The sequence below is a fragment of the Hyaena hyaena genome, unplaced genomic scaffold (assembly GCF_003009895.1).
Source record: "Hyaena hyaena isolate Hyena2069 unplaced genomic scaffold, ASM300989v1 scaffold_732, whole genome shotgun sequence".
NCBI lineage: Eukaryota > Metazoa > Chordata > Mammalia > Carnivora > Hyaenidae > Hyaena > Hyaena hyaena.
In genome coordinates this window covers 819,671-963,849 of record NW_024081364.1, presented here as the reverse complement: position 1 = coordinate 963,849, position 144,179 = coordinate 819,671, and the positions used below count along the sequence as shown (strand labels likewise).

The window sequence follows — 144,179 nt, the reverse complement described above, 5'->3', positions numbered from 1 at the left end:
GACCTTAGTAATGCAACTAATTTGTCCTTGTGGAAGCACAGAGACATCTCCTGACTGAGTCCAAAAAACCTCACGAAAATCTAGGATGTAACACTAGCCACTCCTATTAAGTGGTAGATAAGTCACAAAGGTTACATTTTAACTAAAAACCTGATAGTGTCCTGCTCTAAGAGTTCCCCAACTAAGCAGTGATCCAGGTGTTTTATAAAGAAGGGTATATAGATGATGAAATGCACAAGGACACTGTCCCACATATGGAATTTTGATGCCCACTGAAATAATCCCAGAGATTAACTACTGGACTGATTCACCCAGCCACCCTGTCCTTATTTTCTTATTTTATTCTAATTTTAACTGTTTATTTGAGAGAGAGAGAGAGAGAGAGAGAAGAGAGTTCAAGCATGCGAGTGAGGGAAGGGCAGAGAGAGAGGGAGACAGAGGATCCAAAGTGGGCTCTGTGCTGACAACAGAGAACCTAAGGTGGGGCTTGAACCCACAAAGCATGAAATCACGGCCTGAGTTGAAGTCGGATGCTTAACCGACTGAGCCACCCAGGCTCCTCTTATTTTCTTATTTCAAAGGCAGAGGCATTTCACAGGAGAAAAATATACAAAAGACACCATCCAAAACGCAGCAGCACAAATCATTCATGATCTTACCTCCTTGAGACAACTACCGTTATGTCATTGTGTATAACTTTAAGATCCTTTACACACGTGTATCTACATTACTAGCCTTGCAAATGTAAGGACATCATTGTTGTTTGGTATTTTACTTTTGTCACTTATGGACACTTTCTCATTTACTATCATATTTAAGACTGAAGTTTTTCATTGTACAGTTTCAATCAAACCCCTAATAATGGACACTTTGTTTCTACTTTTAAAAATTACAAACTATGTTGCAAGAAAAAACGCCCTTTGAGAGCTTCTCCCAATTTTTCTTACTGATAATTAGAATAACCAGGTCAAAGTGTAGCCCATTTTAAAGTCCATGGATGTTGCCAAAGTGCTTTGGGGGAGATGGCAACAATTAACGTTCACAGTTAATTAAATTAGTGTAATTTTATATTAATAGGTTGAAAACACATTTTTTAATTGGCTATTTCTATGTCTTTTTGGTAAATTATCCAAGCATGGTTTTTGCCTTCTCATCCCCTGGAGTGTTGGTCTTTGGTAAAACTGGTATAAACCAGGGCCCCTGGGTGGCTTAGTCAGTTAAGCGTCCGACTTTCGTTTAAGTCATGATCTCGCGGTTCGTGGGTTCGAGCCCCGCGTCGGGCTCTGTGCTGACTACCAGCTCAGAGCCTGGAGCCTGTTTCAGTCTGTGACTCCCTCTCTCTCTGACCCTCCCCTGCTCACGCTGTCTCTCTCTCTCTCTCTCTCCTAGAAATAAATAAAACATTAAAAAAAAACTGGTGTAAACTATTTATGGTTTGAGATCGGCTGATATATAACTTTGCTGTAGAATTTCTAAACATTACCTCCAGATTCTTCTGAACTATATTCTGTCCTTCAACTGCATTCCATCTTCTGGTAGTCTTCTCTCTCTGCTCCTTCTAACCTCCTTTCTCCTTTTCCATATTATTTAGTGCGGCCACAAAAACAACTCATTTATGTGAATCTGATGAGAACCTTCATGTATCCCCTAACTTTGAGCTAGAAAGGTAAATGGGTAAAGGTTTCATTGTTGTTCCTGTTGTTTTGAGTCTCTGCACATGTAAACCTGCTCTAATCACACACACACACACACACACACACCCCGCCCCCCGTATCTGACTGATAGCATGGCTGTCAGAATATCACCTGGCATTCCTTTCTCAGAGAATTTTGAAGGTATTGCTCTTTTACATTCTAGCATACAAGGTTGCTTTTTTCTTTTTAATTGAAGTATAGTTGACATACAGTGTTATATTAGTTTCAAGTGTACAATACAGTGATTTGACAATTCTATACATTACTCAGTGCTCACCACTGCAAGTGTAATCACCATCTGTCACCACACAATATTATTACAACATTACTGACTCCATTCCCTCTGCTGTACTTTTCATCTCCATGACATTTAGTTTATAACTGGAAGTTTGTAGGTGAAGGGGATTAAGAGGTATAGTGTTGCTTTTAAAACAGTGATGCCATAATGATTCTTACCCATCAAGGTGGCTGTAAGGTTCCTCTCAACTTGATTAAACATTCGAGAGGCTTCCTCCTGACTCCTGGCCCCTGATCTCCCTTTTCTTAGAACATTTTACTTTAGAAAACCTGTCATCGTAAATTCTTTCTCTCCCCCTTAGAGATGAAGTCTTTTTAAAACGCCTTTGTCATTTATACAACCCAGAAATGTCTTTCTCAAGGACCTGGAAGGCCTTTGAGAAGTAAACATCAAGGACCTCTCTCCCAGTCTGTGTGCGAGGGAAGAAGCTTACCTTTGATGGGACCCTTGCTCCAAGTTGTAACTACCTTCTGTGATGAAGCAGGGGAAGTTTACTTGTCCTTTGGAGGAAGCTAATTAGCACACACAGGTGGCCTTCATCTCCCTGTGTGAGTTCTTAGAAACCCTGCAGGGCTTTGCTGGGGGCAGGGAGATAATTAAGACTGGCTTCTGTCCTGCCTCCTCTATGACAACAGTTCTAGATAATGTCTTCCTTGCCTCTTTAACTTTGTCCAGTGCAATTTTTCTTTTGAAACTACATTACTCTTTTTTTTTTTAAATACCTGAGATCCTGAAAATTCAAAATAATATTCCTTGCTATGTGTCATGACACACATATGAGACACAGATATTCATGTTCCATAACAAGACTTTCAGTCAATACTCCATCACTCAGCCTCTTCCTTACTTCTCTCTTTTGTTACACCTGTCTTTACAATCCTAAATTTCTGAGGTGGGGCTGGGGGGAAAGATTAAGGATGTCTATCAGTGTTTTCCCTACAGCTTTTGTGACTGAACTTTCTCTGCTCAGTTAAGTCAGTTATAAATACAAATACACAGGGCGACTGAGTGGCTCAGTTAAGCGGCCGACTTCGCCTCAGGTCATGATCTGGCAGTTCCCGAGTTTGAGCCCTGGGTGGGGCTCTGTGGTGACAGCTCAGAGCCAAAGTCGGCTTCAGATTCTGTGTCTCCCTCTCTCTCTGCCCCTCCCCTGCTCATGCTCTGTCTTTCAAAATAAATAAAAATGCTAAAAAATACAAATACAATGAAAATAAAATGCAAATGCAATACAAACAAATGCAAATACTTCTATCAACACTTTGTAACACTCCCCTGATTGCTAATATTCCATTGGCTATTCTCTTTGTTCTTGTGGACTAATAGTTTTTAATATTTTTCTCCTTTACTCACATGTGGGGGAAACTGCCAACAGACAGAATTAAAAATACGGGAAGGGATTAGATCATGTAGAAACTTTACGGGTCAGTGTAAGATTTATGGATTTCCTTCTAAGTGAAATGGGAAGTCAGAGATCTGAAGTGAGAGATCGGACACAGTATGATTCATGCTTTCAGAAGTTAGTATAGCTATTGTAAAGATAATGTATTATGAGTGTTCAAAACTGGATGCAAGAAAGACAGACCGGCCTGGAAGAACTACGGAAGTCCAGATGAAAGATGGTGTTGGCTTGAACTAAATCATCAGTGGTACAGACAGAGTCAAGCGGAAGCATTTAAGATTCCATTTAATGGTTGAATCAACTAGTCTCAATGATGAGGTGGAAAAGGAAAGAGTGATAGTGACTCCTAGATTTCTCGTTGAGCAGCGGCTGGATTTTACTGGGACGGTTAAAAAAAGGGGGGGGGCGGCACATACTAAGAGATGGTTTTTGAACTTTCTACATCCTCTTTGTATGTCAAACAACTTTTTTGGCATCTCCATGTGAACAGCAGCGCAGTTTTATTGTACAGCTCATACTGTCTTCAAATCCTAGTATCTATTGATCCTTAACAAGGCTTTAAAACTTAAACCGGAATTTTGTCTGAACTCTGCTTTATTTTTATTTTCAATTCTTTTGGTATGCCTTCATTTGTGCATTTTTTAAAATTTTATTTTAGTATTTATTTATTGCTGAGAGACGGAGAGACAAAGACAGAGCACGAGCAGGGAAAGGGCAGAGAGAGAGAGGGAGACACAGAATCCGAAGCAGGCTTCAGGCTTCGAGCTGTCAGCACAGAGCCTGACGTGGCGCTCGAACCCACGAACCGCGAGATCATCACCTGAGCCAAAGTTAGACGCTTAACCGACTTAGCCACCCAGGTGCCCCTCATTCACTCATTTTTAGCTGTTCTGATTCACCTTCATGTAGAAAAGCTATAGTTTTTAAAATTAAATTTATTTGTAAAATTCAGCACTTTTGTTTATCCCATGTGCCCTTACTGTGGCATCAGAAAATGACTACTTTGTACCACTGCGCTGCCCTCACCTTAGTGCAAAACCCATCACCCTCCCTGACTATGAAAACCTCTCTGCACCACCATCCTTGCTATCTTACACTGCACTTTCACGTGAGCCCCCAACTACACTTTCCAGTGACAAGTCAGACCGCGTCTCCTCTCATCTGTAAGTAAGTACACAGAATAAATCTCCAGTGACGCTTCCTCATGCACAGACTGAAATACAAAATCCTCCCATGGTCACAAAGCCCTATGTGCTCTCCAATCCTGCCCCAACTCCTTAACGCCATCTTCTAAAAGTCTGATTTAGATACGCTGCTGTTCCCAGCCCTATGGACCTCTTGAGCATCACCCGTGTGCACTCCCATTCTATAAACTTCTGCCTCAAGGTACCATCATGCCGTTCATGGACATGATGAAGGTCACTTTTGAAGGAGCACTTCCTTGATAGATCAGTTACTTAGGACAAGGACACTAGAACAACTTGATCTGTTGTCCTGAATATGTTGCTCCAAGTCCGCTTCTCGAGAATGTGGCTAAGGAGATTTGTAAGTGAAGCTTAAAAACACTGATTGTTAACAATGCTAGGTTACCTAGTTTTGTGCCACAAACAACTATTGGGGTTTTGTTAGTCAATCTGCTTTTTTTTTTTTTTTTGGTCAATTTGCTTTTAATCAAATCCTTGAGAAGTTATGAATGATGAGTATCAAAATCAAAGTGATAAAAAATAAGGAGAAACCAATACCTTAATCATTTCTATTAAATATGTAGGTAATATTTAATATTTTCTTTTGTAGAAATAGTAAAAATAAAAAGTTTAGATTTCAAAACTCTCAAATTAATAGCCACTTTCAAATCTCACCAATTGTATATAGAATATCATCTAATGGAAGAGACCTAAATTCTTGACTAATCTTGAAAACATAATCACTGAAAGTGAGCTAATTAGGGGGAAAGAATCACAAATATATATTTTTTCTCTCTAATTTTCTTTTTGTCAACTGCTGTTCACAGTTAAAAATAATTTGAGATATTATTTGAGGACTTTAAACAGAAGACAAAATTAAACATTTTACATGGAAGAGAAATATTCATTTACAAATTATTCTACCTAATTTCAGATGAGACCAATGAATAACACCACAGCTGTCAAAGCTATCAGCATATCACTAACTTACGACAAAAATGCATGTTTCTGTTTTCTAATTTTTTTTAACATTGTACTTATTTTTGAGAGACAGAGTGTGAGCAGAGGAGGGGCAGAGAGACACACACAGAATCCAAAGCAGGCTCCAGGCTCTGAGCTGTCAGCACAGTGTCTCATGTGGGGCTCAAACCCATGAACCGTGAGATCATGGCTTGAGCCAAAGTCGGACACTTAACCGACTGAGCCACCCAGGCAACCCTGATATGCATATTTCTAAGTACAACTTTTAGCTGTAGCCAAGGAAAAAGTGATTAACTATCATTCCAAAATTAAGAGAAAAACACCAACCCCAGATAAGTCCTTTTATCTGGTATGAACATTTTAAGTGTGCAGAGTTTGGCGGAGAAGTAAATTACAGAGGAATCACAAGCTTAGACCTTTGTTCTCCCCCCTTAAGGACATAAGAATGCCATTACTAGGTCAACTAGCCTCAGAACAAAACAACCAACAAATATGATATCCACTACCAACTGTCTAGGCTGCAAGGAAATGGAATGTGAAAAATTCAAAAGAAAAGAAACTTTTACAATCTTTGTGGAGCTTAAACTCAATTTCAACCCACAGTTTGAGCAAGAAAGTCATATGAGAATGACCTCCTGTCATTGTATTTATAACAGCATAGCGCATGCACGCGCGCACACACACACACACACAATTAAGATCCCTCAGTTCTATTTTTCTTAAAAAAAGGAGGATCTGGCACCTGGAGGCTCAGTCAGATGGATGGGGGTCTGACTTCGGTTCAGGTCATGAGCCTGAGCCCCACACGGTGCTGCTGTTTAACACTGCCTGCCTCTGATCCTCTGTCCTCACCACCACCACCACCACCACCCGCCCCCAACTGCCCCTTCCTGACTCATGCGCTCTCTCTCAAAAATAAACAAACATTAAAAGAAATTTTCTAATAAAAATTTTTAAAAGGAGGATGTAGTGCAAAATATGATGCATGGTACTTTTTTAAATACCATTAGTAGAGGATCAGATTGTTTAAAAACAAAGTGTAGGGAGAAACTTCTACTGAATGACAACGGGGAGCTAAGTTCCTCTTTTCTGAGTTTACAAATTGGTAATTACGCCGAAACACTATCATTCCTAGAAGACAACAAGATCTTAAAGTTAGTTTGGTAACATTTCAAAGTCTGACGCAAGCAACAATCGTGTGAGATTCTGACAAGGCACTATCCACACGAACTCAATAGAGTTGAAGACAAAATTTCTAAGACAGAAAAAAGAAATCCCATTTATGATCAGTTAAGGAAAAAGTTCTAGGTATTGAAAAATATAATCTTCAATGCAATTTGGTTTCCCTTGGGCTTCCAATTTTCTTGAGTTGACTTAGTTTTCCTTTAGGTACTAAAATCACCAAGTCCTTGCTTTAAAGAAGTGCTTTTTTTTTACTCACTCTGGTTTCCATACCCATAAAATCAAGATATATCTGAAGTGCTCAGTTCCTTTTATTTCAAGCACATTAAAAAAAAAAAAAAAAACAACTGACGGGCTAAGAATTGAGTATCACGAAGAAAAAGAGTACCAAGAAACCCAAAAAGATTCTCTTTCTCATGGGGACACTGAACTTCTGGGACATAAATGATAATCACATTCCCAGAGCCATTACAGCGGTGAATAGACCATCACTTCAAACTCTTCCTTTCACTGGAAGAGATATTTCAAAGAAGAGGGGGAAAAAAGCAAATTTTTTCACATCTTCTTTGTTATTTATGTGTTGCTCACAAACGGATGAGCGGCATATTTGATTTGCTATAGACACATTTGCTATATTGAATTCTTTATCTGCTACTTACAGTTGTGAACAAATGGATGAGGAATGGATTCCCCAAGTGGAACGTGAGCCACACAGAAGAATTCAAAACGAACTCCTAGTGTGAATTTCTGAGCTATCCTGTAAAGGACTAAAATTGTTGAGTAATCCTTGCTTAGGCCTACTAACGCTGTTCTATATGAAAAAAAAAATTAAAATTAAAAACTAAAAACTAAAAAAAAACAAAAAACAAAAAAAACTCATTTGGGGGTGGGTTTGGGGTGGATGATGTGTTTCTTCTTTGGTCAATATCAGCATGTGTTAAGTCTTCCACTGCTTTCTGTGTTGTTAATGCTGGATACATTTCAAGATTACATTTTTTTGTAAACCGCCTTAGCTTCCCTTTGTCCTACAAACACTGATGCGCTCTCTCCACCCAACCTCAGGGAGGAGAATGATGAATTCATAAATTCAGCTCCAATAAGTGTCAGAATCGTCACACCTGTGAGACCACCGATGTCTAACAGGCAGGAATAGAGTAAGCCCAATAAATACGTGCTGAATGAGTGAATGAGCCACTGCATTGGACACAGAGGGAAATAATAATCGCAAGGAGGGATGCAGTAAAATTTCGGAAATACGGAGTCCAGCACCGGCTCAGAAAATTCCACCGAAGCGAAAACTCGGGAAAACGGCAAAGTGAAATCCAGGCAGGCCCGGCCTAGGCGTGAACAGGGCAGGCGGGTGCAGGAGGACGAGGAAAAATTTCATGTATAAAATCATACATGCGTATATCAAATACCGGCTGGGGCTCTGGGCGAGATGCCCTCGCCCTGTCACTCGGTGCTGCGGGCGAGGCGACCAGGACGCTTGCGACTTCCTTCACGGCGTCACAAGTCGGACTCCTGGCAGAAGACTCTCGAACGAGAGCCCAGGGCACCCAGAGCACCCAGGGGTTTCCTCCGCAGGACTTTGCTGCGGTTCTTGTTCCCGCCGCTCCCTGAGATCTCGCGAGATCAGGTTTCCCCGGAAGCACGGTCATAGCGCCTGTGCCTGGAGCCTAACTGAAGTGCAGTGTCTCCCAGCTGCCCTCTCCCTGGCCTCCACGAGGACCTGAGCTTACTCCCCCCCGCACACCCTGCAGGATCCAGAGGCGCCCTTTGCCCTCTGGGAAACCCCACCCTCCACCTGGACCAGCCTCCCACCTGCAGGTGCGGGAGAGCATTTTCTGGTGGAAGAGGCTTCGGTAAAGAGACCTGCTCTCCCATCGCAGGCAGGTGCAGTAAGGCTGGGTGAGAAGGAGAAGGCAATGACCTCAGGTTGTTCTTCGAGGAAAAGGCATGATGGAAGATAGAAAAAAAAATTACATATACTAAAAGATATACTAGAAAAAAATACTATATACTGTATAGTGTATATATATACACTATATACATGCATATGCATAGTATATATGTATGTATATGCATATATACTATGTATATATGTATATATGTATATGCATATATATACTATGTATATATGTATATATGTATATGCATATATATACTATGTATACATATATATGTATAGGATATATGTATATGCATATATATACATAATATATATACCATAATATACATATATATGCATTCTCACTAATGACTCACTTTATAAGGTTGCTTTTACTGAAAGAACACCTAAAACTTTGGTGGAAAGTTTAGGAATAAATGAGAAATGAGAAATAGGAATTAACAGAAAACTAGCAAGTAAAAACATGAGATAAATATCAATTCCAAGAAAAACAAGAGAGCTTTCATAAAAGTATGATCCTACTCTATGGGGTTCAGAACAGTGTCAAATTTATGTCATAAAAGTTTGGTATAATTATACTCAAAAGTTTTGCAGAGAAATGGTATAAATAAAAGCCAGTACAAAATATTTTACCCTAAAAAATCAAGAAAATGAAAATAGTGTGTTGTTTATAAATATGGAGGCGTTCATTATAAAAATAGCAGAATTGCAAAAGACTGCCCTTAGAGGGTGGGGATCACGGGCAGGAATGAATGGGGCAGTGGTGTGTTTAGTTGTAAATCTTTTAAAAACAGTTTGCTTTTGGGGTTCCTGGGTGGCTCAGTCAGTTAAGGGTCCGACTTCAGCTCAGGCCATGATCTCACAGTTCATGGGTTTGAGCCCCGCATCGGGCTCTGTGCTGACAGCTAGCTCAGAGCCTGGAGCCTGTTTCAGATTCTGTGTCTCCCTCTCTCTCTGACCCTCCCCTGCTCATGCTGTCTCTATTTCTCTCTCAGAAATAAATAAAACATTAAAAAGAATGAAACAGTTTGCTTTTTAAAATGATATATATGTATTATTTTGGTGAAAGAAAAGACACTGTATGCATGCTCTTTTATAATACAGAGCATAATTTATCTTTATATAAATAAGATTTTATACTATGTTTGAAAGTTAATCTGTTAAGATATTTATAAATTTTACTTGAAACCTAAGTTTTACAAGAGAATATCATTATACATGTTCTTAATTCTGTAGAAGCCACAGAATCATCTCATCAGATTTAGTTAATCATAGCTGGAGCACCAGGGTCATGGTCAAGGATTAATTGTCACAAGATGTTAATCCTCTGAAAATTTAATTTTCAACATTAAGTGAATAACAGTGGTTTTCTACAATACATTTTAACAAATATAAGCCCTTGCCTGGTCTCAAGGTTACAAGCCATCAGTCCTTAGAATTATTAAAACATATGTCCAAGTCTTGCACAAAAGCTCTTTGCCCTTCCTAGGAAACAGATTTAGAAAATTAAGTTTCGAGGGCATAAAAAGAAGAGAGTCTATTGAAATCTTATAGTAAGTGGTCTGCCAAGATTGCTTCTTTATCTAAATAAACAAAGACTAAGGACGAACCCAAAGCTCTTATGTCAACAGTTTCTTTACTAGAAGTTTCTCTCAAGGATTTCTCTTTTAGTAGTAGTGGAAACAGGTGGCTTCTGGGTTCATGAATAATTTTCAAGGCTGAATCAAATTTATTTCTTATTTTTATTTCTATATGTATTAAGATATAGATTCTCAGAAATGTTACATTTTTTATAATATACTTATATCCTGACAATACTTGTATTTTTTTTGTGATTTTATACATAGACTGCTTTTTAAAAATTTTGTTTTAGAAAGATTTCTTTACAACTCTACAATATTTATATTAACTTCATAGCTATTATATCATTCCTACCATAACCAAAGCAATTTAAAACAAATTTTTAACATTTACTTTTGAGAGACAGATCAAAACAGAGCACGAGCAAGGGAGAGGCAGAGAAAGAGGGGACAGAGAATCCGAAGCAGCTCCAGGCTCTGAACTGTCAGCACAGAGCCCAACACAGGGCTCAAACTCACAGACAGCGAGATCATGACCTGAGCCGAAGTCGGATGCTTAACTGACTGAACCACCCGGGCACCCTCAAAGCAATTTAAATAATATTATTGTTTTAACAATTATCTGGGTTAGATAAAATTTGAAGCTGCAAAAATATGAATACAAACCTGACTATAGATTGAGCATGGAAATGGTACAAAGACCTTTGAATAACTCATTCATTCATTCACCAATATTAGTTGCGGATCTTTAAGGTGTCAGGCCTGGTGCTAAGGGCACATTAGTTGCCTGTCTATAAAATTCATGGTCTGGATGAGGAAGATGCACCGAAGTTCAGTATCAGAGATGAAACTCAATTGGAATTATAACTTAATTGCAGAGAGGAAATTTTTCTACACAAGGCAAATGGGTGTAATTTTGTGGTTACATATACTTTGCATATCTGTGGCTAAGAATATATGAGGGAAGAATATTATTAGGGGGGAACAGAATAAGTTTAAAAAGAGTTAAAGTTCTTGTTATATTATCTGTAAACATACAGATGCACATGCACACACGTGTGTATCACTCAGATTAGTTTTAATGTGCAATTTGAAATGGTCTAATCAGAAGTATAAGAATCCAGGGGTGTCTAGGTGGCTCAGTTGGTTAAATGTCTGACTTCAGCTCAGGTCATGATCTTGTGGTTCATGAGTTCAAGCCCTGTGTCGGGCTCTGTGCTCAGAGCCTGGAGCCTGCTTCAGATTGTGTGTCTCCCTCTCTCTCTCTACCTCTCCTCCACTCACACTCTGTCTTACTCTTTCTCAAAAATAAATAAACATTAAAAAATGAAACACAAGGATCCATGGTTAGCTATTTAGTAATTAAATATTCTAAAAGACTGATGAGTTAGCAGCTAAAGAATTGTAATTCAAAGGCCAAACCTCAGAGCCAGCTAGTGTTAGCACTGTATTATTATCTTTAGTCAGAGTCACAGGCTTAGTAAATAAACAAACACAAGATTGTTTTCAAATAAAATGGTGAAATGGCTGATCTTTCTGGTTTGGACCAGACAGAAGTGTCATACAAGCATTCCTATCCCCACAAAAACAGGGTGAAGGAGCCCAATGAAAATGACCTATAATACATAAGAAAATGACCTTTGGACTATTACCTGAGCTTTCAGATTTTAATTAGTCCTGTGTTCAGAAGCTTATTGGGGGATTTCATAGCCTGAGTCTGACTCAAATGTTAGCTAAATATTGCTGCTAGAATATTCTGGCTTATCTGGAGTACATATTTAAGGTGCTGTCAAAGGCATCAAAGGATAGAGCCCTAGGATTTAATGGAGCTTAGAGAGTTGTCTGACGCTCATGATGCCACTTTTATTGTTATTTGTTCTGATACTACTTCTTTTGTGGCATGTCGGGTATGGAGGGGAGCTTGAGCCTACCCTTTCTTTAACTATCAGCTCTCACTGTTAATCTACTCTTTATAAACTGTTTTGCATTATAAATGAGCAAAGTCACTTAGGTAAATTCATATCACATCATTTTACTTTTTGGATGTTTTCTGAGAGATTTGTCACTTTGCTTTGCTTAATGATCCTCAACACTGATTTTTAATGAAAGTAAATGAGTTCTTATATTTAAGTTTGACAACATACACTTGACCCTTGTACAACATGGGCTTGAACTACGCAGATTCCCTTATACACAGATTTTTTTTAATTCATGTATTTTTCTTCCTTATGATTTTCTTCCTAGAATTTTATTTTCTCTACATTTATTATAAAAATACAGTATATAATACATATAAAAACATGTGTTAATCAACTGCTTATGTTACTGTAAGGCTTTTCATCAATAGTAGGGTTAGGTTAGGTTTTGAGGGAGTCAAAAGTTATGTATGGATTTTCAACTATGCAGGAGGTCAGTACTCCTCACCCCTGCATTTATCAAGGGTCAACTATATTTTTTCTTTAAAAAAAAAATTAAGGTTTATTTACTTTTAAGGAGGGGGGGGAGAGTAGGGGAGGGGCAGAGAGAAGGAGACATGGAATCCGAAGCAGGCTCTAGGCTCTGAGCTGTTAGCATAGAGCCTGATGTGGGGCTTAAACTCACGGACTGTAAGATCATGACCTGAGCCGAAGTCAGATACTTAACCGACTGAGCTACCCTGGTGCCCCAGGTCAGCTATATATTTAAATATAACTGGCTTGAAAGTCCTTACTGCCTGACTACTTCTGTGAAGGTCACGAAATTTGTGATCACTTCTCCAACCTCTAATACTGACAAGAAGTAATAAAACTTTCCAGGTGAGGAAAGAATGACTTTCTAGAAAATATCTTAAAGGTGGTTTCAGTCTTGCTCTGAAACTCTGCAATAGTGACTTCTGTTTATCATAGCCACTAATGTTGTCTTAGAAGATATAATATATTCTCAGGTTGTCATACAGTAATGAACTTATGAAAAATATGTAATGCCTAAGAATACTATTAACTGTAAGGGCATATGTCATAAATGATGGATACTTTATAAGCTTCTATGATAATTCACATACATGTTTTTATAAGCTTACATTTATGCTTATTTTGTGCCATTAAAGAGAGAATGAGGAATTGAAATTCAAATTTCACTTTTTCTTCCACATGCTATGCAAAAATTTGGTTGAAATACAACAAAAGAGTCAATCAAGCAATTCTTTTTAACATCAATGTCTTTACAATTGGTTTGAGAAGTATTTTTTTCCTTCATCAAGAAAAGAGTAGACTGGTTGAATTAACTATTAAAATTTGACTCCTTCATTTATTAATTTGTTAAATATATTCTGTATCTCCTAGAAACACAGACTGGATTTACTTTTCATTTCATTGCAGGATATAATTTTTAGAAATAATAAAAGTTTTATAATACATTTTACAAGTTTTTAAATAAAATATAAATGTGTCTTTAAATTATAAAGAAGATAAGTAAAGGAAACATTTTGGATTCATAAATTTTCTACTTTTCTAATACAACTGATTGCACAATTTTGATGATTTCTAAGTGGATATTACTTTAGGTCCAAGCATTGGAATTATTATTTCTTTAGATAATCTATATGTACCACCAAAGCCATATTTGCACCGTCTTCCATCTGGAGGCTTACAGTTTAATTAGACAGCTTCCTCAGTTAAATAGTTAATATTATTAATATGCCTTAACCAAGGAGATTGACTGTTTTGTTATTGTTGTTATTATCTTACTGTGACTCTAGAATCTGCTAGGAAATAGCACGCTGGATTGAAACTAATTGAGAAGCACTTAAGAAGGGGACTATTTATAAAGGTATGGGCAGGGTATAAAGAGACCATGTGATGAAATGCATACTCCAGAGATTCTTACATTGCCATCCTTGAGCCTATCAGAACCTGGAGAGAAAAGGCTGTGTGGACCAGGCCACCTGAGGGAAGTGATCAAAAGTTACCTTTAATCAAGAGACTCAACCATCATGTAGCATCCTGGCAGGGAGGGGACAAGGGAAAAAATACCCCCAAATAGCTTGCTCCCTCCTCCAGTTTCCTGCTGGTGTTTCTATGGCAGAAACTAACTGAAAGTCAGAGAGCAAAGGAACCTGTCAATGTCGAGTAGAAAAGGGTAGAAATGAACGAGGAGACGAAAATGAAAAATATTGTCAGAAAAGTAAACACCAACCTTCTTCGGACTGACGAGTGGAAAATTTTCTGGTTCTTTAGAGAACACACCTATGGCGGATATATGCACGGTCTCCCTCAACAGTCAGCTCAAATGCGTCTCTGTGTCTTCCTGACACTACAATGTTGGAAACATAAAGCTACATTTTCCACAAGTCTTCACACAGGTGGTTTACAATATGCCAACCAGATGCATATGCCCAACTCCTGGACTGAAGGTCAAAGTGCATGATGGGAGTAGACAGTGACATCCATGAGCCTGGATGCAGCAACAGCTGACAGACCAGTGAAGAAGTGGCAGGTCTCTTCATGATCCAGGTCTCCCATGGGGTTTGGGGAGATTATTGGTGAAGGCCAGTTTGAAGCCTATTTCTGAAGTACTGTCAGTTTGCTAGGAATATACCTCAATGAAGCACTCGCCCCCTACAGTACCTAAACTTGTTTCTGTTGCCTGCAATCGAGAATCTCCCACAACATGGCTCTCTTGCACACAGCGGTAAAAGGTGCGTCATTCTGTCAGGCCGTCTGACAGAAAATTCTCATTACTCTCAACCTTCCATACAGAGCTCACCTTGGTTCTTGCCTTCCCCGTAATCCAGAAATAAAGGTTGCATTCCACACACGAAGGGAAAACAGCGAGTGAGGAATCGTTCTGTTCATTTCAACATCAGATATGTTCATTTTCAAAAAAAGAAAAGGATAATAGGTGTTCCTATTATTACATTCTCTGTATAAAGCACACACATTTAAACTAGGTAAACACTATCTTCCTATACAAGAACTTGCAGCTTTCCACAAATTGGTGTGTAAGACTGATCCTCAGCAATTCCTACGATGATCTGAAGATCTAGGGAATAAGTAGAATGTGGCACATGAACCAGACAACACACATTGGTTTTTACAGCTATTCTTTTTGAACTATATTCTACTCCTGCCTGCAATCAAAATTATTGACATGCTGAGATTTTCCTTCAGCGTTCTGAGTTGAAACACTTACATATCAAAAGATATATAAAATAATTCACAGTGATGAGCTTTAAAACAGCTTAAGCACAGACACACGGAAAAAAAAAAAAAGCCTCTTCAGATCTTTAAGTGAAAACTGTATACAACTGGTAAAATTTGTTTTTAAGTAACTTATAGGTCAAAGATTTAGAGAAGAAAAACTGACTTTCTACACTCTTGAATAAAGAGTGACATATTTACTTTGCCATTTCTCTGTCACCTCACAGTTTCATCATCAATAATAGCTCCTGGCTCTCAAAGTTCTTAAAGAAAAATGTGAATGACATCTTCTCCTTCTTTGACCACCCTCAAATGCAAGTAAACTTTGACCTTTGAATGTCTCATGTTGATTGTTATAAGCATTATAAATTGACCACATATTATTATATGATCTGTGATTTGTGATCACAGAGAGGGAGGCTGTGGATAAGGAGATGAGAGCATCTGAATATGGAGACAAGAACAGAGCCCAACTGCATCAGAACTTTCTAAACTTCCAGGCAGAAGTGAGAATGCTATTTTGTGGTACAGAATTGTACCTTTAAACACCAGGGCTAACTCTCTTAAGGAATTTAAAGCATTTAAGTTTTGAAGATGATGGCTTGGAAAGGTCAAGAAAGGATCTAGAGATGAGAGAGCTGATAAGCCTTGCGCTTAATTTAGACTTAAGCCATTTGCTTAATTCAGAAACCCACCATGGAGGCAGCACATTGTGGGGATATCATTGTCAGTTACAAGAATTCATTCAGCTCATGGCGAGGATGTGGAGAAACGGGCACCCTCCTACACTGTTGGTGGGAATGTAAACTGGTGCAGCCCCTCTGGAAAAGTGTGAGGGTTCCTCAAAAAATTAACAATAGAACTCCCCTATGACCCAGCAATAGCACTGCTAGGAATTTACCCAAGGGATACAGGAGTGCTGATGCCTAGGGGCTAATGGACCTCAATGTTCATAGCAGCACTCTCAGCAATAGCCAGAACATGGAAAGAGCCTAAGTGTCCATCAGCTGACGAATGGATCAAGAAGATGTGGTTTATCTGTACAATGGACTACTACATGGCAATGAGAAAGAACGAAATCTGGCCATATGTAGCAATGTGGATGGAACTTGAGGGTGTTATGCTAAGCGAAATAAGTCAGGCAGAGAAGGACAGTTACCATATGTTTGCACGTATAGGAGAATTAGGAGGAACTTAATGTAGGACCATGGGGGAGAAGAAGGAGGGAAATAGGGAGGGAAAGGGAGGGAGGCAAACCATGAGAGACTCTTGAATGCTGAGAACAAACTGAGGACTGATGGGGGTGGAGGGGAGGGGAAGGGGGGGATGGGCATGGAGGGGGACACTTGTGGGGATGAGCACTGGGTGTTACATGGAAACCAACTTGATAATAAACTATTAAAAAAAAGAATTCATTCAGCTCAGTTTCTCTAATTTGTTCTAAGAATTTCAGCAGAAGGAAACATAAAATTTAAGAGAGAGTGTGGGAAAGCTACTAAAGCAGAAGTTTTCAAATGTTTGTGCACATCAGAATCACCTGGAGGTCTCATTAAAACACAGATTCTGGGCTGTGACTCCAGTTTCTGATTCAGTAGGCCTGGGATGGGGCCCAAGAATGTGAGTTTCTAACAAGTTTCAGGTGATGGAGGCTGTTGGGCCAGCCATTATGCTTTGAAAACTGACATACTAAGTAATTAGTATTACTTAGTCTTAAAGACGGAGAGAGGTCCTCATCAAATGAGAGGGAAAGATTCAATGGTGGAGTGGGAAGTAGTTACAATGACCAGTGCAAAACTAATGCAAGCAAAGTCACCAACACAGTGGAAAATGAACATAAAAGCAGTCGAAACAGTAATCTGTAGAACAGGAAAAACAGCCGCCCAAGAGTGAGATTTCTCTCTTCCTCAGAGTGACCACCATTACATTTTGTTTCCTCCAATTCTGTTTCCTCTAGAAAGGAGATATGTGTACTTATCATCAAGGCTGCTTATTTTATAATTTTTTAATGTTTTATTTATTTTTGAGAGAGAGAGAGAGAGAGACAGAGTGCAGTCACTCTGAGCTGTCAGCACAGATCCCGATGCAGGGCTTGAACCCAGGAACTGTGAGGTCATAACCTGAGCTGAAGTCAGAGGCTTAACCCACTGAGCCACCCAGGTGCCCCAAGGTTACTTATTTTAAAAATGTTTTCAAGCACATACCATATTCCAAGGACTGTGGCAGGCAAGAATAGAAAGGAAGGGGACTCATGTCTTCCCCTGTGGAAGTCAGTCCCTTACTCACATAGTCATTTCTATAAAGCAGAGACAATGTCTTGCACTCCTTAGTATCTAATATAAACTTGATCACAGTTCCTGTTCATAAAAGAACACTCATTAAACATGCTGAGTAGATGATATAGTCTCTGGAATGAAAGTATCAGCAACACGTTCTGCTGGTCCCTGATGAGGAACCAGATACTCTAAGCATCCTTTCTTTTAATTCTTGCACCACCCTCTTTGGGAAGTCATTTTATTATTCCCATTACACAGAGAGGAAACTAAGCTTTTGGAGATTAAGCAACTTGCCCCAGATCACACAACTAAAAGTGGCAACGCTGGAATTAGAGCCCTGATCTGTATGACTTCAAAGTCCCTTTTACGTCCGTTAGGCTGTCTCAAAAAGTGATTGAAAACACTTTTTTCTTATGTTATCAAACATACATTCCTATGATCTTTAGTAATAGAAGAAATAAATATTTTTCCATGGCTCATTCATGTTTTCCCACTCATTTGCCAGAGTGCAAAATGTCAGATATAGCTTAATGAGTTAACCCCTGTGCTGTCTGTAGGAAATAAAAAGACCTAACATGCAGTATAATGCAGGCCATGTGTATGATTTCACTTTCAAAAGGAAACTGTGTAAGTATTACTGTCATTCCCACTTTACAAATGAAGAATTAGAATCAGGAAAATTAGATAACATTTTCTTCGTCATAGAGCTAATACATGGCAGGTCTGAAATGTAAGCCCCATTTTCACTAATTTTAAAACTCTGACTAAACACCACTATTCCTGAGTGCCTGCCTCCAGTTTTCACCTACATCTTGATAGTCTGCTGTCTAGAATATTCATCACTATGTTCTCCCCTTCACCTTTCTGTAAAGCAACTTGGCCAATTAGCCTCCAAAGCCAATCATGTACAGTGATCAAAAAGTACATTTGGTAACTCAAATGGCATAATGGTAGTAGATGTACTAACTATTCAAGACATGGGGGGGGCTTCTGTTCCATTTTATACATGGTATATGGCTATAGTTCGTATGCAATTGTGACATTTATGCAACACCAGTGCAAACAAAATCAATGTGGTTCCAAAAGGAAACTTGAAAAGGCTAAAAATGGTAACCATTTATTTTTTCCCTTTGAATATAGCATATAACATGTGAAGGAATTATGGAGAAAACATGCAATGTGTATACAAATTTTTGTATAAATTGTATACATATTTCAGTGATGGACAGGGAAACACTAAAGGAGGGTTTATATTCAACTAATGGTTTTCTCCACTTTATTTATTATTATTAAGTTTATTAATTTTTTTGAGAGAGGAAGAAAGAAAGCATTAGCAGGGGAGGGGCAGAGAGGGAGAGAGAAAATCCCAAGCAGGCTCCACACTGTCAGCACAGAGCCCGATGCAGGGTTCAAACTCATGAACCATGTGATCATGACCTGACCTGAAACCAAGAGTCTGATGCTTAAGCAACTGAGCCACCCAGGCGCCTCTCCACTCTATTGATTTAGCTTCTGCCATGTGTTTCCTCTTTGAGATTCAGGGAAGTCTCTCACCTAGAATGACCTACTACATTAACACAGATTACACACCTCCACCAGAGTGAGAGCCATGCCTTAACCTCAAGTTCCTGGTGGTACCTGATCCCACTACTTCCCACTCTTGTCCTCTTTAGAAGACTCAAACCAACCTTGCCTTCTGGTTCTTCAAATAAGCCAAGTGTAACAATACTTCACTCCTGCCTAGGATTCATCATTCAGATCCCACCTCTTTTGTCATATTCCCAGATAGTCCTTTTTTTTCCCTTTTTATTATTATTATTTTTAATCTAGCCATAGTTTATTTAGGGTAAAATTACTCCTTTTTAGTGTATTATTCTGTGAGTTTAGATGAATGCACAAAGCTATGTACCCATCAATACAGTCAAGACAGAGAACAGTTCCTTCAACCACAATATGCTGTAGTGAAATTTACGGTGGCCCTTTGTAGTACACCACTGTTCCCACCTCACACCCCAAGAAACCAATGATCTGTTTTCTGTCCCTATACTTTGTCCTTTTCTGGAGCCTCATATGTGTGGACTAACACAATATGTACTCTTCTGAGTTTGAGATAACTGTCCATTCTTAACTTATATAATGTTGCCCTATAATTACCCCCACCATTGTATTATATAACATTATTTTCTTTATAACACTCATTATCCCTTAAAACATCATTTTATTGGCTTATGTGATTATTATCTACTTTCTTTCTCTGAGAGGCAGCATCTACATATATTATACTTATGCACAAATCAGAAAAAATTTTTTTTTAGGTTTACCCTCAGTTTACATACTTAAAACAAAATTTAGTCTTCAAAAGCGTTTCCAAGGTGAAAGATTAGTCCTCAACCCTCAGGGTGGGCAGTTTAATATTTAAGGAGACAATTTAAGTACAGAGATGATACGTTTTAAATACAAAATCAAGGGGATAAAGAATGCAGGGACAAGGTGTACACTATGTGCAAACTGACTTCATGAGGACTTCGTTGTCTACAATATACAGTTCCAACAGAAACATGAAGAGAAAACTAAACTTATCTATGTCTCCTTCTCAGTACTTCCTGAAAACCAGATCCCTATATATGATGAGATCAGAGAGAAGTATTTATACAGATCAATGAGATATAATCGATTCTTATAAATTATACACTGAAGCACACCACTGGTGAATTATTTACTTATGTGTGGTAAATAAAGAGATTATAAAGTAAATAGAAAAAATAAAACATCAATAATAAATGCTGCCTTAAAGTAAAACTAAGTATATTTAATTTTAAATCAGACAAGCAAAAGATAAAATAACTAATAATAATGCCTTTCATCTCTAGTATTTTGTTAGTTAAATAGTAGTCAAGGAAATAAATATTCTAGATCTAATTACTGTCCTAAGTCAATGCACAATTAATGAAAATAATTATTTAAGAACTTCAGAGAGATTAAAAAGAAAATTTCTGGGACCATTGGACAAATGTGTGTCATGATATATAGTGTTACATATAGCCACTGAGAGAAAAATCTGATAGTTGATGTTTATGATTTATTTGCAAAGAAGAGTTTTTACGTACAGTCCTAGGTACTCTTTACCTATTAATATATCATGTTTAAAAGGTAAAACACATGTTTAAAAGGGATGTTTTCTGTCTCAGTTTCATCTAAGGTGCCAAAAGTAAACAATAAGACACGAAGTGTCCATAACCCCAAAATTCAAAAGTATAGTGTTCTAGAATATTTACGTGGGAGTAGTAAAGGGTGTGTTCAAAATCTCTCCCATCCATAGCAACATATTTGAAAAAAATGTACAGGAAATGAGAAAAAAATCACCAAAACTGATTTATTCCCTCATTCTATTTGTTTTCCCTAACTTATTGTTATGCAGTTCCATAATTCTTACCTACTAAACCCATACCTTATGGTTCCTGCTTATTTTTTTTTTTTTTACAAATAGTTTATTGTCAAATTGGTTTCCATATAACACCCAGTGCTCATCCTCACAAGTGCCCTCCTCCATGCCCATCCCCCCCCCCCCCCCCAATCCATCAGTCTTCAGTCTTTGTCAGCATTCAAGAGTCTCTCATGGTTTGCCTCTCTCCCTTTCCCCCACCATTTCCCCCTTTCTTCTCCCCCATGGTCCTCAGTTAAGTTCCTCCTAATCCTCCTATACGTGCAAACATAGGATATTTGTCCTTTTCTGCCTGACTTATTTCGCTCAGCATAACACCCTCAAGGTCCATCCATGTTGCTACAATGGCCAGATTTCATTGTTTCTCATTGCCATGTAATATTCCATGGTATAGATAAACCACATCTTCTTGATCCATTCATCCGTTGATGGACACTTAGGCTCTTTCCATGTTTTAGCTATTGTTGAGAGTGCTGCTATGAAGATGGTTCCTGCTTATTATGCTGTCCTCATTTCTCTATTAATTTTCTGAAATTTCCTGCATGTGTGTGTGTGTCTGCATTTTGATTTATTTATCCTTCCTTCTTTCTTTCAGTCTTTAAATAGGGAGAAACCAAGGTCAACACTCAGCCTCTTTTTTCTCTTTCTTCTTCCTGCTTGGCAAGTTGATGCATCTCTGTCTGTCTGTCTATCTATCTATCTATCCACCTGTCCGTCCATCCATCTATCTATGCTCCAAAGACTCATGTAAATAATACATAAAATACTCCATGTAAAACATACCCTTGATTGCATACTTCTGTTAATTTCGTCCAGGCTCAGAACCGCACTGTAATCTATACCTAATTGTTTTCCTTATAATCTCAACCTCATACACTGTGATTCATTAGAATATTAGCATATAATGATTTTCATATATGTTCTTATAAGTTACTTTCTTTTCTATATGTTACTTCCTCTGCATTTCCATTCCAGTTGACATACATTTTTGTTTTATACTTTAACCTCTCAGATATCATTTTTAAAACAACTAAACCCATTTCTTATTGTCTGGCTTTCCTATCCACTTGGGAAACCATGATTTTATTTTTGTTCTTCTCTGTTTAATATCTTCATCTAACTTCTAACATCTATAAGGAAAAGGCTCACTCCACTGATCCTCTGAGCCTGGAATTCACATGCCGCTTCTGTGTGGAGGAGGCACCAATCTTATGGCCCCTTCCTACAGTAGCCACACCCTTAAAGACACCGTACATTCCAGTGAGTTCTTGAGGAACCCTGCATTTTCCACATACACTTCTGAAAAGTGCTCCTTCTCACCTGCCTATTCAAAGCTAACTTTCAAGGTTCAGGCATTCTTTCTCCATGAAATTCTGCTGATTTACCCAAACCAATGTTTTCTATAGACCCATTTGCCACTTACACTTCTGTTACAAGAGGTTACAAATGTCATTAGGACCAATAGCAAAGGAGCCGATAATTTTCCTGAAGATACCTATTAAATATAACTTCAAAATCTAAAACCAACAAATGAAGGAATCAAACAAGGTGCAACCAATGAGTATATCAATTGCTATGCAATGCAATAATAATAAAAGGGCAGTAATATTCTATATGGAGAGTCTCTTGCATAGTGACTCGTTTGGTGTAGGCACTCAACAGTGTTGTTTTCAATCCTCTTCTCAAGTGAATCACATCAAAATATTTATTTTTTTCCTGTCTAGAAAAATAATGTTCTAAGTCTAAGAAAATTATGCCATAAACAGGAAAAAATAAATGTTAATTTCATCGTCATCAACTTTATCATCATAGAATTTAGGCTTAGGCCTGTTACTTAAAATTTGAGGGGGATGTTAAAAATAAGATAAAACCTGATTTTAGCACTAAAGCTATTTCATTATAGTTTGATGTCAGCTTTAGGATATTCCCCAAACATAACTTTAAAGCAAAGTTTCATACTGAGGCTCCAGCAAAGTTACGACTCAATAGGCAATGTAGCATTTTCCATAAAAATATTAATTAATTTCTATTTCCCTTATTCTGGCTAGTGACATGTACTTTTCCAATTTGTAGACATTAGTGATACACACTGATTATAGGATTGTAGGACTTCATCAGTCTACATGTTTGAGAAAAGGAACCTTGCTTAATCTAATAGAAGTAGAGGCAAGAGAATTACATTTTTGAGAAGTATTGTAGTTACATCTATTTTTAATGCTTTGGAAGCACCTGTCAGCAAGAACATCTGCATCCTAATAGTCTATTTTAAGGAAATTTAAATCATCCTTATGCTGACAAATTCAGCCATATTCCAAATATGTGCATCTCATGAAAGCAAATACATATTCAATTTCTCATTAAAATCAAACATTTTGAAAACAACTTGACTAAGGACCCAACGCATATTTTAAAAATAACTATTTCTTAATGAAAGGATTGTACACTGTATCATATGCAAATATTTATCTCATTTAATAATGATGATCACTATAAAAATGCCTCTTAATCAAAGGAAAGAAATCATTAAACCACATGTCTCACCATAATTATTTATTCCTCTCTATAAAATACAATGTGTGTTTGAGATACTTGAAAACCATTGTCTATTATATGCATAATAGTTATAATGTTCTTGAAGATCATAAACCAAATTTTATTGTTTTTAGTAAATTTTAACAATTGTTGTAGTTTTATTTCTATATAATAATGCCCATTGGTTTGTCATCCAATGCCCACTGGGTTCCCATGCTTCGGAAGGAGGGTAAATGACAGCTATAAAAGAATGTTGTTTGTCATATTAGATTTCTTTGAGACTCTGCATGAAAAGGTCTTGAAAGCTAGTCTTTGTGAATGATAAAAGTAGTTTCTAAATTCCATAAGCTCCCTTTAAAAATCAAGAGCTAGACTTGGCCAACTCTGATCAAAGAATATTACTCCAATCTTTGCTAGAACGAACTCGGGAGAGATAAAAGGGAAGGTCTTTTCAAATAGGAAGAGAAAGTGGAAAGAATTCTTTATCAGGAGAAATTGAAGGTGAGGAAATGAGAATATGGACGAAATCTGAGTCTCTAAGAAGAAAGATTACCAAGTTTTCTGGGTTTTGGGCAGAAAGGTTTTGTGGGTAAAGGCAAAATTATAAAACGCTTAAAAAAACCTTCATAGCCCTTAAAGGTTGTGGAAAAATCCGACATTCTTCTGGTCAGGGGCAATACTCTCCCTCCCCCTTCCAGAGAACTTTGGCAGTGACAAGAAACTTTTGTGACCAACAAAATGGGGAATGGGTGTTGCTACTGAGTATTGGCATCTAGTATACAGAAGCCAGAGATGCTAATAAAAAATCCCCTGGGCAGAAGGCAATCCCCCACTACAAAGAATTATCTGGCTCAAATTGGCAATAGTGCTGAGGTTTACAAACACCACTCCAGTCTGGTGTTCTGCTTAACTGCCACATCCAATAGGGCACCATAGTGTATAAGGACTCAGGAAGTTTTCAAAATAGATTAGCCTGAAATGTAAACTGCCTGCACAATAAATACTCGGTATTGTGTTTCCTACTAAGGGCATGGCATTGTAAAAACCTGACACACTTGGTGGAGAAACCAGAGAAACAGATCAGAGGGATGAGGAGACTATTCCACAGAGGGTCTTTGGGGATATTCTCTCTGAAAAGTTGACACGTGCAGAGGTCCAAGGAGAAGACACAGCGAGTATAAATTTCTTGAGCAGGAATGTGTGTGGTATGTTTGAGGAACAGCAAGGAGGACAGTGTAAATGGAGCAGAATAAATGAGAGGAAGGGTGGTGAACATGTTGCTTACGGGTGAGATCCCTAGGGAACTACTGGCTTCTATAACGACTGTGGATATGCTAATGAACATGGAGCAATGACAGTTCTGAACACTGGAGAGACGTGATCTAGTATACATGTTTGAAAGATCACTTTGCCTACTGTTCAAGAAGAGAATAGGAGACAGAGATGGTGGAGAGTTTGGAACTGGACCCAGAGGGTAGCAGAAGATGTGGTGAAAACACTCATATTCAGGATATATGTTGATGATGGGGCTACATTTGTTGACAACTCGGACAAATCCAATCAATTTACTAGGTATGCTATGGATCAAAGTATTATCTCCCCCTCCAACTCCTCTTTTGAAATCTTGACACCCAATGTGATAACATTAAAGAAGTGGGATTTGGAGGAGGTGATTAGGTCATGAGGGTAGAGCCCTCATCAATGGGACTGGTGCCCTTATAGGAAGAGATAGGAGATAGCTTGCTTCCTCTCTGACCTGTCAGGATACACTGAGAAGACAGCTCTTACTAGGAACCAAATCATTCAGCATCTTGATCTTGAACTCCCTAGCCTTCATAACTTTGAGAAATAAAAATGTGTGTTGTCTAAGCTACCCCCCCCGCCCCGCCCCGGGGCTGCAGTCATTTGTTTTAGCAGCCTCAGCTAACTTGAGAAGAGACTGGAAAGGAGCCCATTTGTTTCATTTTGTTTAGTTTTACTGGGGAGGGACAAAATACATATACCTAACACACTAAATTTCAGAAGCTTATTGGATCCAAGTGAATTGGTTCAGTACGTTGTTGTCTAGGTTTGGCCTTCAGGAGAGATATTTGGTCTGCTTATAGATGTGATGGTTGGTAGAAAAGTGACGGCATTTATATCTATGAAACAGGGTGCAATCATCTAGGGCATTGATTCTTGATCTACCTGTGCTGAAAAAATAGGATTTTATTCAATTCCTCAAGGACTGATATTGGGTCATACTGTGTGTGTCCCATAAGCAACTGGCACCAGGAAGTTTGGCTTCATCTGAACTGGACCATTACCTGTTCAATGACACAAGGCCACTGAAGATAGGGAAAGTCAGTCGTGGTCCAGAATCTGTCTACATTTCCTATTTAATTATTTGCTTTTTAATATGTGATTGGATTAATATGATTTTTAATATCCTATTTACCATGAAAGTAGACCTACTCTGAGCACTTAAAAATATTCAAATACACATTCAAAAGTTACATACATATATAGATGTATTTACTTTAGCAAGTGTTAGCACACATGGTACACACCTTAATATAAATATTAAAGAAAGGGAAATGTTCAGGAAATAGTGGACTAGGAAATCCTAATTTATGGGAGAAAATGACTTGAGGTTATTAATTCAGCTAAATGATAAAGTGTTCGATAATGCAAAAGGATTGTAGAGAAAGAAAAAAAGAAATAAAGAATAGAACTTATATAGTACACCTGGGTGGCTCAGTCAGTTAAGCATCCAACTCTTGATCTCAGCTCAGGTCATGATCTCATAGTTTGTAAGTTCAAGCTCCACATCAGGTTCCACATTGTCAATGTTTGGGATTCTCTCTCTATCTCTCTGCCCCACCCCTGCTTGTGCACTCTCTATTTCTCTCCCTTTACCCCCCCTTCTTCTCTCTCTCTCTCTCTCTCTCAAAGAAGTAAACTTTTAAAAAGTAGAACTTAAATGCAGGGAACAACTGAAAGGGCTCAAAGAACAACAAAAATATTTCCTTGAAGTTCATGTTGCAAAAAGCAGGAGAATAAATTATATAATTTTTTTCAAATGATTGATTTTAGAACTTTGATATGTTGTCAAACATCTAATACAACTGACTCTACCTGCCTTTTAGTTTTGAATATCCAATCCAAGTTTCCACATTTCACTACTGATTCAGTATACTTACTGAATAGTTAGGGTTTTCCTATTGAAAGTTTCATAAAGGGTTTAAAGCAGAGACAATTTTAGAAAGTGATTTTATTTATTTCATCTCGCTGGGCTTTTATTTTTTTCAGTTTTAAGTCAGATTTCATTTTCTAGAACATACAATGCATGTTTAATTATTTACAATATTGATGAACTATAATGGTATTCAATTCTCTCCCTATGTACTCATGTATTCAGGATATATGAGAAATTATATAGAAAGCTATTTTAGTTGCTTTTCCTTTTTTTCTGACACCAGATTATAAGAGGTCATATAGATGAGATACTTTATTCTTAGTAAACAGCTGGAAATAATTTTTATTTATTTCATTTTCTATGGAAATACAACACTTAATTGCATATATGGCTTTTACAGAGCAGTAATTGCTAAGGCTTGGTTGAATTAAGCACAATAGAGAATTATTTTCTCTGTATCATTGATCTATTTATATTTTGGTAAGTAGCTGCTATTTGCACTAAAAGGATTTTCCTGTCTTTTAGCCTCAGTATAATATCTTCCAAAATAGTATTTTTCTTCTATCAGACACTGACAGGATAGGCCCAGAAATAAAGCAATTTTTTACTGTTATTATTATTAGTATTTTAATCAGAATAGCAGGGTTCCTAGGTTCTATGTTTTCTGAAAGACTGGGTTAGAATACAAAATAAAACGTTTTATTCGGAGGATAGGGGATTCATTTGTTCACTGAATAATAAACTAATATTTATTATGTTTCTATTGTTGACAGAAACTGGGTTAAGCACTGGATGGATAAGAGAGTCTAGGTTCCCAAGACCGTCAGTGCAAGTAGAAATGAGAGTCAAGTAAGCATATGAGTATTCTGAAATACAATAAATACCATATGCATGGAGAGCAATATGAATCAAGCATTCTGTGGGTTCCAAACAAAGTTCATAGAAAACTAATAGAGGACTTCCTCAGTGCAGTCTGGAGGGAAACACAGAAGTTGACCAGATCATCAGATGGAGACAGGTGTGTGTAGGGGAAGAAGGTAACCAGCATAGGTGGTGGGGCCAGGTGGGGGGAGTGTGTGTGCACGGTAGCAGTGAAGTGGGGCTGGAGATGCTGGCAGTTGCTGACATTCATCTTACTAGGCTAGGGCCTCATCAGATAAGTTCTTATCTGCCATTTAAAGAAATTTGGATTTTATTTCACAGAGAATTGAAGGGCCTAGAATTTCTGGGGTGGGTTGGGGTGGGGAGAGTAAAGGGTGGGTTACGTGAATAAAGTCCCCTTTTGGAAAAAAAAAAAATCTCTAATGTTAGGTTGCCTTGCAGATGGTCAGGACTAGAAGCAGAAAAAACTATTTAGGAAATTCCTCAATTCATTTGAGTTGGACCTACCAGAACTTGAATTCAAACAGAATGATAAAGAATATTAGATCTATGCTAGCGGTATTATTATGATAGAATTGACAGGTCGTGGTGATTGATTACATTATGGGGCAGTATTTGAAGATACCATGCCAACCAGTGAACTACTGACAGGATACCTAATAAACCTCCTATCTTTTATTTTTATTTTATTTTATTTTTTTAGTTTTGAGTAGCTATTTGAGAGATGCTGAAATTACAGGTTGAATTATTTATTTGTGAAATAGAATTGAGTACTAAATAAAAAATATAATTAATTTATAATTGGTTATTTAAGAGTAAATTTGAAATAGATTACAACCATTGTTTCCCTCTAACCTTTCTCCCAGTCATAACCATAGGCATCTCTATCTTTAGGGGACTAGGTGCTGGTTAATATCTAAAAGCTCCCATAATGGTACCACTTTGCTCTTACCGTAATGCACAGTCAGATAGAGCAGGTTGCTAAAAACTTGTTGTTGGTTCTAGATGCTGGTAAATTCCCACTGCTGTTTCCTGCATCTGACTCACTCTGGATCCTCTAGATATGGGTGATGGAGTATGACTGATACACAGAAAACCTCCAACAGAGGACCTGCCCGATGCCTTGGCTTTTCTGGTCACTCTTCCCTTAGCCGGTCTATCTGGAGCTGTTTGGAGACTCCACACAGTTACGTGTAGAAAGCATAACTCAACTCTTGACTATTGTGCATTCTTCGTCATAACCCACCCTACTTTACTGGGAGTTATTAGGTTAGAAATAAACCAATTGCTAAGAGTCACAGAATATGCATTCAATGTGAGGACATTGTTTTCAGGACCCTGAGTGAAATCCAATAAGCTTGTGTCGTAGGCAAATGGGTATGTGGTTCTGGAGCAGAGCAGAAGGAATCGTAATGGAGGTAGGACTTGGGAAGTAAGCAGCACGTGGTGACGCCATGGGCCCAAAATATTATTTGAGAACAATGTGTGGAATGAGAAGCAAAAGCAGAGAACAGAACTTTGGGAAATAGCAACATTCTCGAGAAAAGACAGACCACAAACACAGCTGAGGAAAACTGAACAAAGACAGAGGTTGGAAGAAATTAGGGGAAAAGATATTTTAAGAATCTGGGAATGAAGAAATGGGCCTTGTATCACATAAAAATATAATAAACAACTCACTCCAATGTGCTCACTGGTTTCCAAGGAAGTGATGACAGATAATTTGACAAAGTAGTGTCAGTGGAATGTTCAAGTTGAGAGCAAGAAGGGAGAAACAGCCCAAATGAAAAATAACTGGCCAATCAAACACTACCGTGAAACAAGGAGAGCATTTTCTAATTTAGCTGCTGTACAATGCTTTTCTAGACAATTCTCAAAACAGCTTTGCAATGCTGATAAAATTGATCTTTAATGGGGTGTCAGTAAATCTGGAACTATTAGTTTTGAGGAAAATAGATTGTTTTGGTTATTGCTGCAGAAGAAAATATCTAAAATTTAGATGCTTCAAGTTACAACCATTTTATTACTTCTCATGATTCTGTGACTCAGGGATTTGCGCAGGACTGAGAAGAGGTAGGACATCCTCAATCCTATCTCCGTACATTTAGTGCCATGACAGGTGTACCTCCCTTTGCAATCCCTCCTTCTACATGTGGTCACTCCAGCAGAGTAATCAGATTTTTCATAAAGGCTGTAGGAGCCACCAAAACATAAAAGTCAAAGAGGTCAAGCCTTTTTAAGGCTTAAGCTTGGGAAGAGCAGAGTGCCATTTATGGCCTTGCCTTCTATTAGCTAAACAAAATCACAGATGGAGTACAGGAGGGGATGTCATGTGGTCATGAAAAACGGGAGGTGTAGATTAATGGGGGAGGCTTCTTTGAGACTAGCTACCACAAAGATGAAGATACATGTATTTTAATACCTGATATCATATATATATGCAACAAGGGCAGTTTATACAATCAACCATATCATTTAAAAATACACACACATATACATACACACTCACAAGTTTCATTTCCTTAAGCAGTAAGAAGAGTTTCTTGTTAAAATACCAGCAGTACAACTGATTTAAAAGTCAGTGCTTGAAATTCTCAGTAAACCAGGAAAATCAAATAAACATTCTCTATCTAGAGAATTCTGATTCATACATATATGCCTTAGATCCTATTCCTGAGTGGCTTCTTTGCTCTGTATTTTTATATTTACTATGAAACAAATGGAAAATAATAAAAATATTTTTTTTTTTTTACAGTGATACTTTTCTGGTTAATTATGGTCACAGTGGATAGCCCCTTTCTTGCATCTCATAAATCCCTAAATCTTCAGAAAACATATATTTGTACTAAAATATAGAATGAGAACACTTCTGAATCATCAATAAGTTATGGACAGCTTGTAGTTAATTTTTCATCTCAATTTTTTACTGATCTTTCCAAAAGAGTACTAGAGCCTTCATGTATATGATTATATGACTAATTTTAAGAACGATTACTTAAGAAACTCTTAACTCATTTTAGAATGCTAATGAAATGTATATAACCCAAACCATTTGTAACTGACATTCACTAATATTAGGATTGATATATAGGAACAAAACTGCATATGTATATGTATATACGCATGTGTTGTGTTTATATAGGTAAATAAAATTATGGGAGAAAATTGAGGCATGCTCTAAAACTTTTTCTTCCCTAATCTCTTGGGAAATACAAAGTTCTTATAAATATACTGAATGTACACAACTCTATCTCTTATGGACTTGAAATAATGAGCCTGACTTGAAGATTTCACTATGGTCAATTGATTCTGAGGACTGGGTGGGTGGGGCTATTGACTTTTTGAGATACTGCTCTAGTAGAAAATGTCATCGCTGATACGTACCAGGAAAAAGCAGAGACAAATGTGTAAGGGGAGATTTTGGCTCTCAAAGGTTTCCAGAGAAGAGGTGTTTCCTAAAGGCCAAGAACAAAAATCTGTTGTGTGTACCAAGCAAAGAAATCAATGTGTGAAATCCAGTTTATGCAGGAAAGCTTTATTATTATTGAATTCTCCTACAGAGAACTCAGGCGGCTGGTTCTGTCTTCACAAACCACAAACAGGTTGTTTGACCCAATGTTTTAAACTATTCTTAATATACTGCAGACATTATACAATTGTGACTGTTCCACTACTGATTATTTACCCAGAGGGAAAAAATTGTGAGTGTTTACACTAAAATTCTGATATCAGGAATTTCTTAAAACACTGGCATATTTGGCAAGGCTGGGCTCCAAATTCACAAATGGCCCACCTCATTCTGGGACTTCAACTGCCTTCTGATGTGTGTTGGCATTTGGTTTCGAGACCCTCAACTTATAACAATAAGAAGTACCATACAAATGAGCTGAAAGTTAAAAATTGGTAAAATGGGTCACTGGGTATAATCGCCGGACACATTGTGTGATTCCTCTTCACAAGGCTATTCCACACTTGTGACAGGGTTGAGAATAAGAGAATGCTTGGTAGAGTTCTGTCTAGCGGAGACGCTCTTGTAAGTTGAGTGAATTACTTACGATGAATATGAAACTAATTTCTGTCCACTGGAACAGACAGCCTGAAAGTCTCTGGTTTATTTCTCTGCTAGACACTGCCCAGTTTTATTTATTTTCTTTATTTATATTTAAAACTATTTTTTTAATTCTTAAAGTTTATTTATTTATTTTGAGAGAGAGAGAGAGAGAGAGAGAGAGAGCACGAGCGCCCGAGCGAGCATGTGGGAGCGCATTCGAACAGGGAAGGGGCTGAGAAGTAGTGAGAGACAGAATCCCAAGCAGGCTCCACACTGTCGGCACAGAGCCCCATGTGGGGCTTTAAATCAGGAACCCAGAGATTATGGCCTGTGCCAAAATTAAGAGTGGATGCTTAATTGACTGATCCATTCAGGGACTCCTAAAGATTTTACTTTTAAGTAATCCCTACACCTAACATAGGGTTAGAACTCACAACCCGAGATCAAGAGTTGCACACTCCACTGACTGAGCCAGCCAGGCATCCCAATTCTGCCCCATTTTATATCTCATCCCAAAACACTATCTTAGTATATATACATTTATTAATACTGTCTATATACCTAACTCGTTAAATGAACTCCTGCCGAGTTATAATATCTTGAAAGTCCCTTCATTAATTAACAAGTTAAATAAAATCTTTGATTAGTATTTATTTTGTCTAGATTTATAATTTTACCTTATTAAAATTATACCTTAGTGGAAAATATTAAACCAATTAACTCCATTATCAGAGTTGCTAAGCAAATTATTATATGTTCCTGGGGCATCTAACTGGTCCATTCTGTCAGTTGCCTTTTAGTTTTGCTGATTGTTTCCTTTGCTGAGCAGAAGCGTTTTATTTTGATGAGGTCCCAATAGTTCATTTTGCTTTTGTTTCCTTTGTCTCTGGAGACATGTTGAGTAAGAAGTTGCTGTGGCCAAGGTCAAAGAGGATTTTGCCTGCTTTCTCCTCAAGGATTTTGACAGCTTCCTGTCTTACATTTAAGTCTTGCATCCATTTTGAGTTTATTTTTGGGTATGGTGTAAGAAAGTGGTCCAGGTTCATTTTTCTGAATGTCACTGGTTCCCAGCACCATTTTCTGAAGAAACTGTCTTTATTCCATTGGATATTCTTTCTTGTTTTGTCAAAGATCAGTTGGCCATATGTTTGTGGGTCCATTTCTGGGTTCTCTATTCTGTTTCATTGATCTGAGTGTCTGCTTTTGTCCCAACTATTTTTAATTTTTTGAGGAAGCTCCACACTGTTTTCCTGAATGGCTGCACTAGTTTGCATTCCCACCAACAGTGCAAGATGGTTCCTGTTTCTCCACATCCTCACCAGCATCTGTGGTTTCCTGAGTTGTTAATTTTAGCCACTCTGACCAGTGTGAGGTGGTATCTCAATGTGGTTTTGATTTGTATTTCCCTGATGATGAGTAATGTTGAGCATCTTTTCATTTGTCTGTTGGCCATCTGGATGTCTTCTTTGGAAAAGTGTCTATTCATCTCTTTTGCCCATTTCTTCACTGGGTTGTTTTTCAGGTATTGAGTTTGGTAAATTCTTTATAGATTTTGGATACTAACCCTTTACCTGATATGTCATTTGCAAATATCTTCTCCCATTCTGCTGGTTGCCTTTTAGTTTTGTTGATTATTTCCTTTGCAGTTCAGAAGCTTTTTTATCTTGATGAGGTCTCAATAGTTCATTTCTGCTTTTATTTCCCTTGCCTTCAGAGACATGTCTAGTAAGAAGTTGTTGACGCCTAGGTCAAAAAGGTACTTGCTTGTGTTCTTCTCTAGGGTTCTGATGGGTTCCTGTCTTACAGTTAGGTCTTTCATCCACTTTGAGTTTATTTTTGTGTATGGTGTAAGAAAGTGGTCCAAGTTTATTTTTCTGCATGTTGCTGTCTACTTCTCCCAGCACCATTTGCTGAAGAGACTGTCTTTTTCCATTGGATATTCTTTCCTGCTTTGTCAAATATTAGTTGGCCATACATTTGTGGGTCCATTTCTGGGTTCTCTATTCTATCCCATTGGTCTATGCATCTGTGTTTGTGCCAACACCATACTGTCTTGATGATTACAGCTTTGCAGTAGAGGCTAAAGTCTGGGATTGTGATGCTTCCCATTTTGGCTTTCTTTTTCAACACTGCTTTGATTATTTGGGGTCTTTTGTGGTTCCATATGACCGTTAGGATTGTTTTTTCTTTAACTACAATTTTAGATTTAGAGTCATTTATTCTTTCATTATAGTATAAAATGTACTGCAGTATAAGAAGGAAAAGCTGTTTCCTATACATAGGACTCCATGTACAATATAAACACCAAAGACTTATGTTATAACAGTTTCAACCTAAGAGCTTATGGTTACCTAGGCAAGGAGAAATTCCTCACAAGACTGGCAGTGAGACTGAAAATTTCTATGGTGTTTTCAAGGATTTCTTTGGAATCCTCAGCCACTCAATTGTTAAATATTCTTAAATAAAGGTCAGCCATCAGCAAGCCCAATTCATTCATCTTTATTGGGCACCAATCATATGGTGGCTTATGGGAATATAAAGATAACCTACGAAAAATAACAGTCTTCTTTAAAGACACAAGGAAATTAAGTATCAAAAACATTTTACTATCTGTTCTTATAAAGATACATACAGGGTAATAAAATAGCAGAGTAAAAGGCAAAGCTAACTGCAAAGGGGATATACAGTTGAAGAAAATTATTCAGCATTGTCACCTCAAATTGAATTATTTTTCATGGTGAACTATACGGTAGTGGCAACCCAAGCTCAAAACTTGTATGTGCGAGAGATTGAGACATGAAAAAGCACAACCAGCTGAAAGTACAACAGAAAACAAACCAACCATGAGTTAAAAATTGCTAAAACAGAGAGTGCAAGATGGATTAGGAACAGAAGATTAATTTGGAAATATAAACGGAGACAGATTTTGAAGGGTATTGATTCCTATATAAAGCAACTTGGCCCTTATTTTTGTAGACTGACCTGGATTAAAAAACAGATGCCTAGAGCAGTAAAATATCCCAAAGGCATTAATATGTCACTGGAATCTTAGAAGATAGAGAAAATACTGTTTATTCTGCCCTTTTCTGGGAAAGTGGTACAAGGTTTGGAAGAAATGGCTCGGGAAGTCCCTTAGTGTGGGGTGTGAGGTCAGAAATGGGTTACAACTCAATGACAACATCTGGGTTAAACGCCTTTGGGGATGGGATATAGTGGTCCTTTCAAACAATTTCTGTATGTAGTATCTTCTCTAAATAATCAACACCACTTCTCTTAATAACGTCTATCTTCTTGAAATAATAAAAATTTCAAGATCACAGTTTTAAAGGATAGCCAAAATATTAAATTCTCCTAAGTGTTCATATAGCTCATTACTACCTGTCTTCCACAAAGGGAAAGAAGTCACCCTTGACATCATTCTACATCTTGCTTTAGGGCTTCTTCTTCTCATGTCAACTATTTGTTAGATGATGGTAATTTAGTGTCTTAATCTTCAACTCACAGACACACAAATAATCCCTGAAGGTAGAAATGTAAGATGGTAAGTATGATATTTGGATTCCCTGATGACTATCCTAAAGAGACAGGAAGTATAATTGGTCATGGTGGCTTCTCATCCAGTTTCAAACATTTGGCCATCGTTCACCAAACTCATTGCCAGACAAGAAGCTAGGCATATAGCCAGTCATCTACTCTGACCGCCCAGAAAGGTCCTTTGCTTAACCTGTACATGATTTTGCTTCAGGAGAGAGAAAATGGTTTCCTTCCTGGGAAAAAAGTGTGTGTGTGTGTGTGTGTGTGTGTGTGTGTGTATTTATATATATATTCAGACACACAGGACATCACTGCATTTTATATTCTATTTCTTCAGCATTACAAATACTCTCTGGAAGAGAGCTGCCAGTCAAATCTATAAAATCTGAAGCTCAAAATTAAATATGCTGAAAGGATGTATTAGGATGTCTTGATCATTATTATAAAACAGCATATGAAATAGCTTATTATGTATCTGTCTTAGGTAGAAAGAAGAAAGGGAGAAAAATATCACCTCTCTCCCTCAGCACAGGAATAGATAATATAATGTAAAAGGTATAAAACAAATGCATTTATGTTAACTATATACTTATCACACCACAAAATATTTTTTCTATGTGTAAAACATTCTTATGGGTAATATATGTATTTTTCTCTACCAATATCTGTCACTATGATCTATCATAACTTCTCTAATGAATGCATATATAGATGTATACAAAACCCTGGGTTTTTTTCCCTGCATATATAGTTTCAAGTTTCAAAATCAGAGTCTCCAAGAAACTTTCATTCAGAAGTGCACGCTTGGAATATTTTTGTAAAGAGTCATTTTATTCACTAAAGTTGTGTAATTTACATACAAGTAATTAAATCACTATGAGAATTAAGTAGTTCCTAGTTTCCTGTCTGGCAAGAAATTTGGTGAGTAATGGCTAAATATTTAAAGACTAGATAGATAGGCACCATAATCAATTATACTTCCTCATCTCTCACCTTTTTAAAAAAATTTTTAAATGTTTATTTTATTTTTGAGAGAGATAGCATGAGCAGGAGGAGGAGCAGAGAGAGAAGAAGACACAGAATCGGAAGCAGGCTCCAGGCTCTGAGCTGTCAGCACAGAGCCTGATACGGGGCTCAAACCCACAAACCATAACATCATGACCTGAGCCAAAGTCGAATGCTTAACTGACTGAGCCACCCAGGCACCTCTCATCTCTTAACCCAAGAGAAGAATACCATGGTGGATTAGTGATAACCACAAATTCTTTGCCACTCTACCCACTGTGAGTTGAAGTCTATGTCTCTGCTCTCTGAATCTGGTCAGACTCTGGGGCTGCCTCAACCAACAGAATCACAGAGAAGCACCCAGGACAGACTATCCAAGACCTATAGGACCCGTGAAGAGGTCCCATAGAGAGATCCTATAAAGAGGCCCTTTCGAGGGATCCATAGGAAGAGGAACCAAGGCGAGGGAAGCTTTAAGCTGATAGCAGCAACAACTTGCCAGCCATGGAAGAGGAAACATTATTCAACAGGCACCTTCATCCAAGTTTCAGGTGTTCCACCTGACGCCACTTGAAACAAAAATGGGTCACTGCCACCATTCCTGCCCAAACTGCAAATTCATGAGCCAATGGATGTTGTTTGAAGCTACTAAGTTTTTGCTAAAAATATCGAGAAATGGGTGGAAGCAGTAATGAGGATTAGGATGGGTCTGAAGTTTATGTAAAAGTGTATCCCAAAATTGTCAGCAATACAAAAGTAGTAATAATTACAACGGGGATAAAAAATAAAGATGAGCTCTTGTACCAGCTTCATGGATAAGTTGTGGTTTTCTAGAGCGCTATGTTGACAAGGATCGTTAGGACAGCTGGCTTCAGTGGGAAACCTGATTGTGATTGATTAGCGCTATGTATTTGCCATTAAAAATCTTTAGTGATGTGCCCACATAGGATATAGTACAAGTTAGGAGATATTCCACAATGTCATGTTGCTATAAAAAAATTTCACTAGAAAAATAAGATCAGAAACTACAAAAATTCATTCAGACATTTGGATTTGCCAAAGTAATATACACAGTTGATAGTCCAGCTATGTTAAGGATTTTTGTGAAATCTAATTTCTGAGTAATTTCTTACCTTTTCTTACCTAAGGTATTCAGATGTTCAGCTTATATAACTGAGTAATACGTTATACGAATCCATCATTTAATTCCAGGACTAATATCAGTTGATGACGTCTGATCATAATGAACACACTGTCATCAGGATCAGTGGCATGTGAGTGAGGTCCCCCAGATCAGAAACAAAGTCACTGACGTTTTAAAAACATTGAAAAAGCTTCAGAGAATGTTATGATTCCTTATACAAAGACTAAGGTAAATATCAAGGGTCATGTATCTTGACTTTTAACTTTTGTTAGCTCACATTCATCAGGAATTCTGATTGGAAGTTATACACATGTGATGAGCAAAAGTAGGAAATTAATTCTAACTGAATAAGTGAGGTTTGATAGGAAAATGTTTCAAAACATGGCATCGGTAGGTGAAAGAGACAACATAAATGTCAACTGACAGGAAAAAATCGGAAGCCATTTCTGCGTTGAAAAGACAGTGCCTGGGAATGAAGGTAAGCATCTGACCTGGATTCTGTATCTTTCCTGCCTTTAACTGTCTACCTTTAACTGGGCTTTGGGCAAATTACTTCACTACTTTACCTATCTTGTCATTTGATAAGCTAGGATAACGAATGCAGACTTAACTCACCATTTTTAAGGGGCTGCAATAATGTGCATAATAAAATACTTTAGAGATCTGAAGATATCCTAAAAGTGTGCCCTGGTAGAAGACAAAATTGGGACCCCATCTCGACTACATCCTTTTTTGGACATGAAGAACCTTCGGATGCAGGTGACATTTTCATCTTTGCTTCCAATGAAAGTTGGAACTTTGAAAGATAAAGGATGCTGTGGGGTGTGACTATCTGGCTAAATTGCTGGCTGGCAGCACTTAATGTGATTTGGCTTTTTATTCCATGAATAAACCCAGAGTGATAGGCGTTTGGCTGGGGCACCTGAGAACTTCTAATGAGGAGCAGAAAGGAAATGTCTGCCTGGAGACTTGCCAATTCCATCAATAAGACTCAGATCTAAATTAGAATCAGAAAGAGGGAAAAAGTCCCAGATAAAATTATACCACCAGATATCAAGAAAGATATGGGGAATGATGAAGAAAGTATAATCAAGACAGACATGCCTCATAATTTATATGATAAAATAACAGTGAAGGACTTCAGGGAAACTTTTTGTGGTCTCTATCATCCCTATACTAAGAATATGTGATAAAGAACAAAGTATTCTGATTGTAACAAAGGAAGGTAAACATAAAACTATAGATATAATCCAGACTCAATGGTTAGGATTCAACTAGAAATTGATCATGGATATGCACACTTTATTTTCATGTGGGAAGGCCATTCAGAATGAAATTGTTGGTTACAAGTTCTTTTTTGTGCATATGAAAAAAAAATTAAAGCACCAATTCATGTTTATGGGGAGGAATTAGAAACTTCTAGAATATCAGATTAAAAACTAGAAAACATTTATGGACCAGGCACTCCCCATATTTTTCCATATCATCCTTGCCATATATCTTTTAGGCAAGGATTCACAGTGTTAAGGTACATAGGTGCCACACATGTGAATCACTGTAGATACCTACCAAAAATAATTATGGTACTGCAAGTACTGTGTCTGTTTGTCTGTTTTAGAATGAAACATGGAAAGTGATAGAAAAGGTAGGGAAGAAGATCTGGTAGCTTTGAATGTGAGGTTGAATAATATCTTATGTCTGAATAATATCAGCTATAAGAAATACCTTTTTTTCTGTCTTTCTTCTTTTTTTTACTTTTCTGAAAAGTAGAAAAAAAGTGGGCAGTGGAGTCCTAGAGTCAGAGGAATGGTGGGAAGTCAGGAAAGTAATACCAAAAAACTGTGAGACAAACCAACAAACCCTTCTTTGGCATCTGTCTTTAAATTCTTTCTTGTTTTTTTTATTATTAAAAATTTTTAACATTTACTCAGTTTTTGAGAGAGCATGAGCAGGAGAGGGACAGAGAGAGAGGGACACACAGAATCCAAAGCAGGTGCCAGGCTCTGAGCTGTCAGCACAGATCAGGACGCAGGGCTTAAACCCACAAATTGTGAGATTGCGACCTGACCCAAAGGTGAACAGTTAACTGACTGAGCCACCCAGGCACCCCTAAATTCTTCCTTTTAAAATCAGTTTAGGCTTTAGGGTTGAGGAGTACATTAAAATATAATCCATCAAATTTCTATAAAGGCAGCCAGAGGGAAATTGGGGCAAGTTTTGCAAAAACTTATCTTAGTGTAATTCATATTTGAATGCATCTAATCTTAAAATCTAGGAAACACAAAGGGAAAGTACACACACACACACACACACACACACGAGCTAAAAATGCATAATGAAATATGACAAGTTCTATCCTATGCAAAGTAAGTACAAGTATTACCAAAATGCTTGGTTTACAATTAATGTTGAAAAAAATCATTTCATTTACAATTAATGTTGAAAAAAATCATTTCACTAATACCATCTGTCACGACACTAATAAAGCATAGTCTTACAGGTAATGGCAATTAAAGAAAGACAAATATAAACTTGTCTTCTCTTTGGCTCTTCTCTGTCCCTGTTCAATGATATTTCTTTTCTTGCACAAGTCAGTTCTGAAGGCAATAAAAAAAATGCTCCAACTTTCATGTAAGACTAAAACCCTAAATAAAATTATCCACTTATATTATCCACACCTATCATTTACTGCTTCTGTCTTGTTAAGGGGAGACTGAAAGGAAGCAGCTGGATTTAAACAAAGGCAACACATGTACATTATTACATCAGGTAAATAAGGGCTTGTTTCGACAAGTCCTTAACACTTTTGAACTCCAAGAAAGGCCACACGATTAATTGACGTAAATGTGACTTTCCCCATATAATTATTTATGCTGGACTACTGCCTCCTTGTTCTTGCATCTTGCCATTAACTTGGGAATTTTTTAAAATATTTTTCTTGAGGCACCTGGATGGCTCAGTCAGTTAAGCATCCGGCACTTGATTTCAGCTCAGGTCATGATCTCCTGATTCCTGAGATGGAGCCCAGCATCAGTCTCTGTACTGACAGCATGGAGATTGCTTGGGATTTTCTCTCTCCCTCTCTATCCCTCCCACTCTCTCTCTTTCTCTCTCTCCCAAATAAATAAATAAATAAATAAATAAATAAACAAACATTAAAAATATTCTTTCGTATGCAAAAGAAAAAAATAAAGCCTGTATTTGATAGAAGCTGAAGGTGTTTTTGGAAAGGTTAACGATAAAAACATGCAAAGATATTAAGAGTAAAATTGGCATTTAGGATTGAAAATATAATTCCATTTTATTTACATTATTTCCCCTTCCCCTGAAAATATTATTTCATCTAATAACCACAAAACTGATCAGCACAAAACTATAATATAGTATAGTTAACATAACTAATTTAACAATTTTAGAGGCGCCTGGGTGGCTCAGTTGGTTAAGCGTCCAACTTCGGCTCAGGTCATGATTCTGTGTCTCTCTGCCCCCAACCCCTACTTGCACACACTCTCTCTCTCCCCTCCCCTCTCTGAAATATTAATAAACATTAAAAAAGTTTTGCACAATTTCCCACATAAAACATCACTCTGGGGATGATGATAAATACACACATAAAAAACCTCACTAGATGACCATTGATCATAAATGCCCTTCTGAGTTTATTAAGTTCAGTGATTAAACTTGTAGAGGCTTATCAATGTCCTAGAAGATATGGCACTTTGATAGCATCATACAGCCAATGCCTAACATTTTTTTTCCCACTCTTCCATTTCTCCTTGTCAGTTTCCCTGTATTTCAATTTAGCTAAAACAGAACTGCAAATAAATACGAAGCACGAAAGGGAGCACTCTTTTTTCTCTGGTCCAATGATACACATATCACATGACAAGGACAAAATGAATGGTCTCTGAAACATTTTCCAATGCCATTGTTCTGACTGACCTTTATAAACCTATTGCAGACATTATGATGGAATCCAAAATTTAAATATTCTCAAGCACATCGTAGGTGCTCGATAAATATCCACTGCCTTAGTTTGTAGTGGGTTTCTCTGCTCCTATTCTTGCCTCTTTCTGACTTAGTATCTACATAAAAGCCAGAGTGCTCTTTTAGAGATATAAATCAGATGTCACCTTCCATTTACAATTCTCCAGTAAATTTTCTGATAATCTTTGAATCCATCCAAACTTGTGCTTAATAAATTATCTCATTCACTCCCAACACTCATCTTTTCTTAGCCTGACTCCCCGAAGCTTTCCTCACCTCTAGAAATTTACTCTTTCTCCCTCTGCCTGAAATTTGCTTCCTTCAGCTCTTGGCAAGGGTGGCTTTCTTCCACCTTGGGAATACAAATGAAATTTCATCTTCTCAAGGAACACTTCCTTGACCCTCCCATCCAACCAGGTCCTACTGCTCCCATTTATATCACTCTGTTATTTTCTCCCCCATATAATAATCTGTATGTATGTGTAGGCATGTCTATATATACATGTATTTATCATTACTGTTCATATTACCCACATAACCATAAGTCCCAAGGGAAAATCTCTGACTATCTCTGCCTTGCTCCATGCCCCCTGACCACTGCTCTATGCCCTAATGTCAATCTCTCACATAATAGGTAATCAAAAAATAGCTGAATGAGTAAATACAAATACATATTTATATGTGTGATGCTAGTAATTATTTTATATGCCTTCAAGTCTTGCTATCAATTCATTTCTGCTAATTTAGTTTACCCTGAAATAATCTAGTAATCTTTCCTATTCACACACAGTCATCATCAGCGCTGTCTACATGTAATTTGCAAATCTGCTATTTGGAAAAGTTGAACTCAGGTCAACTGTTTCTCTAACAAGCGTATCTCTAGTACCTTTGACAAGTTTCTGGAATGAAGTAAAACTTAAATAGTTACTAACAAACAAATGAATTTGCTATACATTATAAGATAAAAATTTTTATAGCTGGATCGATGTAAGGATTAAATAATAGCATTCAGGGCGTGCCTGTGTGACTCAGTTGGTTAAGCGTCTGACTCTTGGTTTCAGCTCAGGTCATGATCTCAGGTTTCTTGAGTTCGAGCCCTGCATCAGGCTCCACGCTGACAGTATGGAGTCTGTTTGGGATTCTCCCCCCCCCCGCCCCTCCCTCACTTACTCTCTCTGTCTCTTTCAAAATGAATAAACATAATTTTTTTAATAAAAAAATATTAAAAATAGCATTCAGTAGATCTATTATTTGATTTCTTGACTAACTCTTGCCCACATCTATTAAATTTGTTTTACAATCTGGTCTTATTTCTTCTGACAGAATATGGGATCCTTCTTCATAAATTTAATCAGTTAAGACTCCCTGACTCTCATTATAGTACCTATTGTTATGCTTAAAAAGCGGAATTTTAAAACCACTTAAAGGCAGATTTATCATTAAAAATTAGCAATGTCACCTTTAAATTCAAATACTCAGAGTAAATAAACTGATTTCTTAAGATATACTTTCTTACATTTTTAACATTTTATCTGTGGATCCATGGTGGTAACTTTTCATCAAATGACTTCTCTTTGGGCCCATAATCCCATTTCCTATGCTGTCATATTAAGCCTAGGGGTCCCAAAGGCAGTAGTGATACCTAAAATATTGCATATCTATTTCTGAAAACTGATCTAAGGGGGGGAAACCTATAATATAAAGGAAGCAGTAATATGTTTGCATACATATTTTACTGTAGATTCCTCTTTATCCATGGACTGCCATGAATTGACTGCGTCTCCTCAAAATTCATACACTAAAGTGTTTGGAACTGAGGTCTTTGGGAGATAATCGGGTCATGAGAATGAAGCTACCATAATGGGATTAGTGTCCTTAGAAGAAGAGGAAGAGAACTAGTCCTTTCTCTCTGCAGTGTGAGGATAGCTACATGGAAAAGTCAGCTACTCATAAACCAGGAAGGGGGCTTTCACCAAAAATCCAAGCATGCTAGTACCCTAATCTCAGGGTTTTGGCCTCCGGAATTGTGAGAAATAAGAGGGAGAAGTTTCAATAGTAGCCCAAACTAAGAGCTAAGACATACATATAATTGAATTCTTTCCATGAAATCAGTAATTCACAGTATTCAATAAATGAACCAGTTCAGAAACTATAAACTCAACTCTCTTTTTTTTCTAATTATGTGGTTAATTTTTTTTATAACCACAAACAGAATTGTAGGCCACTACAAGATGCTGTTTCTGGATTTTATAAATGAAAATAGACATATCCTACCAGAAGACAGCCCAAAATTAAGACAGTGATGGAGGTAAAGAACTATTCATTTCTAAAGAATTTCCATGGGTTCTATTTTTAGGTTCCAAGAAGGAAGTTAATAGACATCTGTCTGGAGACCTTCCTCTCCCCTCCTTTTGAAACTCTAATATAATTTTAATTTCCATAAATCACTGATTGCCTAATTTTATCTAAAATATTATAGAACATAATAGTGACTGGGTCACTAACATAAAAACTACAACAAATCTGTTGCTGGTATTATAATTATGAATCAGATGAATGTTTCAATGGAAAATGTCCTATTTACATGATTAAAGTTCATTGAATATCAGTATTAATCAAGATAGGTCATGACCTATGGCTTCCTACTTAAAAAAATATTTAAAATAATAAATGATGTTTTAAATGTACAAGAATTACTTTACTTATTAGTCGAAAGCAGAACTATTTAAATAGGTTAACATATTCTCCTTAATTAATGTTAAAAATAGATTAAAATATTCTCAATGGTTTATAACATGACATTAAAGAATTGAGGAAACTATTTTTTAACACTAAAATGTGTTTTGATCATCTGCCTACAGCTGTTATTTATTTTAACTGCTCTGTTTGATTTTTAAAAATCTTTTTCAGGGAAATTACGAGCGTCTGGGTGGCTCTGTCAGTTGAGTGTCAGACTTTGGTTCAGGTCATGTTTTCTTGGTTTGTGGGTTCAAGCCCCGTGTCGGGCTCTGTGCAGACAGCTCAGAGCCTGGAGCCTGTTTTGGATTCTGTGTGTGTCTCTCTCTCTCTGCCTCATGTTCTGTCTCTCTTTCAAAACAATAAACATTGAAAAAAAGTTAAATTCTTTTAGGGAAGTTATTACAATGTTATAGGGGTTTCATAATTAAAAATGTGTGTGTTGGCAGCATGTATTTATGGACTTGAAAGGAGAGAAGCAGAGAGGAAGGGACACATGCATTTGCTGAATTCTTACCAATATCTGTCTCCATCACTATGAATCTCTAAATTAAAATAAATTTAGTTGCCCTTAGGATTAATATTCCAGTGAAAACAGGAACTATCTCGGGACACTTTCCCTTGAAAACTACCACTTTAATATACAGAAAAACATTTTATTTCCTGAGAATGACTACAAACAGCTAAAGGAAAAAGAATGTTAACATATCTAATTATAAAAAATGTTACAGCTTAAATGTAATTTTAATAATTATCTATAAAATATGTAAAATACCTATATAGGGAATGCTTTACAATTACATTGAAAAGAATATGTTATATCCCAACTTTAAAATAAATAAACGTTTTGAAAATGAGAATGTACAAATACATCATGGGTGACATCAAGTTCGCTAGTTTTTTACATGTTTATATAAAACAACTTGGCAGTTATAGATGTTAAACAACACACTTAAATGATTAAAAATTACAGAAATCACCTCCCTATGTGCAAATGACAGGTCATGGAACTTTTTGGAAAGGAAACTTCCTAATATGTTTATTATTGTTTTGGGGCATTCATATTTTCTATATATTGTGCCAAAATGTATTAATTTATGTTTTTCAGAAAACCATCTCAATTAAAATAATCAAATATCACTATGTTGTAACTTTATCAGTGCTTTCAGTTTTTATCAGCAAAAATTGTGAGAAAACTAGTTTCTAAAGCATTGTTTATTTTTATTATATTTTAAATGTTTACTTATTTTTGAGAGAGAAACAGAGTCCAAGCAGAGGAGGGGCAGAGAGAGAGGGAGGCACAGAATCTGAAGTAGGCTCCAGGCTCTGAGCTGTCAGCACAGACCCAGAAGTGGGGCTCAAACCCACAAACCGCAAGATCATGACCTGAGCTGAAGTCAGACACTTAAGTGACTGAGACATTCAGGCGCCCCTATTTTTAAAAAAAAATTTAATTAAAAAATGTTTGTTTATTTTGATTGAGACAGAGAGAGAGAGCCCACGCACAAGTTGGGTAGGGGCGGAGGGAGAGGGAGGGAGGGAGGTAGGGAGTGAGAGAGAGAGAGAGAGAGAGAGAGAGAGAGAGGGAATCCCAAGCAGGCTCAGAATACTCAATTCTACTGCTTTTGAGAATATACATACACCCATGTATTTCTGGATATTATGAACAATAAAACTCTCCCCTGAGCCCTTACCCTCAGCACTGTGATTAAGTCTTAGATAAGGTGATCCAGAATTTCAAAGTTTCATTTCTATAGTATTATCTCTTCAATTTGAAACTATCTATTCCAGAAAGTCTTCATTTTGTATTTAACTACACACAACTTGCAAAGTTTGCAAAAATCATCTAGATTTAACCTACATCTAAATTCAATGTTCAGTTCAAGTTGTTTTAGGAAGGATTGGCTCATTTGCATTTGTTAATTTTTAGGCATCTTCCTGTCAGCTTGAGTTTTTTAGGACATTTGGGCTTTTTCTTGATTTTGAAAATTATGGATTATCTCTCTTTTGTTTTCACTGTTGGAACTGGATATCTCTGGAATTACAGAATAGTAGATGCTTCTTCTCCACATTCCATAGATCTTTCTTCATTTTAAATTGTCATTTAGCAGTGTGCATAAGCTTTTTTATAATATCTTTGAAAAAAATTTTTATAAAGTTTTGAGAATTTGTAATATACCTTTCATTCATCTTGGACACTTTTATGTAACTTTTTTTTCCATAATTCACAAGGATGGGACAAGGTTATCATGATTTATTTTCTTGAAATACATAAAGTTTTCAATAAGAACACTATACAGTCTGTTTTATCCCCCAGGAAAGTTTTTCTAGATTGTAAACATTTCAAAAGAAGACACATATTCACTTTGTGTCTTCATAGTCCAACATGGTAACAGACATATTAGCAGACCCAAATATATTACTGACTACTCTTGCTGCTTTATTTTTTTTTATTTTGATGTATTTGGATAGCCATTGTTGTCCTTTGTATTAATTTATTTATTATAATTTTAGATCTCTTTCATTACCTTTCATGCATTGTTGACATAACAAAATAGAACCTCATATCATTCACTTAATTTCTATAGTATTTCTCTCTGACATGAATTTACTCTCCCCACTGTGGATTTTAGATCTACTTAGCAGTTTTAGTTTATTCATTTATTTTTCTTTATTTTAATCTCATCAGGATTAATCTTTTTTTAGATTAATTTCTTTCTCTATTTTTGAGAGAGAATATGTGAGCAGGGGAGAAACAGAGGGGAGAGGGCAGAGGATCTGAAACAGGCTCTGTGCTGACAACAGAGTCTGATGTGGAACTTGAACTCATGAACCGTGAGATCAGAACCTGAGCCAGTCAGACACTTAACCAACTAAGTCACCCAGGAGCCCTTCATCAAGATTAATCTTTATCTATGAACTTCTTTAACAAAAGCACAGATTGCTGTTCCTTAATTCCCATTGTTGTAACACCTTTCTTTACAGAAGTGTAAGTAATGAAAAATTTGATGAGCAGAAATGTCCCTGAGATCATGATCCTACTGTTCTCGTATTGGGGAAATCAATGTTTGTGACTCAAGAATATTCACTGGCAGACTAAACATAATCAATGGTGGCTTCTGATATTTCATACCAGTCCAGAGTACTGATTCCCATCTCACCCCCGCCCCCTGTCCCCCGCCAAATAGAAGATGCCTGAATAATTAAAGACCTTGATGAAAATCCGGCAAGAACTTAAGCCAATTTTATAAATAAAGCTCCTTTATTTTATGGTGTCTGAATACAATAAAACATTGTATTTGAGGAAAACATTGCTATGTTTAAATGAATTTTAAAATTTTGAATCTCTAAGAAAAAAAAAAAACAGACATCACGTGATTCCACAACCTGCTTTTATAAATAAGGCATGGGACCCATGTGCATGGAATATTCTTCCATTTCTTTGTGTCTTCTTCAATTTCCTTCGTAAGTTTTCTATAGTTTTCATCATACAGATCATCGTACAGATAGGTTCATTTGTAGGTATTTTATGGGTTTTTTTGTGCAATTGTGAATCGGATCAGTTTCTTGATTTCTCTTTCTGTTACTTCATTATTGGTGTATAAAAATGTAACTGATTTTTGTATGTTGATTTTGTACCCTACAACTTTGCTGAATTCATGGATCAGTTCTAACAGGCTTCTGGTGGAGTCTGTTGGGTTTTCTATGTAGAGTATCCTGTCGTCTATGAAAAGTCAATGTTCGACTTCTTTACCAATTCTGATGCCTTTTATTTTCTTTTTGTTGTCTGATTGCTGATGCTAGGACTTCCAGCACTGTGTTAAACAACAGTGGTGAGAGTGGACATCCCTGTCGTTTTCCTGATCTCAGGGGGAAAGCTCTCAGTTTTTCCCCGTTGAGGATGATGTAAGCTGAGGTCTTCTCATATATGGCTTTTATGATGTTTAAGTAGCTTCCTTCTATCCCGACTTTCTCGAGGGTCTTTATTAAGAAGGGTGTTGTATCTTGTCAAATGCTTTTTCTGCATCTATCGACAGGATCATATGATTTTTACCTTTTGTTAATGTGATGTATCATATTGATTGATTTGTGAATATGGAACCAGCCCTGTAACCGAGGAATGAATCCCACTTGATCATGGTGGATAATTCTTTTTATGTGCTGTTGGATTTGATTTGCAAGTACCTTGCTGAGGATTTTTGCATCCATATTCATCAAGGATATTGGCCTGTAGTTCTATTTTTTTGCTGGGTCTCTGTCTGGCTTGGGAATCAGAGTAAAATGTCATTACTACCCAAAGCAATCTACACATTCAATGCAATCCCAATCAAAATTGCACCAGCATTCTTCTCAAAACTAGAACAAACTATCCTAAAATTTGTATGGAACCACAAAAGACCCCAAATAGCCAAAGTAATATTGAGGAAGAAAACCAAAACGGGAGGCATCACCATCCCAGACTTTAGCCTCTACTACAAAGCTGTAATCATCAAAACAGTATGGTATTGGCACAAAAACAGACACACAGACAAATGGAATAGAATAGAGAACTCAGAATTGGACCCACAAATGTATGGCCAACTAATCTTTGACAAAGGGGAAAGAGTTTCCGAGGGAGAAAAGACAGTCTCTTTAACAGATGGTGCTGGGAGAACTGGATAGCAACATGCAGAACAATGAAACTAGATCATTTCCTCACACCATACACAAAATAAACTCAAAATGGATAAAGGACCTGAATGTGAGAAAGGAAACCATCAAAACCCTAGAGGAGAAAGCAGGAAACAACCTCCTTGTCCTCCACCGCAGCAATTTCTTACGTGACACATCCCCAAAAGCAAAAGAATCAAGAGCAAAAAGAACTCTTGGGAACTCATCAAGATAAAAAGCTTCTGCATGGCAAAGGAAACAATCCATAAAACTTTAATAGGCAACTGATGGAATGGGAAAAGATAGTTGCAAATGACATATCAGATAAAGGGCTAGTATCCAAAATCTATACGGAACTCACCAAAGTCCACACCCGAAAAATAAACAATCCAGTGAAAAAATGGGCAGAAGACATGAACAGACGCTTCTCCGAAAAGGACATCCAGATGGCCAACAGACACATGAAACGATGCTCAGCGTCCCTCATCATCAGGGAAATACAGATCAAAACCACACTGAGATACCACTTCACGCCGGTCAGAGTGGTGAAAATGAACAAATCAGGAGACTCTAGATGCTGGCGAGGATGTGGAGAAACGGGCACCCTCCTACACTGTTGGTGGGAATGTAAACTGGTACAATCCCTCTCGAAAACGGTGTGGAGGTTCCTCAAAAAATTAACAATAGAACTCCCCTATGACCCAGCAATAGCACTGCTAGGAATTTACCCAAGGGATACAGGAGTGCTGATGCATAGGAGCACATGTACCCCAATGTTCATAGCAGCACTCTCCACAATAGCCAAAACATGGAAAGAGCCTAAGTGTCCATCAACTGACGAATGGATCAAAAAGATGTGGTTCATCTTTACAATGAAATACTACATGGCAATGAGAAAGAATGAAATCTGGCCCTTTGTAGCAACATGGATGGAACTTGAGGGTGTTATGCTGAGCGAAATAAGTAAGGCAGAGAAGGACAGATACCATATGTTTGCACATATAGGTGGATAGGAGGAAGCTAACAGAGGACCATGAGGGAGAAGAAGGGGAAAAATAGTTGGGGAGAGGGAGGGAGGCAAACCGCTTGAATGCTGAGAACAAACTGAGGGCTGATGAGTGTGGGGGAGAGGGGAAGGGAGGTGTTGCGCTTGGGGGAGGGCACTTGTGGGGATGAGCACTGGCCGTTACATGGAAACCAACTTCACCATAAACTATTTAAGAAAAAAAAAATAAGGCATGGGAAAGTAAATTTATACATATTGTTTTTGACAAAATCAGTGCTGTTTTATTGGCTTTCCCTATAGCAAGTACATATTCTATTGGTTCAGAAACTTAGGATCTAGTGTCATGTAAGCAGAATTTGAATTATTTCATATGATGTTCACTGGATGGCAGTTCAAAGAGAACATATTTGCCCCAGAATTCTGGAAGGATTTTTTTCAAAGAGTTCCCTGGAATCTAGCCATTCCTAATAATTAGTTGGCTAGTAATAAAAATAATTTCTTATAAACATCTCTCAAAAATTAATTGTGCTCACTTCATAGCTTCAACAGGTTTAGAAATATGATTTAAAAGCTGTTGGTTTATTATGCAAATACAAAGCCAGAATTTTGCAAACATTGTTCCCTAACACATTTTTGAAGGTGTTAAAGCCTTGTGAATCTGAGGATTACATTTCATCCCCTGAATCCTTTCAGGCACCAGATTAAAGTACAATAAATCAAATCGTAAGTCCTCTGTGGGTATTGAGGTTTCAAAAACTGACAAAAAATTATTTATCCTTCTACTAATCTATAAATAAGAATAAGAAAACCAAAGATGGCATTTTCTTTTTTACCTATAGACCTAATATTCAAGAAGATATTAGAAAATAGGTTCCTCCAGCCTCCTGGTCAGGATAATGAGGGAAAGCATAATGAAGTGACAGAGCAGTATGGCGGCCTCTGTGTTCAAACTCCTACTCCATGGTTGAGTAAGAAATTTCAGCTTAGGTAAGTTATTTAAATTAACTGTGCCTCAGTTCTCATATTTGGGAAATGAGAGTTCTGACTTCACAGAGTATTTGTCAAAGTTAAATCAGCCAGTTCCTGTAAAACACTAACAAAAATGCATATAACATATTTAATCTCAATAAATATTACATATTTTGTAATTACTATTACAATCTTAGCATACAATACAAAAGGATTCATTAAAAAAACAAGAAAAATGAAGAACTGATTCATTTTCTCTTTATGGATATTAAAAATAATTTGAAAATGTTCATTAACATGATACATCAGAGTTGTCAAAATTTAACATAAACTGATGCACTTAATTTTAATTTTTAAAAGTCAAGAATAGTTTTAAATGTTCTAGGAAAGGACAGAAGCAGAGCTCATTTTCTGTGCCAACACCTATCTGCTGGTAGTAGTCACTAGAATTTGTGAGAAGAGTTTCCTTTATTAGATTGACTCAAGTGTGCAGTGATTGACAAGTATCATGTCACAGGATAATGGAATGGCGGCACAGACACTGGTTCATCAAAGCTATTAATGCATTTGCTAGCTATTGTATTTCTTACAACAATCTGTCTATCTATCTATCTACTTTCTTACATTTTAATTCCAATGTAGTTAACATACAATGTCATATTAGTTTCAGTTGTATAATATAGTGATTCAACAATTCTATACATTACTCAGTGTGCATCAAGATATTCCCCTTCACCTATTTCCTCCCCACACCCCCCATCTCTCCTCTAGTAACCATCTGTACTCAATAGTTAAGAGTCTGTGTTTTGGTTTCTTTTTCCTTTGTTCATTTGTTTTGTTTCTTAAATTCCACATATGAGTGAATTCATATGGTATTTGTTTTTCTCTGGCTGATTGCAATTAGGATTATACTCTCTCACTCTATCCATGTTGTTGCAAGTGGCAAGATTTCATTCTTTTTTTTATGGCTGAATAATGTTCACATCTTCTGTATCTATTCTATCTATGAACACTTAGGCTTCTTCCATAGTTTGACTATTGCAAATAATGTTGCAATAAGCATAAGAACGCATCTATCCCTTCAAATTAATGTTTTCATAATCTTTGGGTAAATATCCAGTAATGCAATTACTGGCTCTTGGGTAGTTCTATTTTTAGTTTTTTTGAGAAACCTACATACTATCTTTCACAGTGGCTGCACCTGTCTGCATTCCTACCCACAGTGGATAAGGATTCCTTTTTCTTCGCATCGTTGCCAACACTCATAGCTTTTTTTTTTTTTTTTAATGTTTTATTTACTTTTGAGAGAGAGAGAGAGAGTGAGTGAGCGAGCAGGGGAGTGTCAGAGAGACGGGGAGACACAGAATCTGAAGCAGGCTCCAGGCTCTGAGCTAGCGGTCAGCACAGAGCCCAACACGGGGCTCGAACCCAGCAACCGCGAGATCATGACCTGATCCGAAGTCTGACGTTTAACTGACTGAGCCACCCTGGCGCACCCAACACTCGTTGCTTCTTGAGTTTTTGATTTGCATTTCCCTCAAGATGAGTGATGTAGAGAATCTTCTTATGTGTCTATTGGTTATCTGTATGTTTTCTTTGGAGAAATGTCTGCTCATATCTTCTGCTTATTTTTAATTGGACTGTTTTTTGGGGGTTTGAGTTATATCAGTGCTTTATATATTTTTGATATTAACCCTTTGTTGGATATGCCATCTGCAAATATCTTCTCCCATTCAGATTTTCTTTTAGTTTTCTTGGTTGTTCCCTTTGCTGTGCAGAAGTTGTTTGTGTGTGTGTGTGTGTGTGTGTGTGTGTGTGTGTGTGTGTGTGTGTGTTTGTTTTTTTGTTTTTTGTTTTGTTTTGTTTTTAATCCAGTCCCAATAATTTATTTTTGGTTTTGATTTCCTTGATTCAGAAGACATATCTAGAAAGATATTGCAAGGGTCAATGTCAGAGAAATGACTGCCTGTGTTGTCTTCTAAACTTGTTATGGCCTCAGGTCTCACACTGAGGTCTTTAATCCATTTTGAGTTTATTTTTGTGTATCGTGGAAGAAAGTGGTCCAGCTTTATCTTTTGCATGTAACTTTCCAGTTTTCCCAGCATGATTTGCTGTACAGACTTTTTTCCCATTGGATATTTGTGCCTCCTTGGTTGAAGATTAATTGACCATATAATCATAAGTTTATTCCCAGGCTTTATATTCTGTTCCATTGATCCATGTGCCTATTTTTATGTCAGTACCATTTATTGTGATCACTACAACTCTATAATATAATTTGAACTCTGGAACAGTGATGCCTCTAGTTTTATTTTTCTTTTTCAAGACTGCTTTGGCTATTCAGTCTTTTGAGGTTCCATACAAATTTTAGGATTGTTTGTTCTAGTTCTTCAAAAAGTGCTATTGGTATTTTGATAGAGATTGCACTAAATCTGTAGATTGCATTGAACAGTATAGAAATTTTAATAATATTTGTTCTTCCTATCCATGAGCATGGAATGTCTTTCCATTTTGTTGTGTCTTCAATTTTTTTCATCAATGTTTTATAATTTTCAGAGTACAGGTCTTTCACCTCCTTGATTAAGTTTATTCCTAGGTATTTAATTATTTTTGTGCAATTGTAAATGGGGTTGTTTTCTTAATTTCTCTTTCTGCTGCCTCAGTATCCCAACAAATATTCATTAAGCAGTTATAACAAGTCTACCATAGTTCTAGGTTTGAAAAGGAGATTGTAAGAACCCAAAGCCCTTTCCTTTATGAAGCTATTATTATATTGGAGAAGACAGGTATTAAACAAATGGACAAAAAAAAGTTCACACAAGATAAATGTCATAAAACAAAATATATCTAAGTGAGGTGTTAGATTAGGGATACTTTTTTTAAAATATTGATTAATTTTGAGAGAGCAAGAGAGCACATTCATACAGGAGGCACAGAGAGAGAGAGAATCCCAAGCATGGGAACTTCCCCGCTCTTAGCACAGAGCCAAATGTGGGGCTTGATCTCACAAACTGCAAGATCTTGACCTGACCTGAAATGAAGAGTTGGACACTTAACCAAGTGAGCCACCCAGGTGCCCTCAGACTAGTGATACTTTGAAGTGACAGCCAAAGCTTCTTTGAAGAGTGGGGTTCAACTGAGAGTGGAGGGAGGCTAATGAACGTTAGCAAAGAAAGCTATCTAGAGCAAAGGTCATAAGGCAGAAAAAAAAACCCTCTTCTTTTCAGGAGATGAGCATCAGGAGCCTTACTTAGAGTCAAGTGAGAAGTGAGGAGAGAAGAAATTATGTCAGGGGAGTGGATACCAGCCAACTTGTGAAGGACCTATGATGGTGAAGAACTTGGAATTTATGCAGAGGGTCAAGTTACACTGTTAAAAGAGTTTTTCAAAGAGAAATGCAAGAGCCATATGTATGCCTTTGAAAAGATCACTGCCTCTTAATTCCTGCCTAGATCATCTATTCCTAACATATTGCCAGGGCTAGCATAATCTTATTAATGAAACCAGCAATAGTACTCAGAGAGGGTGAGGGGACACAGGAGTGGAATTGTGGAAAAGAGATAATATGTCATCACTTTATACCGTACTCCAGTCTTTTCCTGGGGCTCTCTGTTGGCCAAATTCAAGGAGACACCTGAGGACTAAGTAAATCAATTAATGAACTCATGGAAGCCAACTCTTGACTAGATATGTGGGTGAAATGATAAATTGCAGTTCTGGATTACTAAATGGAAGACGTCTACAACTCAGAAAGAGGTGGCAGACTTTGCATTAGCAGCCATAATCATTAAAGGCTGTGAACAAATACCACAGACACACTTCAAAATTAAAAAAAAAAGGGAAAGTGTGTCTGCAGGAGCCATTTTAACATGCAAGAGTGAAGTTGTATTTGATTAAACATTTTATTATGCATTACTTCAAGTGTACAAATAATAACTCAAAATGATACATGCACACCTTAAAACAATATGCTGAAGAAGAGTAATTAATGAAATGTAAACTGTGAAGAGGGATAGCTTGGTTTAATAAAAACAGTTCCTAGAATTTTCAGTTCTCATTCTGTCTAGGCAATAAACTGAGAATTCCCCTGAATAGAATAACTATGGTGGAAGGTGACATCATAAAAGGCAAGTAGTTTTCAAATATTCTTGCTCTATGCAAAGCAAGTAATCCAAAAGGCACTGAAAGCTATACAATTTTAAATTTCATCCCTATCTTTGTAACAGCTGAAAAAAATTAGTCTATACATTCTCTTTATCAACTTTCATGTTGCTTTTTTAGAATGCAGTGTTTTTATCATCCCTCACTTGGTATATCCAAGTCCTTCCTTACACCAAACACACAATAAGATTCTTACACCTTTAGTCAGATTGAACATATGTTTATTTCACCTCTTAGATTTTTTTAAGTTTATTTATTTTCTTGGTAATCTCTACACCCAACATGGGACTCGAACTCATGACCCTGAGATCAAGAGTCACATGCTCCTCTGACTGAGCCAGTCAGGCACCTTGACAATTCTTAGATTTTGCTGTCATCAAAGAAAGCCAATGAAACTAGTTAAAAAATGAAAAGGTACCAACATACCAACAAATGGAATGGTGAAATATGAGAATAAAAAAAATTACTTTTTGTACTAAGTTTACTTAATGTTCTATTTAAGCCAGAACAACAACAATAAAATTCATGGATACACTAGACAAAAAATGTTCTATTTCTCTCACATACTTTCTGAATCTTTCACATTCTTAGGGTCAGCAACGCATAATGTATATTGGGTTAACATTACAATTGGGTCAACATAAAAATGATGTAGAGGGTGATCCTGCAATCTGAGAATCCATGTTTTAAATTCCATAGTCCTAGAATGGTTCCTGGCACAAATTTAAAGGTTCAGTAAAAGGTTGTTTGAAGGCATGAATAATATCAAAGTATCAGAACAGCTTTTTGAGGAAAAATGAAGTTACAATTTTTCTAAATATCTACTGAAGTTTTAACCCAGCCAAATATTCCCATAAGGTAAAGAAAGTCATTTTACTATACAGTTTTAGTTGTTTTCTATAATCTCAATTGCATACTTTTTGAATGTGGAATTTTAATCACAATGTGAAAAATAGGCTTTCATCAATAGGAAGTTGTTTTTAAAGGAAAAGACAGGAACAGAGTAACACAAAATTTCTTATGAAATCCAACAATGTATACAAGAAGGGCACAGAGTGTGTCCCGTGGGGGTTATCAGCAATATATAAACCAGCAGTAAGAACATAACCCCTAAGGTCTGTGGTGCTCTCCAGCTTGGGCAGATTCACGTGTGCTGGGATGGAGAGGGCTAACATATTACAATTTCTCTTCATGTCAAACAGATCTAAGTTGTCAGAGTCCCAGGTCATCTAATTAGTTTCCTATAAATTTTGTCGGGGCATAATTTTCACTGGAGAAAGGGAAACAGGCCAAGAATCTATTGCAATCATGAAAAGAGGCCAAAACTCAATTTGAGCTCTATCCCTCAAAAAGTTTGGAATATTTTTATTTATTTTATTTTTTTTAATATTTTTATTTATTTCTAGGAGAGAGAGAGAGAGAGACAGCATGAGCAGGGGAGGGCCAGAGAGAGAGGGAGTGACAGACTCTGAAACAGGCTCCAGGCTCTGAGCTGGCAGTCAGCACAGAGCCCGATGCGGGGCTCGAACCCACGAACCGCGAGATCATGACCTTAGCGAAAGTCGGACGCTTAACCGACTAAGCCACCCAGGCGCCCCTGGAATATTTTTAAAAACCAGGGTGATGGACATAGATCTTAGGCCAGTGTTCACTAACTGACTTTATACCCCCCCAAAAAAGGTAAATATTTTCCTCTCCTTATCATTGGAGGTAGTTTTACATCTGAACTAAGGGTCTGGTCACAGTTAGACTCCTAGTCGAAACCTGGGAGACAGGGGTTCTATCCCCTAAGAGATGATAGCCTTAGGTTGCAAAACAGGTCTTTTGCCAGTTTTACAAGATTTACAACTCAAAGGTGCACGAAAAAAAAAAAAGTACAATTACAAGTTTTCTTTTTTTGTTTATAAATTGAATGTATTTATGTGAAATAAAGCACTTTCAGGGGAGAGGCAAAGGAAGAGGGAGAGAGAGGATCCCAAGCAAGCCCTATGCTACGTGCGGAGCCCAAATTGGGGCTCCAACTCAGGAACTGTAAGATCATGATTGAGCCAAAATCAAGAGTCAGATGCTTAACCGACTGAGCCACCCAGGCACTTCACAAGTTTTCTAAAGCAGAGGCTCTAAGAAAAAGGAGCCGGGGACTAGAGTCAGGAAGAAGGCTGTATGAAGGTTAGTCAGGCTGAGGGGAAGCTTTGGGTTTTCTTGGTCAATCAGTAAGATAGATCCTGGTTAATGACTATGTCCCCTTAAGAGAAGAATTACTCATCTGAATCCCCTCAGGTCTGAGTTTGGGTAGAGAATCAAAATTCAACTACGCATGATTATTATGTACACAATAAATCACCATTTAAAAACTCAGTCTCCATTCTTTCCTGCTTTTCACACTAGAGTCTACCTCTGCTTTTCACATCACTATTGTATTAGTCAGTTATTCACTGATTATAATGCAAATAACATGTAAATTGACTACAGAATAAAATTGCAAAGTTTTCCGTGTAGATGGTGCCCTTCTACATTGATGACAGACATAAAACAGTTTAAATCACTCACACACATACACTGGTTAGGTCAATTCTAATGAGGAAAAATCGACAAGAATGATAACATAATAGGCACTTCAAAATTAAATCCTCTGAATATCAAATAATCAAAAGAGTTGATTGGAACAATGGATAGAGCTCTTCGTTTTGTTTTTTTTGTTTTTGTTTTGTTTTTTGTAAAAATGTTTTTCATTGTGCAATGCTGTAAAAGCAGAATGAGACATTATATTATCAAACAATTTTATTTTACGAATCATTTCAAAATTTGGAAGATAACTTAATTTGAAAAATTAGTGTATAGCTGAGATTGCAAACAAAATTCTGTTATAAATTGCTTGCTTTGTTCTTTCTAGACAAAGTCTTAACAGACCCTCTCTTTCATTTAATTATATTACATTGTTTTCTACAACATGTGAATTCACTTTAATAGACTTTCCCCAGATGTTACCTTCAGTATCTTATACACACAATTCTACTTCCTGGCCTCAGCTTTCAACTTCAAACTTGGTATCTCCATCTCCCACTGTCGTTTCTCCTCCAAACTAAAAAGTACTTCTCATTTTGGTGCACTGAATTGATGCTTTACCAAAAAATCTACTGTACTTTCTGGCTTCGTTCTCCTGAAGTGTGTGTAGTTCTTTAAAAAAAGAGAAATTCCCAACTTCCGTTGGTGCTCCCGCCAAATCCTGACCTATTAAACCTATAGCAAAATTCAGGTCCTAGAAAAAAAGTAATATATTTGTAACTAATATTTTTAAATTGATGACAGAAGAAAAGATTCTGCTTGTGTGCTTGTGTGACCTTTTAGAAACAGGAAGTTGGAGAGAAGTCACTAGTATCTCAACATTGGAAGAAAACCATGTGTGAACAGGGCATTATTTCTCAGAGATAATCATCACTGCCCCCTCCAATTATAATCAAGTTAACCTTGGGTCTCTGCTCTCCCCTCACATATGCTGCCATCCAGAAATTAGGAAACACTTGATAGTTGCCCACACAAACTGTATGTGCTTTTCCCTGAGCTTATAATTCTTCACACACACCCCACTGCCCATCCGCTTGATCATAATTCAGATCCTCTGGGATCCCATATCCAACCCGAAGAGAGTCATTGTGCAGCCTCTGAACTATATATACTTTATAGACCTCACAATTAACCTCTAATCCTCACAAAGTACCTGACACACAGAGAGTAACTCATTAATATATTTGTTCAACAAATATCTATCAGGGTAAGACAGAAACACAGTATATACTTTGCAATAACAAAAATAAGAGCCAGATCAGGTTGGTGAAAAGAGAGGATTTCAGAAGAAATGAATATAACAGAACAATGACACAGATACCCTATGTCCAGTAGCAATGCATTTTAGTTCCTTCTTTCTCTGTGATAAAATCTGTCCCCTGTTTAAAATTCTTACTGTGTGTGTGTAGGGAGGAGTGGGTAGGAGTGGGAAGGGTTATTTCTGGTAATATTAATTTAACCCACATCATCCACAGCATGAATTGACAGTCACATAAGAAAGTCATGGTCATGTGTTGAAAAAAACATCAAGAATTCTCCACTGGTGGGAGTTGAAATCAACAATTACTTAAATGTTTTGCCTAAGGATTAGGAATGAGGGGTCTGCACAATTTCTCATGGGTCAGAATATTGGGAAAAAGCAATTTGTATTTATAAGTAAAATATAAATGTTATATTGAAATAGCTGTGAATAAAGATTGTTCCCATTTGAAATAAAGATAACTCAAACTTTGGTTGAAATGGGTTTTTCCTCTGACAATACTCCTGACACAAATAGAGACACTGAATCATGTGCTGATCTATCATACTTGCTAAAATAATAAAAATATTATTCTTAAGACCATAATTTAAGTATATAAAAGAACTTCCTCAACCTTTTATACCTAGAGTTCTTCTAAGAATAGATGTTAAGCCTTCTAGCTATTATCTTCTAATGTGCATACAATGTATTTGACAGTTATTTTGATATGTTTGGGATGCATTCATGCTTCCCAGCTAAGCATGCACTATTCAATTTGGAGGCCTTAAATAAGCTCTCAGTATGTTTGAGACCTAATTAAAACTTCATTACTAGTACAACAGCCATATAACATTACTGGCTTGATAAGAAACCCAATAACTGACAATGTCTGTGTAGGTCTTTCAACTGACACTTATAATTAAGTTGCATAGAGCCCATTGCCCTCTAGAAAGAATCTTCTTTTTGAACAAGAACACAAAATGGTAAGCATGAAAGCAGGGCTGATTTATGTTTCACAGGCAGAAACTGGATTCTGTCACATATTTTCAGCACTTTAAACTTTGCTTTACAGCAAGAAAAATAATTATATCTGAAACACATATTTTCCAAAATTTACCTTTTGGGGAGAGTTTATATGTAATTCCCCTTTTTTTTTCCCCTGTGATAACTGTTTTCATACAGATGGATGACATACGTTCCAATGAAGAATTCAATTTATAAAAAATGAATCCAATAATTTAACCTGTCCAAAAGGGGAGACAGATAAGCACTAATATAATTAACTCTCTTTTTTCTATTGATAAATTCTTAAAGTTACTTTTTAATATAAGCTACCATCCTCCCATCAGCCAACATTGCTTCTAGGCAATTTTCACGCAGACATCCTGTAGTGTATTATGGGAATGTCAATGAGCTTTAATATTATCTAGAACAAAACATAATTAGGAAGGAAGTTCTTTGGGGAACAGCATATGTGATATATCAAGTTGAAAAGCAAAAGACTTACAGTTCCGTGTTACTTGTTTAAACTTATTTATGCTGATAAAACATATTGGAAGCAAAATATCCTACATTTTTTTCCAGTTTCTCTGTGTAAACAGATTACTGTCAATGACTTCAGATAATATTTAATTAAATATAAAATATATTAATTATAACAAAAGAATAATGTTGCTATCTTATTGAAAAGATACATCCTTTCAAATGGAATAAGAAGAATATTGAAGGTTAAAGTAATTGTCATGGAAACAGATAATATATAAAAAGGAAAGCAATTAACAAAATACCTCTTAGACAGTGTTCCTCAATTCTCCTCTCAAAATACAGCAATTTATTTGATTGTGACCAACATACAGTAAGTTTTCTTATCTGTAACTATTCATATTAGCCCATTTTTGATGACTGAGCTAATGAAGCTACTTATGAAGTGGTATGAATAAGCAAAATTAATAAGTAACAATTAAATGCCCCTTGGAATCCTTATTAAATATTTCTAATACCGTCAGTAAAAAGGTACTTAACCCATTACATAATACATAAAATTACTCCTGAAATGTCTTGCTGATAGATGTGCCCTCTTGGGAACTTTTATAATCCACTTCAAGTCATTTCATATTCATGTCTTTAAAATTAGAGTCCACCTACTCATATATATTTACCAAGATATGTATAACCTGATAATCTGTGAAAATTACACTTTTCTTAATCTTTTCCCCAACTTCCTCTATTGAATACATAATACAGTTGCGTTTGGCATTATTTTTATCCCAAATACCCAAGTACCTATTGTCAACCTAGAAAGCTCATATTTTAATGAAGTATTTAAGAAAGGTTATAATTCTTGAGAACATTAGAATAGTAAAAAATATTAATATGCTTGTTTTTAATTAAAAATTACTGTAGCTGTTATTAAGCAGGATTTCTTTAATTGACACAATGTCAGAAGCACTCATTCTTTTTCGTATTCTCAGCAAAAAATACATAGAAATTTAAAATTATGATTTATTGCAAAACATTTAGTGTATGTGCCTTTAAGTTTGTTTGAGTGAGGAATGAACAGCCTTTGTTTTCCAAATGGGGATTAAAAAGGATTATAAAATAAGCTTGTTTTAAAAATTTGAAAATATAAATGTATTAATATTAAGGTAAAGTCCTGCCTAAAACCATTTCCTTGATGCTTAAGAGCTTTCCATATATCTTTCTAGATTTTTATACTCATCTAGAGATAAAATAATTTGTTTAAATAATCATATATAATGCATAGGATACTGCAATTGTCTTTTTCCCCATTTTATTTTATTTTTTTTAAATTTTGTTACTGTTTATTCATTTTTGAAAGAGAGAGATGGGCGTGAGCAGAGGAGGGACAGAGAGAAAGGGAGACACAGAATCCAGAGCAGGCTACAGGCTCTGAAGCTGTCAGCACAGAGCCTGATGCAGGGCTAAATTCATGAACCATAAAATAATGACATGAGCTGATGTCAGAGGCTTAACCATCTAAGCAACCTGGGAACCCCTCCCATTTTGTTTATTTATTTTTCATTTATTTTATCGTTAAAATACAGTGTTGTATTAGGAAATTTTCTTTTTCTACCTAAGGCTATATCAAGGTCATGTTTCTATTGCAGTACATACACATCTCTCCTGTATTTTTATCAGCTATGTTATTTTCCACCATAGGAGTATGCTGTCGCTTACTTCACAAACTTTTACTGATGGACAATAGTTTCTAACTCTGCTCTATTATAAATAATGTTTCATGAACATTTGTTAAGACATCTTTAAGTCAGCACATTGATTTCTATAAATTATATTTCCCAAAGTTATATAGTTATATAATACATTAGTATATATAGTTATATAGTATGTGTATATGTGTGTGTATGTATATAATATGTATATAGTATATACAGTTATATAGTATAAAGGGCATAAATGAACTATTTCATAGTTACATAGTGAAGCATACTCAAGATTTCAACTTTTGCTTCTTCTTTAGCCAAATGCTGTAGGCAGGCCCAATGATACGTAGTCATGGAACTGAAGGTCGATCACAAACAAATGATACAGCATTACATTTTATTTTCTTTCTATTCTTTCTTTTACGTTTTGTGTTTTAACTTTGAGAAATATGTGGCAATGTTAATACTATTGCTAATTGTTTTTTTTTTTAATGTGGCACTACACAATTAGTGGCAATCAATAATAAATTAATATTTGCTTTTTTGTGGGCAGGAATTAAAACTACGAATATTTTCCTTTATAATCTCCCCAATATTATGCACTATCATGCACTGAAACATGCAAAAAAATTAAAAGGAAAATTATTTTGGAAAACAATGGAAAATATTATTTAATTACAATGGCACATATAGAACTAGCTAACATTTAAGATTTGGAATCATCATTTCCAATGGAAAATTTTACTTTCATCTCAGACTTTCCTCGAATCTGCACAGGACTTTAGATACATTAGCCTGAAGCCACACCAATTTTTTATTATTAAGAAGGTAAAACAGGTACATGGAAAACCATCAGGGGAAAACACAATTCTATGGAAAGGAGCCCTAAAGTCAGTAGGTAAAAAGATTTTGTTACTATGTTAGGACAGGACCTCAGAATGACAATAGAAATTGGTGAATTTTCTCAGGATAATTAATATATAGGACAAGAAATACAAGGACAATAATGTGTATTTTAAGCCCTCTGAGAAGCCAACACTGAGGCAGTATTAATTATGCAAGGATTGTTTTTATTTATTTTTTTAATGTTTATTTTTTTAGAGAAAGGCAGAGCATGAGTGGAGGAGGAGCAGAGACAGAGGGAGACACAGAATCCAAAGCAGGCTCCAGGCTCTGAGCTGTCAACACAGAGCCTGACATGGGGCTTGTACTCATGGACCATGAGATTATGACCTGAGCTAAAGTCGTTCCCTCAACTGACTGAGAAATCCAGGTGCCCAAGTAAGGGTTGTTTTTAGGGGAAAGGGGGCATTGTTCCTCTGCAACGCTTTTGCTAGAATTATACATTGTGAATGCAGTTTCTTGGTCCGGGGTTTGTTCTTTCATTTTGTTAGTGATGGCATGGGAAGAACAGATAATTCAATTTTCATGTATTATCAATTTTTCTTTTATTGCTACTTCTTTTTGTGCCCTAATACATTATTGACTATTCCAAGGTTGTGAATATTTTCTATGTATTCTTGTACAAGTTGAAAAACAGTAGCTCCTATGTTTAGGTGCAAGATCCATTTTTAATTCATTTTGTATATAATGTGAAGGGTCAGTGTGCATTTCCTCCATATGGATATTATCATTCCAACACTATTTGTTGAAAAGACTGTTCTCCTCCGCTTTGAATCATGTGAGTAGCTTTGTTAAAACTCAATTCTTCATATAAGTGTGGTCTATTTATAGTTTTGCACTCTCCACATACATACAAACATAAATGCACACTAAATGGGTAAACATATCATGTTCACTGATTGAAGGTCGCACTATTAATTCGTCCATTCTCTGTAAATTGATCTACAGATACATGGTATTTTCTATCATATTTCTAGCTGGACTTTTTGGAGGTTTTTTAGATAAATTTACAAGATGATTTTTAAAAGTTTTTTCACAACAGTTCTGTATATAATAGGCTTTTGGCAGTCACAAGTACATTTTAAATCATCTTGTAAGTTGTAAAAGCCCTGCTATAAATATGATAGAGAATATATTGTATCTATAGATCAATTTGCAGAAAATGGACAAATTAACCATAGTGTGTCCTTCAATGAACATGATATATTCCCCCAGTTAGACATCTGTTGATTTCATACAGAAATATTTTGCAACTTTATATGTTTAAAGTGAGCATGGTTTTTATTATATTTGACTGTTAGTATTTTAAGTCAGATGATATTTTTAATAGTGTTACTTTTATAATTACATTTGCCAAATGTTTGATGCCAGCAGGTGAAATTGAATGTTTTTATTAATCTTGCTCTCATCCCATTACCTTGCTAAACTCACTCATTACCTAGACTAATGTTTCTTAAAGATTGATTAGAAACTTCCAAATGAATAATCCTATCATTTATAAATACAGACAAATCCAACCCTTCTTTCCCAATCTTTTTGCTTCTTTGTATTCTTATTTGTTGGCTAGGATCTTCAGCACAACAGTGAATAAAAGTATGACAACATATCCTTTCCTCGTTTGCAAATCAAAGGGAAAACATTGTCCTTTATTATTAAGTCCTGCATTACCCATAAGTTTTCATGGATGCCCATTATCATTTTGAGATCATTTTCTTCCCTTTTTTAAATATTTTGTTTTGGTTTGTTTTGTTTTGATTGTCAAATGATTCTACATTGAAATAAGTTCCTTCATAGTTCTTTTTAAAAGAGATTTAAAAAAAATAATTTATTTACTTTGAGAAAGAGAAAGAGAGAGCATGAACAGGAGAGGGGCAGAAAGAGAATCCCAAAGAGGCTCTGTACTATCTGTGTAGAACCCAGTGTGGGACTTGATCTAAGAAACTGAAAGAGATCATGACTGAGATCAAGAGTCTTAACTGAGCCACCCAGGAGCCACTCGTTTGTAGTTCTTAACTGACTGGGCATTCCATTGCACCATTATTGATGTCATCTAAGATGTCATGAGGGTGGTGGCCATCCACACAGATTGGACAGTCCCCAGGATCTCTTTAATGGTTCCAGAGAGTTCTCTAGCTAAAGATCTGTGCCATATCTGCCAGACAATGTTGACAATCTCATCACTTTTATTTCCAATGTGCTTAAAGTATTTCTGCTTCTTTCTGTCTCTTGGTGGTTCCTTGATGGCTTTGATAACCAGGGCAGAGGCAGAAAGAACGACTTCAATCTGTGCCTGTCTGTTCTGAATAGTCAGTTTCAGTGTAATTCTCAGACCCTTCCAAGCACCAGTTGCCTTAGAGATGTCATCAACAAACTTTTTTGGAGACAAACGCAGGGTGCTGACCTCTGGGGCCAGGAAAGATGTGGCACTGACTTCCCCACCTGTGCACCTCAGGTATATGACTTTGATCTTGTATGGTCAAACTTAGGCGGCATGGTGGAAGCAGCTGCTGTCGATGAACCTGGAATCAGGATGACCAAAGACAGGTGTATGCTCACTTCCTGTGACCCAAAGGCCAAAACTCAAAAGCCATTTTTTGTTGAGAGCTGTTTTATCACTAGTGGATGTTGTATTTAGTCAAATGTTGTTGCTTTTGTTTTGTATCTGTTGAGATAATCACATGGGGTGATCTGCATTGGTTGATTTTTTTTTTTTAATACTGAACGAATCACACTTTCCTTAGATGAATCTCACTTAGTCATAATGTATTATCTCTATATAAGTATTGTTGAATTAATTTTCTAATTAATTTTTGTGTCTGTATTCATTATAAATACTGATATGTATGGTTCTTGTAATTTTTATCTTTAATAAGTATTCTAAGGCTCTATACTGTTAATGAAGAGTGTAGGGCATTGAATGACATTATATATTAAGAAAGGTACACATTTGAACATGTGTAATATTAACTACCGAAAATGTTATCTACATTCAAGAACAAAAAACGTAATAAGAAAACACTATGACTTCAATGACAGCCTCAAATCAAAAATAAAGAGGGCAGAAAAAAAAGGAAGAAAAAAACATTGAAAAGATTTTGATAAACATAAGTTTTAGGACATTTTGTTTAAGGCGGGCCTTGTTTCTTGAATTAGTGTTCCCATTCTTCAATAGTAACTAATTCCTTTTTCCTTAATTAGTCTTTAAGGAAATGCTAGGAAGCATTTGTCTTCAAACTGTCTTTAGAAATCCTAAATTGCCTAGCTCAGTATTTGGGAAATGGTATGTACTCAGGAAAGCTTCTTTGTTTCTTCTCAAGGTTAAATACTTGGTTGGTGAATTTCTTGTAATAAGGGAAGAAAGCAAACAGCATATTCTCTCATTAGGATTATATGTATTATATATTTTCATTCAAGTCTGGTAATTCTTCCCTTAATTAGCCATCAGTGACTTTTATTGAATCACATTCTGTATTTAATTAGTATTTTTGAATTGAAGCTATGCTCATTTTACAAGTTAACTATAGAAATACCTTGTGGACATTTGACTAATATTTTAATTAAGGCATAGAGTCATATGAAAGACATACTTTCTATCTTGGATAATTGTCACCTATGATAAATAGTAAATAAAGTTTCTAATAACATGATTATGTACTGATAAATAAAGATTGTAAGCAAGTAATTATCTAATACTTTAATGAAACTCCTCCTTTTACTTTGTTTTCTTGTGTTATTTATACCTCTGTGTGAGCAAAACAAATCACCATTCAGCACAGGCATAAATCCTTTCTATTAAAAGATATGTTTAAAGGTTTGAATACATGGATTTTTTGGTCATTGCTTTTCTTTGAAATCTAGGTGCACTGTTGACTTTATACTTTCACAAAACTACTGATCTAAAGAAGGATTTTTCAAGTTATCAAATAATTATTTTTTCAAAAGATGCTTTAACCAGGACTCCTTAGTGGATTAATACATTCACTAATTATTTCCACACTTAAGGCCACTGTATGAAACCATATATATTCAAAACAATAGTAAATAAGTGATAATCTGCATGCATTAAAGCTTACACAAGCACACGAGTGGCTATAACAATGGCTTATTTCTGAGTCTGTTTTAGACAGTGTAATAACTGGAGGCACCAAAATGACCACATTATTCCCCAGAGTCTCCATTACAACACTGTACCATGGAGAGCCATGTGGATAGGGCTGTATACATGGCTGTACCCAAGTGTCAGCATGTGAATGCATATGTATGTTTCATAGAGTTTTTAATTCTTAGTCAAGTTAACAAAATCTTCAGATAAAAAATGAAAATAGCATCTGATTAATAGCATCTGCTTTAGTCTTTGAGGGCTCTCTTTAAAGTCTTTGATAGACTGCCAACCAACATCATGCCTTTCCCCCAGGGTACAAATACAAGTATTATGAATAAATATTGCTCTCATTCATAAGGAATCTGAATGTGTTGTATTGAGTGTTACTAGTTTTGGAAAAGATTCCCAGATGTCATGGGGCATTTGAGGGCTCTCAATAAACTAAGAAGTTGTTTGTTACTGTTTCTTCAAGGGATTACACATGATGATGCAAAAGATGTCAAAATACACAATCTTTTCATTTTTGTTTTCATTAGGAAAGATCCAAATACCATAGCTTCCTTAATGTTACAAAATCTGAACATGATATTTGAAATTTAGCATTAGATTTAATAAAATGATTCATTCAAAATATCAAATGCATAATTCTTTAATTCTCAAATACAAAGTTAATTAAAATAGACAAAAATGGCTTTAGTATGAATGAATAATGTAAAGAATTGGCAGAGGGGAAAGTCTGGCTTCTAAAATCTTATCACTAACCATGGATCTTGCACCAGATTGATTATTTTGCCATTATTTTCCCCAATATACAAATGTATAAAATGGGCATGATAGCCTCTATCCACAAAAGGATGCTTTAATGGATGAATAATTAAAAGAGTTTGCAAGTTCCTTTTAATTAGAATGGTTACACAACTGCCAACAAATAACCCCTTTATTCAAAATGGAATGTCCAGAGGTTAATTGATTTGCCAAGGTCTAGAACATTATCTGCATTCATCTATATTCAGATTGCTTAATACATTTCTCTTTTAAATATTCATGAGGCACCAAATTTCCAAAATCCAGTAAATTATGTAAAAGTATTTATTCTTTGTTTGGTCAGATATAATTTCATTCTTTAGCCCTCTCGTGTAAGTAAGTGAAGTAATGAATGTAACGCGTCCCTGATTACCTTGATAAAGAAGAAATACGAGGGCCACGGAATATTTGAGTTGGAGTGCGTATTTTAAAACAGTCTCACTGAATGTTGATATTCTTCTGATTATAGTTTTTAAACTATGAGAGGATTTTCATTTAATTACCTAATGCTTAGAGATAGGCTGACAATCTCCAGGTGTTAGGAATTTAGGTTTAATTAGAAGAAAACTAATAACAGTGATTTTAATACATTAGTATAATACTTTATTCTTTACTAAAGACTTCCTGTTGATTTTATCAAATAAGGTAAATTCATAAAATTGTGCACTTAAGAAAGCATCTCATTGTAAGATGATTATATTTTTCAGTTTTAATATGCATTTAAGAAAATGAGAGATCTAGGAAAATGTGAAAATAAAGTGGCTATTCATATAATGCAAGAGAAAGCAAGTAAAGAAGCAAGTTCAGTCCACTATTTTCCCACTTATGAGTGCTGTATTAATGGTAAGTGTGAGAGCTGCTGGTCAATAAAAAGAGGTACAAAAAAGCAAGCCAATATGCATCACAGTTATTTATCCTTGTCATTCAGAGTTTTTATTATTCTGTGGCTAATACTATTCTTGAAACTCTGGTATATATATTTTAGTAGATGTGACTGACAACACCACAATAATAATAACAAATTATTTTTCTTGTTTCAAGAGATATTTTTGTGTTTTTTTTTTTCTTTTTTTAAAGACATTGTTTTAAATTTATCTCTACATGCAGCATGGGGCTCGAACCTGAAACTGCGAGATCAAGAGTCACATGTTCCACTGACTGAGCCAGCCAGGCATCCTCAAGAGATTATTTTTCATTTGTTTAAACGAATACTCTGAATGAACTTAGGTGTTTGAGTTATAAAATTTATTTAAAACTAATATAACTGATTAATAGATGTTTATACATTTAATATATATATTGTCTCTTCAATCTTCATAGGAATGACTAGAAGACAAACCAAAAAGAGAGAAGACAAATAGCTTCAGATAAATATGCTCATATGTAGTTTATGTACTTATTGGACTGTAGAGGTTGTTCTAGAACTTTCTTAAGACCAAATAGTATGTGTACAGTGCTTGACAAATGGGAGGATCTCTATAAAATGGAAATAGCCTTGTTTCCAGTCCATGAACTCTATTATCCTTAGATTCTTTCCACTGGCTTCTCCTCTGAGTCTAACAAACATGTTCAACTTTTTTTCCTATTTATTACAAAGAAAGAAAGAAGTAAACCAGCCTCCCTAGCCTCCCCTGGACTACCTCTGTCTTCTCCCCAACTCCTCTGACTCCAAGGGACTTCTCTGGCTCTCCCCACCCCTCTGTCACACTAGCCCCAACCATTGTTTAAAGTAATGTATATAATCACATCTTTATTCTAATTAGCTGTAATCTTCATGAAGGTAGAGAAGATATCTCTTTTATTGGCCATTGTTCACAATATTTCTGTATGGTAAGAGTGATTTTGGTAAATATTTGCTGAATAAATGAGCTCTCACCATGTACTTGTGTTTATGTGACTTTCTCAAGCATTGCTCTACTTAAAATTCTATTTTAAATTTCGGGAGATGCACATCTCTAAAGGTAATATCAAGTATCAGGTTATTACAGTAGTTGAAATTCCTCCTCTGTTGTATGCAGGTTTTCCTAGTACTTCTGACTGCATTTTTAAATATTTTATTTGTCTTTTGCATGTTTTTCTAGCCTGTCAACTGAATTTAGATGTTTTCCCTTTAATTTCTCATTGGCTCCTTCTTCTCTAGTTATTCAGTGAGTGACCACATGCAATTTTTTCCTCTTGATTGATCATTCATGGTTTATGGCTTCCATATCTCTACTTTCAGCCCTGATCTTTTCCCAGAGCTTTAGAATCCAATTTCTACCTGCCTGTTATCCACTTCACCTAGATTATCTACTTCCAGTTCAGACCTATGGACTCACATCTTTTCGTTCGTGTCCTCTCTACATGAGAAGTTGCACATTTTGGCTGGTTTCCATCCAGCTCTCTCCACTGTTTTCCTTGCTACCTTCTGTTTCAGGCTCTTAGTATTAACCCACAAGTTACTTCTTCATTCATTGTGATTCTGACTAGTAATCGCTTCTATGTCTTTCATATTTCAAAGCTATAAGAGAGAGAAAAAAGCCTCTCTTCTAAGAATATACCTAGAACTTAGCTTAGAGAATCTTTTTGGAAGAAACAGTGAAAGAAATCATGGATTTCAAATACAAATAATGATTTATATTCCATAAACTATTTCCATACATTTATTATTTATATTTATTCCTGCAAATACTCCGTCTATGCATATGTACGTAGTTCAATTAAAAATGTATTGGGTGAAGGGCATCTGGGTGGCTCAGTCAGTTAAGCTTCTGACTTCAGCTCAGATCATGATCTCACAGTCTGTAGGTTCAAGCCCCATGTAGTGCTCTGTGCTGACAGCTCCGAGTCTGGAGCCTCTTTCAGATTCTGTCTCTCTGTCTCTCTGTCTGCCTGTCTCTCTCTCTCTGTTCCTCTCCTGTGTTCTCTCTCTCTCAAAAATTAATAAACATTAATTTTTTTTAAAAAATTTATTTGTGGGGGTTATCTTGGTGGTTCAGTTGATTAAGCATCTGACTCTTGATTTTGGCTCAGGTCATGATCTCACAGTAGGGGTCTGTGCTGATAGCACAGAGTCTGCTTAGGATTCTCTCCCTCCCTCTCTGTCTCTCCTCTGCTCTTGCTCACATGCTCTCTCTCTCAAAATAAATAAATAAAATCATTAAAAAATGCATTTTGTTTAAAAATAGTAAAAGTGATTGAAGAAGACAGGCCTTAATGACTTAGCAGCCATGCCTTGTAGAGGTGAGACCTGAAGACAACAATGCTTACAATTTCATTGGTAATAATTGCTTCAAATTGTAGATAAAAGATACTCATGTCTTAGAAGATCTTTGAGGAATTGCTGGAAGGGGAAAAATACTTTTCTCAATTTCCCATTCTGTGTGATAGGTAGTGGCTGGTAGTTGTTGCTTGGAGATATATGCTGAAATAGCTTTTGAGGTTTTACCTCCAGGCTCAGGGGGAAACAGTGTGGTACTCAAACAGTAATATCTATATGGGCACCGGGGCTGTGAAGAAAGGTTCAGTGTGGTAGCACTTTATTTGGTCAAACTAAGCTTTTTCAGGTTACCATGTGCTACCTTATCTTGACATTTGGTAAATATTCACTGTAATAATACCACTTATAATTTTACAGCTCTGGATTTGTTTCCATTTGTCCTTAACTGTCAATTTTCTTGAGTTTTACTTGTCCTCTAAAATTTTTCTCTTATGTTACATATTTTTGCAGAAGGAGCATATACCAAATATTGTCATTATTTCATAATTCCATCTAGTTAATCTAAGGTTAATTCAATTATGATCCAATTATAGAATCATATTCATTCATTCTCATTCTCCCTCTCCCTCCACCAATGGTATTATTATTTCTGATATTCCAAACTCCTTTGCTGTCTTTCTTTTTAATGCTACAGTTTTCCAATATTCTCTGAGATAGGAGAATTACTTCTGAGTTCATCAACTAAAACCTAAAGCTCAGCAACATGAAAGTGTTTGGATTACATTTATATAAGTTTAATTACTTTTACCTCTTATTTACAAGTTTACTTGCACCTTCATAGAGCTAAAGAAAATTTCTAAAAACATTTTTTTCTAAAAATATTCTTGTTTTTTTTTTCAAAGTTTAAGACTAAATTTTCAGTAAGTTCAAGAAGAGGCAAATTTATTTGTAAACTATAGTAAATAAATTATATAGGGATACATACTGGTGTGATAGAAATATGCAGTTGAATCCTTTGACTAGGTCAGTGTGTAGAGAAAACTTGATCAAAAACAGGCAATTTCATAGAATACAACCTAGTAAAACATTAAAAGAATGGTATATGTAGAACTCAGGATAGTGCTTACCAAGGATGGGAAAGGAGATATTATGTGGAAACTCATCAAGTATATTCTATGCTTATTCTTAACCTGGTAATAGGTATGCATGTTTTACTATTTAAGAACTATACATGCATTTTATGTGCCACTTCACCTACAATGTCTTAACAAGTAAAATTGATGTAAGGCCTTTAATATTCCAAAATATAAATATATTCTTCTATGTTCTTTTAGTATTTACGTCATATTTCTCAGACTTTGGATTGTATCAGAAACTTACCAAGTACTTATTTATTATCCTTTGCATGCCTCCCCAGTGATTGATTCAAAGTCAGCGGATGAGTGGATAAAGGAGATGTGAGATTATATATAATGGAATATTACTCAGCCATCAAAAATGAAATCTTGCCATTGGCCGTGACATGGATGGTGCTAGAGAGCATTATGCTAAGTGAAATAAGTCTGTCAAAGACAAATGACATATGATTTCACTCACATGTGGAATTTAAAAAACAAAACAAATGAACATGGGGATAAAAAGAGAGGCAAACCCAGACGCAGACTCTGAACTGTAGAGAACAAATTGATGGTTACAGGAGGGGAGGTTGGGGGATAGGTTAACTAGGTGATGGGTAATAAGGAGGGCACTTGTGGTGAGCACTAGGTGTTGTGTGTAAGTGATGAATCAGTAAATTCAATACCTGAAACTAACATCTCACTGTATGCTAGCTAACTGGAACTTAAATAAAATTTTGGAGCAAAAAAGAAAAAAATGAAGAAAAAGAAAACTTGTCTCTAATATTCTCCAGCAATAAAGGAATATATATTTCATTGCAGGCACTTCAGAGATAGGAATGTACAAAGATGAGCGAGTAGGGATTCATTCAGTTCATGAAGTGGCATCATTCTAGGACTGGTAGTGGCAGCAGATGCTGGCGTCATACTCAGTCATGATGCCCAAGGATAGAAAACTGTCTTTTTTCCTGGGCCATTTGATAATTGATCTTTCCATGACCTCATCCAGAAGATATTCACTTAAGTCTCATCACTGAGAAGAGGATCATATGCTCCTTATTAATCTAATTACTGATGTGGGGGAAATGATTAATATGAAAGACTTAGACTGACCATCTAGAATTAAGTCTTGTTGGGTAGTCAACTGTCATAACCATTATAAGCACTTACTATGATGTCTGACATATTGTGAGACTAAACAACATTAACTGGTATTATAGTTTCTCATATATTGCCTATATTCATAGTTTTTTTAATCCTTTTGAACTTACATATTTTTGCCACCTGCTGCAACGTTTGTATTTATCTTCATTTTTTCTGGTTTGGGAAATATAATCAAATCACTAATTATTGAATAGGAAGGTTAATGGATGTTCATCTTTTTTCTGACACCATATTTGCTTTGATTCCTTCTCACTGATTTATTGTTAAGAATGTCTCTGAGTCTTTACTTATCTCTTTAATTACCTCTTCTTGCAGTATTTCTCACTCATCTCAGGTGGGATCCATAGGGAGAAACACAGTTGAGTAAAACTGATGGAATGACTCAAGTCTTAACCTGCTGGTTGCATAACTAGAGCTCTTATGCAAAACTTTATAAAGTGTTCTCATGTAGAAAACAGTGTTTCTGTGGAGGAGCTTTGAGTGTGAAATAAGACCGGAGAAAAGAGAAGTTGGTAGCACTAGGGCCCATCACTTTTTCTACAAGTACAAAAATGTGGGGCCATCAGAAAGAAGTATCTTTCTGGATGTGTGTATTGGGGGAGAATAACAGCTCTTCAAGGATAACCAAGGCAATGCCATTCATTGTGAGGAGAGGAGGTATTTTGTCAGCACCACGACTGGAGGACAGCTCCCTGGCAGCTGCCCTGGTGTCCTCCAGTGCAGAACTGCCTCCACTGACATCCACATAAAACCCACACAGATGGATAGCCATCTTTTAAAATTACCTTCCCTGAAGAACCAGAAGTTCCTCAGTTCAAGAAATATATGAGTTTCTCAAGGCTTAGTACTAGACACTTCTCATCTCTATCCCCTTTCACTGGTTCCCAGATTTTAAATACCATCTACAGGTTCATGACTCTCAAATTTATATATCTAGTCCAGACTACACGTAGCTGTAAACTCTTTCACCTGGACACTTCTTAGGCAGACACAACCATCCACCAAAATTCACTTTCTCCTTTCCATTGTATAAGGTTATAGCTGGGAAGTGGCTGACTAACCAGACTTACATTTCCAAGCACACCCCTTTATCTGGATGCAGCCCTATGATTAATTCTCACAGTGGAATATTAGAGTGAGTGATGTTATTACTTCCTGACCAATGCCTTTAAGAAATAGGCTTGTTTTTCTTTCTACTTTCTATCTTCTTCTAAGCAACTAAGATGAAACCCAAGATAAACCTTGGATGTCACATCTTGATAATAATAATATCCAAGGTATGACAGAACTGACATAAGTCTCTGAATGACTGGATGGAATAGACCTACCCAACTTGCCAGGAAGGACTTATAAGTATCTCAAACTGAAAAATCCCCATGCTCGAATACTCCCTAGTCCTCTTCCACTCTTTCCCATTGGAGAAAATAATAAATATCATGGTCACTTATTACATACTGACTACAATTCTGGAAATATTCTAGGTGCATTAAATATATTTATTCATTTGTCCTTACAATAACTATATGAGAATATTGCTTTTAATCCAAAAAGACATCAATCACTATACCAAAGGTGAAACTGAAAGTAAGTATAAAAATACATATAGTGTTTAGTTACACAACTGGTCCCTAAAGTACCTAGTAGATAAAGAAAGAAAATGAATTCACAGTATTAATACACTTGCCTAAATGAGTAAATGAAAACTACCCTTTCAAGTGTTTAGAGTACTAATAACATAGATAATATTATTTATTAATTTTATAAAATTATAAATTATAAGATATATATATTTTATATAAATAAATAAAAATATAAATAAATATATATAATATATAAAATATAAAATATAAAATTAATTTTATAAAATTATAAAAATAAAATATCATTTATTATATTTTGAACTATGTTTTTTACCAGATTCCATAAATAAAGTATTTCACAAAATTCAAAACATGCAAACTATGCAAATTCATATGCATACATTTAGGAGGAAGCCAAAATGATACTGGTAAGCAAATTAATCTCTTATTTTCTGGAGTGAACCAGAGGTGAAGTTAGAATATAATATGGCATGAACATATGCCACATTTTCCCTTAAATCACTCACAAAGATATTTCTGACACTTAAGGTTTGAAAATGATTTGGAAAGAGATACTTTGAGATCGATTTCTCTGACTAAACTCTGGATTGTAAACATTGTATTTTTGTATTTTGCCATTTACATGTGTATATACATATATATGTATATATATGTGTGTGTGTATACATATACATACATATATATGGGTGGGTGGATGGATGGATGATGGATAGATAGATAGATAATAGATAGATAGTGAGATAGATGACGGAGGGACGTATTTCCATATAAAGTCATTCCAGAAGATAAAGTTGAAGCCCTCTAAATAAAATCAATGTGCTAACCCAAATATCAGTCTTAAGAGAATAACAGTACCTCAACATAACAATGACTGAATAAAATGGCAATACTGGGCTGAAATTATCTTCTGTAAATGGTCTTGTTTCTATTCCAATAATCATTTAAGAAATATTTAGCTTCTGCTACAAAACAGGAACTGTTACAGACACCTAGCATGTACTAGTTTTAAAAGGTTCTCATTTATGCAGATTTAAAATTCTAGACAGACAAAACAAATAAAAGCAAAAGTAAATTATATGCTACAATAAAAATCCATAATTGCCATATTTTTTTTTCAAAGAGCAGAGTAAGAAAGGGTGACCATGAAGACTTTGAGTGTAGGGATGTATATACTACTGTATTAAAATAGAGTGGATAGGATAGGCTTTATTGAGATGGTAACACTTCTTCAAATATATGAACAGAGGTGAGAGTTAGTCAAGGGGATATCTGAAGAAAGAATACTCTAGCTAGAGAAATGTCCAAGGTAAAAACCCTAACATTCCAGGCTCAGTGTGTTGTAGCTGAATAAATAATAGTGACGGTAGTAAAGATAAGAGAAGTAACAAAGAACAGGAGCTATAGGTCCTTTGAGGCAGCCATACAGATATTGGCTTTTACTCTGCATAATATCATAAACACTTACAGGGTTCTGAGCTGTAGTTACATGATCTGATTTCTGTTTTAAAAGGAGAATCATGGCTGATCTGTTGCCACTGGTGTATGTGGGTGCAGGGATATAAATAGATCTAAGTTCTTATAATCACTCAAGAAAGAGCTGGCGTTTCAAACCAGAGATGTAATAAGTAGTTTTATTTTGAATGTATTTTCAAAGTTGAGAACAGGGTGTTCTAATGGATATGAGAATGTGAAATAAAGTAGCATCAATGATAATTCACACCAATCACTCAAAACAGTGGAGTTGAAAGTAACTGACATAGAGAAAAGAAATACCTGAAAAAGACTGACTGGGATCTCCAAGGAAGTGAGTGCTTGTAGGTGGAAAGAAAGGAGGACTAAAGACTGAATCTTGGAGCATTCCAATAGTGAAGAAAAAAAAGTCCTTGTTTTAAAGGAAAGTCCACATGGAAGACTAAGAAAGAACGAGAAATTAAGTAGGAGGAAACCCAAAAGAATGTGGTGCCCAAAATCAAAGTAAAAAAGTATATTATTAAGGAGAATATGCTGTATTCTGTTAAATTGTGAATTTAAGTTGGTCAAGTCCAATGATGATGGAAGAGTAACCACTGACAGGACATGGGGGTTGAAGCCAGATTGGAGTGTGCAGGGGAAGGAATCTATGAGTTGGAGTGCTCTGAGAGAGGATAGACAGGAGAAGAGAATGAAACAGAGCAAATCTAAACATCTCTTGAGGAATTTTGCCACAAAAGAGTAGAGCAGTCACTAGTGGAAATCAAAAATGCTTTGTTTTGTTTTATTTTTAAGTCTGAAGAAATAATATATGTGTATGTTGAAAAGAAGGTCTAAAGGAGAATGTAACGAAATAAAAGACAGGGAGAGTTTTTAGAGTTAATTCTCAGAACAGCTAACATGGAATGGGTTTCAATGCATAAATGGTGGGAATGGCCACAGACAGAGGTGTGACTGTTGCGTGGCTCTTTCCTTTGTGTCTCTACCAGCCTTGGCTGGCAGAGGAACAGAGAGTGCAGGGCTCCATGGGAACCAAGCTGTGGGCCAGTCTGAAAGTGTTAGAATTCCACTGGCTGCAAGGAGTCCTCACCGGTGATGCCTAACTTTAAGGGAGTCCAGAAGTCAGGCTGTGTGACAAGGAAGAAAGAGACATGGGTTTGGTGAACAACTAATCATCCTCTCCCACATCTTTAGTTTCCTGCTACTTAAAAACAAACAAACAAACAAATGAACAAATAAATAGTGGGTTTTTTAACTGATTAACAGAATATAATGAATAAAAGAGAAAAAAAAACTTTTTAAATCCAAATTTAATAAAGTTAATGTGTGGAAAAATCTGCTTGATAGTTGCTTATTCTGAAATAATATATTCTACAATTCCATTTGTTTTTACTTAGGATAAAGAACGATTTTATCAATAATATGATTTGGGGAAAGATTTTGGCTCTTGTGTCAAACTTGTTAAGTTGGTTATTCTTTAAAATCTTTTTTAATGTTTATTCATATTTGACAGAGAGAGAGACAGTGCCCATGCAAGGGGTGGGGGCAGAGAAAGACAGACAGGGACAGAATCTGAAGCAGGCTGTCAGCACAAAGCCCAACACGGGGCTTGAACTCATGATCTGTAAGATCAAGACCTGAGCAGAAGTCAGACTTTCAACCAACTGAGCCATCCCGGTGCCCCTAACTTGGTTATTCTTTAAACAGTTTTAAATTATAGGGGTGACTGGGTGGCTCAGTCAGTTGACTTTGACTCTTCATTTCACTTCTGTTCAGGTCATGATCTTGCCAGTTTGTGAGTTCAAGCTCTGCGCTGACAGTGTAGAGCCTGCCTGGGATATTCTCATTCTCTCTCTCTCTCTCTCTCTCTCTCTCTCTCTCTCTCCCCTCCCTTGCTCTCTCTCTCAAAAATAAATACATATTTTTTAAAAATTTAGAAACTATAGCTAAGGTCAATAAGAAATGAGTGCCTTAATATTTATGTGATCATAAGAATATTAAATGGATCTTATGGGGCTTGGGGGTTGTTTGATTTTTGTTTTTTTCTTGTTAAAAGACTTTTTTATTACAGAATTCAAGTTTAAGTATGCCTTTAGTAGGATGAGGGTTCTCCAACCAACTATGGGTTAGGGTTAGGATTGGAATTGAAATGGAGTTCAGAACCAGGATAGATGTCAAGGTCAGAGGTTAGGGTTAGGTGTTAGTTTTAACAACTTTTATAAAATTTAATTGATTTCTTTCAGTACCTATACATGTTAATGTATAATGCTGCATTGGTCTAATTCTGTCAGCAAATTTGTTCAAGTTCCATTGATCAGGGGTACAGATCTTCTTGGTGCCAATATCCCATTTTAGAGATGCCCTTTTAAACAAACTTTGACTCTGACTTGGTCTTCTATGAGATTTGCCTCATTCTTTGTTGAGGAAGTTGAAATACACTTTCTAATCTCTGCTGAAGTAAACCTGAAAATCTAATGTAATTTTCTTTGAATCACCTCAAACTTTTACCATTATGCTCAATCTCAATTGCTTTTAATACCATCCCATTCATAAGATCTGAATCCACATACTGTGCCAGCACTTTGGATTCTCTTCTGAAGGTTTGGGAATTGTCTGATATGTAAATGGAAAACCTATGAAGCTTTAAAGAGTCCGTCCCCAGAGCAGTGTATTCACATTATCACATTATCTTTTTTTTTTTTCTGTTTTGGATCTTCCCTGGTATTCTAAATGTATTGAGGCTGGAAAAAAAGGCATTTATGCTGACATGCACAACGTTACATGAAATAAATAATGTACAACAAATTCTATCTAAAGGAGAGGAATATTAGATAATAAGTTTAAATTATCATAATAGAAATGTCAAAAGCTGAAATTATGTTATTAATAAATATGACTACCTTTCGGCAGATGTTATCATTAAACAGGAGGTAGTTTACCATTCTAAAAAACAGTTCACCTTAGAGGGAATGAAAGAATCTCAGAGTTGGTAGGGAAACTAGAAAATATTTGGTGCAAGCTTCTGCAACTAGTATAAATCTTTCTCACCGAGGCACGTTCTTTCCGGTATCTGAACAGAACAAATGAATGCAGAGATTTGTAAATTATATTTGGCTGAAAACCCTTTCCAAGAAAACACTAAGTACTCCTCTGTCAAGAGAAACCCTTCAATTCCTCCTTAGACTTGATTTGCTAATGTAGACTTTGGTGATTTTTCCAGAACCAGATCTAATTGTGATTTATTTTCTTCAGTCCTGGCCCTTAGTGCCTCTTCTTACAGATGTTTTCGAATATTGAATTGTTCGGAGCTAATTTCATATCTGTCTTATTTCTCTCCACTTTCAAATTTACTCTGACAAGCGTGACTTGTTGGTATCTTTGAGTTCCTTATGCCTTCGGGCATATTCATAGTCCATGACTTTCAGGAAACTGCTATCACCCCCTTCCACTCCACAAATCCAGTTGAACAAATATGCTTCTATAGTGTAAATGTTCCAAATAAATACGCTGTTGTTTTTTTGTAGTATCTTTGAGCATAAGATATAGAAGTATGCAGAAGGGGAGCAGCAAGTTGCCTACTGTCACCATTTAATCAGGACCAATCCTGAGTAACGCCATATGTTGACATTGTGTGTGTGTGTGTGTGTGTGTGTGTGTGTGTGTGTGTGTTTCTTGTACCCCACTTCCTCTTGTCAATGTAGGCCCCTACCCTAATTGACTGCTCACACGGCACCACAGTTACTGCTCCTAAAGTCATTTCTTTTTGCCTTATTTTATCACATCAAATCTCTAACTTCCTTAATCCATCAGCTATCAGTCAGTTAATGGGAAAGAGCCGATTAAACATGCTGGTATAGATTTCAGTGACTGCTTTCAGAGTAATATGTTTATGTGCTTTCATGAGGCATCTGGTTTTAAAAGAAAACCCTGTGAAAATGACAATATAATTAATGTGTTTCCAATATTGGATTTTCCAAAAAATTAAAAAAAAAATGAACTCTTCTTTTGAAACAATTTCAAGCTTACGGAGGAGTGGCACGAATAGAGTTGGGAACACTGTACAGCTCTTATTCTTTATTCAGATTCTTAATTTTGCTCTGTGCTATGCACTTTGTCTTTCTCCCTCTCCCTGTGTGCGCACGCACACACACACAAACACACACACACACACATTTTTCCTGAACCACATGAGAATAAGTTATATATCATGTCATATATACATATATATATATTTTTTTTTTTCAAGAAATTCAACATTGACACATCTAATCAACCTTCTATCTCCCACTTCTGTCCACTGACCCAATAGTATTTTTATAGCATTTTTTTCCTACCCAGAATAGGATCTAGGTTAGGATCACATATTTCATGTTGATGTGATTTTTAAATATCTCCTTTAACCTAGAATCATCCCTTAACATTTTGTTATCTTTTATCACATTGACATTTTTGAAATTGATCTTACCCTCTCACCCTCATAGAATGCTTCTCATTTTGAATTTGATTTATGTTTCCTATGATAGGCTCAATACATTTACATATGTTTAGTGGGATACCACCTGAACTACGTTGAATCTTCAGCCCATCACATCTAGAGGGACACAGGGTCTACCTGGTTCTCATTGATCATCTTCCTTTTGATCATCCAGTCAAGATACTATCTAATTTCTCTTGAATAATCAGTTTTTTTCCTCATCGAACTGATAAGTAATTCTTGGGAGACATTCTACATCCATACAAATATGGTCGCCTTCCTAAAAACATTTCCTATGCCCTAGGACAACAGTACGGGACAGGAAATATTTGAATGACCATTGCAGCCAGATGCCAGAACTAATACTATCTAAGTTGCAAAGTGATGGCTGTCTGCCTCTAGCAAAACGTCCACAGTTACTACTCAGAAGTTGTCTTCCTCATGTAAGCAAATGCCTTTTCTCTTATTAGTTACCTGTCTATCTGTCTAGTACCTATCTCTTGATCCGTTATCTATAATCTCTATGACTTTCAGGATACATATTTTCCTAACAGTTTTCAATTCATACTGTCCTTGATTACGTTTATGCTCAAATTGTCTAGACTTGGCCAATATATGTTTTGTTTTCAATCTGGCTCTTGTGTGCTTTGTCATTAACCATCCATTTTTTCCCTTTAATTTTGACATAAAAAGATGTTTTAAGACTCAAGTCGAATCTTACTTGACCAACACCAGATATAATTTCTCCAATCAGATCTGATTCCTTTTGGAGGGTAATGGCATTAGTAGTAACTAAGGTCTGTACTAGGTATGTTTGTTGCTACTGGAATGTCTTTTCCAGACTCATTGAACAGTCTGAACTGGGAAATATATGGATATGCACATATGTGTATATATATATATGTATATATGTGTATATTTATATACATAAATAATGCATATATATGTACATATGTGTGTATATTTATATACATAAATAATGCATATATATGTACATATGTGTGTATATTTATATACATAAATAATGCATATATATACACACATATATACACAAGTATGTATATACACATATCCACACATATTTTTAAAGGGCTTCCTTCTTGTTTCCCTCTATTCCTCATTTATTTATTCCTTTCTTCACAGTGAGAAGCATGACTCCCAACATCATCACTGTATTTACTCATTTTAAAATCTGGAATATATTTAAATATTTCCAGAATTCCTTCAACCATATACACGTTTTCTCATTTCTTACTGCTTGCACACAAGTCAGCACATAGTAGGTGACCTTTGCATTCTTTCTTTTCCCTTAACAATATTCCCAGGAAACCCACCTCATAGCAACTCCTAGATATATTTCTGTTTTCTTTATAGCTTTAATGTATCCATTTTCCTATGTAGCCTAGTTCGTCCAACCAATCTCCTGTCTTTGGACATACAGGTAGTTTCCAACATTCTGTTGTTAGAAATAATGCTTCAGTGTATAACTGTGTATATGTGGTTTCATGTTATTGGGAACTAGAAGTATCTAGAAGTGAGATGGTGGTGTTGAAGCATCAATGCATTTGTAGCTATTTTGTTACCTCTCTGGTAATACTGTTTGTCCATTTCTGGCTTTCAATTTTAATTGGGGAGACATTTGCTACATGGAAATTTTCTTGGTGACCATTAATATGTGCCATACATCGATGGCTATGGCAAGTACAATAGTGAACTAAATTTAGTAATGTAGACATTCATCTTGCAAGTGGAACAGACAAAAACAAACTAAAAGTAGCTACAGATTGGCTTAACTGTGGTCCCTAATGAACACTAGCTGTACATAGTGATGTCTGTTTTATACATGCTCATCTCTGTGCAAGCCAGGAGCCAGACATGATGTTTCTTTGGAAAGATTCTTTAGAACAACTCTCTTCATTAGCAAGTAATAGATTGAACTATATCAGTTATCCATGTGTTAAGTGTGAGTGTGAATAGAGCCCCAGGTATTCACATAAGGTCAAATAATCCTTTCACATGTTGCAAGTAGGCTTTTAGGGTCCTTTGCCAACTCCCCTGGTTATTTATTCGCTTTTGTCTGGCCCACTGGTTTTTCCCTGGAATTATTTTTGGTACTAGAGAGCAATTCGGATAATAGTTCCTAGTTTCCTTCAGTTCCTATTCCCTCCAAGCTAGACCTTGATTTCAAAACTGATCATATTGTCTTCTAAAACTTACTACTGAATTTTCATGTGCATAGAGAAAAGTGCACATAGATACTCAGCTTGATGAATTTCCATTAGGGTAACAAGCACTGAGTCAAGAAACAATTACCAGCACCCCCAAAGCCTTCCTTTGAAGAGAACTTGCAGCCACTGCCCACATACACAGGAAACCACCACCCAGATTTCTTACAGCACAGGTTTCCCTGTTTTTGCCTTTTACACAAATGGAAACAAAGAATATAGAATGTTATTCTTATGTGTTATTTCTTTTGCACAGACTTCACCAATTATACTGCTATCCCAACACTCAGCCTTTATGAGATCACAGACCTGTCTATACTGATGACAGATTGTCTGCACTGACCCAGGGCCCAGCTCACATTCACGTTTGCAACAGATACATGCATTTGGCCTTAGCCCCTTAACATTTCACTCCATATCCCCAGGCTGCCCCAGGTCTGAAAGGAGAATAAGCTTTGTTGCTGTACTTAGTATCCCCAGCCTCCCTGGTACGTCCTTGCTATTATAGCCTCTGCTATATTTTCTTTCCTCTGGAAAACTTGAGGGTCCCCACAAATACCATTTTTGACCCTTGAACTTCTCCTTTCAGCAGATGTATGTATGTGCAACATTGGTCAGTTTCCATTAGATACATATAAACTAAATACAAATAAATATTTTAATGAAATGCGTACCTAATTATATATCATTATTCAAATGTCCACTAATTATCCTAACTTCAGCCAGTCTGTTAACAAATATTTACTAAGTGCATCCAAGGTGCAAAGTAAGGTCCTAGATGGTGAGACCCAACATTTAACAAGATAAAGAAACCTCTCAGAGAATGTACATACAACCACCCACTCTTCTATCTTCTCAAATATGGTATAATGGTGAGAGTAAACACTATGGGGACACAGGAATCATGGACCAAACTTGGCCCCTCACCTTTGAGGATCTTGTCAGAGTATTTGACCCCCAAAGCATTCATCAGGTAAGTACTCAGTAAGTAGTATTAGCAATGGTGTTTGATCTTAGTCCAAATGTTTAACATGTCTATATTTCAACTGAATATAGTGAAAGATTTGATTGTATTAATTATCCATAGACTTTATTTAATTTAGGGGAAGAGTTGTATTAATTATCCATAGACTTTATTTAATTTAGGGGAAGAGTAAGAGTTATTCTGAAGCAAGGGTTGAAGATGGGGGTGTGTGGTATGTGTGCATGTGAGTATTTTATTTCATTCATTATCAGTTACCTTGATTCCAACATACAATTATCTGAACAATAATTTCTTTGGTCTTTGACTTTAAACTTAAAAATGGACAATACTGGGATTACTGCTTATTTTAAGTAAAGTTAAAATGGGATACTCATATGTATTACTATTCTAGGAACAAAACTGTCAAAATGTATATATTTAACCATATACCAACCTCACTATCTAGTAAGTCATGTGACAAATCTGGTATAAGTATCTTCTGGTATCACAATCACAAAATCCTTTCATAGGAACGGGAAACTTCTATATATTTTCAGTTGTTATTAAATACTTGTTGTTTCAGGCTGGATGTAAATAGCCTGAATGAATTTATGATAAATTCAGTCTTTTTCTATTGCTCTAGGCCACTCCACACAGCTCTATTTTCTGCTTTGCATACTGCAACAAAACTAAGAAACACACAAACAGGACAGTCACATTGCAAACAGAATGAACTACTGCAATTGATAAGTGCATAAGATGAACATTCCCTTTGCCCTGGGCAACTCAGCTTTCATATCTGAGATCATGGGAATGTGTTTCTCAATCTTCTCTGAAGAATGCTGTGAAAGTAACTAATAAAACCTGCTGTTTTTAAATAGATACTATTATAATCCAAAAGAAATTAGCAATTAAATCTCAAGATTCGATTGGAGGTTGCTGTTTTATCTTTGGGAGAGCTCAATGTCAATAATTGCTTAGAATGCATGTTTTCTAGAATCCAGTTTTTAAATAATATATCCCAAGGACTCAGATGATGGCTATAATGTCAAATAGTGTTTAGTTCAAAATAAAGCGCTACATGAGGTTGGAAACTTGATACTGTTAAAACACAGGCACTTTTCATGGGCTAGGGTGAGGGAGTTGGTTCATTCTATTTGCATGGTTTGAAAAATCATCTTTGGCTCATTTGCTACCCAAGAGAGAAGAATTCTGAAAATCTTTCTTTCAAGTTTTGCTTGTAAACAAATGAATGCAGAGAATCATATCATTACTCAGCAACCAATTTCTTCTGCTTTGACCTGGGCATATTTCTTGAATTCATGAGGACAGATGTACAACTCCTCTTGGAAACTACTGTCTTTCTTATAAACCCATTCCCTATTCTTTACAAACTGTACATAACACTATTAATCCTGAAGTGGTAGCAAATGGGTTTTAATGGCATCACTTTATAAGGTGCTTTCCTAAAAGTTAGGTGTTAGGGTTTGAATTGCATCCCTCTAAAATTCATATGTCGGGGTCCTAACCCCAGTACCTTGGAATGTTATCTTATTTGGAAATAGGGTCATTGTCTATAAGATGAGGCCACACTGGGGGAGATTGAACTCTTAATCCAGCAGGACCAGTAACTTTATAAAAAGATACACCATCATATGCATGTGTAGCACATTACAGTTAAAATGTGGCAGTCAGCAAGTTTCTTGCACACCCTGAAAGGAAGGGCTTAAGCCATAGTGATGAGGGTCATGATAGTGAAGGTCTATTTAGTTAGCCCAGGATTCTAATTCCAGCTCCACTGTTAATGCTCCATGTGCCCCTTGGAATGCTCTACCATCTCTACTTCTTAGCTATTGCATCTATAGGATGGGCTTAATAATAACTATATTCTATATCATCACATTTAAGGTGTTTATGAGATAAGGACATATCAAACACTAATGAACCTCCAACAAATGCTGGCTGGCTCTTATTATTTATTAATTGGTGCAGGCAGTTTTCTAAACAAGTCTGCTAAATCACAGGCCAGTTTTCATAGACTTCACTACAGTTGCATATTAACAGAATGATAAACCATTTTAATGGCAATTACAATAGATCCACTGTCTCATCAAAATACAACAGTGAAGTCCAGGGGAGAAACACAGTTGTTTATCTCAAATAATCTTTTCATTTGGAAGCGTGATGCAATTTTTCTAGAAGTAGAAGTCTATATTTTACTCCTTCCCCACGTTCTTGAAGAGTTACTGATGGTAACTGAGTGAACCGTTCAGACAGCCTATCAACATGACATCTTTTTTTGCCAGAACGATAATACAGCCTATAATTAAGATAGTTTATTCAAACAATCCAAATGTATTTGCCAAGACACTTTAACATTCTGTTAGTTCTTTCTCAAAGTCAACATTGACTAAATTAGTTGCTTGGAAAAATCGTACATACAGGTGACAAATAGTAGAGGCATCTTCACAGTCACCAAGGGCACACATATACTAACAGCAGCCAAAGACAACCAGGCTTTACTTAAAGCCATTGTCCTCATAATTAGATTTTAATATTCTTGACAATAGGTCCATCAACTACTCGCTTCAGGTCTTTAAACCACTTTTAATATAGTGTTCTAAAGATTTTATTTCTTTATTTACTTACTTATTTACTTATTCATTCATTCATTCATTCATTCATTCAGAGCGTGAGGAAGGGAGAGGGGACAGAGAGAGTGAGAATGTTATGCAGGCTTCATGCTCAGCATGGAGCCAGACACAGGGCTCTATCCCACAACCTCAGGATTGTAACTTGAGCCGAACCACTGAGCCACCCAGGCATCCCTACAGAGATCCTATTTCTAGATAAAGTTGTATTCAGTATGAGTTACTAGGAGTTAGGATTTCCACACACACATATATATATATACAATGTTTTGCCTTTTCTTTCTTTCTTTTAATCAAAATATAATTGACATACAGCATTATATTAGTTTTAGGGGTGCAATATACATTTGTATACATTGCAAAATGATCACCATAATAAAGTTTATTTACTTACTTTCAGAGAGAGCCATATGTGCATGCAAGTCAGGGCAGGGCAGAGAGAGAGGGAAAACCAGAATCCAAAGCAGGCTCTATGCTGTCAGTGCAGAGCCTCACAGGGGCTTGATCCCCCTGACCCTGGGATCATGACCTGAGCCAAAATCAAGAGTCAGATACTCATCCAACTGAACCACTCAGGCACCCAACTGCTTTATAATTATTAATGATAATAGCAGTAATAATGTTGATAAACAATTAGGAGAGGGTGAAATGAGAGGAAGACAAGAAGATGAGCCTATAATTATGTTGCATTATTCTAAGCAATTTGATCAATTTACCTAATTCTCTTAGGAACTCATAAGACAGATACTATTTTATCCTTTTTAGAGCTAAGGCAACTAAGTAAGGCCCATTCAAGTTTTGTTAACATCCTTAAACGTTCACTGTTACTAAGTGTTGGAGCAAGGTTTTGATTCTTAAAGTCCACCTCCAGATCTCATGCTATTTAAATGTTTTAAATAAAAATACTTAAAAAGTACTTGTATTTTTTAAAAATGTTTTTATTTTCTTTTTTGGTAGAGAGACAAAATAAGTGGGAAACATGCAGAGAGAGAGAGAGAGGGACACAGAATCTGAAGCAGGCTCCAGGCTCAGAGCTGTCAGCAGAGCCTGACACAGGGCCTGGAACTCACCAGCCATGAGATCATGACCTGAGCCAAAGTCGGATGCTCAACCGACTGACCCATCCAGGCATCCCTTGTTCTCTAAATATTGTGTATGCAATCAAATTGCTTTCATTTAGTTACAATAAGCAAATACTCATTATAATAACGATGCTTCTTGATAAACTGAAAACAGGTATACATCTCCCTATTGACTACTGAGGTCAGTAAAACTGGATTTGTAGCTCAAATTTAAGTAACATCATGTCTCTTAGCTTCAGCCCATCTATCTTCAAAATGAGGTACTTCAATTCAACTGTACACTCTTAAGCATCTATTATGTGCTTGGCAGTGAACTCTGCATTATGAGCATTACAGAGATGTGCCCTAGAAGACACCAACATTTTTTCAAAGTTGGATACTTACATGGTAGAAATTAAACATTACCGATTTAAAGGATATGATTTTGGAATTTTAAACAAAGGTCAGATTTTTATTTGTGTGTTAAAAGACATGATTATTTATAGTGTCTTACTATCCATCCCTACTTATTTCAGAAGATTCATCTGCTAGAATTGACCTTCTGCTTCTCTTCCCTACATCACCAGCTCCTTACCCACTTAGCCAAAAATACTTAAGAACTCAAGAAGTCCTTGTTGACCATGACCCTCAACCACTATGAATGAGGCGTGCATGTGTGTGTGTATATGTGTTCTCAGAGCAACCTATGCAAGCCTCTTTCCATCAAGACACATACAGTCGTAAAAGATAATTATAAACTTATATGTTTAGCATTACCTCTAGATTTTTCACCCCAAGAAGTTAGTGACTGCAGTTTATCTCCAACCCTCAGTAAATAGTAGGTGCTTAGTAAGTGCCTTTGCATCAAAGCTTATGCTCTTTAGTGGTAAGTCAGCCTGCAATTTACACTGCGTATTCTAATTCTAATTCTGCCTTTTGCTTTGGAGACACAGAGGCCAATTCTAATTCTTCCTAGCAAGAGGTGTTCACATATGGAAAACAATACACTCTCTCTAACATGCATATCAATCACCTGTGAGTATTGTTAAACTGTATATTCTGGCTTTTTTTTTCTCAATATTTTTAATATTTATTATTTTTTTTTGAGAGACAGAGAGACAGAGAGAGAGAGAGAGGGAGGGAGGGAAGGAAGGAGGGAGGGGAGAGCAGAGACAGAGAGGGGGACACAGAATCCAAAATAGGCTCCAGGGTCTGAGCTGTCAGCACAGAGACCGATGTGGGGCTTGAGCTCATAAACCGTGAGATCATGACCTGAGCTGAAGTTGGATGCTTAACCCACTGAGCCACCCAGGTGCCCCTGTATATTCTGATTTTATTTTATTTTTTTTAATTTTTTTTTTAATGTTCTTATTTATTTCCAGGAGAGAGAGAGAGAGAGACAGTGTGAGCAGGGGAGGGTCAGAGAGAGAGGGAGACACAGACTCTGAAACAGGCTCCAGGCACTGAGCTGGCAGTCAGCACAGAGCCTGACGCGGGGCTTGAACCCACGAACCGTGAGATCATGACCTAAGCGAAAGTCGGATGCTTAACCAACTAAGCCACCCAGGCGCCCCATATTCTGATTTTAAAGTATAGGGTGGGTCCCTACGATTCTGAATATCCTATGAGCTCTGAGGTGATGCCGTTGTTGGTGATTCAAGACATACTTTGAGAACCTGCCATTCAGAGTCAATCCTCGCTCTCTCTGGCTTTCCATTTTCATGGCTAACCAGCATAATCTGTCTTAGGTAATTCTTACAAAGCCTGTTTTGCAGTCTGCTTATCTTACTCTTTTGAGTTATCCTAAGAAGATATGGAGGAGGAGTATAAACAAAAATGGGTTGTTTTCAGGGCACCTGGGTGGTTCAGTCAGTTAAGCGTCCGACTTGTGGGTCATGATCTCACAGCTTCTGGGTTCGGGTCCCACACCTGGCTCTGTGCTGACAGCTCAGAGCCTGGAGTTGCTCTGGATTTCATGTCCCTCTCTTGCTCTGCCCTCCCCGCTCATGTGCTCACTCGCTCTCTCTCTCTCTCTCTTTCTCTCAAGAATAAATATACATTAAAAATCAGTTATTTTCCTTGATTTCCAAAGTTAATAAAAGTGAATTTATTAAACTAAGTCTAATGAAAGCATCACGGTCATATTTTCACCAAACTTCAATAAAAAACAGATCTAAAAGAACCACTTAGGCACAATATGTACTGTGATGTCTAGGACTCTGGGTGACGATTAATAGGATCATGATTCAAGTGACGTAAATTAAATTAGCATTCTCGTTATACTTAAAAATGAGCCATTAGTCATTTCAAGCTGAGAAGCACAGATGTAATACAATAAACATGCCAACATGTTAATACAGAAAAGTTGTTAAAAAGTGAAAGTAACAGGCTACTTTGAATTTCTAAGGACAGATTCAATCCAATATTACAGCAATGCACCTGGAAGTCATAGATTTATGTAATATAATAATAATGGAGGGCTTAACATGTGCCACATATTACCCTTAACTCTTCACATGGATTATCAATTTAATGCCTATAATCTCTATTGAAGTAAAGAAAGTAAGGAGTGTTATTAGCCAGATTTTACAGGTGAAGAGATTTAAGTCCAGAGAGGTTAAGAAATCTCCTAAAGCCACACAGATCTCTGTGAAAGGTAGTCCAGTTCCAGAGTATCCCAGTACACCAGATCCACTGCCTCTCAGGGACCCGAGGCCACACAATGGCATGTTTTCTCATGCCCTATATTCTCCCATAAATACATACTGCTGTTCTCTCAACTTCCAATGAGCCCAACTTGAGTGGAGTAAAGAAACTCATCTTAAATGATACTATTCATTACCATTATTCAAAATGTTTGCAGGTACTTATCTATCAACACTTTATATAAATTTTCATTCACCTGGACTCATTTAAACCCTTGTCACCTAAAGCCCACCTTACTCTGATGAGAAAAATATGAGCATCTCCATAATTCAAGTCCAGAGCAAAATAAAACACCTGACAGTACCATTTCACTTAATGAGACCACTTCCTCTTTCAGCATCCTCTTCAAGCAATCATATATACTTTAAAAATTTAGGATAATGATCACATATACTTTGTCTTAACTCATCTATGAAAAATGCACTATACTGTGAAGAATAATATACTGTTTTTTTCATTGCCTGTAAAAAGCCATATCATATAAGATTATATTATCTTCTTTTACCTAACAGTGTATGCCACTATTATTACTACCATCTTATTTTTATCTTCCAGATTTTTGGAAAAAATTAAACACATAACCACATTGGCTAGAATGGTTCTTCCATACAGGTCTATGTCTACAATAATGAATGACTCAGAGTTGATGGAAGACAAAATCCTATGACCTCTCAAAATGAGAATCTCACAATACAAATGTGGATTTAGAGAGGTGATCAAAATTCACTACTAGAGGCATTATAGTATATGCAGAAGGATCTGGAATATCCATTCAACTTATTAAAATTCATGAGGTTTTAAAAATATCTCCCAGCCTAAGAGGGGTGTAAACAGGAAAATGTATTTCACAGAAATAAGAAGCTTATTCTAAATTCACCCTGGAAATTATTTTTTTCTACACAAGTCCTAAAGATGTTTATCCCATTTATATCAAGGGTCATTTGTGAAAAGGTTTAATGCAGATTATTCTGCTATGTCTTATTTCTCAATAAGTTGCCCATAAACTTGTTCTGAATATACCTGTCTGGTCCTTCCCCCAAATAACTGATTGCAACCACAATGCACATGCATACATAAACAAATAAATTCACAGCTACTGTTGAAAGCTATTGCATTAGTGTCCTAAGTGAAGAAAGGGATGCTATCATCTGATGGAACATACAGTAGCAAGCAAGAGGGATGTTTATCTTCTGTAGTTCCAAAGGCAGAGAAAAATTCTAGACCTGTTTGAAGGAATCCAAGTATACTACTGAACTGCGAAATAGGTGAGCTTTACATTTATATCGGGAACAGATTTGGAAGTGATTTGAAAAATTAGTGCAACCACTGCAACAAATGGTTGAAAAGATAGGACAGAATAATCCATTCATTTTTAAACAATATCCCCTTACATGGCTCATTGGACACATGACCAACATTATAGTAACAAATAATTTGTTACAAGCACTGCAAAGGCACTTGGCACTGAGCTTGGCCAGCCAGCCCTGGTCCACAAGCCCAGCCTAAACTGCACTATCAGTGGCCCCAATCCATTTGTTAACTGGAAGATATACCAGAGGTTTGCCCACATTCCCCTTCTCATTTTAAGTCATGCTTCCTTCACCTAAAATACTTTCAGATATTTTAACCACAAATAAGAGTAAATAGAGGTAGAATATATCTGGAAAGAATAGAAGGGGACAAAACTATCTGAAAATTATCATAACAGATATCCTCATCGAAAAGAAACACAACACTAATTTTGTAGAATGCTATGAGTTTTGTAGATGCTTCTATACAGGCAATTGATACCACACGTGTTTCTCAATCTCTATGCTTGATAAATTTCTTTACTTACATAATCTCACTTAAACCTCCCAAGAGATATTGCTCCCATTTTTCAGATTGGGAATTGGAGGCACAAAGTGACTTCTATGGGTTTATAAACCGAATATACGAACCCAGATACCTGAATTCAGGCCTTTTGATTCCAAATCTTGGCTTTCACTTACTGAACACCTGGTTATATGCTAATCTACAATGAAGTTTTAGGAACTTTTATTATGTAGATAGCAGTTGATAAGATATTTGATTAAAAAGGATGTACAGAATACATATTCTAGCTATTGATTTGATATTCAGAAAAACAAAGAATTTAATCAATTAATCTGTTGTTACTTGCTTTTCAGATTTTTTTTAATGTTTCAAATTTGTTAGAAACAATGAAGTTTTCTGTGTGAGTTGAGTACGTATGTGGTAAAAAGTATGTAAGAGATCCAGGTCCCTAACTTATCTAGAAAATTAATATTTTATTTAATATGACTTAGAGAACATGGGCTTATAGATTCCTATATTCTTGATAAATATGTAATGTATAAATATGATAAATATGTAAATGATGGAATGTAAATATAGTAAACATTTCTGTTCTGTGGGATTCTCCTGATATATTCAGTGGTCACTGATCTCAGTTTGAAACCTGCCTACTGTTAACAAAAGGGATAAAACTTCTTTAAAAAATAACCATTTAATAAAAAATTTAAAAAAGAAAAACTACATTCACATTATAGGTAAATTTATAGTATGTTACTATCCTGCAAAACAGTAATGGTATGTAAAGAAGGCATTCACTATTTATACTTCAATTTCCTATTTTGGATCCAAATATTCAAAACCTGGTAATTGAATTTCCCAAGCAAAACTAAATGCAGCCTCCCAGCAAAAATCTGCTGGAATTCTTATTTAATGTAATACTGAATGGACTTTTGATAAGAAATGCTCATATAGAGTATTTGCTCTCTCTCCTACAGATTATACGAAGGAAACCAGAAAACACCTCAAGAGCAATATGCAAATGAGTTTGTGGCATATGTAAATGCAATGATTTTTCAAGGGGCAGTGAGGGGGGCGATTTTACCAGTCTGCACATATTTTTCTTCTACATTAGAAAGAAAATTCTGAATAGAAGGAAATGGCATTGTGAATAAAGTAAAAAGTAAAAAGTAAAATCCTATTATGCCTAGGATTATCACTGAGGAATGAGAAGGTTTGACTAGTCAAGCACATTTAGCAATTCACATCTTTAAGTATTAAATATTCAGATAAACCATTCTTCAGGAATATTTTCAAGAGCCATTATCATTTCACAGTCAGATCCCACAGTTAGATTCACGACTTTAAAATCCTGTTAAACTGCCATAATTTCTCATTGACAGGACTTGCTTTTCACTTATCTTAACATATTATCCAATGGTCATAAAATAACTCAAATTCTCCACAGGGACACTTAATAAAAATATGATAATAGAATTGGTTGTGTTGTCTACCCCCCCACCCCCATAATTACAGAAGGAATAACCATTTGGCATTTGTTCAAAGTAACACTTAAGTAATTGGGTTTACATTACTTTGACTTCTTCTCAGGTAATCAATCATTTTAGGAACGGATAGGGAAACAACTTCCTAACCAGGTCAGCTTAAAAAGTTTTAACTATCTGAAACTTCCCACGTTGTCCATCAAACAGCCACCCAAATCTATGTTGGAAATCTCTTTTATTTAAGTATAGTATACATCACATTAAGCAGTAGCTGGACTGAAAGAAAATTTAATATTTAATTACATTTTTTATAAACTTATGTCCAAAACATATAGTTGTCAAGATCTGTAAATGCTAAATGTTAATCACTTAATGCCTGCTACAACATGGCTCTGAAGTACTCAAGAATTTTTAGAAAATGAGTTCTATTTCTTTTAGAATATGTTGGAGCAATGGATCACTTTTCACATTAGCAAGGATTAAACCATCATCATTATGTCACAGGATCCCTGGCACTTAAAAATATTTCACAGCATATAGTTTGTGTCTCAAACTTGTTTTGATTTCTGAAATTTCACAATTAGCTCACTACAGTTTCATATAGAAATAGTCACTTACCACATACTTAAACAAAAAACATAGGATTTAAAAGGAAGAAACAAGACAAACATCAAAATGGCAGAAAACAATAGAAAATACACTCATAACATCATCGGAAAAGGTTGAGAGCCCTGTATGGAGATGTAGTCTACCTTCACTGTTTGTGAAAGTCTCAGTTCATGACCTTGTCTCCCTCACCCAAACCCTGGTATTTTGTGTAAACCAAGAGTCCAAGTCACCCCAGAAAATTCTACTGTTCAAACTTATGTCTCTATATTTAGTCAGAATGAGCTACCCCTAACTGCTAAGTACCTGAGAAGTAAATTAAATTTAATAAGTAATTAAATACAAATACCTCTGTATTTAGCAGATATCTTTATCACTACTTGAGTGCATTACGATAGGAGAGGATTGGGCACTTTCAATCATGGGATGAAAACTTTACAAAAACAGAAATGTGGAAGACTCATAATTTCACCAACATGCTAATGTGATTTTTAAGTTAGAGTCCAGAAAGAGTTGGAAAATAATGAATGCTTTATTGGAAGGATTTCTGTTCTGAGCCTTAACTGTCTACTCACAGTTGTCTGGGTGGTCTGTTTCGTCAGTCTCTTTCTCACTGCTAAACTTTGAGGAAGGCTCTTTCCAATATCCTAATATCTGTTCGTGTCTCACAGTAAGGTTCTGCCATCCACACCCTCCTATAAGCCAAAAAGCATCTAAAATATGGTTTTCAGTGCTGGCTATACATTGCAATGACCTGGGGAACATTAGAATCCTGACGTCTAGGTTATACCATAGACTAACTAAACCAAATCTCTGGAAGTGGGGTCCACACATCCATACATTTATAGGCTTTCTAGGTTATTCTAGTTGAAAATCACTTTTCTATAAATCAGGTTTGTGACTTTGAATTACCTTAACTGTAAGAGGAAGACTTTCCATAAAGAGACATTTTCTCCACTTCTTGCTTCCTACAGCTTATCCATTTCAATATACAAATGTTTTTGTCATATAATCATGGTTTGGTAAAAGCCATTTCTAAAGAACTACTTTGGAGGACTTTTTAAATTATTATCAGAGCATTATATCCTTATTTTACATGACAGTTATGATCACTGGATTATGCTATAGAGATGACCACCTACTCAAACTAGGACCTGTAAATTCTGTCTATTCACAAAAATGACCTGAGGATTTTTAAAATACAAATTTTCTAAGGGTGGGCACTGGTCAGGTGGAAAACCCTCAGCACTCTACCTAACATTGTGAAGAATGCAATTTAAGAAGTGAATCTCCTCTTCCCCCTCCTTCCTTTCCTTTCTGTTTAACATTGATGGCTTTACTTGGCTTGGTCCTGGATGCTTTTTTAAATACTTAAACTAGAATAGAGCCTTCACAATTTAGTATTTTAAAATAATTTATTCAAGTGTGCTGAAAATTTGATTGGAGACACACAACTTTCCAATTTAACTGAAATATTTTAAGAGTAAATGATTTAAACTATTTTTCTCTCATAATAAAAGAATGTAGTGAATACAGATCTGGAATAAGGACATTAACAACATAATAATTGCATAAAATATAACATGGGACATTTCTTTTCTTTCCATACTCCTCTATATTCTCACAATTCAATATTTTACCTGAATTGAAGATCACAGTCTTCAAAAAAGGGTATCATTATCATTAACCTAATTTCCATTTAGATGATTTGGATTTAATTGGTGTGGGTGTACCTGGAATCCATAAACTTTAAAACCTGTTTAGGTAATTAAATGGAGAGCACACATTAAGACTCATTTCCCTTAGCCTTGGATAGAAATCGCAGCCAGAGGAAACTATTTCTTTGTCAACAAGACTGACTGATTGAATGAATAAAAGAATGAACGAATGGCTTCCTGATGGCTTTGATTAGACAAACAGTGACAAGTGTATATACCTTAGAGTGAGGGCCAGCAATATTTTAACATATTTAAAACTGTTGTGGGAGGAGATTTGAGTGTGTTGCCTGATATGGTCCAGAGCTATGGCTGGTCTTCCATTTGGTTTTTCTTTAAAAGAAAAGCATTTTTCTATCTTATTTTTCTCTTTATACATAAATGGTCAGTAACTCAGTAAATGGTGCTTCGTCTGAACAGGCCTGGATTAAAGCAAAATAAAAACTGAACTTGCTTCTGGCAGGTGGTAAAGTGCTTCAGAGTACACGGCCCCCTGCCCAGTACCCGTCAGTTCATCCAAACTGTTGGCAGTAGACCCTTTCACATGTTATCCTTTGATGATTCAACTAAATATCTCCAAACAGACAGTCTGAGGCAAGTGAGAGTGAGGGGGAGTAAGGAATGGAAACCTAAGTCAGGATTTTATTTTTATTCTATATCCTTAACTGACTTTGGTATTTCGGTACAATTTGTACCATTTCAGTTCTGTACTCCAGACAAAAATATAGTAACTTGAAATATTGTGTTTAATGAAATTCTAGTACTCTACTATCATGAAATTATTTACCCTTTTCTTCAGGTTTAACACAGGATTATTGGGAGGTTTTGTTTTCTGTGATATATACGAGAAACTAGGGAAGGGGAACGCGTCACTTTGCAAGATAAGGGATTTCTGCTATAAAGGCAAGAGGTGGGGCAGGGAACTCTGGGATTATGATCCATTTCCCCACCTCCTTTTGCTTTGCTCACATTTCTTTTCTCTCTCAAGTACCAGAGGACACAAACACAACGACAGGAAACAAAACTAGCAAGATCAGCCTTCAGCCAGGCCACAACCAAGCCCTCTCCACCTCCATAGACGACACCAGGAGGCAGCGGGGTTGTGGTCACTTATCTGTCACTCGATTCTGCATTTGCCTTTCTGACAATGACTCACCCAGATGTTCCCATCTTGATGATAGGGTTTCCAATTTCTCCCAGTGTCACTGTACAGCATGCGGTATTGGGTCACCCAGTCAGAGCTGCTGTATCGTCCTTGGGTTGCAATGGCACTGATCTGCTTCCGATTGCCGAAGTCAACCTGAAGCCATTGGTAATGGTCACTGTCAGATGGAGACCATCCCCCAGCACCTGAAGAAGGTGGAGGCAAGAGAGGAAAATAGATATTTAGAGTTGAAATCCTGCTGTTGACAATGGATTTATCTACATCTTTTAATTGGCTTTCTCAGTACAACATTCCACAGACATATTATGGAGTGTCCTTTATAGATGCCATTGGGATTTCAACTAATATTCTTCCAGCTGGGTAACACTGATACTCTAACCTCTTTATGGTGTAATTATGTGCTCATTTTCTCCTGAGCAAATGTCTTCATAATTCCTCAATTAGATCTTATTAGTACATGTCAAAGTCTAATTGGCTGAGGGTGGATCAATTTACCATGAATTCTTCAACTAAAAATCACTAGGAAAAAAATGTAACAATCTATTAATTCCTCATGTGGGGCTCTATGTTTGAGTAGATTACAAATGAAATAAAAAGCAATTATATACAACTCTAAAGTTTATTTTGCTTCAAAAATGTTGGGAGTTTAAAGAATACTAGTAGTTCTTAAGGTAAGGCCTAAACTTACATCAAGCCCTCATGTACTCACGAGAAGTAAGGTATACAGTTAATCAGGTAATATGTTCACTTACACTTAAGAGCTATACAACCAATGCCTCTTCATAACCACATTTCTAGGAAAATCATTTCAGTTACTAAACGAAGTAAAACTTCTTTTGGTAAAATATAATTGTCCGATAACAAATATGCAAAAATATCTTTAGAAATAGAACATTAATATAGAGCAAAAATACTCTTAGTCTGTACCACTATGTAAGATAATTATGGTTGTACATAAATACATTACAGAAAATATGCCATAATGCTTAGTACTAAGGGGCAATATAATTTTTTGAGTTAATCTGGGTACTAATGGGAGTAAATGATAATGAAATATCAATAAATCATTCAATGTACAGTATATAAATATATATGAATTACTCTTCAAATAAAAAACTTAAAAGCCGACAATAAAATAATTTATTCTATGAGGACCATGGTGATAGAAATCATTTTGTAAATCATCACAGGTATATCATTTCTTTAATGATGTTTATATGGCTTATTTCTGCATTCAGCTATGATAGAATAGCTTTCTTGCCATAAAAAAAATCACATAACTACAAAATGCATAAAATTACCCTTTATAGGGATTAGACAACAGACAGTACAGGATCCCTGACTCACAAGAGAAGGTGAACAAATAAGGTGATGCCTGCCAGCTCCCTGACTTTCTGCCTGGCTCACTCTCTGGATTTTGGCACATGGAAGAGTGTCCCAAAAAGAGTTCAGCAGTTTCACTGAGATGAAGATATACCCAAATCAAAGCTCCTAAGAAAAATGTAATCTGTAGGACAAAGTACCAGGGAAGGGGCAGCTATAAAGACAAAGGGCTCTGGAAGTCTGCACACACTCTCTCACCAGGGAGCCTCCGGAGTCCAGACTCTATATGAAAAGCATGCTGTGTATTTGCAGACCAAGATTCCACAAGACCAGATCAAGGCAATTAGGAAATGAACAACAATCGAAAGGTGAACAGGGTCAGGAGTAGCCACATTTCACGCTAAAGACTGAGAGACATTGTTGAACAATGCTAGGCATTCAACAGACATCTCAGAAAGATTGGAATGAGTTAGTCCTAAAATAAGGGCTACTCTGGACACATCTGAACAAAGGTTAGTAACAAGTCTGAAGAAAGATCAATCTGACCTACAAATAAACCAATTCCTGTAGTCAAAACACAGTACTACATTAAGGAAAGCTATGAACGTTCAGAAGCTCAATGACAGAGCATCCATAATGTTCAGTATAACATTTTTCTTTTAATATTAGACATTTGGGGGTGCAGGAAAAATGATTTACAACTGGAGCAATGAGAGCCAACAGAATGGCAGAGATGATAAAATTAGCAGATCAGGACTTTAACACTGAGTTTATACATTAGTTCCATTATTTGAAACAAAATATACAATTAGTGAAGAAACAAACTTGAGATATTAATGGGGAAAAGAGAATCAATGAGAATAAACTAGAAATTTCTGAAACATGTTGATACCTGAAATAAAACATGTACTGGATGGGTTGAGCAGCAGATTAGAAACTGAGAGAGAAACATTAATGGCTGGATGCAGGGCCACAGAAACCATTCAGATAGGCTGAAAGGCTTAAAAATGAACAGAACTCCAGTGGCCTGCAAAAAAATATTAAGTGTCTTAACAATCCTGCAAATAGAGAACTAAAAGCAGAGATGGTAGAGACTGGGGCAGAAAAAAAATCAATCTGAAGAAACAGTGGTTGAAAACACAATAAATCTACACATCTAAGGAATTCACTGAGCTGTGAGCAGGATAAGAGGATAAACAAAACACAATACAAAACAAAACACCAAGTCTCATCATAATCAATTTGGAAAAAAGTAATGATAAAGAGAAAAATCTCAAAAGCAGCCAGAGGGTACAAATATCTTAGTAGAAACGATGCAAGATGAAAGACAACAGAATGACATTACCTGATATGATGAAAAGGAAAGGGAAAAAATGCATGTCAATCTAACATTCTATATCCAGTAAAAATATCTTTAAGCATGAAAATAAATGATATTTAGGGCAAAAGCTGAGAGAATTCATCACCAATAGATATATACTTTAAGAAATGTTCATTTTTCAACTTCCAGGAAAATTCAAAATTACCATATTGAAACTCATATTTACTCCTATCATATCACATTTATTCAGATTTCCATACCACATGTACTCATAGCACATCATATTTACTCATGCCATACTGAACCTCATATCAAGAAATGAACGCTGATAATGGTAAACATGTCAGTAAATAGTAAACATGTCAGTAAATATAAAATATTTGTTCATGTTTTCAATTATTTTAAAAGATAATTGAGCACTTAAAACAAAAATAGTGACAGTTAATTAGAAGGTTGTAACGGAAGTAGAAGTAAAACATATGACAACAAGAACACAAAGGACAGGGGGCAAGCGGAAATATATTCTGTATTGAGTTCCTTATGTTTTAGGGGGGTGGTATAATATTACTTGAAGGTAGTACCCTGTATCAAGGGTCAGCAAGATTTTTCTATAAATCGTTCAATACTAAATAGTTTAGGCTTTGCAGGCAATGCATCTCTGTGAGAACTACCTCTGTGGCTGTTAGATGAAGCAGCCAAAGACAATATATGAACAGGGGTGTGTGACATATTCCAGTAAAAGTGAGAAACTCACTTCTCCTTCAAGTATCAGCCTGTTTAGTGCAAACATTATCTCCTGCAGGTCCTACTTTATGTCAGGAGGAATTCTTCCCTCGGTTATTGCCTAGAGACTGTAGTTAGCTGTCATTTAGCTTTTGGAATCTTTGAGTAAAAAAGAGACACTCTATCCAAGGGCACATTCCTTCTTGGGGTTGTACAGATATAATGGTAGTCAACTTGGGAAAACTCTGGTGGGTCATCTTGGTCTGCAGAACTCCGTGAAGCCTCCACTGACACTATTGCATCTCAACTTCTGCCTCTGCCTTTTCCTGCTTCATCCCCTTCCCTTCTGCAGGGTTCCATCCCAAAAGTACTCTGTAATCAATTCCCTACATGCTCTTCTCCATCTTAGACTCTGTAGCCTTGGAAATGCAATCTGTGATACCTCCTTGGAACCACTCTTCTGATAACCCGCTCGCTAATGATGGGAGTTAGTTGTCTCTGTCTTTGAGTGTTATCTCTATGCTTTTTCCCCTACCTGTAGTAACTAATATTCTCTGTAGTCATACATCATCCACATGCTTATTTTACATAGGATTGTGTAATTTAGAGGAGCTGTAGATGAATTCCTGGGATAATAAGTACTGAGTAATCAAGAGATTATAAATATATTTTCTTATCTGTTAGACACATTGTTCCAAACTTAGGAGAGATTCTATAGCCAACTGTGTATAAAGTTCTATCTGTGTGTTACTGAAAACAACATGGTACTTTGGTCATTGAAGTAAATAAGCAATCATCACAATGACTGAAAAAGGGAAAATATGAGCAATTAATTGCTTGCTGAAATTGAGAATGTTTCCCCTAACTATTTCTCAAAAACTATTCCAGGAAAAAGTCTCTTAAGTTATCCATTTTTTGCTGCATTACAATTTTTCAATAATGAGTCAATTACTATATACAACTTCTTAATCCCAGGGGCACCAGGGTGGCTCCATTGGTTAACTATTCAACTTTGACTCAGGTAATGATCTCATGGTTTGTGAGATCGAGCACCACATCTGGCTCTCTGCTGTCAGCACAGAGCGCACTTTGGATCCTCTGTCTCCCTCTCAGTCTGCACCTCCCCTATGCATCCTTGCACTTGCTCTCTCTCTCTCTCTTTCTCTCTCTCAAAAATAAGCATTAAAATTTTTTTTAATTAAGAAAAGAAATTAAAAAAACCCAACTAATTAATCCCATTAATCTCACTATTTTATTATATTTTTACAAATAGTTTATTGTCAAGCTGGTTTCCATATAACACCCAGTGCTCATCCCCACAAGTGCCCTCCTCCATGCCCATCTCCCCCCTCACCCCCCACACCCATCAGTCCTCAGTTTGTTCTCAGCATTCAAGAGTCTCTATTGGTTTGCCTCTCTCTCCCCCACTATTTCCCCCCTTCTTCTCCCCTATGGTCCTCACTACTTTAAAAAATTGAATTTATTGTCCACTTTGAGGGGAGCAAAATTCTAAAAGAAGAGAAAATATAAGTTAAAAGTTATTCCTTTATAGAAGTATATGTGGAGAGAATAGTGATTAACCTCAAGGGGAGGGCAAATGTCAGGCTTTTGTGAAGAACATGGTAGAAAGATTGATGAAAAGTTTCCTATTTCTCTTTGATCTATAAAGCAATGTAATTTGGGGAAGCTGATTACTTTGTTCATTTGGCTTGTGAAATGTGTAACCTCTATCGATCCAAGGATTAGGGATGATAACTCTTTCATCACAAAAACCTCAGGAAAATAGTATTTAAGACATCAGAAGTGCACCCCAACATATTGTGGAGAGTCTGAGAGGGCAAATATGTGCCCAGTGGAGACCATGATAGCACAAAGGAAAAAACTGCAAAGTTGAAGAGGAGGTAGAGGAGGTGGAGATACTGAATAGTCATAAACTCTTAGTTACTAAAAGACAACACTAGTTCTTATCTGGAGATAATAGAACCCAAAATATCAGTAGATATAAAGTAAATGGTTAGCATGAACTGAAAGATGTGCATTTATAGAAATTTTACCATTCTCTGTTCCTTCCCTTTCTCTCCATCTCTTATTCCATTCATCCATCCCTTTCTCTCTTCTCTTTTTTTTCTCTCACTCACATGCATATGTCCCTCGCCGTGTGTGTGGGTGTGTGTGTGTGGGTGTGTTATAAAGATGCACAGTGTTTGTATTCTAGTTGCTCACTCTACTGGGGTTACTTGAGTAATAAGTTGTAAAAGAGAACCTGGAGAAATGGATGGAACTACCTCTCCAAACTTTGTGAAAGCTTATAATTATGATGGTCCCTTCTGTTTTGTAATTTGTAAGTTAGTACCTCTGAGAGAAAAGAAAAAACTTAGTAGGTGGTTCAAAGGAGGGCTTGAAATTTATTTCCTAGTGATAAATGGCTCCTGCACAAGCACGTTATGCCCATGTGGGTGGTTGTAACACCCCCAGAGATTATAAGCCTAGATTCTAATTTAAAAGAAAAAGGTAGAAGAAATTTTCAATTAAATATAGAACTACCTTTAATAACTGGTTGAAAAATATGTATCAGATGAAAAGAATAAATAGAAAAGGAGACTTTGGGGCAAGATTGTATTATGACTTCAGGCCTGGAAGCCTCCTTCTGCTCTAAATATACAGTATTTTAGATAAGATAGATAAAAAGAAAATTGAAAAAGACACAGCCAGGATAAAAAGTAAGATAAGCATCCCCATGCACAAGAAATGCAACCAAAATGCAGAGCAGTGAGTAGGACCAAAGCAAAGGCTGGCTGGAGTCAAGGTCTGCGAATACACAGAGGCAGCGGGCACGAGATCCTGGGGAAATTGGTGGGTGTCAGTCTCCCCGTGTGTGTCAGAGAAAGGAAGCCCAGGTCAGGGCTGAGGGTTAGCCCAGGACTAACTTGCTGATAAAATGAGCCTGAAATAGCTGCTCACTGACTTGGAAGTATGGTGTACGTGAGACTGGGCCCAGAGCAATTACAAGCCAGGTATGCATCTGCTCGGCACTACTGGCTCATTTGTTGGACCTACGATTCTCTAGTAGCACCAGACGAAGGCACCAGGCAATCTACATAAGATGTGGTTCTGGACCGAAGATGTGGGAAGCTGGGTGGAGAAAGCTACAAATTGATAGGGAGTTGAGAGAGACAGAGGCAGAGACAGAAAGACAAACAGACTGCCAAGAAGAGTGGGCAAACTGAAGTTTCAAATCATAGGAAAGAAAATAAATGACACAAAATTGGCCAAGGACACCAAAAGTTCAATGGAAATTAACTCCAGATTTAATAGCCATTGAAGACCTGTATATATATGTATATATATACACATATATCATATCTATATCTATATCTATATCTACATATCATCCATTAAAAACAGCAGTAATGATCAGATACAACCAGAGGAATCAGATACAACCAGGGGAAATAAAACATTTACAGACAGATACTAAAAACAGCCAAAAAGTGATCTTAGAATTAAAAAAAAAAAAAGGTAGTCATCAAAGGTAAAAGAAAACATCATCAGAGGAAAATCCACAAATTACATGTCATTTCAGAAAGAATCAATCAGCTGAAAGGTAATACTGAAGGCTTCAGACAGAAGTCAGCACAGGGGCACCTGGGTGGCTCCATCGGTTTAGTGTCTGACTCTTGATTTCAGCTCAGGTCATGATCTCGTGATTTGTGGGATGGAGCTCCCGAGCAGACTCTATGCCAACAGCGTGGAGTGTGCTTGAGATTCCTTCCCTCTCTTCCTCTCTCTCTGCCTCCCCCCTCAAAATAAATAAATAAACTTAAAAAAAAAAAAAAGAAATCAATACAGGAAAATATGAAGTATGTTAGAATTCAAGAACTTCTACTTATGACCAAGATGGAATCACATGACTCCATGATGAATTTACTTTCCCGCCCGTAACAATGAAAAAGCAGACAAAATATACGAAACGACAGTTTGCAAGACATAAAGTATGAAGCAACCAAGGTTTGGGATCCCTGAGATATGGGACAAAATGTAGTGAGTCCTACTTCCCAGCTTCCAATCTTGAGAGTTTCCAGGCTGAGACATAAGAAAGAACCCAGGCAGAACGTGTCAGGTCCTTGAGTTGAGAAAACAGAGCCGTGAGACCAGGTGACTAGAGTCAAAAGCAAAAGAAAGGGCAGCATGGGGATGTCCTCAAGTCTTGGCCTGAATAATGATTAGCATACACATATGAAGAAACCACTCAGAGCTGAGAGCAAAGAATCGTCTGAATGGAGGAAGGTACATCTGCTATGTACAACTTACCATACAATCTTACCATCCCTCTCCTAGGTATTTTCCAAAAAGAAAAATGAAGCATGTAAACTTAACAAAGTCCCATACATGGTGTTCTTAGCAGCTTTTCTTGTAATAGCCCGAAACTGAAACCAACCCACGTGTTCATCAACAGATGAACAGATTAACAAATGGTGTATATCCACATGGCAGAATGCTAATCAGTAACTAAAAGGAATAGACATTGGTACACACTACATGATTAATCTGAAAATAACTATGCAGAGTGAAAGGATCCAGGACCATAAAAAAAGTGCATATGATACAATTCCATTTACATAAAATTCTAGGAAATGCGAACATATAGGAACAAAGGCAGATCAGTAATTGTTTGAGGAAGGGAGAGAAGGAGGGGCAAAGGAAGAGGTTAAAAGTGGCAAAAGAAAACTTCTTGGAGTAATGGATATATTTGTTACCTTGATTGTGGTGATGGTTTCACAAGTGTAACATATATAAAATGATCAGATTATACAATTTAAATATAATTCACATTAGTGTGCATTGATGATACATCAATAAAGCTATTAAAATCTGTAGGCAGGAAGGATAAAGAGGGGGTTTCAATGTTGAGTCTAAAACCTTCTGAAATACAACAAATGCATAGAATATAAATACTTGGAAGAAGGAAGGATTGATATTTTTTTTCAAAACTGAAAAATAAAAAAAAAATCAGAGACATGATTCTGTGGATGGAAAAGACTCTCTGAACACGGAAAAGCATATGTTAAGTAAAAGCATTATAGAAAGTGTATTATGAGGTGCAAATGAAAGATGGTCTAAAATAATGAGACTGATGAAATGCAATATTTAAAAAAATAAAGCTTAAGCATACAGTTGAGAATTAGCTCATGGATAAATAAAAAATAGCATCTGAAGAAGTGCTAGAAGTTGCCTGATAATGAGCTCAGATTTTATTTACAGTGGGGCATAAACAGCTAGACGTTGTAGCATGTGACCTACTTATAAGAACTAGAATAGAGTTCCAACCGAGTGTGGATACTTGTTGACTGGAAGCAGAGAATAGGGCCATGGCCATTAATTAACAACTGATGTGAGCTAGAGAAGAGAAATGGCAATACCACTGTCACTCCCAAAATATGGGAAAATTAATGCTTACATAATGTTAAAACAAAAGAGTATGAAAGTACATTTTGAAACAAAACAGCAAAAAGAAGAAGCAATTTTATCAGACATCATTGGATGACAAGAAAACAGAATGGCCTGTCTTCCATGTCTACCTTCTACAACGAAGACAACAGCTTTCATCTCATTCTAGGAGTAGCAGAATTCATCACTGAGGACAGGGAATTGCCTCCTGTGACAAGTTAGCACATATATAGAGAGGCAGAGTTCCTTTAACGTTTTCAGAACGTTCAGATTATATCCCAAAGGATCGCCATTATTCATAGACAGAGCTTTGTTTTTCTGAATATTTATCAAAGGAGTTGCCAGAAAATTAAACACACACACACACACACACACACACACACACACACACACACTAAAAACAAAGGACTTAGTAAATTCAGGGAAAAAGTAGGTAAGACAGCTCTTCCTCAATTTCTGGGGGTTTGAGCATTGAGAATAAAAGAAAAAAGGGGAGATTGGTCACCTTGAAAGTGGTGTTGATGAGCTTAGGAACTTCCTTTTTGATCACATTCTTGTTTAACAGAACATAGTAAATTCTGTAGCTATTTCTCTAACTTGATTTTAGTAAACCATTTGGCAATATCTCTGGTAAATATAAAATGGTAAAATGTGGTCTGGAAGATAACAGTTTTAGGAACACTCAAAATTGGTTAATAATTATGCTCCAAATATGTTGATTAATGACTATGTCAACTTGAAGAGAGCTCTCTAACGATGTGCCACAGGCTTTCATCCAGTACACTGTCATTTTTAATGTTTTTATTATCTAAGGCATGGAAGACATGCTAATGAAATTTGTCAATTACAGAAAGCTGGAAGAGAGACCTAATAGGAGAACTGAATTATGATGTAAAATGCTCTTGATTGACTGCAAATGTAAGCTTGTCCCAGCACAATTTGCTTTATCAGTAATAAACTAAGATGGCTGTTATGAATAAGTGCGTTATCAAGTTCATAATTAAGGTGTATGCTGCATAGAAATACATATGCAACTTTAGTTTACTTTGTGGAAAATACAGTGCTGAAATGATGGCATCTAACTATAGTACTATATTTGCAGTATAACATTCAAAACATTCTTGATACCTCTCATTAATCCTTTACATATAAATAGAAAAAAATGAACAAGTCCCGAACATATTGTATTAGGAACTATCACAAAATGAACAAAACTGTGAACTGTGTTCACACAGATCTGTAAAGAAATCACTGCCAGCAACCCAAAATCTCTCATTGTGTCCTTTTCCAAATATGGTCACCATTCTCCTCCCCAGTGAATTGTTCTAGAGAATCATCCATGGAGCTATATTTACACAGCAGTTTGCAGATTCCTCATTTTCTTTGTTGTCTAATATTACATTGTATCATCTACTTCTCTTTACCCATTCTAGTGCTGAACTTGTGGATATTCCCAGTTTGGAGTTACAATGAATAATTCAGCCATCACATTCTTATTCATGTCTGTGAACACCAATTTGTGCATTTCTGTTGGGTTATACATGCAGGAGTAGGATTGTGGGCCCCCAATTTTTTGTATTTTTAAATTTACTCAATTTTGCCAACAATTCCCAGAGTAGTTGAGCCGACTTTTACCCCTGCCTCCCCAAATACACATTGCTGTATGTCAGGAGAGTTTCTATGGTACCACATTCTTGCCAAAATTTGATGTGGTTAGCCTTTTATTTCTCTCTGTCTAAGTTTAGTTTAGACATTCTGGCTCAATGTAAGTTTAATTTTTATTTTCTTGATAACTACATTTATCCTGTTAACAACACAACTTAGTATAAAACTATCATAAATGAAGACATAAGTGTTATGAGTGCAAGGATAGACCAAATAAACAAAATACTGATTCCTCAAACAAAACCACATGTATACAGTGCATACCATCACTTAATTTATGACAAAGGTAATACAGGGAAACTATAGAGAAAGGAGGTATTTTTTTAATAATATAATCCAGGTCAATTGGATATCCTCATAGGATCAAGTGAAATGTGGTTCTCCCCTATACTGTACTTAAAAATCAAGTTAAAAATGGGTAGATTCAAATGTGAGGGGTTGAACATTAAAGATTCTAGGAGGTGATACAGGAGAATAGCATCATATTCCTGGAGTTGGGAAAGATTTCTTTAAGAGGACTTGAAAACACTAGCTATATAGGAAAAGATGGATAAATTAGATTATATTAAAATTAGTAACTATTAACTATCCAAAGACACTTATAAGAGAGTGGAATGACTAATAATCACTAACTGAGGGATGGCATTTGCAAACATATAACCAGCAAACACTCACATCTAACATGGACAAATAAGTTCCACAAATCCGTAAGAGATATTCAGAATATTCAATTAGAAAACTGACCAAGGAATCTTAACAGGCACACAAATACACACACACATGCTATAAAACATATTTAAAAATGCTCAACCTCACGAGACTGGCATTTTAAGACAGACCAAAAACACTAAGAAAGTTCAAAGAGAGCAACCAAAATGATGAAAGCACCTAATTCCATCGCATTTCTTTGAAGGGAACAAAGATGCTTAGGCTTTACAAGAGAGAATCAAGGGGTGACAATTTCCATCTTCCATTCTTTAAAAAAACAGAGATACAAAGTTTTTCAATGATGTAACACAAACCCTACAAGTATGCATCCTTATGCACATAGATTTTGCCGCTTTAACATCTTTTTGAAATTAATATTTTGCTTCAGCTAAGTGAAAAATATATACTTCTTGACTCAATAACACTCAATTGAGTCTGTCCATAGATTATTCATTATGCTGCAAATTCTCTGTTTTGGAATTTGATCAAGAAATAAAACTGGGGATGTCTAGATGGCTCAGTCGTTTAAGCGTAAGACTTTGGCTCAGGTCATGATCTCATGTTTCATAGGTCCACGCCCCACATTGAACTTTATGCTGACAGCTCGAAGCCTGGAGCCTGCTTCGGATTCTGTGACTCCCTCTTTCTGCCCCTCCCCCACATGCACTGTCTCTCTCCCTTTCTTTCTCTCAAAAATAAACATTAACAATTTTTTTAATAAAATAAAGAAATAAAACTGAATATAAAACTGGCTCTAAGAAATTTAAACAAATATTTTGCTTAGAGAACAAAAATTTCCTTATTAAATATGGCTCTGCCTCCAAGGGCCCTGCCTACTTAACACTGAAAATTTACAGTGAGGTCTCTTATAATGTTGATAATATGCAGATATAAATTGCAGCATTAAAACCAACAAATTTCTTGGAATAAGACAAAACTAAAAGCAAATCCATTGAGGCTTCTTTATATATCCATCACTTCAGAGGTAAATTCCTATGTGAGTTATGAAAAATAGGCTTAATTGCAAGGCAAGTTTATTTCCATATATTCAAAAAAAGATATGGTAGGGAGCCTGGGTGGCTCAGTTGGCTATGCGTCTGACTCTTGATCTCAGCTCAGGTCATGATCTCACCATTCGTGAATCCGAGCCCCGCATCCAGGCTTTGGATTCTCTCTCTTTGTCTCTCTATGCTCCTCCCCCTCCTCTGTCTCTATCTCTCTCAATACTTTTGTTTTTCAGGAATTAGGCAGGTCAATTATATTTTAAGACCTTTGACTGAAGAATGCCATTTTTATTTTAATGGTAAGGGGAGCCTGAGTGGCTCAGTCAGTTAAGTGTCCAGCTCTGGATTTCAGTTCAGGTCATGATCTTACAGCTACTGGGTTCAAGCCCACGTCTAGTTCTGCCTTGACAGTGTGGAGTCTGCTTGGGATTTTCTCTCTCCCCCCTCTCTCTCTGCATCTCCTCCACTCACTCTCTCTCTCTCAAAATAAACAAACATTAAAAATAAAAAATAAAATAAAACTTCAAATATTATCTTAAGATTATGCTACAATAGACAAGGAAAATGAAAGTCAGACACAAGAAGTATATTCCTGCATGAAATCGCATAAAGGCTGGACAGCAGCTGAAAATAATGTGGCCTCATAATTAAGTATCATGAGCTTCCTGTTCTGGGCAGAAGGCACAGTATGGTTTCTCTCCTTCCTCATGAGAAAGAGGAGATCTTCACAGGAAGTTAGCCTGGGCCAGGGTATAAAAATGAACACATGTAAACAAGTCTAATTAATGTAAAATAATTAAGTTTGACTTAGAAAATCTTGAACACTGACATGCTCTATAATTTTCAAATTTCCTGACCAAACTGTTTATTATGTATGATCTTATTTTTTAATGTCTTGGCAATATTATAACAAAGAGAAGATAAACCTTTTCTGGGTGCTACAGCAGGTGGTTGTATCAGAAAAAGAAGATTAAAGCTACAGGTGATCAGAATTCAGTATAACCACTTAAGAAAAAACATTACAATATAAAACACCAACAACAGACTGTATTAGTACACAAAGTAGTGAGCTCCCCTTTACTGGGGATATTCAAGTGAAAGCTGGATAATAAGAATTTTTTCAGAGGGGAATTTTACTTAGGATGGGAGACTGGACTAAACAGTCTTTAATTTCATTCACAAAGAAAGCTGAAATGTAATACTAACTATTATGTTGAATTTATTAGCAATACTATCAAATGATTTTTATTTCTTATTGCCTTAAAATTAACAGTTATTATCCAAGTTTCGGTTGATCTATTTTATTAACATCATGGGGGATATTATTTATACTATTGCTAAGTAACATTTGACTATTATGTAACCTTTATTATTAAAGAGTCTGGTCATTTCCATTTTTACCATGAATAACTTCTCCGGTTTATTCATTCAGCAAATATTTATAGAGTACTTCTAGATGGCAGCCATTAAGGGTTTTGTACTTTGGGTTTTTTTTTTTTAAAGAATTTTTTTCATAAGCAATTTACTAGACCATATTTTATATGTCAGGATACAATTTATTTATTTATTTAAAGACTGTATTTATATTTAATAAAGACTTTATTATTGGCAAAAAGAGATATCTAATACACATTTAAGATTCACAGAAATGAGGTCTTGGGTGTAAAAACTAAGGGGTAATGAACAGAGAACAACCATGTAAAAGTCACAGAAGCCATTTTCCCTCTCTGCAACTATTAGGTAACTGCTGTATGATTCTTGCCTGTAAGAAACGTTGAGGAGTTTCCTGTTGTATCCCAGTATCTTTTTCTTTCCTTAAAAAAATGTTTTAATGTTTATTTATTTCTGAGACAGATGGACAGAGTGCAAGGAGGAGAGGAGCAGAGAGAAAGGGAGTCACAGAATCTGGTTCTGTCAGCACAGAGCCAGATGCGGGGCTTAAACCCATGAACCATGACATCATGACCTGAGCCAAAGTCAGATGCTCAACCAACTCTGCCACCCAGGCGTCCCCAGTATTCCACTTTCTATGCACTACTGAATGCAATGAAGGTCAGAGAATTCATCAGTTTGGGGCATGCACTGAGCACATTTTAAAAAAATTTAAAAGTTACGTGGGAAGGGGTCAATTTTTTTCTTTTTCCTTCCTTCCTTCCTCCCTCCCTCCCTCCCACCCTCCCTCCCTTCCTTCCTTCCTTCCTTTTTTTGCCAACCTCCTGCTTTACTCTGTATTCTTTCTCTGGCATGAATTCCTATTAAAGTCCAAAGAATTTTGAAAACAACATGGTTTATTATAAAAAGATTCCCAACTTCTTTAGTCAACTGCATATTTACTGGCATTGTCCAAAAAATGTCATTATTCCCAAGATGTAATTCTTTTTGATAAAATAAGAACCGTAAAAACATTGTTCACTATACATCTCATAAAGAATGTTCTCATGAACGTGGAGGGGGTAAGTTTACAGGTTAAAAAGGGCATCAGAATTTTGACACGCAATATTTTTCTTTTGGTTATCAAATAAATCTGATCTCTATTTACAGAGAAGACTGAGGACGGATGTGCTGCAGAAATCAGTTAAGTCATGGAGCTCAAAACAAATCCTGAACAAATCCTTAAGTAAAGTCAGGATAATCAACTTTTTGAAGTCAAGGACTAAGTTTTATTTCACTGAATAAATATCTGTTAAATGAGTGAATACAGAATTACTTAAATAGTAAATGAATATATGAATGGACAAATTGACAAACAGATGAGGTAAGAGCCCTGAAACAAGAGAGGAAAAAACCTTGGGCCCAATCATATGACATGAAAGAAAGGCACAGATAGCGAAAGACAAAAATAAGTTGTGCTGTAATAAAAATATATTTTTACCATTGTCAGTGATCCACATTATATCTTCAGTAAGGAAGAACTGACTGAGATTTTTGTTAAAGTACTCATTGTATTTATGCTAAATACTGTTTCTGGCTTAATATATAGTAAGTGAATTCTCACTTAAGAATAGGTATTTTGTTCTTTCTTGAAAATAATTAGTTTGCTGCCAATAATTTAATTTTTATAAACTAAATCTTCATCCTTAAAAGGTCCTTTGATTGTATTAAAACTCTAGAACTCAAAAGGCACAAAACTAGGGAATGAAGAGTCATTTAGAATTCAGTTTTAACAATTCTATTTGTCTGCCATTATTATTTATACATAAGCATGTCCAATCCGGGGAGCGTTATCACAACCCTTCCTTAGTGCGGCGGAAGCAGATGGCCTGTGCAGCTCAGAAAAGTGAGTGGACAGGGCATCGTGACGAGCTGGAAATAAGCAAGGACTTTCGCATTCCATGAGGGATGGGTAATCTTGGTGTTGGTCTGCTCCAGAAGTAGCCAGGAGACTGGACTGACGGAATGCACAATTCAAAGTGAAAATGTTAAGAATTCAAATTTCACTCATCATGATAGAAAGTTCCTTTAACTTCTGTTGCAGCGTTTAGCTAAGTGGCTAAAATTAAGTGAATTTCAAAGCTGATTCTCACATATACTATCAAAACCTAGTCTCTGGCTAGCATTTTGTACCAAATAAGGTTTGGTTATTTATTACTTTTTCCTTCACTTAAGAAAGAAAAGGGTCAGAGGCACATTTACAAAATGAAAATGTTCTCACTGTAACTAAATTTAGTTTATTGTTTATTAACAAAATAATTAGGGATGCAAGTAATATCTTCATGCCATCTGCCTCAGGGACTCCTTTATTGAAGCCTCATTATTTTCTGGGGCAGAGGCTCTGCAATAAAAGAGATCACTGGAAAAAAATGCAGGAGAGCAAAAAAGAAGTGTACATATTACCTTTGCATTAGCAAAGTCTGTCATTGTATATGCAATAATGCCAATGAAATATTCAAAAAGTATATGCAAAACTATATAAAAAATTGTCTACAATGTATGCAATGACAGTCAATTGATACCTACAACTTTTATATACACAAGGACCCAGGCAACAATGTAAAAGTGTCAATGATCTATGCAATGATATAAGGAAAATATCTGATATACGCAATGATTTTCAAGCTAGGTCTACATGAAAGTACAGAAAGATGAAGCCATTTTCCTGTGAAAGATCGTATCAATTGAGACAGATATTTCTACCTACTTGAGGTAAGTGGAAAATTGCCTCATATCTCCACTTTTTACTTCTGTACACTCAGTCCCCAACTATGATGTAGCAATTTGAAATGTTTGAAAATATAGTTTTCGTTCTCTGCTTTAGTTCCCCTCCTTTATGTTTTTCAGAGAGAAAATGCAGAGAGATTATTTTCAGGATCAATGTTCGTAAATTAAGCAAGCATACCCTGTAGATCAGACTCAAATGTCTTTTACAAGTTCTGTGATCTTCCTCATAACTCACGCACAGTAAGCGACTCCCTCCTCTTTGACCAGCAGTTCCTGTGCACATTGTTTATTCCAATACCTAACCCCAGTTCCTGGATGGCAGTCATTAGGTCATTCCCAAATTCAGGCTTAGAATCCTCATGATCCCTGTGAAGGTACAAAGCACCTTGCAGGCTCTTTCAATAAATACCTGTAATTACAGAATCCTTTTTAGGAGAGAGGAGATTTTTAGCATCTGTATACTTGGCAACATAAAACTATTTCGCCAAAAAAGCAGTGGGTGTGTTTTGATATAAATAGAAAATATTTATAGTAGTTCCACCTCCTTAGGCTCTGAATGTGTAGGGAAACAACAGTAGGAGATGGATATATATATATAACAGATGGGGCTTGGAAATACAGTTGTTTTTAGTTCAATCGTCTATAAAAGCAATCAATTCTCCTCCCAAAGAGCTTCTTTAATAGGTTTTCCTATAGTGCAAGCTGGGAACTGGCTGTTAACAATGGACTCGGACAACTTAAAGAGAAAAGTCAGACGAGATCGGGAGCGTTCAGGGTGGTACAGCCATAGACTTAAAGAGAAAAGTTAAAAGCCACATCAAGACAAAACAAAACAGACTCAAAATGCTTTGTACACTTTCATAATGTTAACATCTTCCACGGTCATGAAAAGTTCCCCTATCTTCATGACCACCACATCACTAGTTTTGACTCTTCAAAATAGAATTATATCTCCAGGCTGCGATTGAAGTAATATAACAGAAAGACTGGTGGACCAGAATCGGGAAGAAATGGCACCTGTCTTAAGTGTGTTCACATGGCTACAATGAAAACAGCCTAGACTAGGTGGCTGAAAAACAAATTTATTTCTCACTGTTCTGCAGATTGGAAAATCCAAGTAGGAGAAGCTGGGAGATTCGTGTCAAATAAGAATCATCTTCTTGGTTCACAGACAGCTGTCTTCTCACTGTCTTCATGTGGAGGAAGGGGTGAGGGATCTCTTGAGCATTTTTTGTATGGGCACTAATCCACTCATGAAGTAGCAGCCCTCATGAACTAATCACCACCCAAAGACACCACCTCCAAATACCGGGAATTGGGTTTCAACGTATGAGTTTTGGGGGACACAAAGATTCAGTCCATGGCAAGTCCCAAACCCAATTCAAAAATAAGTTTGTGTTACCTTATGGAATATGGTGTCCAAAGGATAAGCCTCAAAATTTTGAGTCAGCTGTGATAAAAATTACAAGAGAAATCAGACACAGTATTTGATGAGAAATCTTGGAAGAAGGCACGCTGTTGTTGGCATAAACACTTTGATAAGTAATGTTGTCACCATTTTGTTAGCCATCTCACTCACAAAAGTTCTCATCAGAAAATACCTAAAACCCAATGACTGTAGGAGTCAAATGATAAGCAATATTAGAGATAAGGGTAGGTGAGGTAAGCTATTTATTGAATGCAAGTTAAAACTTTACTTCTCTTTTTATCTATTTTCTCCAGTTCCTTTATACTTACTGACATACCATGAAAAAGCAAGACAGTAAGGTATTCAACGCCTAACTAGACAGTTTTTGATTAATTCCTCAAAACATAATCTTGTAATTTTGTGATAACCACAGAACTGTAAAAAATACATTTGTGGTAGGGAATTGGATTTTTATATTTTAAGCTGTAAGCGAATGCCAGTCGTGTATTATCTAACTTATCACTATGAAGAGAAAAAAGAAACCCAGCATTGCACCAGCCTTAGGGTACCTGACCCACTGCTGTGAATACTATACCTGTGTTTTTGTAATTCAGAAAGTGTGAGAAGCTCTGGATTTCTCCATGAACAACTTCTGATCAAATTACAATGGTAACTTTGTTTTATTCTGAAGACAAAAGGCCACTGCAAGTGCTCCATGAAGAATAAATTGCAAGGGAATACCGAAGCTACAGCTGAAGAAAAAAATATATGTATCACAGAAGTGATTTAAGGCGCGTTGCCAGTGGGTGTATGGTGAGCAGATGGAGGAGACAAGTGACAGAACTAGCTGCTAGACTGGATGACTGGGTGAGGGCTACCAGTGGCAATAGTGAGAGAAAAGAAGGAATCAAGGATGACTTGCAGATATTTTGGCTCGAGGACCTTAGAGCGTACTGCGATGTATTTGCAAGATGGGAAAGTCTTTAGTCTCAGTTACTCTCCGAAGCAGATGGACCTACATCATTCACCTTGCGTCATCTCATCATGTAGGCATTTTATCATCTCACATCATCACCAGAAGGGCATACACAGTACAATATGATACGTTGGGAGAGAGAAAGACAGAGATGGGGGACCACATTCCTGTAACTCTTATTACAGTATGTTGTTATAATTCCCTATTTTATTAGTTACTGTTATTCATTTCTTACTGTGTTCAATTTATAAATTAAACTTTATCATAGATATGTATGTACAGGGAAAAAAAAAACATAGTATATATACATAGCTTTGGCACTATCCATGGTTTTAGGCATTCAGTGGGGGTCTTGGAATGTATCCCATGTGGACGAGTGGGAACTACTGTATTAAACAAATCTGGGGAAGAATATCAGTAGTTGTAATTCGTCCTTAGGTTTGAAATGTCAGACATTCGAGTCAAGATTCCAAGTAAGTTGTATATATACAAGTCTGGGTATCAGGAAGAAATCAGATTAGGATTTAAATCCAGAAGCTATCAGTATATGGATGATCTTCAAAGATGACATTAAATGATAGGTGAGTTAGTGAAAGAAGTGAAGAGGGTCCAGGACTTGAGTAGACATACCAATATTTGCTAACTATTTAGAGACAGAAAAAAAGGATTGCCAAGTGAGGTAGGAAGGAAACTAGGAAAGTGTGGTACCATAGAAGACCAAATATAAAGGCTTTTCCAGAAAAGGAAGTGGTCAACTATGTTAATTTTTGAGGCAATAGGGCAACATGTTTTTTTCAAAAGTCAAAATACAATCATACATTTAATCTATCAACTCCGCCTTGCCAATCCTGAAATATTTTATCCTATAGAAATAACTGTCATCGCTTGACACTCCTTCCCTAAAAGAAAAAGATATGTGCACGAATATGTTCTTTTTCTACCATCCCACTACTCATAATCAACTGAAACATGAACATCTACATTTCCAGAGGGGAAAGTTAGGGAACTCTGCACAAAGAAATTGTATAGAAAACTCTGTAACCAATAGACACGATAATAAAGCTTATTTTCAAATTATTTATGAAGAGAACAGAATATAAAACTAATTATACACCAATTAAAAGTGGGCTAAATTATGAATACTGTGAATTGTATAGAATAAAATTTCCCTTTACTAGATCAACTTATTATTTTATTATTTTAATTTTATCATGTAAAAGTTTATCATTGTAATTTTACCTTCTGGCATGTTAACTAGTGATGCTGAATATCTTCCAGTCACAGACACATACTAATTAAAAACTACCAACTAAATTATCTCTTTATGGCCTTTGTCTATTTTCTTATTGATGTTTTAATGATTTTCTTATTCCAGTGTGTGAGCTTTTTAAATAACAGGGATGCTACTCTTTGGTCTCATTCCCATAAATAAAATACTAATGGTTTACATTCAATGACCATACATAGTAACAGATTTATTACAAGGGATCTTTACCAAAATTCCCATATTATGTGTGCTTAAAAACAAAATCCTGGGGGGTGTAGGTGACTGGCTCAGGCCACAGAGAACAAAGGGAAGAGCTTAGTTTGAACTCTGCTGAGTCTGATTCCAAAGCCTGTGCTTTCTTTCTCCATGCAAACAATATTTTTATAAGAGATATTCAGAATACAAGATCACTGAAAGCCTAAACACTTGACAACATCATTTCATTTTCAAATACAGTTTTGCTTTCAATTGTTTTCAAATGTGTTTCTGATTAATAAAGAAACATGAAGAAATATGGTAAGCAGAAAGGAGTATGCAAAATACTTTGTGGCCTTCTTAAGAAACTTAAAGTAAAGGTTTTCTATGAATTTCTTAACGGGCAAATCAAATCCCTTTAAAAATTAATGAAGTGTCACTAGTTTAATACTGAAATAAAGGCAAAAAGCATCATGCTCCATTACAACACTGTCTCCTGTTATTACTTGATTTGGGGGTTAAAGATGACTCATTCTCACCACCCCTTCGTAGAGAACTTCCAATTCCATGCGAGTGTGAAAACTGTCTGATACAAGAACCAATAAACATATTTAAAGTTAACAAAGAATATGAGAGAAAATGAAAAAAAAGGATATTATAAACTAATGAGGAAAAATATAAAATATAGAAATGCTTCATGAAATCTATATTGTACTGTATGTTAACTAAAATTTAAATTAAAAAAAAACATAAAAAAGAAAGAAAAAGAAAAGCTTAACCACATTACTAATGTTTATTTAGCTCTCATTTCCATTCTAATGTTTCAAAAATTACAAATATATGTGCTTCTGGAGAGGGGGTACAATTTTATTTAAAATATAATGCTGGGGCACCTGGGTGGCTTAGTCGGTTAAGCATCCGACTTTCGCTTAGGTCCTGATCTCGCGATTCGTGGGTTCGGACCCCGCGTCGGGCTCTGTGCTGACTGCCAGCTCAGAGCCTGGAGCCTGTTTCAGTCTGTGAGTCCCTCTCTCTCTGACCCTCCCCTGCTCACGCTGTCTCTCTCTCTCCTAGAAATAAATAAAACATAAAAAAACAAAACAAAACAAAACAAAAAATAATATAATGTTATACGGATAGGTTGATATTTATATTATATACAAATAGACTAGAGTTTCTTTATGAGTAAAGGCATTTATTATCTACCTTCTCACATCCAATGAATTCTTGAAATTGCTATTACTGAACAGTGAAATAGACTAGTATTGTGTGTTTGCTACACTCTTGTCAACAGATTAACAATCAGGTAAGACAGGAAAGTGCATTCCGCACTAATTCATTGGGAAAAGCATTTGTCATCTTGAAAATATGCTCTCTGAGGACATGAAATTTAATGACTATGAATTAACTCTAAACAGTCTGTGATTTCAATGTAATTATGGGTCAGTGAATTGCAAGGTACATGTTCAATAAGTAAGAAATAAAAGTTAATTTTTCAACACATAAGGTTAAATGATTTCTTTAAATTATTCATACATTTGCCTTTCTTTCTTTTTATAAGTGCTATAAATATCAGGAAATATTATACTCATGTCATACTGATGAGAATGCCTGACAGGATTTTTTTTTTTTTTTTAATGTAACAAGGACCTGGGGATCAATCTCATCAGACCAAAAGTGGATGAGAGATTTGTCTTGAAGCTGACATTGAATGCATTGATAATACACTACACACACTATAAAGATGACATTGCAAAGTGCTAAGAATACATTATACATACTATATATGGAGAGTATATATATATATATATATATAGAGAGAGAGAGAGAGAGAGAGAGAGAGAGAGAGAGAGTGTGTGTGTGTGTGTGTGTGTGTGTGTGTTTGTGTTAGCTCAGGGTTGGAAGATAATGGGTATACCAAAGCCTATGCCTTCATACCTTCCTATCATTCATTCATCTGGCCTTATTATCAGTTCAAATTTACCTTGTTTTCAGAGTTTGGTGATTCTCTGCAATCCCAACTTTTAAACAAATTATACAGATTGTTTACAAAACAATATGCATATCAAAAAAAGGATTTTCCACAGCCAGCTTTTAAATGCTCAATTAGCATGGGATCCAAAGCCTTGATATGCAGTATGTACTCTTTTTCTTTCTGCTTTTTTATTTAGATAAACATAGCAAAGACATCTACATTGTAGTTAGCAATTTTATTTTTTATTTTCTCTATTTACTTCACATGTATTGTGTGATAAGCATGGAGTTAAACAAGTTATTTATTTAATATTTCAACACAGCCCTAAGGAAAAGATGTTACGCCTGTCTTAACAGTAAGGACATTAAAGATTGGAGGGGTCTATTCATTCTTGCAAAGTTATAAAGATGGCTAGGGAAGGGGTCTGGATTCCAATCCAGAGCTGTTAAATTCTAAACTATGGGTTCAGCAGCTCACAAGTTATCAGTCAAGCTTAGTGCAGCTGACTTTGGTTTGTTACCTAGTTTCTTTTGCTTATACCTGGGTGTGTCTAGGGAAGAGTTTTTTCCCTAGCAAAAGGAACAGACTGAGTAATAAAGGGAAGAATAGAAATGATAGTTATATCAGAAAAATTAAGAAAGGCACAGGTGAACAAAACAGCTTAGGTGAACAAAGCAGCAAAAACCTGCGACCTCTGTTTTTTTGAGGACATTTTAAGCTTATATTGATAAAACCATCTAAGTTGAAATGCATTCTAGCCACACTTACAATTTAGTTTACATTCTTTACAGTGCCCTCGATCAATGCACAGGATCCTGTTATATTACATGAAATATAAATTACAAATATCTATAGAAGAATTATTTGAAACATATAATGCTGTTGTCTTTGGGGTTTAATTTTGTATATTGTAAGGAGATGAAAATAAACCCCTAAGGCAGAAACAGAATTGTATGCTTCAGTGAATAAATTATATTAGGATATGTACTTTAGAGATCCAAGAAACAAAAGACAGGCTGCTTATGTAATAAACTCGGTCTCCAATGAAAGTAACAAACTTTGTAGGTTGCAGTAACAACACCGTCTCAGTGGTTTTGCTATTTTCCAAGACATTTCTTGTTTGTTTGTTTTCCCATTTAAAACCAAAGACAAATGTGGAGAAGTTTTGGGTGCCTGTTCCACTCTCCAACCCCACTGTCCCCCACCACAAGATCACCAGCAAATGTATGTAAATCTTAAAGCAAAGAATATAAACCTTAAAGAGTCTGAGAGATTAATGGGGCACCTGGGTGGCTCAACTGGTTAAGTGTCCAACTTCGGCTCAGGTTATGATCTCAGGGTTGGTGGGTTCGAGCCCTGCGTCGGGGTCTGTCCTGACTGCCAACTCAGAGCCTGGAACCTGTTTCAGATTGTGTATCTCCCTCTCTCTCTCTGACCCTCTCCTGGTCACACTGTCTCTCTCTCTCTCTCAGAAAAAATAAAACATTAAAAAAAATTTTTAAAGAGTCTGAGAGATTCTTAATTACAAAAGAAAGGAGGGTCATTATCTTGACATTAGAACAAGATGTGTTGACGATCAGGAGAAAGGAACATCTATCTATCACTTGTTTTTCAGCCTCAACTGCAATCTAATACAAAGGACAGGTAAGAAGAAGAAAACACAGACATAGAATGAGAACAGGCACAAGTGAAGAGAAGACAAACACATTGACAGGGTGCAGAGGGAGAAGGCTCAGTGGATTCCAAGGTTAGGGTTGATTAAGGTAGACTGACCTTGGTGCAACTTGGTTAGGCTGTCACTGGGAAAGGTAGTGGTTATACAAGTAAATCAAGTTAGTATTTCTGGAGGTGATTTTGGCAATACTCATGAAATACATTCAGTGACACTTTTCTTTGTTCCAACAACTCCATTTCCCAGGTGTCTTCATTCCCCACAAAGCAGCCAAAGACTCAAAGAACAGTTATTACGGCATTATATAAAATTGCAAAAAAAAGGGGGGGGGGGGCTCATCTCAATATTTAATAATAGGGAATCATCTAATTATAGGGAATCAGGTTAATAAATATCTTATTAACAACACACAAGACTACAGGATCATGCTTATAAAATTAAATTCAAATGATATTACCAATGATATACACAGTTATATTGTTTGAGTAAGCAGTTAGGTTCTACCAGGATGCCTGGAGGCCAATGATGAGGAAGTCATGGCCAGCTATAGGGAAGTCAGAGGCCTGTCCCAGCAGCACCCCAAAACAAAATCACAAGAAATCAGATCAAAACAGACAGACCCAAGATGGTGGACAAAGTAGGCCAAAGTTCCCATTATTCCTTCATGATCCTACATGACCATATCAAAATCTCCTCCTGCCATGACTGGAAACCTTGACCTAATAAGGAAGAAAAAGCAGGTAATCCATATTTCTGGAAGAGACACCACCCTGCTTTCAGAAATCTGGATCTCAAAAGTAATGAATATTTTACCGCTTGGCTTACAAGTGTCAACAGAACATAGAAACCCAAACCTCTGGGGACTCAGTGTTCCCTTGAGTTCACCTGCTCTCATATCCTAAGAGTGTACTTTGACTTTATTAATCTTTCCTGCTTGCACTGCTCAGGCTTCAGGATGCAAGGCCAGGTCGGCCTGGCAACAATATGTTGGATTCTAGTTTTGTGGATAAAAGGTAGCAAAATCATACACAAAAATATTATCAGTAGTTAACCCCAAATTATAGGATTATGGGTAAATTGTATTTTTTTTTATTTCACTTACTTGATTTCCAAACTCTCTACAATGAGTATGTGAAGCTGGTTTAATTTTAACTGATATACAATATTAATTTAAAAAAGCTCTTAACATCTGCTTAAAAACTGGGAAATTTTATTTATTTATTCACTTATTCATTAATGTATTCCTTGATTCAGCCATTGCTTTTATGGTACCTACCAGGTGCCAGCCACTGTTCTAAACACTGTATAAATACTATTTAAGTTATTCCTCACAACTACCCTATGAGGTAGGTCTATCACAGTGTCACCTTTATTCTACGTGCCAGATTTGAGATTCAAAATCAGAGAGACTGGCCCATGATTTGTGTCTCAAGCACTATGCTTCTGCTGCTCTGTCCTGAATGGACCAGGTGAAGCTGTCCATTTTAAATGTGAACAATTTGGACGCCTTCTTTTTAGTGGTCAGAATGGCATCTCTCTGTAAACAAGATACAATCACACTTACGAACTGAATCCTATACATAGGCCTGTGGTTCTCAATCGTGGTTGTTGTTGTTTTTTTAATTTTTTAATGTTTTATTTATTTCTAGGAGAGAGAGAGAGAGAGAGACAGCATGAGCAGGGGAGGGTCAGAGAGAGAGGGAGTCACAGACTGAAACAGGCTCCAGGCTCTGAGATGGCAGTCAGCACAGAGCCCAACGAGGGGCTGGAACCCACGAACCGCGAGATCATGACCTAAGCGAAAGTCGGACGCTTAACCGACTAAGACACCCAGGCGCCCCTCTCAATCTCTGTTTTATGCCGATTTTATAAATAAGCAGATGAAGGTGAAAACACGAAATAAGCCCTCAGACTATTCATAATTGTGATCATCCAGGCGGGATAGTGCCTCATCTTCATTGCAAACATATTCCTGAAATAGTTACTCAAATTTATTCCTGACGTATTTTCCTCATCCTAGCAGTCACCAGGCTTTACCCTCCTGTAATGGCTAGTATGGGATATATGACCAGTGGCTTACCTACGACCACTAAAATTTTTACAGGTATTCACACAATCACAGAGCAGGAAGGAGTGACAAGGAATCATCTAATTTACAATGGCACGCTGCTAAATGAGACTGACCTATCTTGTGTCTACAGTGACTTCATCCCTGACTTATCAGAACCTGAAAATATGAAAACATACAGCTTTAATTATTCTGGCCAACTGTGTGTGTGTGTGTGTGTGTGTGTGTGTGTGTGTGTGTGTGTTTTAATTGACTTTTGCTCTTTATTATTCTCATTCTCAAATGTTACAGTTAGGTTGGCCTGTGTTAATAATAGGTGGACTAACACAATAGTTCAAATAAACATAAAACTTCTTCTGTGGTACAAACTCCCCATCATCGCTCATCTCCTTTTCCTAAGCCGTACTTACTCTGGACAGCTACCCCTACTGGTTATGATGGGCTGCCTCCCTCCTGACCTGAGGATCCATACATAATAAACATAGAACATAGAACGCTGGACATGACCCAGGCTAGGCCACTTAATGTCCATCAGTGGGTGCCCATTGTCCCTCCCTCCTTCCCCCCTTCCTTCCTCCCCCCCTTCCCTCCCTTCCCCTTCCTTCCTCCCTCCCTTCCCTCCCTCCCCCTCCCTTCCTCCCTTCCTCCCTTCCTTCATTACTTTACTTTTCTATAATAAGCAAATTCTTCTGTTTTCAGATTCAAGTACCAATTTCTAAAGCCCTGTCTTATGCCCAATGACTTCCTTGGCCCCCTAAATCTGCATTGGCTGTTTCTCCACACTCCTGTACCCTGAGAGGTTAAATGCAAGGAACATGGGCCACCTCAGCCCACTGTCTGGTTTGAGGGATCACTGGCCTCTTGTTCTCTGATGCTGATACTTTGCTCACGTCTTTCTCGTCCTCTCCTGCAGACCCAAACACCAGGCGTCCTTCCTTTCCTTTACTGAGAGGGGGAGAGAAAATCTCCACAAATCCCCTGGCTGTGTCCTCTCAGCTTCCAGACTCCATGTCGTCTCTTGCTCCTGTGCTTCCAGGGGAAGTAGGAAAATGTTTCATCCGTAGGTGGCACTGGTACTACCAAAGACCCACGGGAATTAGAGAAGCAAGGGAATTAGGATGAAAGTAGACCTCTGAGATACTGAAAGGAAGCTTTCCTTAATCTTCTTGAGTACCACGGAGATGGATTATGGGGACTGGGGTGGGAAGAAGGAAAATCATCACTGAGACTGGGGTCTGTGTGCTTTAGACCAGGTGAATATTATTTTTTGTTAATTAAACATCTTTCTAAAGTGCTGCATGAAGTGTACTTAGAAGTGGTACATATGAGGCTCTTCTCTAAGATTTGTTTTTCCAGATGCTGAATGGTGATTAATGCAAGTGACATCATTGTATACGTAATTATCTTTATATTTACTTACATCTAACTTTATGCAGCAAAAGATTTGATGTGGCCAACATATACTTTGAGTATTTATAGCATTTAAAAAATATCTTTTGCTTTATTACATTTTTTTTTCCATTCAGAAAGAAAACATGTATTTATGTCTCCTTCCTCATTGATTAAAAGTCCCCGGAGGTCAAGGGCTCTATCTAACTCATCTTTGCACCCTCTAAGAACCAACCGTAGAGTCTAGCCAAAAGCATTCAACAAATATTTGTAGACTTGAAATGATTTAGGATGCTGAGGATGGAATAAATTTTCCCTTATAGACGAGCATGATAAATAAACCTGAAGCAAAAATGTGTTCCTAGCAAATAAATCATTAGCATCTAAAAGTAGGATCAGTAAGTTTTTGTTTTCTGTGAGTAAAACATATATATAGTTATATATGATAGTTCTATCTCTTTTACAGAGAAAGGGAGCACTGTGTGCTCCCTTCTACCTTTCCCTTGGTACCCTTCTTCTCTTGCTATCCCATCTCTAAAACTGTGCATGTACATACATAATCTGAAGATGCAGTCAGAAGGTATAGGCTACTTCTAATGGATTTATCTCAGGTAAGGCTCAACAATGCTCAGGTCCAAAGGTAGAATTTTTATCTGTAAATTGAAAACTTGTTTCAAACCTGAGGCTGGAAGAATTGAAATTTCCCACCCTCTATTTTTCATTCTAGGAATGAAACACCTTTGAAATCAAAGGGACATCTGCAAGGAGACAGGGAAGCCAGATGAAGGAATTCAAGGGCTTTAAATTGCATCCCAACATTATTTGAAAATATGTGGCTCACATAAAACTATACCAAGGCTTTTCTTGGAGCATACATTTTAACACCCAACTGAATATTGTATCATGCATGCAGGGACACTGATTCTAAATAATTCGCTGCCACTTTTACAATTCTTTTAATATTTTATGATTATATCTTTAAAATTATATGCATCTGTATTTCTGGGAAGAGTAATCTATCAAGTTTCTGCTAGACCAAACCCTGGTAATAACAACTCTTTTTGTAGATGCAGACTACTTTCCATTATCTGGAAGCAAGCTTGCTCATATGCATGCTTTAGTTAGTTAGTTCGTTGAAATTTATTGAAGACTAATATGTGTCATAGATCAAAGATGCAAAGGCACACCTCTGTCTTTAATTGGCCCAAGATCCATGACAGAGATGAACAGACAAAAGATTATGAACATAAGGTCTTATCCCCCACCTCGTGAGCCTTCTGCTCTCCAGTCCACTCAATGCATGTTCTTATAACCATACCCGTCATAATTTGCATTTTCATCCTATTCATACCCCATCCTCTCCCTGAACCATGGTGACCTTTCCTCAGATGGTGTGTTCCTCCCAAGTCTCTCATACAGTGGTTTCTGCCTGTGCACTTTGCCGGGCACATGGGGCAATTGACTCACCCTTTCTCTCTCCCAACTGCAACATCAGGGCCAGAGTTTAACCTCTAACTCTCATGAATCTCTCCTTTTTGTCAGTGGATGACATTTGATTTGTGGCCACCTCTCCGTCTTCTCCACGTACAACATGCTCTCTTTCCCTCAAATTCAGTGACTTGTTACATAAATAGATCAGTTAAGTGGAAGGGGCCCTAGGTGACTCAGTTGGTTAAGCATCTGACTCTTGATTTCAGCTCAGCTCATGATCTCACAGGTTGTGAGATCGAGCCTCACATCAGGCTCTGTGCTGGCTGAGCATAGAACTTGCTTCAGATTCTGCCTCACCCTTTCTCTCTGCCTGTCCCCTGACTGTGCTCTTTCTCTCTCTCCCTCTCTCAATAAACAAACAAACAAACTTAAAAAAATCTGTTCAGGGAGAAAATAAAGAATTAGTCTCAGTCTTGCACGTTTTCTTTATTTTCCTTCTTTCCATTACTATTAGGTGTTTTACTTTTATGAATGACATTCAGGTCTTTTCATTAAAACGTGCTTTTTTTTACCTGCAGATCTCCAACATTTTTTTTCCCTTTTTTATTCACAATGTAAGTAAGAATGATTCCTTGAGTATATCATTCAATTGTCTTCCTATTCCTTCTAGGAGCACTACTCTTAAATCTGATGGATGTGGGGGGGAGGAGGGGATGGGCATGGAGGAGGGCACTTTGGGGATGAGCACTGAGTGTTATGTGGAAAATAATTTGACAATAAACTATTTGTAAAAAAAAAAAAAAAAAAATCTGTTATCTCTAACTTCAGCCCTCTTCCAAGTTCCAGAACACACTTTGAACTGCCTACTCTTCATCTATGACTCCGAGGTGGCCCCCACCAAGATGTCCTGTCCTGATCCCGGGGACTGTGAACACGATGAAATAGCAAACCCATGATTACAGGGAGGCTCTCCACTGTTCCAGACAGCAGGGACCTCAGCTCTTCAACCTCAAGGAACTGACCTGCCAGTGTAATGAGGTTGAGAGCAATTCTTCTCCAGAGCCTCCAAAAGAGCTGCGTCTGGCCCACACATTCACTTTCACCTTTGTGAAGCCTAGGATGGACAGCCCAGTCCAGCCACCCAGACTTCTGATGGAGAGAATTGTGATAAATGGGTATTGTTTTCAGCCACTGGGTTTGTGGCAATTTGTTATACAGCAAGAGAAAATTAATACGATACATTAAACTCAACACCTTTTATCTAACTGAATTATCTTTCCTCCAAACGATGTTTCCCATCACTTTCCTATGGATTGTAATGATATCAAGTCCATCCAGCAGCGTCACATCTGCCCTCTTCCCCACATCTAAAAATTGTCAAGAACAATAGAATCTGCATCATCCGCCCCTCTTTCCACCCTGTTCTCTCTACCATGATGTGCTTAAGATCCTCCTTATCTGTTGCTTGGAATAATGAAGTAGTTTTTTAATCTGTATCATTACTTTTAGTTCACATGGCACTGCCAGAGGAAACTTCCAAACACTTTGTTTTAATCGTGTCAGTCTCTTTGCTAGGAAAATAACATCAAAATAACAAAATGAATGTCCAACCTGAGTTCTTTATTATGGAATTTACCATCATTTCACCATATGTGTAGGCCCAACCAACTTTTTAGTCAAGTGGAACAGCCCATCTTACCCTGAATGCTCTCTGGATAGCCCCACATATATATCTTTCTTGATAATATAAACCTTTTACTACTACTGCTACTGCTACTTCTTCTTCATCTTCTTTTTTTTTTTTTTTTTTTTTTTTTTTTTTTTTTTTTNCCCGTGTCGGGCTCTGTGCTGACTGCCAGCTCAGAGCCTGGAGCCTGTTTCAGTCTGTGACTCCCTCTCTCTCTGACCCTCCCCTGCTCATGCTGTCTCTCTCTCTCTCTCTCCTAGAAATAAATAAAACATATTAAAAAAAAAAAATACTTGGTCTTTCCTTCTACATTTAATACTGTAATGTAACATTTTCCCCCCCTCACTTAAACACCCCAGTAGCCTCTGATGTTGCTTTTTTCCTACAGAATCCAACAGGCATTACGTGGCTTCCATGTGCTTACTGATGTGGGGAGTATGTTTCCTCTTCCCTTTACACAGAGCCTTCATTAATACTAACAAGAAGCACACCTTAGAACAAAGAACAGAAACAGACTCATAAATACAGAGGAAAAAAACTGGTGTAGGGGGGTGGGCAAATGGGTAAAAGGGATTAGGAGGTACAAGCTTCCAGTTTTAAAATAAATAAGTCACAGGGATGAAAAGTAAAGCATGGGGAATATAGTCAATAATACTGTAGTAACTTTGTGTGGTAACAAATGGTAACTTGCCATAGTGGGCCTTTGGTATTATAGAGGATTTTTTTTTTTTTTTTTTTTTTGTAGGCTCCATGCCTAGCATGAAGCCCAACATACCCCTTGAATTCATGATCCTGAGATCAAGACCTGAGCTGAGATCAAGACTCGGCAGTTTATCTAACTGAGCCACCCAGGCTCTTTGACTTCTGAATAAATCTTTCAATATCTGCAGAAAACGTAATATTTTCATGAAACATACTATTTGACTTTGAGTCTTCATTCCCTATATGAGAGGTCTTCAGTAAACGTTTGCTCAGTGAGCAAATGCAAGTACCCTCTCCGTGGTCTTCCGGAAGGAAGTAGTTTCTCTCTGTGCATCCAGGACACTTTCTACTTACCACACACAGCATGGGACATAATGTAATAGTATCGATATCTCCCTTACCTCATTGTAAAATTCACAGTGGGGTATCTTATTATTCTCTGTACCACCGAGTGTGAATACTATAGGAGGTTGCACCTGATAGATTCTGTTTAATGTTTTGAAACAAATGCATATATTTAAGCAGTTTAAACTCTATGTGAGAACTCTCTTTACTCGTACTGATATACCAGCTACCAATCATCTCTATCCATTCAACATGCTCCTGATGGTTCTTATTTGGAGTGGCTGACGAGGCCTCTTCTAGTTAATTCCATGTGCCTGAGGACACTGTGCAAACCCTGTGGCCAAGCAGCAACTTTAAAGAATCTGCATATCTGGGGGATTCCAGAGATTTCCCTCCTCAGCTTCCTTGCTGCTGGAATAGAGGCACTTGACTAAATTCTGCCCGACAGAGGATAAACATAAGACCGCGTTTCTGAGGAAAACATAGGGCAGAAGTGGAGGCTGTGGAGAATTGATTTCCCGCAAGCATGGTGTCAGAGGCAGCTGGACTTCCCGGGATGAAGGGGGTCCTGGTAGGAGTGTCTGTCATCAGCGGATCTGTGACAGTACCTTCCTCCTAGAGCAGCCCCATGGAGGTATGCATGTCATTCTTGCTGGCCGCCTTTCAAAGCTGATGCTAACTCTACAGAAGTTTTTGCAATTCTCTAACATCCTTTAATAAATCCTTTTCTGTTTGAATAGCTAAGGTGGTTACTGTAGTTTATAACTAGAACCTTGAGCAGTATGTGCCTAAAAGTGAGGAAGAAACACTTATTCAAAAGAATACCTTATATCAGTTATCAATAATTCCAAATGCAGCCTCCACTACTCAGAATTAGAATGAATATGTTCTTCATCAGTATAGTTTGTTATTATGATAATATTATATATTAGCATCCAAGGTTTTTCTTTCCTTAATTTACTGTAATTCTGTATGAATTTAGTATTACTCTTGCACAGTTATATGAAGTAGAGTCAGGGTATTTTCACTGTCTTCTGATATGTTTGAAAATTATCAATCATAGTATCATTATTGCTCTTTGGAAATTTGATTATTTGGACGTCCATAGAATTGTGTATAAGACAACAACAAATTCAGAAGATATTAATCTTACATGTGAATCATGACCTGAGCTGAAACTGGGAGTTGGAAGATTAACTGACTGAGCCACCCAGGCGCCCCTCCCTCTCTCTTTTTCCCCCCAATGCCTTATGTTCATGTGTTATGTTTCTTAAATTCTGCATATGAGTGAAAGCATATATTTGTCTTTCTCTGACTCATTTCACTTAGCACAATAAAGCTCCATCCACGTCATTGTAAATGGCAATATTTCATTCGGGTTTTTTTTTTTTAATATTTTAAATTATTTCTGAGAGAGAAAGTGTGAACAGGGGAGGGTCAGCGAGAGAGGGAGACACAGAATCTGAAGCAGGCTCCAGGCTCTGAGCTAGCAGTCAGCAGAGAACCTGACACGGGGCTCGAACCCACGAACCGTGAGATCATGACCTGAGCCGAAGTTGGAGGCTTAACCGACTGAGCCACCCAGGTGCCCCAATATTTCATTCGTTTTGATGACTGAGTGATATTACATTATCTATACATATATTCATTACAATACACACACACACACACACACACACACAATCTTTTTTATCCATTTGTCAGTCGATGGACATTTGTGTTCTTTCCATAATTTGCCTATTGTGGATAATGCTACTATAAACATCAGGGTGCTTGCATCCCTTTGAATCAGTATCTTTGTATCCTTTGGATAAATACCTGGGAGTACAGTTGCTGGATTGTAGGGTAGTTCTATTTTTAACTTGTTGAAGAACCTCCATATTGTTTTCCACAGTGGCTGCACCAGTTTGCATTCTCACTTGCAGTGTAAGAAGGTTGCCCTTTCTCTGCATCCTCACCAGTACCTGTTGTTTGCTATGTTGTTAATTTTAGCCATTCTGACAGGTATGAAGTGGTATCTCGTGGTTTTGATTTGTGTTTTCCCAACAATAAGTGATGTTGAGCATTTTTTCATGTGTCTGTTGGAGATCTGAATGCCTTCTTTGGAAGAGTGTCTTTGCATGTCTTCTTCACATTTCTTAATTGGATTATTTGTTTTTTGGATGTTGAGTTTCGTAAGTTCTTTACAGAGTTTGGATACTAATCCATTATCAGATATGTCATTTGCAAATATCTTCTCCCATTCTGTAGGCTGCCTTTTAGTTTGTTGATAGTTTCCTATTCAGAAGCTTTTATCTTGATGAGGTCCCAATAGTTCATTTTTGCTTTTGTTTCCCTTGTCTTTGACAATGTGTCTAGTAAGAAGTTGCCCAGGCCAAGGTCAAAAAGTTTGCTGCCTGTGTCTCTTCTAGGATTTTGATGGTTTTCTGTATCATATTTAGGTCTTTCATCCATTTTGAATTTATGTCTGCACATTTGTTGATCATATGGTAGTGGGACTATTTCTGGATTTTCCAACCAGCTCCATTGATGTATGTGTCTATTTTTGTGCCAGTACCATACTGTCTTGATGACTACAGCTCTGCAATATAGCTTCAGGTCCTAATCTGCAGTCAAACATTTGCTGAGTGTTTGCCTTAAGTACAAGTAAATCAGAGGGAATCCACAACTCTCCCTTTCTCTCTCTGGGAGACGCTGGATAAAAAGTTTGCCCACAGAGATTTTTAGTGACTTTTTGAGTAATATGAACAGAAGGAAATATATATGTTCAATTTAAAAATAAGTCCACCAACTAATTTAAGAAACAGACTGTTATGAACACCTTTGAAATTCCTTTCAAGAAGTACCTTTCCTAATACCATCCCATTCCCGGCCCCTCAGTGGTAACCGACATTCTGCATACCCATTTAAACGTTCTCTTCCTTTTCTCTAAGGTTTTAACATGTATGTATACACTCCAACATAACAAACTGTTTTATCTATTTATAAACTTTACATAAGTGGAATTATATTGTATATATTATCCCATGACTTATTCTAACCCACCTTATGGTTTTTGTATTCTTCCATGTAAATTTGTTTATCTGTAGTACATTCACATTCTATTTTAAGTTGTATCTCATTGTATAAAATATGAGTTTACTTTTTATAACAGCAATGCTCTTGATGGACATTTGAGCTGTTTCCACACAACTATTACACACAATGTGCCTATGTACATTTTTATACACTTCTTCTGACCCAAACGTGCAAGTATTTCTAGCATCGAAATTGCAAGGACATGGGTACCGACATGTTCAACTTTATTAGGTAACAGCCAGCCTCAGAGTCTACAGCATGCCCCTTAGGTTGCCAGAACTCACCTTGCCTGAACATAAGGAGAGCTGAGATGTGTGAAAATTAATCAATGTCTGAAGGATGTAGGGGTATAAATATGCCAGCATCTAGCTGCTGTTTCAGACAGCTCTGAGATGTGACTTGCTTCCAGAGCATCCCTATAGGGTCTGAACCAGAAGAGGGGTGGTGGAATTGGGCTGGAGACTGTACATAGGCTTCACTTCTCCTTCTCATCCCTCCTACCCTTGCTAGTTTTCTCTGGAAACACTTCTACTTTTACGTGAATCCTCATCTCAGCTATAATACATTTGGTACTATAAGGGATTGATCCTTGATTGTTGATGTGTGGGGCCAGATGTATTAGGAAAAGCACAAAGAGAAGTCAGAACTAAGAAGGGAGCCAGAGAATTAGCCTAGTGTTAGCAAAATGTCAATATATGGAACTGAATTGTTTCAAATATCACCAACATAGTTGGCCTTCTAAAAAATATTTATTAATTATATTCTAATACACCAATAAGCTATATAATGTAAGAAACTGCTTGTATCAGGAAGATGTGTTTAATCATTAATGTTCAGACTTTAGGAAAAAACAGTTATATTCATATACATCATGTCTGTGATTAGCATTTTTTTCTTCAAAATCTTCATTGAAAACTCCTCAAAAGCAATGGGTGTCCTTGATTTATACCTTCTCTGACTGCTCTGTCTGTAGCATATAAAGCTGTAGGTCACATTCAGAGATGCTGATTTTAGAGGTGAGATTGATGAATATATAAGGCATCACATAACTAATACAGTAAAAAAGCATATATTATTAAATTCTTTAAAATAGACATTTTCAAGCTATTTCAATTAATCATTTATTTCAGATACTTGATTTCATCTTTTTAAATTTAAAAAAAATTAATTTATTTTAAGAGTGAGAGAGACAGAGCATGAACTGGGGAAGAGCAGAGAGAGACAGAGAAACAGAATCTGAAGCAGGCTCCAGGGTCTGAGCTGTTAGCACAGAGCCCGATGTGGGGCTTAAACTCATGAACAGTGGGATCTTGACCTGAGGTGAAGTCTGTTGTTTAACTGAGCCACCCAGTACTCCTGATTTCATCTTTTTTGGGTCTTTTTTTTTTTTTTTTTTTTTTTTTTTTTTTTTTTTTTTTTTTTTTTTTTTTTTTCTTCTGCTATTTTAAGTGTTATTTTTTTTTTCCTGGATGATTAACTGATACAGTACATTATGCTATCTGTGGCATATTACAGCAGCCCTGGGGCANGGCTTAAACTCATGAACAGTGGGATCTTGACCTGAGGTGAAGTCTGTTGTTTAACTGTTCCACTGAGTACTCCTGATTTCATCTTTTTTGGGTCTTTTTTTTTTTTTTTTTTTTTTTTTTTTTGCTTTATGCAACGCTGTTGGGATAGACTTCTGCTATTTTAAGTGTTATTTTTTTTTTCCTGGATGATTAACTGATACAGTACATTATGCTATCTGTGGCATATTACAGCAGCCCTGGGGCATCCCAAATAAGTAGGCAGCTTTTCTTTGTGAAAAAACAAACTCAGTTAGGTAGACCTCAGTTTTAATCTTGGCTCCAGCATCTATGTCCATGGCCCCTTGGGAAAATTATTTAATATGTGACTTATTAATTTCCACCTCTGCAAAATTACATTTACCCCATGACCATTAATACTTTAATCTCCATTTTGGGACTTTAAATCATGACTGATGACTTCTAGGGTCATGATATTTATGACACGGATCCTTTTCAGCTGAGAAATAATTGAATGATTTTTATTTTTAATGAGGTACATTATCCTTGCTAAAGAATGCATTCCCTCATAATTATTAAATAATGTTCTCCTGTCACTTTCTAATCAATCCCCTTAAATTTAATAGAAATTATGCACAGGCAATGATTTGGACAAACTTTTGAATATAATACTAAACAAGAGGTTACCTATAATGTTCCGATATGTGAATGTGATTTTATCTTTACATAGGCATAGGGCTTAGGCTATGCTACAGTGACCAATCCAGAGCCATATTATTAGGGGCAGGTCCATGAAACAGGCTCCGAAAGGCACTTAATCCAGTCTTCACTGGGAGAGTATCAGTCTCTCCAACATTATGAGTCAGTCTGGTTCCGTAAGAAGGATTTGCTATCAACTGTCCAACACAAAGTTTCCCAGCTCCGTACCCCTCTTAGCAGCAGCAGCAGCTGTCTCTAGGGCCTGATGAAAGAATTGTTTTAGCTTCATAAACTTCAATACTATCTCAAGAAAGATCAGAAAGTTTATAATATGTTCTGGGAAAGAAAGGAAGACTCTAGCGCCATTTCTTCTTCAAGAGTGAACAAAACTCCTTACCTTAAAGTAGCTCCTTTTCATATCCACAGAGTTGTAACCCACATACTACCTAGTCTTCCTTAGCTCCAGTGCTTCCTGATACCTCTCTCTCATGCAACTGAAATCCAACCCTGGGCCAGAAGCTACATGTGGCCTCTGGCCCCCATGGCTGCCGCAAAGCTGGTGGTAGTACTGGCTCCTACATCTGAAGGACCTCTAAATCCTGGACATTTCTGGAGGACTGCCAACACTGATTAACAGAAACTTCATTCTTGTCTCTGACATTATTGCTTTTCCTGATAAGAATGCCACTGCTTCATGTAGGTTGGCATGAAGTACTTAGCACGCTCCCCAGCCCCAGTTATAATTGTTTTGTCTTCTAGCCACCATCTGGCTTTGACTGAATTCAGACTCTCCCCTGAGATTAATGCCACTGCACATGGTTATGGACTATGAATCCCCAGTCACCATTTATGAAGACCTGGGCTTGACAAGTATGTATGGCAATGGATCACTGACATGTGGCCAGCAAGACTGTGACTTGTCAGAGAGAATGAAGCAGATTTTTTACTTTAATTAATTCAAATATTTATTTATTTTAATTTTAGTTAGTTAATGTACAGTGCAATATTGGTTTCAGGAGTAGAATTCAGTAACTAATCACTTAACCTACAACACTCAGTGGGCTAGATGGGTGATGGCTCTTAAGGAGAGCACTTGTGAATTTAAAAACTATTACTCAGTTCAGTTATTGGGGGGCATTATAAGTATTTTGGGAACAACTCAGGTATGAGTCTAGTTTCTTAAGTTTTTATAAAACGTAATTACAGATTGCATATTTCTGAGGAAAATTTAGCTTCCAAATAGAGATGTGCTTTAAGTATAAAACACATACTATTTCTTAAAAACTTAGTATGAAAAAGAAAAATACAAAAGTAACAATGCTCATAATGATTAGTTATTGAAAGGATAATATTTTGATATATTACATGAAATAGAACATATCATAAAATATACTTCATGCATTTATCTTTACTTTTTAAAAATGGCTATTAGATCATTCAAAACTACGTATGTGGTTCACTTTATATTTTACTGGATGGCGCTGCCATAGACTATAATGTGGATGAGTCCCTTTAGAATAACATGATTTACAACTTCAAAAACACACTTGTTGACACTATCAATGTCAGTGATTCCTCTGCAACACTTAGGACTGTCTAATAGTAGCTCAATATTCTTCATCTTTAATGGCTCTAGATTGCCATTCTTCCCATTTTCTGGAAATGCTTTGAAGTGAAAGGGAAAAGCAACACATTTTTGTTCATTGAAGCTAATGTCATGAGGTTCTACTTCTTTCTAACACTTGTTGCTGTGATGTACAGAACTTCTGGTCATTCCCTTATTTCTAGAACACATTAGAATTTGATTCCATTTTCCTATTGAACCTAAGACCTGTCTTCATGGTGTCCATACAGATTCCCTATCCAAAGTAATAGTCTCATGTTTATTTGACTTCCTCATCTTCAATGTCCTTTCACACACTGGTGATCTCCCTCTCTTGCCACAGCCTGAACCTAGTCATTACCCACATGTCTGACATCCCTGAAGTTTTACACAGCAATAGCAAATGATCTGGTGATGATCACCTGTTCTCCTAATTCTTCCATGCCCTGAGCTATATCATACGTGGTCTGCGGTGCTTAGATAAGGGTTCTTGGTGCCTTTCAACGTGTTCTAGATATGGACAATCTCAAGGAATACTATCTGAACATATTTAAATATACTGAACTTCCTGTAATATACATCCAGCAGAACCCCAACCTAATTCTGTTTTCTCTCTTCTATTCCTATGTGAATGAGCACTGCAAGAGAAAATTATATAATTTTATAGATTGTTGCCTCTATAAGACAAGAAACTGATGATCTTCAACAATAACTGTGTCTTTAAGAATGTCCATTAGCATTTCAGCAGTTTGGTTCTTGAGTTCTCTTCATTGTTTTCTCCTACCTTCCCCACTGCCCCCCAAAAAAAACAGTTCTGTGATCCCCTCAACACTCCCCATCTACTTCCAGCAGAGTTTCCCTTAAACCTTAATGAGAAACCTAAAGTCATTAAGTATCATTGTCTTTGAATTCTTTTCTCCTGTCTACAAACCCTTATATCTACTCATACTAATTCTTATCTTTTCATCCAGTATCAGAAGATGAATCTATCTTCTTATACCTGTTTCAGTCTAATTTCTGTGCCTGTACACCAATGAATGATACTAATGCTGATAATAATGAGAAAAAAAAACAAAACAAAACATTCATTTCATGAGAGCTAACCTTGTGCCATGTACTGTGGTATTCAAATTACAAAAAGTGACCTCTTTTATACCTTAGAAAAAGCATACTGGGCATAATGGACACTGTTATATCCATTTTATGGATGAAGAAATTGAGTTGAAAGATGTTCAGTGGCTTTACCAAAATTACATAGCTAAAAAGAAGTATGAACAAGTTTTAACTCAATCTAAAGGTAGTGGTCCTGAACATGATACCATAGCAGCTTATAAGAGACCCTGAGGACCCTTGAAATCTTACTCCAAAAGACATGAAGCTTCTTGTCTGTACTCTCAACTAACTTTCCCCTTTCTATAGGCTCCTTTTTCTCTACACCAGATCTTAGCCAAAAGGCCAAGAAGTGACGGGCTCCTTTTTCTCTAAACTATTCTTAGATCTCGCTCTTTAAAGAAGAAAACATACCTTAGCTATATCCCATCTCTTGATTTAGCTAAATTTTCTTCTTTTGTTTCATCAAAACATCCTGGAAGTGTACTCTGCATGTGCTGTCTCCACTTCTTTATTTTTTTTAAATTTTTATGTATATTTATTTTTGAGAGACAGAGAGCAAGCAAGGGAGGGGTAGAGAGAGAGGGAGACACAGAATCTGAAGCAGGCTCCAGGCTTTGAGCTGCCATCACAGAGCCTGAGGTGGAGCTCAAACTCACAAATCATGAGATCATGACCTGAGGTGAAGTCTGTCGCTTAAAGGACTGAACCACCCAGGCACCCCTCCTCTTCACCTTTCATTCATTCTTCTACACACCACGTTTGGATGTCTCCTGAAAACTTGTACTGAAACCGCTCTTGTAAAGTGCATGAATGACCCTCATACTGACAAATCTACATTTTCTAGCCTTTCTACAGGACCTTACTGCAGCATACGACTTTTCGAGTCACACAATCAAAATGATACCAAACTCTTGTTTTGCTCATTTCTCCAGGACCTCCAAATTTCTTTGAAGACTTGCTCCTCCTCCACCCCTTAAAGGTTCATCTTTCTCAGCTTTCTGTATCTAGTTCTTCTTATTCCTTTGCTCAATCACTGTGAAATATTTCAACCCCTAGTATTTCTTCAGAGAGCAAGTGTACACTAACACCTCTTAAATTTGATTATCAAACGTTTCAATTTTGAATTTTTGTTCAGTACATGCACATCTGAATCTTCAAATACTTCCCTCTGTCTGCCTCACCTCCTATATTGCTGGTTTCACCTAGTGGCACAACCTTCTCATTCATCAATGATAGAAACTTTGGGGACCTTTTATTCTTGCCTCTTTCTATCTTTTTGTTATCTCACATCTTCAGCTACCTTTTCCTTATTGCTTTTTCCTCTATAAATATTTTAGGAATTTATCATCTCCCTCTTTTTAGTATTGTAAGCCGAGTCTAGGCCTTAGGTTATAAAAAGTCCATGGAGAAAAAAAATGGAGGGCAAGTGTCATTGGGTGAGTCAGTGAATGAGTGGGGAATTTTTTATGAGGTCATCAGAAAAGGCTTCTACAAGGTGGTGTCATCTGAGTGCAAGCTTGAAGGAAATGAGTGTGCTAGTACTGCAGGCAGAATTTTATGCCAAGGGAGCTGCAGGTATAAGAAATAGCAAGGAGTACTGTGTAGCTGGAGAGGAAAGGATATTAGTGTATGAGGTCAGAGAGATATTGGGTGCACGCAAATAAATGAGGCAAGACTAGGGACAATGGTGGCTTTTCCTCTGAGTGATATAAAAATCTACTGGAGAATATTTGAACAGAAAAATGAAGTATTATTTCCTGATTTGCAAATGATTACTTGTGCTGCTGTGTTGACAAGTGACTAGGACAGGAAGAGGAGCAGTAACAGAATCAGGAAATGGAAGCGCCTGGGTGGCTCAGTTGGTTGAGAAGGAACTTCTGCTCAGGTCATGATCTCACAGTTTTTGAGTTCGGGTCAGATTGGGCTCTACGTTGTCAGCACAAACACTGCTCTGGATCCTCCTTCCTCTTCTCTCTCTGCCCCTCCCCCTGCTCATGCATGTGCTCTCTTTCAAAATTAAATAAACATTAAAAAAAAAATCAGGAAATAGAACTGAAGGTGGAGGAAACCAGGTAATACGGTTGGGCTGGTTTGAAATCAGGGGTTTTGTCTTGCTCCTTAGTGTGACCATTTCAATGCTCGGAATCCATCAGAATCCATCTAAATCCATAATTCTCACAACATGCTGACTCTCAGGTTAAATCCTCCCAAAACCAAACTATCACCTAATCCTCCTTTAACAAACACCGTCTTTGACTTTGATACCTTAGAGTATGTGACATTCCTTTGATGAAATCCTACAAAGTAAATTTTACAGAATAAAACTGTACCTCTTTCAGAATGTATCCTTGAACTCTCCTCAGCAAATTAGCTCAACTGTTCTCTATGATATCATAATAACCTTCATATTTATGTGATTTCACAGCTACATAGTGGCATAATTCTTGGTCAATTGTGTTTACGTTATTTTCCCTAATCCAGTTCTTTACTTGTGACCTATTTAATGGAAGCTCGTTGTTTTATATAAAACTAAAACAAGTTGACATTTAGTAAATATTTAAATGAGAGAATATACAGGGAAGAAGAGAAGTGAGGGAGAAAGCAAAGAAGAAAGGCAGGAGACAAGAAAGGAAGCATTTTTGTCTACCAAATTTGGAGCTGGGGATACTCATCAATGTGCTTTAGACACACAGTGCCTCTCCTCGTAATTATGACCTGATCTCAGGGTCCCTAAAAAGTTCCTTGTCAACACTTCTGATGTTTAAGTCCCAAATGCAAATGAATCTTCAGTGCTGATATGCATTCATTGAACGAATGGGCTCTATCATTCCCTCTAAACTGAACACCATTTCAAATCCTGTTTGGACACTTACTTAGTCTTGCCTACTAAGCCTCTCTAAGCCTTGACCTGTGTTACTGGACATTAGAACTAGCTGAGAGGGCCGTGGCTAAAAAGATGAATGCTGAGATTTTCATCCATACCACTGTAACAGAATTGGTGCGAGTCAATTTATCCAGGTTGGTTCTTTGAAAAGGCATAGCCAAATGTACTAGGTTAGCCTTGTTTGGTTGGAGGTATTTTGCCTACGATTTGAAATTTAAATTTACATGCACCAGATAGGGTATATGTATATATATTACACTCTTTTTTTTTTTTTGTTCCTTCTTTAGATACAGGATGTCTTAGTATAAAACAAAAAAGGAAGAAAGAAAAAAGATTGCTAATGTCCTCTCCCAGTCTGAATAACTCAAAGTTACATAAGTGTTTATGAATAATGAATGTCTAATTGAGGTGCCTGAAATATGAATAACTACTCTTCCACACTGCAGGGAGATGTAGAATTCTCATTTGACAACAGGGTTTTTATTTCCTCATTTCTGCCTTCTGTTGTTCCCACTGTTGAGTGTGAAACTAGCACAGATAACACTTGAGAGCGTCTGAAGGGATAAATCTCACTTTTTGCCTGCAACAGCTAAGCCATGCAAACAAAGGAAAAAAATGGCAGCGGGGAGATCCCCATGAGTTGAGAACAAAGTGAACCTTAAATCTTGGCTAATCCAATACACAGAAATAGAATCACAGGGTTTTAGATTTTAGTCTTAGTGAGGAATCTATTTGAATTTAAATTGTTGGCATTCCAGAAGCTGATTAACATGTTTCATTCAGTCTTTTGACAAAACATCTTGGCCTGGGTATCTCTTCTTGGTCGGTCCTTGCCATGTCACTGTTGAACTACTAAGGAGAACAGATGCTTTCCAAATTTGGGTCGTATTAGTAGGAAGAAGAGTTCCAAAGATCTCACAGAAAAATGAAGGTGGAATTGCACCCAAAGGCCAATATTTATTCTGTCTGTTCTACTCACTGAATGGTATGCCTTGTCTGCTTGGAGAACTCCTCCCCAGAATCGCAAAAAGCACTGAAGGGACTGGTCTGCCACTCTGGGCCTGGCTACCCATACTTCTCATGCTGAATCATAGAGAGCTGGATTATGGCCTAAAGGAACCAAATCCTGCCTTCTAGACCCCTGTAGAGAAATTCCTGACCTACCTACTCATGCAGGTAAAGCAGTATTTTTGCCAACATTGCATTGTTTCACTGTATCCAAGAAGCATTACTAAAACTGGGCCATCCAGGTGTTTCCTCAATACCCTGAAGGTCACTGAATGTCAAGGTTAAGCTGCCAGGAGGTTGCACAGCCTCTCTGATGCCCGGTGACCGCTAGTCCTTTGGGCAGAAACCAATAAACACCATTCATTGTTCAAAACAGAACTGTTTAGTGCAAATTTCTCTTTGAACTGCGAAAAATCAAATACAACAGTTTGAATTAAAGACAGAAGGCACTTCATGCTTTTCTTGCATTTTCCTTAGAAAATTATTTTCTATCACAAAGGATTAAGTCTTGAAAAACACGTAGAGAAGATAGAAATGATACCTTTGAAATAATCGGCCATACAGTTTTTGTTTTCCTTATTCTGCTGTGAGAAGATGGGAGGGGGGCAGGGAAGTGGAATCAATTCCCTCTGTAGTCTCTACAGGTTGTCAGGAACTATCGTCATTCTAACTAAACAGCAACAAAATGAAAGGAACAATCTAACAATGCAGAATCCTTCAATGGAAGGAAGGGAGGGAACAATTCAGTGATGGATAAGGATCATAAAGTAGGATATTGTTATCACGAATGCCAGATTATTCCATCCAATATCAAAGATCCAGCTTATGGCATATCTAGCAGATCTCAGATCTCCGGCATTTTCTATTTTGTGGTTTAGTTTTATTTCTGTTATTCATTTCCTTTCACTTTGTACTGACTTACTGCTTTTTCTTCATGTGTGTTGTGAATATTGAGAGCGTTCGTGACTTAAAAAAATATTGCTTCTGTCAGTTCCTAGCATATTGGTGCCGCACATCAGTAGTTTTCTCTCATTTCAATTCTTTCCTGCTGTTCTCACATATATAATATTTCAAGTACAATTACATCTCTTTTGCCTACCACCTCGTATTAAGCAAATTCAGAAACAACACTGAAGGAGCCCAGGGTTTGGCTAGCCTTTTACTGTAAAAAATGTGTCTTTTAAAATATACTATTGCAAATATGCAAAAGAATATCTTTATTTCTCTTTGATTATTCAAAACAAAGATAACAAGCAGGCAAAGACATAACAAAGTCGATATGTACTTCTGAGAAATAGAACAGAGAAATGTGTCTGTTTGTGTTCTAAGATACCAGGGGGAAATCTTTAGCTATGCCCTGTCACCAACTCAGATATTATTCCAATTTTTCCTAAAGAAAAACTCACACAGGCAAGGAAGGCATGTGGAGAATAGAACAGTGAGTGATTGGAAGTCAGAAGAGATTGTTTCGAATCCTTAAGTTTGCTTTTTGTTAGCTGTCGTGCTGGGGAGGAATCTAAACTTCCTTGCATTGAGGTTCTCTTATCTATAAAACTGAGTTTACTCTAATTTCTTTCCCAGGGTGTTTGTAGGGATCAGATGAGAGACTGTGCCCCTCCCCAAGCCAGCATTTGTTTCAATGTGTGTGAATATCTACTCTGTGTGAGGCACCAGGCTACATGTTGGGGATACACGGAGGCCCGAGACACAGGGGTCGAGTTCAACTCATACCCAGCCTCCTGCAGTCCGACAACTGTGTCTACAATACAATACCATACGCTATGTTCTGAGATAGAAAAAATACATTTTGAAAAATGAAGAGAGTCTGTCCAGCCATCGGTGATGACTTGTTCGAAAGGTGATATGTGAACTCACTCTTGAAGGACCAACATAAACACGTTGAAGTTGTGCACGCAGAACAATCTCTATAATGAAACTCCGGAGGCTGATGGGAAGTGCTTATCTTTTAACATCATTTGAACTTAGGTGGGAAAGACTGGGGTGCGGGCGGACAAGGGTGACAGCCTCTGGTTTTCTGGGCCTCCCTGGGACTCATTTGTTGTGAACTGGTAGCCCTTCCATGATGAAGAAAGGCTCATCACTTTTGCTGTGTCTAACTCTTCCTCTGATTGGTATTATTTCAAAGCTTAGGTTAATCCTCTTCCTTCTGGGAATCCACCTGGCCCTATGGGAGTGCAAGGTCTTATCAAAACGTAAGAAGCAGCAGCTCTAGAAATCACTCCTGGACATGTAACATCGCAGAAGCATACAAACTACAGAAGCTTGTGTTTTCAGCTTGCATTCTCTTTAGAACACTCAGGGAGGGAGAGAAGGAAAGTAAACAAGTTTTCGTCACCTTCCTGGTGGAGCCTGTAAGGCTGATCTAGTATTCTAAACACCATGTGAAGGCAAAACAAATAAAAAGTTCAAATTAATAATCCATTAAAATACATATGTGGCAGAAACTGTCTAGGGAAAAATTCCTAAGAGATGTGTAATTATAAGTTGTCCATACATATGCTCAGACCCAATACGAAGTCATTCACTTTGGTGCTAGAATAGTCTTCCGACTACAGATGTCTGGTGATAGGGAGGCAACAGACAAGGATCCTCCAACTGAAATTAATAGCATTGCCACCAATTTTAAAGTGGAAAACAGATCCAAAGGAAGAAAATTCTAGAAGCTGCGAAGCAGGAAACCAAAGCAAAATAAAGACATACATGAATCCCCTGCCTTGCCAAGAAGTCAAAAATAGCTAAGAAAAAGCAAAATAAAAGTGACCTTTGGGTGAAAACTTGAGGAGTAAAGTTTTCTACATTTTGAGTTTACATTTTAATGTGAAAGAGGCAAGAACAATAAAAGTAGACTGTCTTAAATGTCACGGTTTATCATCAGCGGTATTCATGTCAAACATATATCTTGCTTTTAAAGCAAGGAAGAGTAAACAATGCTGATTGCTCATTTGCAGAATACAGAAAAGGCAGCATGCTAACAAAGGCTGGACTGCTTTGAGTTGTTATTAGTGGCAATATTTTTGGAATTAGTTTTGGAAGGCATGAGTATAAAAAAAAAAGGAGATTCTACTTTTTTTTATTCTTCTCAAAGAAAACTGTGTGAAAAAAGTCATTAATTTGCTAAAGGTATTAAGACAGGGTCTAATTCATTCTAATAAGTATGACCCAACCAGGTTGCTAATAGAGCCATTACTAAATTAAATCCTCCCAGAAGCCTTGGAAATAATTTGGCCTGTTTTGTTTTTTCCTCCTATTGAGTGAAAATAAGGGGAAGGAGACAAATAAGCAAAGAGTATAGAACTTTCTCTATTCATACAAGAGTACAGTAGTCTCCCCAGCCCATGGGGGGGCGGGGTTAGTCACCATGGTGAACTGTGGTCCATAAGCAGATGCCCTCTTTGTGACTTATCAACAGAAGGTCATTACTAGGGGTGCCTGGGTGGCTCAGTCAGTTAAGCGTCCAACTTCGGCTCAGGTCATGATCTCACAGTCTGTGGGTTCAAGCCCCATGTCAGGCTCTGTGCTGACAGCTCAGAGCCTGGAGCCTGCTTCAGATTCTGTGTCTCATTCTCTCTTTGCACCTCCCCCACTTGTACTCTGTCTCTCAAAAATAAAAATTATAAAAA

At 36.7% G+C, this 144,179-nt stretch overlaps 1 pseudogene; it reads right to left on the bottom strand.

Moving 5' to 3' along the window:
* Positions 1 to 64,853: 64,853 nt before the first annotated feature.
* On the bottom strand, positions 64,854 to 115,958 carry LOC120220863 (annotated as a pseudogene).
* Positions 115,959 to 144,179: the final 28,221 nt, after the last annotated feature.